Genomic DNA, 125,447 nt, shown 5'->3' with positions numbered 1-125,447 from the left:
AAGAAAAATATTTATTATGCGGTGTACAACGAGTTAAAATATGTTGGGACATGGTTATATGGGACGAGTTTGGATCGATATTGATAGAAATTTAAAATATCATTAATTCAAAGCTACACGGGCAAAAACATCATATTCATTATTTTGTCAACACTATCAATATTGAGTATACTAAGTTGAAATTAATATTATGTAAAAATACAAATTGTTTCACGGTATACCGTGGGTTCATTCTTAAAATTACAATCAAAATACAAATATACAATCTTAAACACTAAACTAAACTAACAAAATTAACAAGTAAATAGAACTTAAAATTAAAAAAAAATAGTAATAAATAATTAGCTCCGCGGTGTAGGGCGGATTCAAATCTAGTGTTTGTTATACTATATGGATCAAAGTAGAATTTAATTATAACTAAATATGTTTCTTTAAATAGCTTTGACTTTATTAATAGAAATATAAACAAAAGTGTTTTAACAATCCGATAAAATATAAAAAATGTTCAAAAGATTTTGTTTGTTTTGTCACATGAGAAAGTTAATCTAGAGAGCCATCTTAGCTTGTGTTGCATCAAGTTCATCTTCCTTTGTAGGAAGATTGGGTCGTACACAGACTTGAGCGTTTGGAGCGGTTGTTATTGGGCTGAAGAAGTTGCTCTTCTAGCTCCGCTGATGTCTCATGTGCAGCCACAAGTTCCCCAAAATCCAACCTGGAGTTGACTAATTTGTCATATCTTCTTGACTCAACCATCCTCCCCTCCCGCATAACCTGAAAGTCCATTTATTTCATAAGAACAAATTCAAGTCTTTAGATTTCGATAAGATAAAAGTAGGAATAATTGTTCTACCAAAATGCAGTCGACATTGTGCAAGAAATCCACTTGATGGGTTCCGAGCAATATGGCCTTGCTTTTCAGAGCTCCTCTTACACAATTCTATACCAAAACATCACAATAACAAATATCAGCGCAACCTGTTTTACCTTTTAATACATGAAAGAGTTTTTTAGTTTTCTATCCCTTGTTACCTTGAATATATCTGAACCGGTATGAGCATCCACTGCGCTTAAATTATTGTTGAGCAAGTATACAATGTATTCCTGATAGACCGCACGTGTGAGCTGTATACACTGCTTCTGCCCTCCGCTGAGGTTGATACCGAGTTCCCCAATCTCAGTCTGATCGCCAAACTCCATCATTTGTAGGTCTTTGTCAAAGCAACAAACATTAAGAACTTCTCCATACTTTGTATCTAACCATTGGAAGACCAAACAAGATGTTGTTTTGAATAGTCCCATTTTCGATCCATGATACGTAACCTGTGCTCCCAAAAACCCTTAGTTAAAAATAAACGAATCAATCAAATGTTATGAGTGTTAGTTCTCTAATTTCCCAAACTACATAAACAAAAAAACGTCAGCACCTGCCCCAAGTCCTAATAACCCAGAAAGAACAAAGGTTTCCCCATAATCAAAATTAAGGGTCTCCACCAATTCCATACATCAGATTCATGATACAAAAAATGCAAAAAAAAATTTAAAAACTCCATGATCCCAATTTCACACAAATGAAATAGCCATAGAGAATCAAACAGTAGAATTAAGGGATGTGTTTTACTTCAAGCCATGTTTCTTAATCTTCTACTTTGTGTATGATAATCTTCTTCTCCATCTCGATCCGTCTTAAGTTTTTTTTTGTTTTCAGATTAGCATTTTTTTTTTGTGAATTTGTTTCATATGACGACAAATTATTGAGATGTGTCAAGAAGTAAAAGAGAAAAATGCTTAGGTGTAAAACAACGAAGCTGAGCTGTATTTACAAAATGATTTTGTTGGCAGAAAAATAATCTGATGTGTCAGCTCCAGGTTACTCAAAAATGCTTAAGTGTCAACACCATAAGAAAAATGCATCTTATTTTTATTGTATTCATATCATCCTTTTGACTGCCAACACTGTAAATCACAAAAAAAAAATTAAAACATTGAAATAGTAAATTGAAATAAGCGAAAAGAAAATAAAGAAATTCATTTATGCAATCATTGTAATAATTATTAATAAAATTATTTATGTCATTATATCATTTTCAATTTATAAAAAGTAATTGCGATTGAAAAGACCGGTCATAAATTATCATGTTATTTTATTTATTAGAACATAGCAATTAAAAATAATAACCTAATAGTAGATATGCTACAATTTTTGTTTAATTTACTAATTTAATTCTGGTTAATGGAGAATCAAACAATTTCAAACTCCATAATTGGATAAGAGAAGTTCATCATTGGAGAAACAAGTTCTCAGACGTCATCTTCAACTGGACCAGAAGAGACAATAATAAAGCAGCGGATCGATTAGCAATAGAAGAATTTGTTCATCCAAGAAACTTTGTGTCTTACTATTATATTCCTCCTTATCTTGTATCAATCTTCCTTGAGGATCACATTGCACATCATTAATAAATGCAGCTGTTAAAAAAAAAAGTATAAATTTTTTTTCACCTAACAATAATTAGAACAAAACTCCTTGATTAGTTGTATAAACCAGAGAAAAGTTATTTATTAAGTAATTTCCAACACTAACGATTAAGAAGAACGAGCTAAATAATCAACCTTCACATTGGACGTCCGAGGAATCTTGGAGAGAGTGAAAGGAGGTTAGGAGACACTAAGAGTCTAGAACTCATCAAGGAGCGTAGAGAAGGTCGGCCACTCCTCTAGGGCTTGTACCATTGTAACTTGCTATGCAAAATCCGTCTCAAATCTTCGACAATCAACTCCTTTGGAAAGAATAAACTCCATACCCCATAACAAAGCTTCTAGCTCCGAATGCTAGAGGGGAAGAACTTCGTCTTTGACATCTTGCACCTAGCACTAAAGTCTGATCCTCACAATTACGGCACCACCAGTCTATATCTGAATTAAGTTCTGATGATTTCCAAGAACCATCAACTTGACAGCGATTAATTGGTTCTGGGGTATGCAAGGGTTCCGGAGAACCCGAGATAATCCTTGAGACTAATTGGGCCTTCTTCCACAATAATTGTTCACTTAAAGCCTGATTAATGATATCTATTGGCTCTGACTATATCCCTTGAAATAGGTTCTTATTCCAATCCTTCCATAAGAACCAAACAAGCCATGGTATTGAATGATGAGAGGCTCCTAAAGCCATAGAGAATGTCCCATTGCCAAAACTAAAATCCAAATTTGAGTACACTGACTAATATGGGAAACTGCATGGGGGTAATCCAACGAAGACCAAATCCAATATTTGACAGGAATGAGGACAGTCAAAGAATGTGTGATTAATAGTTTATGCCGCAAAATCACATCTTTTACACAATGTGTCACACTGAACTCCCCGAGAAGCTAAACGCGCTGTCACCGAGAGAGAACCAGACGCTTTTTGCCAGAAAAACTATTTAATTTTTGGTGGGACCCAAAGGTTCCAAACCTGATCCCTAGGACTTATAGTTTATGATATGGGAATTTTTTTTATGAACCTAGCAATTAAAAGTAACCTGAATTAAAAGTAACCTGTTAGAGCCTTCGGGGCAGTAGAACTAGGACCGTACTCGATTTCGACTGTCATGGCTTGAGCTAACTTATATCCCGACTTAACTGAGAACGCTCCAGATTTCGTATAATGCCAAACCAACCGATCTGGCTTAAATTATTTGCTAACAGGCAAACTCCTTATAATTTTGATATCCTCCTGATCCATAAATTCCTGGAGAATAGGTAAATGCCACTCTTTCGTGAGCGGATTAATCAAGTGATTAACCATTAGATTTGGATGTAATTGTAGGCCCATACAATTTGCTGGTCGGGGATGTTGGTCAGGAATCCAAGGATCGCGCCAAACCGAAATATTACACCATGACCCTAACGTCCATCGTGCACCTCTTTACACTAAACTTTTAGTTGAGAAAATACTTTTCCACCCAAATGAAGAAGAGTATGGTTTCTTTGCCATCAATAGATGCTTGTTTCTAAAATATTGACCCTAAACACCCGAGCAAATAAAGAATTCAGAAAATAAATTAAATACCAATACTGTTTAGCCAACAATACATCATTGAATTATGGACCTTCTTGTTGTAGTATCTCCTTCGTCAAAGTGTCGGTTATGGACCTTCTTGTTGTAGTATTTCGCTGCGGCGAGTTGATAGTTCTGAATTCATAGCAGCGCTTTGTCGCGTTCTTCTTCCAACTCGTCGAGTCGATCAAGGAGCATTTGACTGTTGAGTGCGGTATATTGGACGAGCATTGTTTGGCGAAGGCTCGTACTGCCGACTTCAGCAGGTTCCATTGCTTCTATACCATAAGCCAGAGAAAACGGAGTTTGGTTGGTAGCTTGTCGTGGGGTTGTTCGGTAAGACCAAAGTACACCGTCGAGTTTGTCGGCCCAAGCGCCCTTGGCGTCCAACCTCTTCTTCAAGCCGTCAAGTATAGTTTTATTTGTTGCTTCGGCTTGTCCATTTCCTTGTGGGTATCTTGGTGTTGACTTTCGCAATTTGATTCGCCATCTTGCACAAAAATCTTCGAATTGCAGAGAAATGAACTGCGAACCGTTGTCGGTGACTATTTTGTAAGGAAGACCGTGACGACAAATGATATACTTCCACACAAAGAGTTGGACGTCCTTGGCCTTGATATTGGCGTAGGACTCGACCTCGACCCATTTGGTGAAATAGTTGGTGAGGACGAGGATATAGCGTTTCTGTCTGGAAGCGGGTAGTGGGCCGATAATGTCCATCGCCCAGCGCATGAATGGGTATGGGGATACGCCGGCTCGCAAGAGTTCGGTCGGCTGGTGGATTATGGGGGCGTGTCGCTGGCACTTTTCGCATCTGGCGACGAACTTTTCGCAATCAGACATCATTTTGGGCCAGTAATAGCCGTGCTTTTTGATTCGTAGTGCCAGGGCTCGTCCACCCGAGTGGTTTCCGCCGGCTCCCTCGTGGATTTCTACCATGACACGTTCTGTGTCGTCGCCGTGTATATATAAGAGAAGGGCTCCTGATGCGGTCCATCGAAGTAAGTGGTCTTTCATTAGGGTATAATGAGCAGCTTTTGCTTTGAGCCGTCTTTTGGCCCATTTGTCTGTTGGCACGTCACCATCGGCGAGATATGACCGGATTTCAACTCGCCAGTCCGTTGGGTCGTTTTCTGAGGGAGGTTCGCATTGCCGACGCGATGTCGCCATTCGGTAGGTGGTTCGGATTTCGTTAGGCTGGTGAAGGGCGAGGCATGTCTCGGCTCGTGTTCCCTCTATACTTGGCATATTGATGCTCTCAACTGGGATGATACGTCGTAGGTCCGGGTTGGACGTTGAAGCGAGTGCTGCTAAGGCGTCGGCCTGGGCGTTCTCCCCTCTAGGGATTTTGACGAGCTCGAATTTGTCGAACCGTTTGGACAGAATTTTGACGACGTCAAGGTATGCTGCCATCGGTTCGCTTTTTGTGTCGTATTCGCCCTATATTGATTGACAACGAGCTGTGAATCACAGAAAGCGCGGATTCGCCTGACTTGCATCCCGCTGGCGAGCTTAAGTCCGGCGATAAGTGCTTCATACTCGGTGACATTGTTGGTTGCTTGAAACCGAAGATGAAAAGATTGTTCTAAGATTTTGCGAGTTGGAGAAGTAAGGCGGATTCCCACACCGGACCCAAGGTGCGAAGATGCTCCATCCACATGCAATGTCCACCGGTCGTCTGTCGGGTCGGCGAGGGTTGGCCTGGATACGTCTAGTGATAGCTCGATTAAGAAGTCGGCCAACACTAGGGATTTAGCAGCTGGGCGTGTGCGGTATTTGATGTCGTACTCGCTGAGTTCGATCGCCCACTTCGTCAACCGGCCAGATTGATTTGGACTATGTAATACATATCGTAAGGGCTGGTTGGATAGGACGACTATGGTATGTGACTGAAAATATGGTCGGAGCTTCCTTGCCGATGTGACGACTGCCAGGGCGACCTTTTCGACTTTCGGGTAACGCGTTTCTGCATCGTCAAGGGATTTACGTATATAGAAAATAGGTCGTTGTTCTCCTCGGTCGTCCTTGACGAGAACGCCGCTGACGGCTGATTCGGAAACTGCGATGTAGAGTAACAGGACTTCTCCAAACTCTCGCTTGGTAAGGATCGGGGGGGGGGGGTGGATAAGGAGCTCTTTAACTTGCTGAATGCATCGTGGCAGGCTTCGTTCCATTCGAACTTCCCTTTGGTCTTGAGGAGTTGGTAGAAAGGTAGGCACTTGTCAGTTGACCTGGATATGAAACGATTTAGGACCGCAATTCGTCCAGTTAGTCGCTGCACTTCCCTAGCATTTTTTGGTGATGGTAGGTCGAGTATTGCCTTAATTTGCTTGGGGTTTGCTTCAATGCCTCACCGGGTCACCAAGTAGCCGAGGAACTCTCCCGATTTGACTGCAAAAGTGCACTTGGCTGGGTTTAGCTTCATTCCGTACTTGTTTAAGACGTCGAAACATTGTCGTAAATGGGTGATATGATCGTTTGCCCGCCGTGACTTGACAAGCATGTCGTCTATATAAACTTTCATCGTCCTACCGAGTTGTTCAGCGAACATTTTATTCACCAGTCGTTGGTAAGTTGCCCCCGCGTTTTTTAAGCCGAAAGGCATGACCTTGTAGCAGTATGTCCCCCTGTCTGTTATGAACGATGTTTTTTCCCGGTCGTCTTTGTGCATTAATATCTGATTATACCCGGAAAAGGCGTCCATGAAGGTCAGCAGCTCGTTTCCCGCGGTTGCTTTGACGAGTTGATCGATTCGTGGCAAAGGGAAACTATCCTTTGGGCAAGCTTTGTTTAGGTCGGTAAAATCCACGCAGACTCGCCATTTCCCATTCTTCCTTTTGACGACTACTAGATTGGCCAATCAGTCAGGATGTTTTATTTCGACGATGGATCCAGCGCCAAGGAGTTTGTCCACTTCGTTGTTTACGGCTTGAGATCTTTCGGGTCCTAACTTGCGTCTTTTTTGTTTGACTGGTTTGTGTGTTGGATCGGCATTAAGTTCGTGAGTTGTGACGGTTGTGACGGTTGGGTCGATTCCTTTCATGTCAGTTACAGTCCATGCGAATGTCGATATATTTGTTTTGAGAAAAAGGATTAGCTCGCTTCGCATGATCGGGGTGATCTCTATTCTGATATTCACACACCGTTTCTTGTCAGTGTCGTCCAAACATACTTCTTCTGTTGCAGCGACGCCCTGCTGAATTGGGGTCAGATTTCCGTCGGTCGGTGACGAGCTGTCGTCGCCGACCCGCTGCTTTGATTGCTATAACTTCTTTCCTGTGAGAATTCTGTGTTTGATCAGGAAGCAGGCTCTTGCACTCTGTTGGTTTCCGCGCAGCGTATATATACCTTTCGGGGTTGGGAATTTGACGCACTGATGATACGTCGATGGTACTGCTTTCATCTTATGGATCCACGGGGTCCCAAGGATTACGTTGTAGATAGTCAGCTTGTCGATGACGGCGAACCTAAAATACCTGCTCATGCTTCCCACAAAAATTGGCAGATCGATGGTGCCGACTGACATGATATGATCCCTATCGAAACCGGTCAAAGAATGGCATTCTGGCTTGATGTCACTCTCTCCGATCTCCATTTGTGCCAGGACGTTCCTGAAGATCACGTTTACCGAACTTCCGGTGTCAATCAAAATTCTTGAGACCTCGCTTTCGCTGATCAGTAATTCGACGACCAGGGGATCGTTGTGTGGCAGATCCAAACCTTCTAGGTCGTTATTGTCGAAAGAAATCGTTGCGTTTTCGGAGCTGATTTTTGAAGGCCACGACTTCCTTATTTTGGCCTGCTTAGTATAGTCTCTTATTGACCTGACCGAGTCATTGCATCCTGTTAATCCACCCATGATCATGTTTATCCGTCTTATGGTTGGGGGCGCTGGTCGGCTTGTCGGTCTGTACGTTGCCGTTTTTCATGACTGATGGCGCCTAGAGTTTCCATTTCGTCTTTGCTTTGATCGGCGAGGGTTTTGGAATCCTTGACAAATTTTCGAGCGATATTCTCAGCTCGCTTGATGTCGCTGTTACCGGGCCGGGTCGTCTTGCTTCTGTCAGATTCGATGACTATTGTCCCTTTTTTGTATCATTCCATTAGGATCGTTTGGAGGTAACGACATTCCTCAGTCGCGTGGGTGGCACTTTGGTGATAATCACAATATTGGGTCGCACTGCTCTCACCTCCTTCCTTCCGGATGTATTTATTTTCGCCGATGGCAAAAGTTCGACGAGTTCGATCTTGATTTCTGGTAAAGTGTTCTCGTGGCTCGACATATTCGACTTTCGGAGCTGTGATTACTGGCTGCTTGGTCGCGACGCTTGTTTCGCCGGAGTGTTTCTTAGCGTTGACCACTTTCTCTTCTTCAAGCTCGATGTGTTTCGCGGCTCGTCCCAGGGCGTCAGCTATGGTTTCCACATGAGTTAAAGATAGCTATTCTTTAAATCTAGACTCGTACCAACGTGCGTTCTTGAGTGCAATGATAGCAGCCGCGTCTGGGATCGAGATGTTGACGACAACCTCTCTAAAGCGTCCAATAGAAGACCAGAGTGATTCATTTCGTTGTTGAGGCAGGGCGTATAGGTCGGCATGAGAGTTCTTGTTTTCCATTAGAACAGAGAATTGCTTTAAGAATGCAGTTATCAGGTCCTTGATACTATCGCTTGACCCAGGTGTCAGTCTTGAGAACCAGCTTAAAGCGGTTCCTGTCAAATGCTCAGCAAAGACCTGGCAGGCTCCAGCATCGTATTCCGTCGGGATGAACTGTAAAGGGCCGAGGGATACACCGAAGGTAAGCAAGAAGTCTCGCGGATCGACCATGCCGTCATAATAGTCCAACCTTGGCTTGACTGCACGTTTTACCGCCGTAGTAGCGAGTCTTCTAGAGAACGGGGTTCGTTGCGTTGCTTCGAGCATGAGATCCACTTCAGGTGCTTTACTTGTTGCTCTATGGAAGACTGTTACCATTTCTTGCATCTTCTCTCAAATTTCTTTTAGCTCGGTGTCTTTTGTCCCATTGTCTCGCTCGTCGATGCGTGGGGCGGGATTGCGCTCTGGTTAACCTCCTCGTACACTTGTCCCTAGCGTCGTCCTGGCTGGGATGAAACTTGCCAAATTTTTCCTGGTGGAGTGGAGATGGTTGATCTCGTCCTGAGAGTTGATCTGTGCTGCAGTCAGCGCGTCTAGCCGAGTATTAGTTCGCTCTTCTTGTTGGTCGAGACGCATCAATATCCCGCGAAAGAGTTCGTCTATACTGGAAACGGGTTGGCTACTGAGCAATGCGAGCTGCGCAGGATTCGGCGTTGGCTCTTCGGTCGCCGGGCTGGTTAAGTTTGTCGCAATGACGAACGTCCCTGGGCTCTCTGTCGCCGCAGCCTTTCTTGGGGCGTCCGGAGTTGGGAGTGTGGTTTGTTCCCCTTGATCCGCCGCTGGAGTGGTCGTTCCACCCGTCGTTCCACCCGACGAACCAGCTTCCTTACTTCCTTCTTTAGTAACAATGGTCATCTCGTCTAGTTGTTGTAGGTCCGTTCTTCAAACTTTCAAAGAAGATTTCGACTTGGCTCCCCCTACCTGGCGCGCCAAATTGTTGATGTCCAGATCGGTCACAATTAGAATGTTTAAGTTCGGTAAAAGGATGGTCGAAGTTTTCTTCTATTAATCGGTGTCGAAGCACAAAAGACGGGTTACAATACAACTTAGACGAGTTAGCAAGTAATGAACGAGTTAGAATGGACGAGTTAGACGGACGAGTCTTCGAATCCTTCGCTTCTAACCTTCAACAGGTAAAAAGCCTTGTACTTGCTATTCGTACCTTTTGTTTTTGTCTCTCCTTTTTTCTCCCTTTGATCGAACGCCGTGCGCCTGCTTTTATAGGGAACTGTGTCGGTTCGTCCATTACAAAGACCAAAATATTCCTTCCCTTCCTGAAGGTTTATTTGGGCCTTCTTATGGGCTGGGCCTTTTGTTAGGTTACGGGCCTACCCCTAACAGTAACCCTCGTCAACATCACTTAGTCTATTGACCGTGACCATTTCTCCGTCCAAGACTTATGTCGTGGATGAATGTTCGACAAACCGTGTTATCACTTGCGCCAATTTGCTTCCTAGTCTTAATTTACAAGTTCTTATGGATCCTTCATCGATCTACTTTTCTGTAGCCGCTGTTTTTTCCCTTGATGTTGTCTCTAATTTGTGTTAAGCTTCATTATCTTTTATCCTATGGTTTGTATGAACCTATTTTAGATTGATTAATGAAAACAAGTCTTTGTCTCAAAAAAAAATAAAAAAAACTCATAAGACCATTTATCTGTTTAGTAAGGTTTTGATATTTCTAAAAGTCGTACAAAAAATAAAAACAAAAAAGTAGAAAAGAGACGTAAAGATGTAAAAACAATGTTTTGATCGTTAGTTACAGTTCACATACTTTATCATTAACTAAGATCTTATCAATGTGGACATTACTTATCAAATTTTACTTTTAACCATTGAACTTCAGTGTTTGCCAAAAAAAAAAAAAACATTGAACTTCAGTAGAGTAGAACTTTCAATACATGACAGACTGCCAATCTTACTATGAATTGAATTTAGGAACCAATCCACACTATGGTCTATTTGCACAGTTTTTGGAGGAGAATAAACTACTACTCCGTAATGGGGAATGATATGCATTTGGAACCTGGTCACACATTTATGTAGTCTTAACTCTAACCACCAAGAGGTGAATTTAAACCCAATATTATTTGTTTCAAACATAGCTTGAATAGATTACCACTTCATTCATTTTGTAACTAAGGTATTTAAAAAATTTAACATATAAAAAATGAAAAATGAAGCTAATTTTTTAAATATAAGAAATTAATAATTAAGCTAATAATAACAAGTTGCTTGAACTCTGAAAACTTACATACATACAAAAAAAATTATATGTATCAAAATAAATATTCCCAAATATAACACTACAAAAATTTTTAAAAAGATGTGGCTGTTGGAATTCGAGCCCAGATCTCCACAGCCACAACGTGGAATTCTTACCACTAAACTACAACCAGCCACCTTGTTTATTGTTACTCAAAATCTGATAAACCAATTTGGTTCTGTTAATGGGCCAGGGCAACGCAGCGTTTTGGGTCAAGTTCGTTTCTGGTGCTGTGTTCTGTTTCGTCTCTCTCTGTGCCTATCCAGTGCGTTTCTCTCCACAATCCTTTCGTCTTCTTCTGCCGAAATTTTCACTAAAAAAAACGAACAACGCAAACTGCTAAAAAGCTTTCACAAAGATTGAAAACTTCAACTGCTTTTTTTGGATTTTTTGATCCTCTTCTCTCTTCACAATACCCTATTATCAATTTTTCGGTATCTGGTTTTTTGTTTTGGTACTCTAATCTTCTTCAACCTCCAATTTCTAAACGAAGCTTAGAGGTTTCGACGACTCTCTAACCGCCGCCTTTTCTCTAACAGAGAAGAGACTTCAATTGGTTTGCCTCTCTTTTTCAATCTCCGTGACTTGTGGGGAGATTTGTTTGTTCTTAAATTTGTATTGAGGAACTGATGTTAGCATTGTGCATGCGCTGTATTCAATCTTAATTCTGTTTTGAAATGTTTTTGGATTTGATTTGCGTTTGGATTCTTTGGTGGTTAGAGAGATTGGGCGATTCTGATTTAGGGTTTTTGTTTTAATTTATTTTGTTAATTGTTGCTTTGCAGAGACAATGTGTTATGGTTTTGGAGTTCTTACGAGGAGTGTTTCGTTTGCTCTGTGATCTTAGTTCTCCTCTGCTCACGCTGCATCACCAGAGGAGGTACACTTCCTAAGCCCTTTTCTTCTTATCAAATTTAACTTGGCATTTGATTGGCTCTAAGCCCTCTTATGCATATCGAAGGTTAACTTGCATTTGATTGGCTGTAGAGTTTTTGTACCGTTGTTCATGGAAAGCTTTGTATGTGTTTTGTGGGTTTAGGGTATTCTTTAGTTCTCATGACTTCTTATGGAACCTTTGTATATTTAAGTTAAGATACTGAAGTTGTTATTCAATGGACTTCTTGATCTTGGATGCTTGAGTTTTGTAGTTTCAAGTTCGTTCTAGTGCCATAACATTAGGAGTAGACAGTATTAAGCATTAGTACAATGATGGATACTACGCCGGTTTGTTCACTTTTTCATTTATCATGTAGTGGTTTAGAGAGTTTGCTGTGAAGAATTAAATAGGACTACTTGGTTGAGCAGGTTTTAGCACACTCAAATTTTGGAGATGCATAGGTTTCAGTGTTATCGTATCTGCAATACCCTAGATTTCCAGTGTTCTCCCACTGTAATTTTCCGGATAGTAGGACTAAAAGAAAATCTCCCAGGGTCTTATTTTACTTTTTCTTATTTGTTGTAAGTATTATATTTTTGTTGTTGTTATTTGTTTGACTATTCATGTTCTAGCTGTTCGGTTTGCATTGATGATTGACGTCAGTGTCGGGCAAATTGACAGGGTCTAATGGCTCTTAGGAAAAATACTCCAAAAGGCGATTCAGTTTCACTTCCTATGAAGCCTTTGAATATCTCCCGAAATTTGCCAGGGAATGTGCAGATTCCAGTCCCAGATGTTCCTCAAAATGTTGCGCCTAACATTGATTTGGACCTCCGGGAAGTTTACTTTTTGATGCTCCACTTACTTTCATCTGGGCCATGCCAGAGAACTTATGCACTGTTGCGACATGAACTTCTTGAACATGAGCTTCTTCCTAGAAGATATCATGCTTGGTACTCGAGGAGTGGATTGCGTAGTGGGGAGGAGAATGATGATGGCAATTCCTTTCCTTTAAATTATACTGAGTTAGCTCAAAGGTAACTAATAGTGTTGCTCTCACTGATTGAAGTACTTCTGTGAATTTGAAATGAATTTTTATGTGAAGAAGTTTCTCATGATATCGTTGTATTTCTAATTTGTTAATGACTGGTTTAGGGTTTCTTCCCACCCCAAATATTTAACTTGTTTCATGGCATTGTATGTGCACTTATCAGGTATTCTCATGTAAAGAAAGATCACTTGGTGGAGCTTCTAAAGCAATTGGTCTTTGTGTCAAATAGGCCTAGTCCCTCACGAGGGGTTGGTGATGGAAATAAAATGATTGGAGCTGGTGCTCCAACACTTTTAGGCACTGGCTCGTTCTCCCTTTTGAGCTGTAGGTGATTTCGAAAATAAATTCTTGTTTTATTGGCGAGTTTAACTCATACACATGCACAGACACACACACACACACACACATACGTATATATAATTGGATACGGATATAATCACATCATAATAATATCAATTCCTCTAATAAATTATTTGGGGCTTTAGAATTTATCATTTACTAAATTCTCTTTGAAAATCTTGGTTTGCTATATGCTATTTCGTTTTGTTTGGCAGCTGACAAGGAAATAGCTGGAAGTGATCTCAAAGCACCACCTATTGGGATGCGTTGGCCTCATATGCATGCTGATCAGGTTCGTGGTATTAGTTTGAGGGAGATTGGTGGTGGTTTTGCCAGACATCATCGTGCCCCATCGATACGTGCAGCATGTTATGCCATTGCAAAACCATCTTCAATGGTACAAAAGATGCAAAACATCAAGAGGCTACGTGGACACAGAAACGCTGTGTACTGTGGTATGATATTTAATGGTTTAGGGATGAATCTTAGTGTCAAGTTCCATTCCTAAATAATAGACTAATCCATTAGATGAACTGCATACCTGAACTTATCTGTAAATTCTGCAGCTATATTTGATCGCTCAGGAAGGTATGTAATCACTGGTTCAGATGACCGCCTTGTAAAAGTATGGTCAATGGACACTGCATACTGCCTGGCCAGCTGTCGAGGGCATGAAGTGAGTTCCAAGTACTCTACGAGAATGCTATCATTTTGTTACTGTATATTTAAGTGGTGCTAAACAATTGTGTTTTTGGTGCATTTGTAAGGGTGACATAACTGATCTTGCTGTGAGTTCGAACAACATTTTCATAGCATCCGCATCAAATGATTGTGTGATCCGCATTGTAAGTTTCTTGTATTGTTTTCTGTATATGATTCCATTATGGCTTCCAAATATTAGCCTCTTCATGACTTCACCCATCTGAATTTTTTGTAGTGGCGATTGCCAGATGGCTTACCAATTTCTGTTCTCCGTGGACATACCGGAACTGTTACTGCTATCGCATTTAGTCCCAGACCTGGATCCCCGTACCAGCTTCTCTCGTAAGAATTCTTCTCAAATTGTTCTTTTGGCATCATGTACGCTATCTGGTGCATTATTTTCTCGCTTTTTTTTTTGGAGAATAATTAATAAATTACTATGCTTTGTCATCTTCTTACATGCTGTTGATTTGGTGTTTGCCTATGTCTATTGTTTTGAAATTTTGAATCAACTAATAACCACTTTGGTCACAATGCTGAAAAATTAAATGCATTCTTATTCATACTCCCTCAGATGGAAGTTATGATGTTAATTTATTATTTAAGCCGTGGAATCTTTCTCTACTCTATGTCACTACTCGTGCCTTTATGTTGTCTTGAGGTTCTATTTGCCTGTTTCGAAAAAGGTGCCTTTATTTCATTGGTATCTTAATAAACGAGACTTTTGTTTAATCTCTGCAGATCGTCCGATGATGGTACATGTAGGATATGGGATGCTCGGGGTGCCCAATTCTCTCCCCGGATATATGTCCCTAGGCCTCCTACTCCTGATGGTGATTGTTTACGCTCCTAGTTAAATTATTTTTGCTTTGACTTATTGGAAGCTGTAGACCTGACTAGGGAATCCTATTCCAGGAAAGAACAGTGGCCCTTCTTCTAGTAATGATCAGAAGAGTATCTCTTGCTGTGCATTCAATGCTAATGGATCTGTCTTTGTCACTGGCAGCTCTGACCATCTTGCTAGAGTATACTCGGTGATGAAAATTCCTAATTGTATCTTGGTTTGAGTTCAAAATTGCAGATCCACAATTTTCTGCCAAGATTTATAGGATTTACTTAACTACAAAAGTTTTTCTTGGTTACAGGTTTGGAGTGCTAATAAGATTAATAACGATGATCTGGACCAGCCGAATCATGAGATGGATGTTCTAGCTGGACATGAGAATGATGTTAACTATGTTCAATTCAGGTTGGCTGTTCACTTTTAAAATTACATTACTCATAAGATCCTAATTGTCTGATCCTATTCATTTGCTGTGTTGCTTTTCAGTGGTTGTGCTGCAGGATCTAAATTTTCTGTAACTGACTACTCGAAAGACGAGAATGTTCCAAAATTTAAGAATTCCTGGTTTGTATTCTCTGCTGCAAGTAGATAATCATACAATTACTATTAACTTTTCACCTTTTTCTAAAGTTTTTTTTTTGTGTTTGATACGGTGTCTTTTCTAGGTTTTGTCATGATAACATTGTTACATGCTCTCGTGATGGTAGTGCAATCATTTGGATCCCAAGATCAAGGAGATCGCATGTAATATTTAATTTCGCCAAAATGACTGCGACTTGCACTTCATTCAATACATTTTTTTATACGAGCAGAGAACCAGATATTTATTTATATCTTTCAGGGAAAAAGCTACCGATGGACACGAGCATATCATCTCAAGGTTCCACCTCCGCCCATGCCTCCTCAACCTCCTAGAGGTGGCCCACGTCAACGGATCCTACCTACACCCCGTGGGGTTAACATGATTACTTGGAGTCTAGATAATCGTTTTGTCCTTGCCGCTATTATGGGTAAGACTATTTTGACACTCTTAATGGCTATGAGTTTATCCAGGCCGATTTCTAGAGCGCTCCACTCTTGATAACCAGAATCATTTTCTATGTTAAAGATTGTAGAATATGCGTGTGGAATGCCTCTGATGGTAGCTTGGTACATTCTTTGACTGGTCACACACTGTCTGTGAGTGCCTGATCCCTTTTGTATATTTGGTAGACTATCTTAAGGCAAGATTGGGAATTGCAAAGACTTTTGACCTGTGTACTTAAAAGATAAAAATAACAAGAACAAGAAATTTGCTGCCCATGCTAAAAATAACGAATACCAAAATCATATTTCTCCTAAGAAGACCCTGCTCTGCATTATTTGAGCATAAGTTAATTTCTTTTCGTTTTCTGAAAACACTCCCAACTCTGCCGAATTTCATTTATGCCTTCTAGTGTCTGAAAAGTATGACTAGTGAAGTTAGTCTGATTTTTGTTTTAGTGTTCCAGGCTTGAATTCCTCTTTGTTCCTTTTATTTACCCTTTTTAACATGTTATACTTACTGTTTGTAGACATATGTTATGGATGTCCATCCTTTCAATCCTCGTATAGCTATGAGTGCTGGCTATGATGGAAAAACAATAGTGTGGGATGTAAGTTTAACCTTCCTCACTGTCTAATCCCTTCTTCAGCATCTATATTACTAAAGCACTTGTTCTATTCTTCTAGATATGGGAAGGCATACCTATCCAAATATACGAGATTTCACAATACCAGTTGGTTGATGGGAAGTTTTCACCGTAAGCAAATAGTTTTTGGGCTGTACTCGTTATGCTTCTACTCCATCTGATTGCTAATCTATGTCTTCTTAATGTAGGGATGGAACTTCAATTATACTGTCAGACAATGTGGGCCAAATGTACATATTAAGTACAGGCCAAGGGGATTCTCAAAAGGACGCTAAATATGATCAGGTACCAATATAACTTAATCGTGGAGAGAGCTTCATTACTGTACTTCTACTGTCTACATTTCTTATAGAACCTTAAATCGGATATGGTTTGCTTTTAGAGGTTCACGTATGTCCTAGTTTCGTTAATTGAAGAGAAAAGAAATCTCCTTTCGATCAAAACATTCTATAAACATTAAAAACCTCTGTATAGGAAACATGTCTCTTCACATTTGTAAATTCCTACTAAGCATTATAGAAATATCTTAGTTCTAATTGCACCAGTGACCTCGTCTAAGAGAGCTGCCGTCTAGCGATAGCTTATGCAAAAATAGTATTTTCTTCTAACTGCTCTTTGCATCTTCCAGTTCTTCCTGGGGGATTATCGGCCATTAATTCAGGACATATATGGTAATGTCCTTGACCAGGTAAGGGGCTCGTCTTTTCTCCCCCTTCTAGTGGTTCTACTTATAATGGTGCTCGTTATAGGCATAATTTTGATCGCTAATTGGCATTTGGAAACGTTGATTCAGGAATCTCAACTTCAACCTTATCGCCGAAATATGGAGGATCCTCTTTGTGATTCAGGTTTTAATTTCTTTTACGATGATTATAAATGCTTTTTGGATCCTTCCACTGAGGATGGGCATATCATTCACTCTCTATTGTTCTGCATTGTAGGGATGATTCCATATGAAGAGCCATATCAGACCATGTTTCAGAAACGGCGACTCGGCGCCTTAGGCAAAGAATGGCGACCATCTTCTTTGAAGCTTGCTGTGGGGCCAGATATCACTTTAGACCAAGATTACCAAATGCCACCTCTGGCAGATCTAGACTTAGCTGAACCGTTGCCAGAATTTATAGATGTAATGGAGTGGGAACCAGAAGTCGATATCTTAAGTGATGAAAACGACTCTGAATACAATGTGCCAGAAGAGTATTCATCTGGAAAAGAGAAAGAATGTTTAAATTCTTCAACCTCTGGTGAGTCAGGTTCCAGTTCCGGTGAAAGCGATGAGGATGATGATCATCAGAATAGCCTTCGAAGATCCAAAAGGAAAAAACATAAGAAAGAAGTGAGTATTTTGTATATGTTTCTTTGATCTTGCGCCTTCTAAACAGGGTTCTAATCCCTTTTAACCTCTTTACCAGGCTGGGATTATGACTTCTTCGGGTAGGCGCGTCAAAAAGAGAAACTTTGATGAGCTCGAGGGAGCTCCAAGCAACAAAAAACGAACCAGGAAATCTAGGAGTGGTCGTAAGGAATCGAAGAAGAAGTCTTCAAAATCTAAATCGGCCAGACCTAGGCGAGCAGCTGCTCGAAATGCCCTCTCTTGGTTTTCTAAGATTACAGGTACATCTAAAGACGCAGAAGAGGAGGTCTCTGAATTGAGTGATTCATCAGAAAGTGAATCGACAACACAAGAATCAGGCACTGGGGATAGTGAACTTGATGTAGTTTTGTCAAATGGGCATGGGAAGCAATCAAAAGGGAAAAATATCCTCGTATGTGATTCAGATGATGGGGCTCAGCAATGTGATATCAGAGAAACTCATCCTCCTGAAAGGAGGAGATTGGTTCTTAGGTTTCCTGTTAGGAATTCAGATAAGCTTACCTTGCTGGAGAACCTGCCTGGATCGTCTTCGGATGTTCCATCTCCAACTTTAGGGAACGGCTCTGCTGAAGACTCAAGGATTCCTGGGAACCTTGAAATTCACACAAATCAAGTTGAAGGGATAGATGTAAGTAAAGTAAAATGGGGAATGGTTAAGGCTCGTACATCAAAGCGAATAAGAGGTGAATTAAGAGGTGAAGCAATAGTATCGCATGAACTTAATGGCTGTGACCCGGAGGGAAAAGAAAATAATGTTAACAAAGATGCAAATCACCATGGAAATGGTGTTACGGCATCTACTTGTTTGGAATTGAAAACAGATATAGATGGCATGACAGTTGACACTGACACGGTGATCTCGAATGGTACTCCAAATGGTGGGAAACGATATCCAGAACTGGATGGGTCGCCAAGTCGATTGGCTGATGACGGGACCTCTAATGGTTCTCAGGACGTAACCGGTCATCGGCAAGATCTAATAGATAGCCTTCCACCAATCTCTAGGAGTTTGAGGATACGATCCAAGAGAGTTTCAAGGGCTTCTGATGCATCTTTGAGGCCAGAGGGAAAACCTTCATCAATAGATCAAGAGACTGGTGGCCCTGATGCATTAAGTGATGGTTTTGAAGACGCTAGATGTGATTTGGCATTGGATAGTCAAAAGGATGGTGTGGTTGGGACAGAGATATCTCTGCGGAATGATTGTGTTCGGGAATTAAATCCTCAGATCAGTGATGCTCTCTCAATTGCTAATGATGTTCCTGTGTCACACTCACATCCTAAAAGGATGTTTGATTTTGTCTATAGACGCAAGAATAAGAACAATTTTGACAGGGATGCTACTCTTACTAAAGAAATCAGTCCAGGTTCTTGTAGTCAGGATCAAGGTAGTGGCTCTAAGTCCCATGAAGGTGCGTCTAATGGGTTCAATGGAAGTCAGTTGAATGGATTCGAGAAGTCGGAAGGCAGTTTGACACGCATCCAAGATAAAATAAGTGATTCACGTGGAAACCAAAATTCTCAAGAAGAACTGAGATCCGCTTCCGGGGCAACACTTCGTTTGAGATCCACAAGAAATAGAAAGTCTACTTATCCTTTTGAAACTAAACCTACTGTAACAAAGGAACCTCAGCAGTTAACAGAAAATGTATCCTGGCTGACATTATCGATACATGAAGAGGGTTCTCGTTATATTCCACAAATGGGGGATGAAGTTGCGTATTTGCGACAGGTAAGTGTTGGTGGTAATCTTGTCTGTTGTTTCGTTTATGTAACCTTTTGTATCAATTCTTTTATCTGCGGCTGTTATTCTATTTTTCAGGGGCATCAAGAATACTTAAACTTTAGCACCCTAACGGGGGAAAAGGGTCCTTGGACTTCAATAAAAGGGGGAGATATAAAGGCTGTGGAGATTTGTAAAGTGGAAAGTCTTGAATATGCAACTCTTCCTGGTTCTGGGGATAGCTGCTGCAAAATGATACTTAAAGTCATCGATCCAAACTCCGAACTGTTCAACAAAGCTTTCAAACTTACGTTGCCTGAGGAGGTGGTGACGTTTCCAGATTTTCTTGTGGAAAGAAGTCGGTATGAAGCAGCAATACAGAGGAACTGGACTTGCAGGGACAAGTGTAAGGTTTGGTGGAGAGATGAAGGGGAAGAAGATGGTAGTTGGTGGGAAGGGCGGATTCTAGCTGTGAAACCCAAATCACCTGATTTTCCTGATAGTCCATGGGAGAGGTACACAGTTAAATACAAGAGTGACCCTACCGAGACACATCTTCACAGTCCCTGGGAGCTTTTTGATGCTGATACCAAGTGGGAGCAGCCTCACATTGATGATGAGCAACGAAACCGTCTTCTCTCGGCCTTAACAAAGTTAGAGAATTCAGACAAAAGAACCCAGGTATGTGATCCTAGCCACCAAATTCATACTTCACCCAAAAAGCTTAGGCCCATGTTTATATCACCTTAGTTGGTTCATAGATCACACTCTTTATACTCAGGTTTTAGTTAGCCTAATATAAAGTCTAAAACTTAGTGGATTAAGAGGAGACAAAGACACAACACCATCCCAAGAACATAACAATATGACATAATAATCTCGACGAATTCGTTTCAGGATTCATATGGCCTACAAAAACTGAGGCAGACCGTGGGAAACTCCAGCTACACCAACAGGTAACTAGTTTCTACAACACTGGAAGAGGCTTTGGTGGAGCGGAAGCTGACATGGTTTTGTTTCTGCAGGTTCCCAGTTCCTTTGTCTCTTGAAGTAATCAGATCACGGCTTGAGAACAACTATTACCGGAGTATGGAAGCACTAAGACATGACGTATCAGTAATGTTGTCGAATGCAGAAACTTTCTTTGGTCGAAATAAAAGCGTAGCAGCCAAAATATCACATCTCTCTAACTGGTTCGACTGCACGCTACCTTCGTTGTAGCATTATCATCATCCTAATATTAGTGGCGGCCTATGTAGATATTTTTTTAATGTTTCCAAATTATCTAGTTAGAATTTCTGCATTTTTTCAAAAAAAACTCTGGTTTTAACGGCAGAAATGAGTATTAGTTTTTTTTTTTTTTTCAGTTAGTGGATTTTAGGTTTAGGGTTAGTTAGAGAGAAATTTTCTTTTAAAAGTTGTAAGTAACAAAAAAAAACACTGGAGAGGTCATTAACATTTGGTGCTTTGGGAAATAGAGAATCACCTTCGTTGGCTGATCCAATCCAATTTGAGAATAATATTGTTTGTGTACAAGAGATAAAAATTGTCCAAATGTCAAAATGTGAAGAATTGATACCAAAGGTTGAAGAAACGAAACAACAGATAAGATTACCTAAGATTGTACTTATTATAATTGTTACAAATTTTATACTAAATACTGGTTGGTGCTGCGATGGAAAAACAAATTTCCTATTCATCGAACAAAGAAGAGTGTTGGCATGAATGATGATGTCATTCCTACACCTTTTTAGAAAAGATTAAGAATCTTGAAAAGCATTATTTGTATACATGGTGTACCTTGAAAAGTGTTCAGAAGCAGAAACATTGAGAGAAACTTGTCAAAACAGACTTTTTACAGTAAACACGAAGCTCCAAGAAACAAAGCCTTGCAAATTAACAGTGTTGGCTCAGGGAAGTTTAAGGGTGGCCAGAGGATTTTCCTGTGAGTTTTTCCGGCGGCTTAGGGAATTTAGAAGGGTTGTGTTTAGTGAACCAAGTAGTGTACAAGAATTGCTTGTGAGGACCAACATGGTTACATATCAGCTTCAGCTTCTGTCTCTCTCTCATCCACCTTAGTATTATCTTCATGTGACGCTTGCTCGTTAGCCCTCTCAATCCCACCTCCTGTTTAATTTTTTACATACCAATGATCAGATTGAAAAATACACTTTGTGTTGAATATCAACGGTGATACTTTCATAGTTTGCTTGAAAGCTAACCAAAAAAAAACTATCCTAGATGGAAACTATGATTATGAACCTTCACAATCTCTACTCTACCTCTAGCTATCAAAATGTCAATCTAAAACCTCTAAGAAAGAAAATGGAAGCATCTGATAGTGTTAGACAATAGTGACATCGCCACAGTTTTGAGAAAAAAATTCAATCAAACTTCACATTCTCGACTGTTGACAGATTAAGAACAGCCATTATAGCTTTATTAAGTTTCAGTCCTAAAACCTCTAATAATGAAAAATGAGATCATCTCTTACTGAGAAAGAGTGACATCACCACTTGGTTTTGATATAGAACCCATCAACCTTACATTCTCTGCCTTTGGCCAATTGAAAATTTTCACTCCCAAACCTCAAGAACAAAGAAAGTGAAAGCATGTTGTAATGTAGAAGAGTGATATCTCTCAAATCGGTTTTGAGATATCACTCTCTACCCTTTGGAACAGATTTGAGAAACACTCATTCATCCTACTTGTCTAAAAAAACTTCATCTGGTTATGTTAAAGAAGAGAGTACCTTGACACGATCCCAAGTTTCAGCAATGGTGAGAGGTCCATGATCCTTCAAAATATCAAAGATGACTCGGGTGATCGTCTGGGTTTGCTCCGGTGGTGTGTTCAGCTCGATCGGTTTCATCTTGGGTTTAGGTTTCGTTGCGAAATGCCTTATCAACAATCCAACTACATTCTGATTGCTTCTGTTCCACGGCATCATCATGTTCCGCAACATACTCTAAATCACTTCACTTTGTTTTCTCAGCAGCTAAGAAATGAAGAACATATTAAAACTCAAATCACTACTATGTTGAGACACAAAAACCAAAACTGTTAAATTATTTAAACTACTAACGAAATGGATGCGATTAAACCCGTAATCATGTTCATGAATCAAGATCTTGAAGAATAGAGAATGAGAAACCAACCGCGTATATGCAACTTTTACAGCTCGAGTCTCAGTTAGGCATTTTAGCGAACACTATGTGTGCAATATGGGACTTACCCGTGTATCAACACACAGAGATATTTCAAAAGGTAAGAACCCACAAAGTACAATCCCGAGCAGCCAAGTCTCTAAATACAGAGGGATCAGTCTGTGAGGAAGGTCAGAGATTGCAGCTATGTATGACTCGAGAGTCGAGAGAGTAATTTACAAACATGTAAAAGATACATGAACTATTGATATTTATATAATGAGCCCTCATTTTACTCATATTTTTATATTTCAGCCTAACTCTTTTATTTGTACTAATTACTTTCCAATTTCTTGTTTTGTAAGTGCAATTTAGTGAGATAATTTGGATCAATCGCTAAATATACTATCTGGCAAATTTTCTGGTTATAAAGTGATTGCTTTCTATTTTTATTTTGTCGTTGGATTGCAATGTATCAGTGTGACATAATTTATTTAGCTATGTTAGATTAGTGAACCATGATGGCAAGAGCAAGCTCTGAGGATGGAGAAAGGTAGAGACAACCCTGACAAATTAGTGGCCTTTAGTTTTGAACATGTAACTATCACTGATCACTAAACACTAGACCAAGGTAATCTTACACCAAATTAGCACTTGAGGCTTGTCCTGAAGGCTCATGCGGCTGTAGGTTTATGCGTTTTAATGATCATCTAGCCAGAGAGTTGGTTCCTTCAACAGAGATGCTCTATGTTGAGGGTTAGGTTGGGTTGGTGTCTTCTATATAAGACAATGGATCGATCTTGCTTATGCCCAAAAAAATCCTCCATCCTTGCAAGTATATAATGTCAATCAAACCCACACTACCAGAACATGTGTAACATTTTATGAAAACTTTCTTTTGGGTTTATAAACTTCTACAAGAGCTATTGAGCTCTGAAAAAACTTAAGGGGATTCTAAGATTCATCAGTCTGTTACAACACAAAACCATTATATGGCTGACAAAAAGTAAAGTTGAACTTTGAGGGAAAAAGAAGAAACATAGCACTGAGTATTCTTCATGAAGCTCAAAATGATTCTCTAAGAAAATTTCATCCACTTTTCGATTCCCTTAAACCAATTCAACGGCGTTTGTTGCTGTGTCTCTTGCTCTTCTTCTTCCTACTGCTTCTGTCTTCATCAGAATCTGAGTCCGAAGCTGACTCTGACTCAGATGACTCCGATGAAGAAGAGCTGTATCTTCTTCGCCTTTCTTTCCTCTGCTTTTGCTTCTTCTTGCTCTTCTTTGCCTTCCTTCTCCTCCTCCTCCTTTCCTCCTCTGAGTCAGAAGATGAACTGTATCCTGAACTACTCTCTCCAGATGATTCACTCTCTGTTTCAAACACAGAGGCTTCACTGTCACTTCCAGAATCAGACTTTGACCTGTGCTTCCTCTTACTCTTCTTAGACCGCTTCTCAACTTCTGCTTTCCCATTAGTTGCAGCATCACGCCTTTCTTCATCATCATCATTACCATCAAGATCATCAATAGAAGGCTTCATTCTCAGCTTAGGGTTCTTAAGCTGCTGGGTTCTCGAAGGCCTCGAGATGTAAACCCTCTCGTTCTTACACTCATACGTCCAGTGTCCAGTCTGACAACATTTCTGGCACTGAGAAGCCGTCGAAGCACTTCCAGCGGAAGCTGCTGACATGGACTTGTCTTTCCTTTCACCAAGCCTAACAGCTTTCTCAGTACTCATCAGATACATCTGCCTCTTTAGTTCCCTTTTCTCCTGCCATCTACTCGGACCTTCTTCTTTTTGCCCATAAGCGTTAACGTTTCTCGCCGCTGCAGCAGCTGCTCGCTCAGCTTGTGTACGACTTAAACCTTTAGCAGCAGAGAGTGTCGCAGCCTTGATTCTATCAGCTGCAACTTGTGTATTCTCATTCTTTGCATCAGACATATCTCTGCGTACCAAACAAAACAAAAGTGAGAATTTGAGCAATTTAGGGTTTTAGCCCTAATCAGAGGGATTCGAAATTAGGGTTTCTACTTGATGCGACGATTTAAAAAAAAAAAAAAAAAACTGGGTTTCGCTACCTAAAACATCACAATAAGATTTGATTCGTAAATTCCAAAACTTTGAGATTATATCCAGAGAAATCGAAACTAGGTTTTACCGATCTAGTTACTCAATTCCAAGATCTAGACGAAACTTTGTAAAAGAAAGTGGAGAAAACTTACAATTTGGTTTGAGACGAGAGACCACCAACCAAGAGGATGCTTGAAAGAGCGTGCTTCGTTTGGTTTGGGAGGGGGGGAATTAATGGAGAAGATTGAGCCAATCTGAGAGAAACAGAGAGAGTGAGAAGGCGGCGTAGAGCGAAGAGGAAGACGAAATATAGAGAGAGAGAGAGACAAAAGTATTCGCAACTCTTTTTTCTAATTATTTTCATAAGAGAGACAGTATTTACCAAATTACCCTCTTTCCTATTTATTTTTTTTCCTTCTCTTTATTTAGCAACAATATTCTTTCTTTCTTGATTTTTTTTTTTTACACACACTCATTCTTTCTTGATATTTTCCTATTTCTTGTTTGATATGTTTTGTAAAGGATTTTTCTTAACACCTTATATAAAAGAAAGCATAATCAATACTTTTCCAAATTAAATTACTATGATACATTGATACAAATATAATATTTAAAATATAATCTTGAAGTTTCCATTGAAAAATTACAAAGTTAAAGAACTTTCGGGGAAGTCGCGCGTGTGGATCTCACTCGCGGCGATTTTTCTCTCAAAAGATTTTCTCTTCTGATCACAAATTCGTGCACCGACGGCGGGTCTTCTGTCAATTCCGGTAACGATGAGGACCCTACGGCTCATGGTTCTTCATCCGCGACTTATTGCATCTTTTCGGCGAAACTATTGGATCAAAATCAAGGGGACAGTTGAGGGGAGAAGCATCTGCACGACTCCTATGGTAAGAGCTCTACCGGCAGTGTAGCGATGCGGAGTAGAAGAGGAAGATTCACGGCGAGAAACGAGAGGAAAGATAGTTAGATCTGGGGACTAGAGATTCTGGAGGTTTCACGGGATCGGTTTCGATAGGGGAGGTAGTCTCTGATCCAGTAAAGCTAAGCCACCATCGAAGGTCTCTTCATCTACTCCCTATTGTCTTTCTCCCTCACGACTAAGCAAGAAGCCTCCTCGACAAAGACGAGCTCAGTTCTCTTCCTCTTTCTCAAAAAGGCTCTACGGTAACGGATGGAAACGGATCTTGGATCACCATCTCCGTTCGGCTAGTGTCGTCCAGGCTTACCGGAAGTCCTGTTCTAGTAAACATCTGCAGATCTGTTAGAAGGCGGCTACAACGTGTTCTAGTGTCGTCCAGGCTTACCGGAAGTCCTGGTTTATTTCGGTTTGTGAACCTGGTCGATTTTGAATTCCAATAGTTTAGTTTCGGTTTGATGTTTATGCGTTGGCCCCAAGAGGATTTTGTATGAGTTTAATCAGGAAATAGCCCATTACACATATCTTTTTTAATTGAATACTCTTAAAAAAAAAAAAAAAAAAAGGCATTGCAAAGTTTTGGGTGAGCTTTCTTTAGATATGATTTCCAATCAAACTTACAACTCCAACGTAAACTATGGAAACAACACGAGGATAAACATCCATACTTTAAAAACAAAAGTAGATTTTGGGTCCTCTCTATCTTCACTTGTTGAGCAAACAAGTAAAAATCCCCAGTTTCAATAAAAGGTTGCCCTTTTTTTACAAAAATGCAATTGCAGAGACTCATTTGCACGGACCATCCAAATGTTTCAAAACGTCTATTGTGGCTATTCACAGTTTCTTCTTTTTGTGGACAGCTTTCTATACTCAAAAAAATTAGAGATGATATACCGAAAATCCTATCTATTGTCGGGGATGTTTAATCACAACATCTCTTTACATCTACATGTTGTCATTTTCTTCCATCTACAACTATTGCTGCTATCGGTCATTAGCTCCTAGAGTTCTCCAGGTTCCTTAGCTTCGCCACCTTGTTCTGGAGAGGAGTTCTTATTTTCTTCACTTGTTGGAGAGAGCCTCGGTCTTTTACGCTTCTCTTGCTCAATTTCTCTACAGTCTTCATCATCTTCGTCATCCTCATAATCAACCAAACCTCCAGACCTCTTGCTATTATGATTAATAGACAACAGAAAGCAAATCCATTAACTATTAGTTGTTTTGCTTATGATGCACCTCATCCTTCCATGAATTTCTATCAAGAGAGAATAGAAAGAAATACCTCTGAGAAGAAGAACTTGCACCTATGACATTGGAACTATGAGGCTCAGCTTCTTTCATCTGTGTACTAGAAGCACCAGAACTTGCAGCTATGACATTGGAACTATGAGGCTCAGCTTCTTTCATCGCAGACCTTGCAGCAGTGACATTGGAATTTTGTGGCTCAGCTGACTTTTCTTCATCCAGAGCACTCCCATGTTGTATCATATCAGATTGATCATTATTGGTGCTCTTTGGTCTCCTACTTTCTATGAGCTGAACACACAATGACACATTGTTGAATATAGAATACTGTAGGAAAATTTTTCAAAGTAGGAGTTTAGATCGAGGAATGATACCCCCTCATATTCCGTTTTGAAATCCCGGATGGAAGGCAGGTGCTCAAATGGAGCTAACTGGTCCCAAAATGTGCCAACTACATATTCGGCCAACACTGCATTATTCTGCACACAAAACAGTAATATGTACAGAGGAACACCCCTAAAAACTGAAAGAGAAATGGATGAAAAATTAGGAACCTTGTATATGTGCACAAGAAGCGCTAAGACAGCAGAACTCAGCAGATTGTCTCGGTGACCATCGGCAGCAAAAACATCTATAATCGGTTTCAGCGTGTTGTTCTCGACAATGTAATTCTGAACATTATCATTCTGAAATAGAACAATATTTTAGAAATTGCATAACTTATTTTCTTCATAGAACTTTTTGTAGCCATTATAGAAAATATTCTCATGTTCGTGCAAGTGGAAAAAAAAATCTCAGTTTTAATATGACATGCGACACTGAAATTGAACCTTACCAGAGTAATTTTATGTGATGACTTTGAGCACATGTTCACAAGAATCATGAACTACCGTTAAAATTATTGTTATTTTAAATTACAAAAGACCTCTGAGCCTTAATTTTCAGCTAATACAGATAAACTAATATTTGTCTTGCCAAAGTCATTATATGAAAAAATGCTGATTGAGGACTACTTACATGGACAGAGAGGAGATTGCGGACAAATCGCACCGCCACAGCCACTAGGAATGTTTCCTTTCGTCGTGTGAGAAGCAAAACCTTTTCTGTCACATTGTTATGGAGAAAACTGCACGTAGCAGACAAGAGAAGAAAATGCACAAGAATATTAGAAGACTACTACTGAGAATATAACAGAAATAATGTGATAATCATCATAAAGTTTACTTTGTCCTGGATGGATCCAGCTGAACGCAAGAGCACATCAATTCACAAATCGCCAATAGGACTTCGCTCTTTGCCCCACGATGGCTGCCAACTGTATCGCCGGGTCTTTCAGGACATGAGGCCATTATGAAATCAGCTAATTCAGGTAGATGCTTCTCACAGAAAATATCCAAAATGTTCCCTTGCTACAAAATTGGAAATTTTATCAAAGATTATTTAATAGAAATCAAGATATATTGCAGTTTAGAAAAAGGAGAATTACCGGTCTTATACCCAACATTATAACAGATATGTGTCAAAGAATTAACAATAGAAGGCAAGAAAAAACTAACTCTATGTGGACTTCACAGAAACCATTTGTAACATTTCTCCTCTAGTAACTATTACATGCAACCATAACCAATCAGAACAGAAATGCAAAGTCAGAAGAAATATAGCAACGTTTTCTCGATGACCTTGCTTGACTGTGACTTTTTTATACAACGGAACATATAAAAAGAGGAGAATACCATCTTCTTCTGATCATTGGTGAATTGCACCTGAGTTCCATCTAATCCCAGTACATTTTGAATAATGTCCACACATTTATCACCAAAATCTTCCATCATTCCCTTAACCTATTGCACATAACCAAAACCAATTATTACTTCATTTTAATATAGAAAGAAACAGGAAAAACCTCGCAGCTGAAAAGAAAAACAATCCAACAAGAGTTAAAGAAAAATTACCAAGAGACCAAGGAGGGGATTTTCCGGTCGAACAACATAAGAGCAGAGGAGGGTGAAATCTTGAGCCACCAATATACTAAGGACTTGTGCCCTGCATCCAACAGAAAATAATTCTCTTGAGTATAGAACTAGAAAATTTTGTACTTGTTTTTTCCTCAAGAACCCAGATGAGACTGGGGGCCTAAGACAATAATAACTAAAAGAATTCACAACCAATCTATCATGTATAATTAGTTCAAGGTAATAATATACCCCATTAATACGAGTTTCTTATCCGGGCTCTTCAAGACATCCGCAATAATGTCAAAAAGACCATCATTGATAAGTTCCCTACAAGATACGTAAATAGACAAGCAGCCACATAAGATACAGAATATGACAACACTCTCTTCTGCACTGAAAATTGACAATCCGCAAATGATAATGCAATAACTGCGGCATACATGATCCATTTCAGAAGACTAATTCTCAGTACAACAGAATCAGTTTCTAAAAAGTACGTACCTCAAGACCGATACCTTCTGTGATCTCTTGGTTAAAAGACAAAATTCTTGCCAAAAGTCCACCTATTTTTGGAGGATAAAAAAACATCAGTCAAACTCACCCAAGAAACTGTATATGGTTTTGATGAAGATATATAGTATGCATCTATTAGTTTTATGTTGTTGATAGAGACATCACTGCTGTCCCCAAAAATCTCTGAATTAAGCTGAATCCTTTCAATGCCTTAATATTTGAATAGACACAAATGTTTGGAATTTTTGCATCTAAGAATCTTAACGACAGGACCCTTAACGACAGGACTCTGCCTAAAATCAGAGAATCTTATTGGCAGGGCTATTCATGGATTTCAACTAAAATAACCATTTTTATACAATACTCAATGAATTACAAAAAGACCATAATCTTAGATATGACGGATGCAGGGAATACCAAATTATTCCTTGATTCATCAGATGTAGAAGGTGACTGTAGCCTTGCAAATAATTCTTGGATGTCATCCTTCAGCAGTGTAACAACCTACAGAACATAGTCATTAAGAAAGCAACATATGAGGTGCATAAGTATTGCATTCAATGCGTTAAGTTTGAGATTGTTTATCTAGATGGCTTACAGCAGCATTGTTTGCATTGATTACTGAATCTAGACTTGCGGATGTAGCATCATCTAATGCATTCTTTAAAACAACATCCTGCAGAATGTTGAGAAAAAGGTGAGACCAAAATCCCAAAAAAAAAAACAAATTTCGTAAAATGTTTTCAGAAGATTTCATGGGATTGAACCTTCAGATAACGAATTCTGTATGTTCGGTGTATCTTCGAGAGAACCATTGGATTTGTAAATGGTATAACCTGCAAACAGTAGTGAGGTTCAATAACAATGTTTTCCACAAAAATCCCACAGAATGTTGGTCCAGAATTATCTGTTCCCTAAGCACAGTTCATGCTAATATGGTCCAGAATTACATGGAATCATGAACATACGAGAACTTTATATTACCTCCTTAAAAACAACATCCTCTCTCAGAAAAGTCCGGTGTTGTTGAGACTTGGGAACATCGGGATTATCTGTGAGGAGAAACAAAACATTTAGAATCCGTTAGCTCAAAACATTACGAAGAGGGCACGAAAAAAAATTTGGCCTATAACATTTTAATTAACAGGAGATAGGAAAAAACAGTCCACCAAAGAGCACGCAAATATTTCACTCTCCATTGGTGAGAAGTTCCCAGTTTAAGTCCACATGATATACAATTAAACGCTCTCATCTATCCCATAGATACAAAACAGCTACATCCTACTTGTCATGCCCTTCTTCGCCACTGAAAGTTATAATCATCAACGTTCAACCAGAGTCTTGAAGCTTACACTCAAGGCACCCGATAAGTTTCATTAACAGTTGATCCCCTAAGATAATCTCCAGGATCTGAGAACTGTTGAGCGAAACTGCATAAAAATAAAAACAAGATACAGCTTATAACACAAAATATAGAAGCTTGAGTAAGAAAAAATGATGTTGAGATGTATGTGATTAATAACTGATTTCTTTGACAATATTGAACATGATGTGAAGGCCATCAACATCTTTTTTGATCTCACAGGCTTCAAATACAGCCATCAATTTCTGAAAGAAAGCATCCTGCATCAAGATATCAGGAAAGAAAGTAGGTTAAGGAGGGTTTCAGTGTCAGTCCTTGAAAAAATTAACAAGAATAAAACCTAAAAAGGTGATGAAAGCACTACAAGATTACATCTCGGCTATATGATTTAAGACGAAATAGCTCAGATACCAAAAACCTTTGCTTGTAAAAGTATACTACCCAGAGCGAACAAAATTAAGGTATTACACTAAAATGAAGAGAGGACGAGAATCACAACCCACTTCTTTCATACAAAAAGAAACAGTAGAACTTTGGAATGCACTTATTACTTACATCCTTCAACATAAGTTCGATTAATCGCATCTCATCGGCGCTGCCATATTTAGTAACAATCTGCAAGGAAGAAAGAAACAAATACATCAAATCCTCGATAAAATAGAGACCTAGAATGCAAAATCAGGATAATACTGGCACTACTTAACACAAGAAATATCCACTTATCAATTGAACATAAAAGCACTGAGAGCGTAAATAAAGATGAGAACATACAATCGTAGTTCTGGGAGATACAAATCATCATAAGAAACTTTGAAAAATCGGTAGTACTCCAGACGATGAAAAGACAAATGAAAGTAATAAAAAAAAAAAGTAGGTATCCAAAAGTAATCAAGAGAAAAACAGTCTTAAAGTCTCAACTACAACAGATACTATAAAGAAGGGTATAGCTCTCAGTTAACCACAAGCAAAGAAAGCACACAATCACTATTATCTTAGAACCTTGAGTATTAGGGGAAGATTAGAACGGTTGACAACAGGAAGTTTCTCTAACTCACTGATCACGTTGTCAAACGTTTCGCCTGCTCAAGCAAAGATATTTATGTTGTCAAATACAAAATTTGTGACCATTACATAGAAAACATACATGGAGAAAAAAAAAACAATGCTTGGAAAGCCATCAAATGTTCAAATCGTCATGATAGTGCTGAAACAAAAAGTTGCAGTCATCATTATGATTATATTTCAATACAAGATTCAATATTAGTATAATTAGTGCTAGAAATTGATCAAAAGTTTCATCACTGTGAAAGTTCTGAAACAAATTATTTTTTGTCAACTATTCGGAAGTCTAACTGTTCACAGATGGTGAATGAGCAACTGGCCACACAAATCCATAACTCTATCTAGGTAAACCCCTTAAACTACTGTTACAGAAATATTAAAATGCAAACCTCAAACCCAGCCCTATGACACATTGATCATATAATAAGAAAATGAAAATATAAGAGTTAAATATAAGCAGAAAATCAGACTGATATGAAAGTTGAACAAATACTTTGGTCAGGAAAAATCTCACCGTTCAGAGCATTGAAATGTAGAACTTGTTGCATACTGGATATTAGATTCCTGAATAGGACGAAGCACCATTTTTGTAGTCAGGGGAATGATCTGTAGAATGGAGGCTCCTCCAAAAGAAGACAATAGAACTTTTATTGCACTCACCATACGTAAGTGCATCCGGCAGTCTCTAGAAAGCTCAAAGCCAAGTCTGCTGAAAGCTCTTGGTCACTCCATGAGATGATTGTGTCTGTACATTGATACAGATACCCGGTTATGCAAACAAACTCTACAACCGAAGATACAATAGTTAATAAAAACACAATACACAAGGCGTACCATCTTGCTGCTTGTAGATATTCTCAGTGCTTACGCGGTGTACAAGCAATGTCGCATTATCATCTTCATCAATGACATTTAGACCGAGTTCTTCCGATCGCTGCATGTTTTAGCGTTTCCATTTAGCTACAAGTTATTTCCAGAATGCGCACTGCAGAACTTTTGGCCGCAGGAGGGATCCAGGAATTAGAACAAACCTCCATATAGTCCATAGTAACGTATCCAGTTCCTCGATCCTCCCATTGACCATCTTCATTCAAACGATAAACCTTCACTCGCTGAACAATAATGACAAGCATAAGATACAACAGCGTTAGGAGAACATAACTATTGCAAGTAAATGATTAATATAACCATTTTTTGTAATACCAACGTCAACGTCCATGGGTACTTATATGAATCCCAAAAAAAAAAAACAATTGGAAATGAACTCTTGAATCTTATATGTTAAAGATCTTAGTTCTCTTCACTTCGGGACTCCTAAGCACATAGTATTTGTTATATCCTCATACACAAACCCTAACAGAACGCAAATCAAGTGAATCCCTTCTTTGAGATCCTCTATAAACCTCACTCCACTAATGATTTGATTCGAAATCGAACCAAGAAATAGCAAACACATTACATAGAAACGATTCGCGAGCACTCTAAAAATTCTCAGTTACATCTCCGCGCAGACTAACTAACGAACAAGAAGATAAACAAAGATAAAGAGCTAAGAGACACACCTGAATCGAATTGGAGTTAACCGGAGCATCCATAGCTAACTATCACCACCGTAGATCCCCGAATCGAGCCGATGAAGTCAGTACGGTGGTCGGAGGGAGCGAAATTTAGGGTTCTTGGAGAAAGAAGAAGAAGAAAGAAGAGAAGAACGAAACGGAGGAGATAGAGATGGGAGATTTTGAAATTTTCTTAAGGTTGAAGAGAAATCAACAGAAACTCGTAACCGCCATTAACGAAGAACCAAGAAACTTTGACATTTCTTCTCTCTAGTTTCTCTCTCTCTTCTCTCTCTTCTCTCACTTCTCTGTGTTTTCTGTTATTTCTTTTGCTGCGCACAAGCTCGTTTTTTTGGCTTCCGCTAGAGAAGAAAAGGAAAAAAACAAAATTAATTCAAATTTCAATTAATTACGGAATATATTATTAATAAATAATAAAATAACCGATTGGGCTTTACGTTTAAGTTTTTGGGCCTTTGCTCGTCTTCTTAAGCAACCTCCACAAATTGTTTTGTAATCTAACTTGATACGTGCTTTGGGACCCTCTTGTGTATAACTTGGGGTCATGATTTTAGTAAGGCCATGGGATGCCTTGACGATAGTTTTAAAAAATCATATTAAAATCAACATACATTATTGTGAGAAATATAACTTCCCCCCCCCACCCCCCCAACATAGACGGTTAATGGTAAACCGAGATAAAACCGGTTTAGAGATTCTAACTAATCGTATGATTATAACGATCTAAATCATCTTCGAACATTAAATAAGTATATGAAGTCATTTTAATCCTTACTAAAAAATATTTAAACGATTTTTGAAAATTAACTTGTATTACGTTACAAATTTGATAAAATTTTGTTTATCCCAAAATCTATTAAAATTATAAAATTTGTTTCTTCTTTTTGAAGAATTTATAAAGTCTTCAGACGTGAGTTGTGATAAAACCGGGGAGAGGGGGGGGGGGGGGGGGGGAAATGACTCTTCTGAATGAGAGCGTTCATGCATGGTTTGTTTATGACACCTCAATTCTTGTGTTGTTGCAAAGAGACAAGGGAGAATATGAAGTGCACTATGATTCATTTGGAGAATATGAGTATATGATATGAGTGCATGCATCAAGATTCACTTTGTGTGGATTATGAAGTGTTCCTGATAACTTTTATAATAATCTTGAAATTATTATATAAATCAATTTAATTTCAAACGTATGACGTAACGTGTAATAGAATATAACTTCGGATCGGGTTTGTGTGTGATAGCATGACCCTCCAACTGATGTTACCCGGACGGCAAAAGTTTCATAAGTCTTATGGAATGGATCAAATTTAGATTTGTTATCAAATTAGGTTCGGTTTCGGGCCCAGCCTTGGCCTTATCCTCTTTTGTTTTTCAATTTTTTCTTCTCCACAATTGTATTAAACTATAAACTTCCAGCTTGCTAATATAGAAATTAAAGTTGAAAAAGACATACACATTATTTTATAGACATGTTCGGTTCAAAAGCGGGTTAAGCTAAAAAAAATTAGACTACGTTTTGTTTCTAGTAATCAATCATTGCAGATTATCCAAAAAAAACAAAAACTCTTTTAATTAAGAAGTTGTTGTTTACAAAAATTTTAATTTAAAATCATAGAAGGAACAAAAAAAATTCGACTAGTATAAGACAATGTTGATTGGACCGGTCCTGTTTAGTGTTTCTAACTAGAGAGAGAGACCAAAGTTCACACCGAGTGCGTCCGGTGATAACATAAACTAACCCATGTATATGATTTTTTATACTTTCATTTTTGTAAGAATTATCTATAGAAAGAGAAAAAAAACATGAAAAAATAAAATATGATTAGATGAGAAGTGAGTTGTGTCATTTGTGTGGATAGAGTGTGATACAATCCAAAGAAAGGAAATGAGTCGTTAAGATAGAGATAGAGCTGTCTAAATAATATCATTGGAAGGTTGGAAACAAGAAGACGCATTCTTGCATCGAAGTCACGTTACGTTGCCAATTTAATGAAACAATTTTATATAATAATCTTAAAGATATATATAGAGTATATATTTATGTATGTGTATGTAACATGTGTATGTAACATGTGCATGCATATGAGACTATGAGTATATGAATAGGGAGGGATACATCATAATTCATACATATAGAGACAGATATTGTTTAGTTGGCAATGCCTCCAAGCAAACCACAAAAAGTTTTTATCCTAAAATTCTATCTTTTTTTCTGTTATTTTTTGAGATTCCCATATAGATATGATCTTTAAATTTTCTTCCAACTTGTATAAGTTTGTCTAGAGATATAAGACGTTCATCATTAATGCGATTGTTTGTTTATTATATCCACCACATCTACATATCAAAATATATAAGATGTATCAAATAATTCCGATTGAGATTCGAAGTAATTATTTTTGTAATAATTTATAACCGATTGACAATAATTAAATTAATTATTAGATGCGATATCTTCATATAAAAACTTGTAATGATTCTATATTTGACTAAATCTTTAACGGTTGGTTAGATCTATTCAACATAATTTTGACTTGTTAGTGTGTTAAATATTCAAATCTTTTTCTGCAAAACCATTGATCACCTCAAGATTGAAGATAATTAGATATGATCATATGAATATATCTTCTTCATTACAATATATTGTAAGAAACTATTTTGTTTGGGTGGATTGACACGAATTGACTTGGTTGGGAGGCTGACGTGGCACAGTATGTCGTAATCAATTTCGTAGAAGAAAGTTAACAGAAACGGACATATCGAATCATATGAATGTTCTCTTTTATTTTTAGAATATTATATATTTTTTTCCCTAATAAACATTTATAAGTGAGAAAGTAAATACATAATTTTGGCCCCTCACATCATCCAGTAACCAACTTATATATATACGCACATACAGTATATAGGTGTACTCATTTATACATTTTGCTGCTATGTTATAACTTTATTGTTTGATTGGTAGAAATGTATGTTTCCATTTAAATTGTTAATTGTTCATGTAAGTTTAATAATCTGACGGTATCATTCGTAGGATAAGCACATATCCTGGCAAAGAATAAATGAATTACTATTGAGCTTTAGATAGAACACTAGAAGTCTAGAATGTAAAGGATAACACTTTTAAGATAACATAAAATTTTCACATAAAGTATTTTGATAGTCCACTTAGTTATTAATATTTTCATGAAAATTCTTATGAGTTGACAAAATGTACTGTTTCTAATGAAAAAAAAAACTATAATTGGTGGGTATCATTATAATTTCGACCACTTCTTTTGTTTACCAATGAATATATTTCTACAAGTTCTCATATTACTTAAATATAAGGAGATTTTATCGATTATTTCAAACAAAATTAGTTTCTAGTTTTTTTTTTCTCTTTAACATGTTACTTCTTACTATATTTCTTGGGTGAATTAGTGCAGTAGCCAAAATTGATAATGTATTTAAGAATATAGCATACTAATATGGTAGGAAAAATTACCAATGGGGGTGGTGTTGATAGTTTGGAGGAGGTGGTGGTGGAAGGAGACCGGCGGTGGTGGAGGGTGGCCGGCAGTAGTGGAGGGTGGCTGGAGTGGTGGGATGGCCGGAGGTGGTTTCCGGCAGTGGTGGCCGGAGGTAGTTTCCGGCAGTGGCGGTCGGAGATGGTTTCCGGCGATGGCGACTGGAGGTGGTTTTCGGCGGTGAGAGGCGGAGGTGATAGCAGAGAATAGTGGTAGAGGGTAATAACAGGAGGGTTAATATTGTAATTATTATAGTAAATATACACTATATTACTTTTATATGGTTAATATAGCTATTGAATGAATTATAATATTTTTTGAGTTATACAATGCAATTTTCTATATTTCTTTCATTTATAAAAAAAATCAGGTTAATAATGTGCTTTTTGATCCCTTTACCAAAAAAATATGTACTCGCATCCATAACTTATTGACCATAAGAACATATTATTCTTTTACTTTACGGTCTTATACTATCCAAATTCCAAATTATTTTTCAACTTACTTTTTACGATAACATATAATTTAAATATATGTTTGAATAATTGGTAACTGAATCTTTTTTATAACAAACCGCCATAATTGATCTGAGGCTGCCATGTAAATAATACCCAATACTTTGCACGAGGTTTGAGTAGACTTTGAAAATGAATTTTGATCTAAGCAGCATTAATATCTTAATCATTTGTTATCGTAAAATATTTATTTGAAATGATCTTAGCTCGATCCATGAGTTACCGGCACATGTTCTTTTAGATTACTTGCTTACATATTTTAATATATTCTCCATCATTTCATCTTTATGGGGGTTTTTAGTTTACTAGAAACGTTGATACTTCATGTGTGCAAACTATAATTTCTTCTGTATCAAGAAAAAAAAAACCTATGATTTCTTTAGAATTTTATAATCAGGCTTATTATCTATTAATGCGGCCAGTCAAATTCGAATTTTTTTTGTTCATCTTTATTTCAAAAGATAAAATAATACTGTAACTTGTTTTTTTTGTTTTTTTTTTTGGTATAGACAAAAACTATAAAGTGCTACTTCAGTGAGAAACAAAGATAACAAAAGTAAAATTTAATGTGTCACGAGAGAGTGTTATTTGTTGGGAATCACGTGTCTGTAAAACTTCTTCGGTTGTTCAGACCACTTGTGAACCGTACAGTTAAAAATCATTCCACCAATAAGATTCCTATTATACGTTATATATATTCGTTCAGTCAATTTATTTTTTTGGCTTTTGTTTGTATCAACCTTACCAAGCTCGTGCAATTTGTTCTTTTGTTTTAATTACGTAAAACGAATACTTTGGTTATAAATATTTTAGATGCCAAAAAAATGATATGCAAATATGAGAAGTACACACCGTTGGTCTCCATTTACTTATCAGAGTCTAAACGAACGAGAAACTAACGTCCACAAAACATATGGAATTGTGGCTATGTGATGTGTCATGCTTTGTTACTATTGGGTGGAAAAAAAATTACATTAAAAATTTAAAATGTTTAGAGTTTAAAAACTACTATTTACACATAATATATGTGCTCACATATTATCCTTAAGGAGATTTGTTAGTAAAAAAAACACGTTATAACAAAACATTTATTTTGTCATTCATTCGAAAAAATTGCTTTTTATCCGCTCGAAGTAACAATTTTTTTTGCTGACGATTTTTTTTTCTTACAAAAATTATTACCACAGTTTTCAGCAAAAAGAATATGAAAAAGTTTGCAGAATAAATTTATCGAGGATATAGTGGCATATTTACTAAATGAAACACTTGTTTTAAGGACTTGGTTGCTTTCCAGATTAACAAATATTCTACATATATATCAAGTCTACAAAGCAAAATAATAAGTATGTACAAGGGAACCAACGTATATAAAGCAAACGGTTAAGCTCTTTACGGCGCAAAGATGAATCAAGTTATCTTAGGTAAACAATAACATTTAGCTAAAATTTAAGGTAGTAACGTAAATGTATTTGTTTTAAGTTTTATCCATTAAAAATGTTACATGAATAAAGCCAACAAAGTAAAAAAGTAAACAAAATCGGACATAATCGGACTAGCTAGGTCTTACATATATGTAGAGAGAGAGTCGAAAAATTTGACATTGATGGACTAACCGTAAGTGATTTCCTTTTTGTTGTTCTTCATACCCTTTATAGATATATTTGTCGGAAATTTGTAGTGTAAAAATGGAAATATTCACCGTAAACATAGTCAACAACATTGAATATCACTTGTGAGATTCTCATAGTTCAAACTACCTAAAAAAACATCTAGTTCATATTAATGCATGTTATTAAGTGGAAAGACGCTTGAATGAAGAGATTTTTTTTTTTGGTAGGGTTGAATGAAGAGATTATTAGAAAAACTAATATCATTTTATGTGACCAATCATATCCGATAAGATTCATAGTTGTTGCAATAGGAATAAAAATTTGTTATACAGTCATTTAAATTTCTGTCTAACTCATGATTTGGTTAAGCTAATTTGAATTGACTAGTAATTAACTAACTATCAATTTATCGCTAACAATCAGACTGTTCTCGACAACAGAATGGTAGTCATTCGTTTTCAACGAATAAATGATAAGTTGCTAGCAGAAATACAAATCTTAATATTTATATAAAGTTTCGTGTCCAATATAACTCGAACGAAAGTGTCCTTAATTAATCAAAGACAAATAATTGCATGCTGGTTTTTATAACCCAAAATAGTTACAAAGTCATATAATACTTTGTTCTAGTGTAGTTTTGCATCACAACGTCAACATCAACTTTTATATTGTATTAAACCACACATATATATATATATAATCGAAGAAACGTAAACGGGCGTCGTTATGTTGATATCAGTTGATGGGTCAATTATTAATAATTAATGAATATCTAACAATAAGCTGATCTGTTGGGAAACTTTTTAAAAAGAGAACTAATGATCAAAAATAACAATTCGGAAAAAGAAATAGGAAAGTGTGGGCAACATGACTAGATGCTTATTGGCCAATTTGGTTAATGAGAGTCGAGACTCGAGACCCGTGACAACCTTCGCTCTCTGTCTCACAGCTTTTTTATGTCTTACGTTTCATTTTAGATTTTTCTAATCTTTATGCATAGTATATACTATATAGAACTAAATGTGTATATGTTATTATTAGGAAAAATGATTGCCAACTACTTGAACTATACGCCAATACATGACCACACGTACAAACAATATAAATATTTTGTTAATTATATTAATTATTATCATCACATAAATACATTTATAAACAAATATAGGTTATGTATACAATACCATAAACATTAAATTTTGGTCGGAATCCGGCATTGACCAATGTTCACCGGCGTTAACCAATGTTGACCAGCATTGACCAGAAAAAATATTAAAAAAAAATGTTTTTTTCTTTTTTCTTAATAACATTTTTTTGTTTTTATGTATTTTTGATAAATAAATAAAAAGATTAAATAATTCGTATAATTTACAAAAACAAAATATAACAACAAAAAGTTATACGTCAAAAAAAATACAAGAAAATTGTATACCAAAAAAATTAAAAATTATATGACAAATAAAATTTGTGATATATCTAGTAACTAATTTTGTTAATACATAAAATATACCAAAAATAATATAATAAAACTATACAACCAAAATTTTATGTGTAGTAGATTTTTTCATAAAACTATAACAAATCTATACATTTTCCTTTTAAAAATCATTTTTTATTTTGTATTTTTAAAGGTGGGGTTTTAGATATATTTTTTTCTTTTTACTTATTCATAAGATTATGTCATTTGAAATATATACAAGACATTACCAACTATTTCTTTGTTTCTAATAAGAAAAACTAAGGAAGAAAATAATAAAAATTTTCTTTATTTACATAAAAGACATATATCAAGAAGATAGTTAAAAAACAAAAGTTGATTTTGTAAAATCAAAGGTTGATCTATTAAAATCAAAGAAATAGTTGGCAATGCCTTGGATATATTTCAAATGACATAATCTTATAAATAGGTAAAAAAGAAAAAATATTTAAAACCTCCATCTTTGAAAATACAAAACAAAAAATGATTTTTAAAACGGAAAGGTATATATTTGTTATAGTTTTATAAAAAAAAATCTACTACACATAAAATTTTGGTGGTATAGTTTTATTATATTAGTTTTGGTATATTTTCTATATTAACAAAATTAGTTACTAGATATACCACAAATTTTATTTGTCACAAAATTTTTAATTTTTTTTGGTACATAATTTTCTTATATTTTTTTGTCATATAACTTTATGTTGTTACATTCTGTTTTTGTAAATTATACAAATCATTTAATTTTTATTTATTTATTTATAATAAAAATATAAAACCAAAAACAAATATTATTTTTAGAAAAAAACACTGGTCAACACTGGTCAATGCCAGTCAACATTGGTCAATGCCGAATTCCGGTCAAAATTTAATGTTTATGGTTTTGTACACATAATCTATGTTTGTTTATGGATGTCCTTATATGATGACAATAGTTCATATAGTTAATAGAACATTTATATTGTTTGATTGTGTGGCTATGTGTTGACGTGTAATTCAGATAGCTGACAATCATTTTTCCTTATTATTATATGTATATACTAGATGTTTTTGATAAAATAACTAAATATTACTCTTTCTGTTGTTTTATTTGCTTCTGATGAGAAATAATAACATTGCCTCGTCTGCCCACGACCTTGTTCGCGTGGTTTGTTCCCATGCTATGCATCTAACCATATGTAAATAATTGAACTCTTTAATGATCAAGAAAAACTGCAAAAACAAAAAAAAACTGTGCATCTGTAATAATGTAGGCTAAATGAATACATTAGATGTAAGGTTTACAATATATATAGTAGATACAAGAGGATACCTAGGTATTACATAACTACAAAATTACAAATAGATCCTTAATTTACATAGCTCTTACACGCTCCCGCAAGATGGAGAGAGTTGTCGGACTCCAATCTTGTTATTAAGCAGATGAAAGCGCGGACGTGGGAGCGGTTTGGTAAGTGCATCAGCGAGTTGGTCATTAGTGGCGATATGAGCAACACGGAGAGCGTCACTCTGAATTGTGTCGTGAACAAAGTGATAATCAAGAGCGATATGCTTCATTCGTGAGTGGAAGACCGGATTAGCGCAGAGATAAGTGACACCCATGTTATCACAATAAATGACCGGAGGAGAAGGCAACCGTATTCCAAGCTCCGTAAAAAGGTTACATACCCATCGGAGCTCCGCTGCGGTGTTGGCAACTGCGCGATATTCAGCTTCTGTGGAGAAACGGGTGACACTGCGTTGCTTCTTCGAGGACCAGGAGATAGGATGGCCGCCGAGGTATAGAATGTAACCGTTGGTGGAGACGTAGTCATCGATATCACCAGCCCAATCGGCATCGGAGAAGGCATGAAGTGATAAGGGTGTACCTGGTCAGAGGAGTAGGCCATGTGATGGTGTGCCAGCAAGATATCGCAAGATGCGTTTGACAGCTTGCCAATGGAGATCCGTTGGGCGATGCATAAATTGAGACAAACGATTCACAGCACAAGCAATATCTGGACGAGTGAACGAGAGGTACTGAAGGCTACCAACAACCATCTGATATTCGGTTGGACTAGCAAGAGGGGAGCTGGAGGAGAGATTTAACTTTGGAGTCGGCAACATTGGAGTGGCAATGGGTTTAGCGGCGAGCATCTTAGTTTTGGTGAGAAGATCAATGATATATTTCCGTTGCATGAGGTGAAGACCAGCAGGAGTTCGAATGACCTCTACTCCGAGGAAGTAACTGAGGTGTCCCAAGTCTTTGAGTGAGAAGTGGTTGCTAAGTAAAGAGATCATCTTGTGGACGATGGAGGAGTTACTTCCAATGAGTAAAATATCATCAACATAAACAAGTATGTAGGTGATATCACGACCTTCTAGATGCACAAAGAGCGACGTATATGCAAGAGAATTAACAAAGCCAATATTGAGAAGATAACGACGGATTTCATGGTACCACGCGCGAGATGCTTGTTTTAACCCGTAGAGGGCCTTCTTAAGCTTGCAAACATGGTGTGGACGATCAGGATCAACAAAGCCAGGAGGCTGGACAACATAAAGCTCGTCCGTCAAGGTACCTTGTAGGAAGGCATTATTGACGTCAAGTTGACGTATGTCCCACGTACGGTTGATAGCAACTTCAAGAACCGTGTGAACTATGGTTGTTTTGATGACCGGACTGAATGTGTCGGAGTAATCAAGCCCACGTTGCTGATGAAAACCTTTGGCGACGAACCGCGCCTTATAACGATCGATAGAGCCATCAGGATGATACTTGGTTGTGAAAACCCAGTGAGAGCCAACTACGTTTTGGTTAGGAGCAGATGGTACCAAATCCCAAGTATCATAACGTTTGAGTGCACTTACTTTTTCACACATTGCTGGTCGGAACCTGGGATCGCGGAGAGCCTGTGTTGCGGTCGTCGGTTCTGGCGAAATGAGCCGTTATGGCGGCGAGAGTGAGTTTCTTGTTCGGTTTTGTGATGTTATTTTTGGCTCTTGTTCTTATGGGATGTTGGTTTTGGGATTGTTGGGGATGAGCGAGTGGGATTTGATTTTGAGGAGGTGAAGGATTTTGAGGAGGAGAGGGTGACGGATACGAAGACGTGGTAGTCGTTGGAGAGGGAGACACGGTGGGAGAGGATAGATTTGTGGGATCAGAAGACGGGTGATGGAGTGGTGAAGATGGGCTTGTTGTAGTTAGGCCTGGATTATTTGGATTGATAGGAGATTTTTGTAATGGGCTTGGTTGGATATTAGGGCCCAAAGGAGTTGCACGTAAGGGTGAAGAATCACATACCTGAGTATGTCGGGGCGCGGAGGATGAAGGCGGAGCGAGATGGTCTGATGGTGAGGATCCAAGCGTGGGAGTCCAGGCGGCGAGGGTAAGAGTGGCCGATGATCAATCGGAATGACGGTGGCGGGGGACACCGGCTGGGGAAGTGATGTCTCCGGTATTGGTGATTGTGCAGCCGATTTTACGGCAAATGGGAAGCTTGCTTCATCGAACGTGACATGGCAGGAGCTGTAGATCCGACCAGTTGAAGGATCCAGGCATAAATATGCACTTTGATGAAATGAATATCCAATGAAAACACATTGTAAAGAGCGGTCAGCAAGTTTATGCTTGGCAAAAGGACGAAGCCACTAGAAAACACGTACAGCCAAAAATTCGCAGCTTATGGTAGTTTGGAGGTTTGCCGAAGAGTCGTTGAAACAGAGAGATAGATTGGAGTAGCAGACTCGGCATACGGTTAATGAGGTAGACAGCAACAATAAAAGCATACGTCCAGAAAGTTTTGGGCATTGAAGCATGACCAAGGAGAGTGAGACCGGTTTCGACAACATGGCGATGCTTTCGTTCGGAAATACCATCGTGTTCCGGAGTATGTGGCGGTGATGTGAGATGAGCAACCCCACGAGATGACAAGAAGGGACGTAATACTATGAACTCTCCACCGTTATCGGAATAAAGAGTGCCAGTCTTGCATTGGAAATTATTCTCTACCAAGGCGGCGAACGCAATGAAAGTGTCACGGACCTGCGATTTGTGTTTGAGCGGATACAACCAGGTGTAGCGGGTGTGGTGGTCAACCAAGATGAGGTAATATTTGTAATTATCAATGGAGACAATGGGTGAGGTCCACACATCAGAGTAAATCTATTGGAGGGGGTGATTGGAAGTGATAGAGTTTGAATAAAAAGGTTGCTTATGGCTTATATTGATATGACAGTCAGAGCAAGACAAAGGTTTTTGCAAGGACTGCGAAACAGGAAGAGAATGTTGAGATACAACAGCTTTGAGAACGGGTAGAGAGGGGTGACCCAATCGAGAGTGCCAAGAAGAGAGAGTCGTCTTTGGTGTCGGCGATGCAAACATCGAGGCTGGAGGATTGATGGGCCACTCATACAACTCGTTTCTAGTCTTGCCTTGGAGTAACTGGACCCCCGTGCTGAGATCCTCCACTTGAAAATGAGCAGGAGAGAATTTGACAGAGACTTGATTAGAGTTGCACAAACGATAAACAGAAATCAAGTTCTTGTGGACATTCGGAACAAACAACACATCGTTTAAATGTAAAGGTTTAGAGGAGGTGGAGGGTGAAGTGGAACCAGTTTGAGAGATGGGAAGAGTGGAACCATCAGCGATCATAACTTCATCACCACCAAGATACGGTTGATGGAGTGCCAAGTTATTGAGGTCGCTTGTTAAATGGTGTGTAGCACCGCTGTCAAGGACCCAATGATTAGAACTGTGGGGATGAGCGGTGACCATGTTTGCACACGGCTGCCATGGGACGTTCTGTTGGTAAGACACCGGAGGTCCTTGAAGTTGCAGCTGAGAACACCGTCGATCACTGTGACCATGGACGCCACAAAATTGACAGCGACCGTTGCAAGGACAGGGAGATCGTTGATCGTTACGCGAAGAGGATTGTTGCTGTTGCCAAGGCTAGTTGGAGCGATTGTTGGAGTTGTTGCCACGGTTTGTAGAGTTTGTTACCACAGTTGTTGTTGTGTTTGTTATAACTTGCAACGTTTGCCGTGATGGGAAGAGCGGGAGCAGAAGCAGCAATAGTTAGAAGCTTTACTTCATAAAGAAGTAACTTCTCGTGAACTTCAGCAAGAGAAGGCGTCGTATCACGGCCTTCGATCTGTGTGACCACCGGTTGATAATCATCGGGGAGGCCCTTGAGGATTGTCATGAGTTGATCCTCGAGCTCAACAACCTTGCCAAGGAGCGCAAGTTTGTCGTAGAGAGTGACAAGACCTTGAAAGTAGTCATCAATAGAATGACTACCTTTCGTCCACTGTGTCACTTGATGCTGCAATTGGAGAATATGACCACGAATAGATTTAGCATAAGTAGTGTGGAGAGTAGACCAGATCTCCCTCGATGTTTCAGCACGGGACACAATCGGCTGGACAGAGGTTGAGATGGCGCCAAGGAGAGCACTGTAGACAAGTCGATCTTGTCGTCTCCAGAGCGTGTAGGCAGGATTCACCGTGGTAGCCTCAGCTATAGTGACCGTCAGGGTTGGTACTGTGACAGTGTCGTTGAGATAGTTGGCGAGATCATACCCGTCAAACAAAGCGTGGATCTGACGACTCCACATAAGAAAGTTGGAAGCAGTGAGTTTTGTGACATTGGAAGTGTTAACGTGAAAGAGGCTGCCGTTATTAGAAACAGCAACGGTATCAGCAGATGAGACGTTGGAGGATGACATCGTGCGAAAAAAAGAGATGAGAAAACGGAGGCAAAAGAGTAAAAGAGAAAAAAAAAATTAAGGTTCTTCTTAGATATCGATATGGTCTGATACCATATAATAATGTAGGCTAAATGAATACATTAAATGTAAGGTTTACTAGATACAAGAGAAACCTAGATATTACATAACTACAGAATTACAATTAGATCCTTAATTTACATAGCTCTTACCGCATCATTTGCTTTTAACACGTTTTCGATTACTATTCATGATTAAAAATGCAATTGGAGGATTTTATTTTCAACTCCGTAATACATCTTTCAACTACAATACGGTCATGAATGGGTTCATGTCTAAATAGTCTTACATGCCACCAAACCTTAAATTTTTATGTCATCTTTCAATATTTAAAGAAATTTTTTAATTACAAAACATTGATAGGATTCCCCACCCTCCCTCAGGCCTCAAGGCCCCAGATTGTTTTGTATAAAAATGTTTTATGAGTATAATCAATAATATATACTGTTAGTATGTTTAATAAGGAATTATATAATAATTTATATATATAACAAAACAAAATTGAAGTAGTTTGTTAGCTGTATTATGTCATGAAAAGAGTGAGTGAAGATTTTTATTTTGAACATCGAGTGAGTTATGATTTAATGTTAATTTTCTAAAAGAAAATTTCGTTTTAAACAAAAAAATGAATTAACATTTTTTTGTTTTTTAACCAGCGTTAGGGATTATGCGGATGTAGTGGCGGCGGTGGGGGACAAGTCCAAGCATGGACATGACTGGAGGCTACGGTAGGTGGTTTCAACAAACACCATACAGTTAACGACAAATGAGTCTTAACGTTGGAAAAAATTAACAGGTTTAATTGATGTAGTATTTATTAGTTATGATTTTCTGAAATAAATTGAGGAAACACAATATATGTATTGTACTAATAAATAAAAATAATAGATGATCTATTGTAGATCTATCGAACATATATAGTCTGACTACCAAGTTTTTTTTTTCTTTGGTTAAAGTCGATCTATTGTAAAAGTATACTATTGAGAAAAAAAAATTGTAGTGAATTCCATATTTCTAAGTTACGATGAAATTATAATAAGAGGTTGTGCGGTTCAAAGGAATCATCATCACTGGTAATGCTTTATGTAAAAATATCGACAAATGTTATCACTGAGAAAACGTAAAAATAATGTTGAAGAAAGGAAAAACAAACTGACACTTTAAAAAAAGGAAAATAAATTATTAAATATTTTTCAACAGTTTCTTTTTTCGTTTGAGATATCTCATTTTTGCCCAACTAGATTGTTTTATCTTTATCTTATTTTTTATGTTCATGACAAGAGACTCTTATCCTTTGTCATCAATTTTCGCCTAAAACTTCTCTATAAATACCTCGTTCGCTTTCCTATCACATGAAAACTAAAAAACACAAACATCACACACACATATAGTTTTACAAAACACACAAACACAAACACACAGATATATCAAAATGTCTTGTAATAATAATAAAGCATTTTTAGTCGGCAACAAAGTCGTCGTTATACTTGTATTCCTCTTATGCTTGGTTCACTCGTCAGAGTCACTTCGACCACTCTTTGCATGCGACCCGGCAAACGGGTTAACCCGGACGCTCCGGTTCTGTCGGGTTAACGTACCGATCCACGTGAGGGTTCAAGATTTGATCGGAAGGCTAACGTTGCAGGAGAAGATACGCAACCTCGTCAACAATGCTGCCGCCGTGCCACGCCTCGGTATTGGAGGCTATGAGTGGTGGTCCGAGGCCCTTCACGGCGTATCCGACGTTGGTCCCGGCGCTAAGTTCGGTGGTGCTTTTCCTGGCGCCACAAGCTTCCCACAAGTCATCACCACGGCAGCTTCTTTCAACCAGTCTCTATGGGAAGAGATCGGACGGGTGAGGATAATTAAGAATTTTTGTGTTTAAAAAATATAGTTTTAAAAATGAAGATTTTATGATTTCTCTACGTGAAAAAACGTCATCGACATCGACATCATTAGAGGTCATACACTAGTGATAGATTAGTAGGACGCTCTATATTTTTTATTCTTGGAAATTTATAATTCACATGAACTTTACTGACTACGACATGAGTCTATCGAATAAGTCAGAAAATTAGACAAAGTCCAAAACCGGTATATTTTACTTTAGACATCAAATCCAAAACCAGTATATATATAAAACATATTTTGAAATATTATGGGTTAAACAGAATTTATATTTTTTGAATTTATACATATACTGTATACATATATATACGTATAGTATACATCACATATGTTATACGTTTATGTATTGTTTGCCAAATTTAATACTTATATGATGATGGGCAAGCTAGCGAATATCAAAATAATACTTTTATTTATCATATGGTGTAAATATAAAGTATATATATTTCTTTCAACAAAATCAAAGGCATACGGACAATATATATATTAGAATTAACATAATTTATGGTAAAATAAAAGGTGGTGTCTGATGAGGCAAGAGCTATGTACAATGGAGGTGTGGCCGGGCTGACATATTGGAGTCCAAATGTGAATATATTGAGGGATCCACGGTGGGGCCGAGGCCAAGAAACTCCTGGTGAAGATCCTATCGTTGCCGGAAAATACGCCGCCAGCTACGTCAGGGGACTTCAGGGCACCGCCGCCGGTAACCGCCTTAAAGTCGCCGCATGTTGCAAACATTACACCGCTTATGATCTTGATAACTGGAATGGCGTCGACCGTTTCCATTTCAACGCTAAGGTAAATCTCATTCACATCTACTTACTTACTTATCTCTAATTATGTGTTTTGAAGTTTTTGACTACTAACTTCTTTTTGTTTGGTTGAAAAATGCTAAAACTCTTTAAAATTTAGATATTAGACATTATCTTAATTTATAATTTGTGTGGGAATATAAAAGAGAACCCGTGAGTCTCTACTATATTATTCTTCCATTTTAAGTGGTTCGTCATTTAATAAAAAATTCAAATTTCATTTTCGTTTTTTCAAGAAAAAAAAAACAAAAGATTAGATTTTTTGTTGAAACTTCTAAATATACTTTCTCGAATTAGAAATTTCTACTTTATGTCGTTTTCTATTATTTATGGCTCCACGCAACGAATTGGATGTGACTAAATATGCGTTTTCTCGCTAATAATGGCCAATCGTCTTTTATCTTCTTTCGTAACAAGATTCGTTAAATTCAGAAGATAGCTTAAATCAATATATATCTCCATCGTGAGGCATTAGTTATTTATAGTTCCGTCGAATATGCGTCACTTCGCAATCTTGCAAAAGACTTTTTTCATCCGATTCAATCGAAATATATCATCAAATAGGTAAACTATGTGTAGATTTGTATGCATGTCACAGTCAGATACAAACAAAACATTTGCCTAATATATAACAGCTAATTAAGCCAATAGACAGCGTGACTTAGTGATGTATCATATGCATAGTCTTAAGTAATATTGGTGGAGAATCTTATCCCTTATTGGTTCATGTGGACCAACTTGGGCCAAGCTCCTTTCCTTTTATCTTGTTCATCCCAAATACATGCAATAAAATTAAATTATATATAACAAAAAAGATTCGTTTCTCATGCATAAATAACTCAAAGCATAACCATCTAAACGAAATCATTATTGATATGTATAATTCAAGATAATAGTATATATGCTTTTATTATTATAGATAGCTAAGAGATAGTTGCATGGTTGGTCCTAAGATTTTGGGACCTCAAACCTAGAAGAAATTTGTGATCCATAAAGTTTATACAAATAAAATAAAACTTGAACTAGTGTTTTTACACATTTTTTTCATAAAAGTCAACCATTTAAGCTAATACAATCACGAAAAAAATGAGCTACGAACCTATAGCCACAAAATGTTTTGTGGCATTGAGCAAATTTTCTTGTAGTGAATTTTAGAATTAGTATCTTAATTATATCATTTACTAACGTACAAAAGTGGTAGGTGGCTCACTCAAAATTTTCTTAAGGATGGGTACTTATTAAATTTATGATGGATTTAGGTCACCCAACAAGATTTAGAAGACACATACAATGTACCATTCAAATCATGTGTCTCCGAAGGAAAGGTCGCAAGTGTTATGTGCTCGTACAACCAAGTCAATGGAAAGCCCACATGTGCTGATGAAAATCTCTTAAAGAACACTATTCGTGGTCAATGGCGTCTCAATGGGTAAGTTTTAAAAGTCACACACAAAATCAACAGCTCATATTAATTTAACTCATAGACTAATAATATCAATGCATACGTATATATAGGTACATCGTCTCAGATTGTGACTCTGTTGATGTTTTCTTCAACCAACAACATTACACCAACAGTCCGGAAGAAGCCGCCGCCGCCTCTATTAAAGCCGGTAAGTTGTTATATTCAATTGCATGCATGTGAACCGTCCGGTTAAGTTTGATGAGAAAAAACATCGTGTCGTTTTCAGGTTTGGACTTGGACTGCGGGCCGTTTTTGGCGATTTTCACGGAAGGTGCGGTGAAGAAAGGATTGCTAACGGAGAATGACATCAATTTAGCACTTGCTAATACATTAACGGTCCAGATGAGACTTGGTATGTTCGATGGCAATCTTGGACCGTATGCTAATCTAGGGCCAAGAGACGTTTGTACTCCGGCCCATAAACATTTAGCTCTTGAAGCGGCTCATCAAGGGATTGTTCTTCTCAAAAACTCCGGTCGGTCTCTTCCACTCTCCCCTAGGCGCCATCGCACCGTCGCCGTGATTGGACCAAACTCCGATGTCACCGAGACTATGATCGGAAACTATGCAGGGAAAGCGTGCTCCTATACGACGCCGTTGCAGGGTATCTCTAGATACGCGAGGACACTTCACCAAGCTGGTTGTGCCGGCGTGGCTTGCAAAGGAAACCAAGAATTTGGTGCGGCTGAGGCAGCGGCGCGTCAAGCCGACGCAACGGTTCTTGTGATGGGATTAGATCAGTCTATAGAGGCGGAGACACGAGATCGAACGGGGCTGCTTTTACCGGGGTTCCAACAAGACCTAGTGACCCGTGTGGCTCAAGCTTCCAGAGGTCCAGTGATTTTGGTCCTTATGAGTGGTGGACCAATCGATGTAACCTTCGCTAAGAATGATCCACGTGTTTCTGCCATCATATGGGCCGGGTATCCGGGTCAAGCGGGTGGAGCTGCCATTGCCAATATCATCTTTGGTGCTGCTAATCCTGGTACGTAGCTAATAATGAGTTTAGTTTCAAAACCAATGTCAAAATTGAATATATTTAGCTTTGATTAGTAACATTCAATATTTCTAAATCTTATGATAGGAGGAAAGCTACCAATGACATGGTATCCACAAGATTATGTGGCTAAGGTGCCAATGACGGTAATGGCCATGAGAGCATCTGGAAATTACCCTGGAAGGACTTATAGATTCTACAAAGGTCCAGTCGTATTTCCATTTGGGTTCGGTTTAAGTTACACTACCTTCACTCATAGTTTAGCCAAAAGCCCATTGGCCCAACTATCAGTTTCACTCTCCAATCTCAACTCTGCCAATGCCATTTTCAACTCTTCATCACACTCCATCAAAGTGTCTCACGCCAACTGCAACTCATTTCCGAAAATGCCCGTCCATGTCGAGGTATCGAACACCGGTGAATTCGACGGAACACACACGGTCTTTGTCTTTGCCGAGCCGCCGAAAAACGGAATAAAAGGATTGGGTGTGAACAAACAATTGATAACGTTTGAAAAGGTTCATGTCACGGCAGGGGGGAAACAGACCGTTCAAATTAATGTTGATGCTTGCAAGCATCTTGGTGTGGTGGATGAGTATGGAAAGAGGAGAATCCCAATGGGTGAGCATAAGCTGCACATTGGTGACCTTAAACATACTATTTTAGTCCAACCGCAACTTTGATGGAGACATATATAAAGAAACAACAAATACGGAAACCATGATCTTTAACAAAGTGAAGTGTTTCTTCTTATTTCTATTATTATGTAGAGAGATAGGTTTATTTTCTTATGAAATTTAAATACTCAAGAATAGTATGAAATTTGTAAAGAAGCACCAAAGGGTTGCTTCTTGGATATGTGTTTTTATTTTCTTTGTTTTATATTTGGACCAAAGTTATTGTAACTTGTGGCTCCCAACATAAGAAATACAAGGAGCCCTTGTAAAATGGTGAAACTAAAGATAAATGAAAATAAATGTTAAGTTCGATGTCCCATATTGATAAGCTTGAAATATGTTATTACAGTTTTTCCATATACGCCTTAAACTTTGTTGTGTATGTGTTTTTGTCTGTTTCTGTCTATATATATTAGGTGTTGGAACTTTGGTCTTTGGGCATAAAGTCGCAAATGACTCACTGCAACTTTATTGGTTCATGGAATGGTGTGAAGATGTTGGTGTGGTAGTTGAGATTTATTTTACAAGTGCATTCATTCGTATCCGAGATCACTTTTAGGTTTGGTTTGAATATGTATTTAAGTTTTTTTGTTAGGTTTAAAATATGTATTTAAGTTTTTGTTTTCGAGATCCTTCTTTGGCTATAAAACAAAGTAAACAAACAAAAAAATCTTCTTTCGTGTCGAGTCCTGAGATCACTTTTAGTTTGATTTTACTTTTCTTACTTATATGATTTGATTTCATGGCAGTCAATAAATGGTTTACAATAGGCAAAGTAAAAAACATAGAGCGGGTTGGTGATGACTTTGTATTCAACTGCTACAAACTTCTCTTATGTATTTTTTCTAACCTTCTACATGAAACTTAAACTCTACTTACTTGCACCACAAGATTTACAATTTCCAGAAACAACTAAACTGGAATTATATAAGATGGATTTACTCATTTTTGTGAGCTCTTGACAATGGCGTTTTCATACATCAGAGAGCTCCGGATCTCAGTCACCCTTGTCGTTTTTTTCTTCCTCTTAGTTTCCTTTCCAGGTCTGTTGCTCATTTATACACAAGCATGTATGTTACTTCTTTTGCAAGGTTTTGGTAACTTCATTTAAGAATGTTAATTTTACAGGGAACACTTACAGTGACGAAGACGAATCAGATGCAGGAGGTGCAGGTGGAGGAGTTGGAGGTGGCGGAACAGGATTTGGCGGTGGTGGGACAGGTGTGGGAGGCGGAGGGATAGGTTCTGGTACTGGATTTAACGGCGGAGGGACATGTTTTGGCGGAGGAGGATCGGGTGCTAGTGGCATTGGTGGAGGAGGAGTCGGAGGATTAGGCAGCGGCGGTGGTAACGGAGGCTTTGGAGGAGGAGGAGGAGGAGGATTAGGTGGCGGTGGTGGTAACGGAGGTTTTGGAGGAGGAGGAGGATTAGGCGGTGGTGGTGGTGGAGAAGATCCACCGGAGATAGTTGCAAAAGCTTTGGAATGCTTAAATGAGAAACACGTAATAAAAAAATCAAAAGCCATTTACTGGCAATACAAGAAACCACGATCTTAGTTTAAAAATTTAAAACTAAACAAAACTTTCCAAATAAATCATGTAGATATACAGAGAGTGTGAAGAAACATGGAGGCTAACGTTAACCGGAGACCTGAATATTCCATTGGGGAGGACAGAAGAGTTCTGCCAAGGACCATGCTTCTCCGAGACACATTTGGCTTTGCATTGCATTGAAGACATTATTCACCACTACAGATTCTTTAACAGAGCCACCATCCACGACATCCGTGAAACCCTCAAGTCCGGTTGCAGCTACGGACCCGAACGAGGTATCTGATTCTAAAGACCGGTTTCTTGATATCTGGTTTAGACCGGTTACTTCGTATTCTGGTTTAAATGCTTAATGTTAGGTATTGTATACATGCAGGTGATTTCAATGTTCTGGAGCATATTGAAGATGAAGAAGAAAATGGAAGTGAGAAGATGATGAAGTCAAGATTTGGGTCGTTGTTCCTTGGGACTGTTTTGTTCACCATTGCCTTGCTTATCTAAAACCTTTCTTATTTTGTTATTTCAGCCATTATCTTATAGCTATATATTGATTATTTAGAAATAGATATAAACCAATCTCTTTGTATACTTATTTAAAGAGTCCTTATAATTTACAAATTATATTTCAGAATTTCACATACATACAGGTCTGATTGATTACACGTCCAAAATAAAATACGAAAACACAGTAAAAAGATATTAAAAAAAATTGCAACCGTTGGATCTCCCTTTCCCCTCCAAAGAGAGCAGATCATAATTGTTACCTTTTTCCAAGAGAACAGAGAGGAGAAGACGAAGAACAAGATCGTCGACGTTTAACAATGGCGGATCCAAAGAATCTCTTCCTCATCACGAAACATCCATCAACCACACAGATCTTTCTAACGTCTCTCTTCTTCCTCTCTCTCTTCCTCCTCTCATCTTCATCTCTCTCAGATTTCTCTCCATCACTCATCGTCTCAAGCTTCACCTCTCGTCTTCTCACAGCAGCTAACTTCTTCTCTTCCCCTTCTTCTTCCACTTCAACTGCTTCAGACACGACTATGTTCCTCTCCTCTGTTTCTCACAGAAGAATCCGAGTTAATAACGAGTCAAAGATCGATCCCGTAACCAAAGAACTCACTTCTTGCGACATTTTTGATGGGACTTGGGTCTTTGACGATTCTGAACCGGTTTATTCACCTGGTTATTGTCCTTTCGTTGAAGATAAGTTTAACTGCTTCAAAAATGGTCGACCTGATTTGGGTTTCCTCCGTCATCGATGGCAACCTCATGGATGCTCGATCCCAAGGTTGCGTTCTTGTTTTTACGATTCTTCTACTATTCCCTCTTTGTGACTCTGTTTTCATGAGATTGTTTCTGTTTTGCGTCTGTTTAGATTCGATGGGAAGAAGATGCTGAAGATTCTGAGAGGGAAAAGAGTTGTTTTCGTTGGTGATTCATTGAATAGAAACATGTGGGAGTCTCTGGTTTGTTCACTTAGGTCAACATTAGAAGACAAAAACAGAGTTTCTAGGGTTTCTGGAAAACAGAGTAATCTACATAACGAAGGTTTTTACGGTTTCAGGTTCAAAGTAAGTGTATCACAGAAACATAAACATTGGTTTTTGGAATTAACGTTTTAGGTTTGTGATAAGTTTTTATTTGATTTGGGGTTAGGACTTTGACTGTTCTATTGACTTCATCAAGTCACCATTCCTCGTTCAAGAATCAGAAGCTTTAGATGTGTACGGGAAGAGAAGAGAGACGCTGAGACTGGATATGATCCAACGATCGATGACGAAGATATACAAAAACGCAGACATTGTTATATTTAACACTGGTCACTGGTGGACTCACCAGAAAACATACGAAGGGTATGAAACTATGAACTGAACCTTTCTTCTTTACACTTGTCTCTATTCATATCTGAGATAACCAGGTTTTTCGATTTTTAGGAAAGGTTATTTCCAGGAGGGGAAGCGAGTTTACGAAAGATTAGAAGTGAAAGAAGCTTACACAAAAGCTCTGCATACATGGGCTGATTGGGTTGATTCCAATATCAACAGTACTAGAACAAGAGTCTTCTTCGTCGGTTACTCCTCTTCACATTTTAGGTTGAGAATAGTTTCCTTTCATCCCAAGAAATCTCTGTTAGGGACTTAGGGTATAGAAATTTGGTTTTGATTCTGAGTTTTTTAACTGCAGAAAAGGGGCATGGAACAGCGGAGGACAATGCGATGGAGAAACAAGACCGATACAGAACGAGACGTACACAGGAGCGTATCCATGGATGATGAAAGTGGTCGAATCAGTAATCTCTGATATGAAAACGCCTGTGTTTTACATGAACATAACGAAGATGACTTGGTACAGAACGGACGGTCATCCGTCGGTTTATAGACAGCCTGTGGATGTCCGTGGAAGTTCTCCTGCAGCCAGAATGTTTCAAGATTGTAGCCACTGGTGCCTACCTGGAGTTCCTGATTCATGGAACCAGCTTCTCTACGCTACTCTGCTAGTTTCATATAGTTCCTTGCGTGACAAGTCACTTGGAAATCTCTTGTAGTTCTTAGCTTTGTATATAAGGTTTTACCGTTAATGCAAGAACTCCTTCGTACTGTATTTAAAGCCTAATATGTCATTAGAAATGGGTAAAAGATCCAAATTTTGTACGGCTTTTCATGTTCATATGATCGTGATGTGGTTTGACAGCTACTGATCAGTGATTACCGACATCTCTCTATCACTCTCACACTTTTTTTGGCTTATGACGTAAATTGTATTAACGGTGTGTTTTTAGCAATTTGGTGGGGGAAATAACACTTTTTCCTCATTTTCTTTTATTTAGATATATAACATATATAAGACCTAATTAAATACCTAATTAAATAAAGAAAACTTACAGATTTGAGTTCCACAAAGCATAAACATTTGAATATTGGTTACTATATATTTTTTTAAAAATTAATTTTTAGAATTCAACAAAAAAAATATTTTTCATTTTGAAGAAAAAATTATTTTGATTTCTAGAGATAATAGGGTACATCTAGAAAAAATATTTTCACAAAGCATAAACATTTGAATAGTGGTTTGTTCCCCGTGATATGCATCTAATTTTACATTTTATAATCAATAAAAAAAATTCAAAATCTGCAAAAAGAAAGAGAAGAAAAGCATGTGTGTTCCTTGGCTTCTAAACTGGAGAATTAGTTTTTCAACTCCATAATTAAAAACGGCCATGAATGAAGGTATAGAGGTGAGCTGGTTAGTATTTATGGACTAGGTCCATACATTTCTGCATTCTTAAGCCTATATCTAGACGACTAGGCCCAATCTTATATAAACGGAAACAAAAGACTAGCAGGCGGTACTATCTCTCTTTCTCTCTGCTTGTTTTACACGCACCAGACTTCATCAATCATCGGTCACTCTTCTCTCTGCTTGCTTTACACGAACCATTCTCTCTGTGTCGTTGATCGAGCAATCAATCTCTTCCTCTCTGCTTACACGCACCAGCTTCCATCTCTTCTCCCTTGCATCATTCCTCGACGCAATCAATCGTTTTTGAAGATGTATCGATTTGTCTGAAGTAGTGTTTGTGTGATACAAGAAGTGATACATGATTGCGGAAGTAGTGTGTGTGTGATACAAGAAGTGATACAAGATTGCTGTTGTTTTATTTGCGTGAGAAATTTCTAGAAGGTTTGAGAAGACAAGATTAAATGACGGTTTGAGGATATTAAAGATGGAAACTACTATTTCATTGGTTGATGAAAGTGGAGTTGTACAAGGAAAAGGAAAAGTGTAAAAGGAAAATTACTTTTCCTTATGAGATATAAAAATCTTCTCCTATGTGATCAGGGAATTGTGTTGGCTATATAATGAGTAGTTGGGCACGTCTTTGAAAGGCAAGAAAGCTGAGACATAAAGAATAAAAACCCTAGAGAGAATTATCATTGTGTTCGGCTTAGTTTTTCAGTTGGATGTTTGTGTGTTCAACCTTCTTTGTTCGTTCTTTCCACGTGATGTCGACATCGTTTGCTAGTGTAGAGGTACACTGAGGTTTTAAAGATGGTTTTTCTGTCACCAAATAGTCAAGATCATGAAAAAATCTCGTTGAGTTTTGATTCTACACATCACTATATCCGGGTTTTCTTCCCTTTTAATGAACATAGTAATCCCTTCACTATATCCTACACATCACCAAATCCTTAGAGTCATATGTTCATCATAACTTTTTCTTCTTTTCCATTTGATTCACATTTTTCCGCAATCGAGTGAGTTTCGAAAGCAAGTAATTTCCATATTGAGTAAACTCTACATATTAAATTAGTTAAAAAACTTTTGGAGATAAAAAGTTGTTAGAGAAAATATATATCCTACAGAAATTCACCAATTTCCCTTAAAGTTAGTTTTACCATTCAGTTCAAAACAGCATATATAACTACTACTGATCGTACATCAGAGATTTGTCTAATCATTTTTCTTTGGCAATAATTGTTCTATTTTTTCAACATTCTGGCATAAAGTGAATTTTTGTTTTAAATGTATGTAGTCATTGCTTATTAAAACTGACCAAAAATAATGGTGGAGCTGCGTTATAGATTTGAAAAGAATTATTATCGTAGTTTTTTTGTAAATATTTATAGATTTTTTTTTTTTGGGGTGCTAAGAATATTTCGAAGGCATATTCATTCGTAAGCCTTTGTATATTAGGTTTTACCGTTAATGCTTGAACTCCTTCGTACCGTATTGAAAGTAAGTCCTTAGCAATGGGTACAAGATCCAACTTGACAGCTATATTGATCATTACTGACATTTTCTCTCTCTCTCTCTCTCTCACTCTCACTCCTTTTTTGTTTGTGAGGTAAATCGTATTAACGGTGTTTTTGTTTTCTACTATTTGTGTTAACACATTTTTGTGGGGAAATAACCTTTTTTCCTAAGTTTCTCTTATTTACATATAACATAAAAACAAAAACACTTCAAAGATTTGAGTAAACATTTGAATATTGGTGGCTATTATTGGAAATTTCATTTTCAAATTTTAACAGAAAAAAAAAAATCTATATACCCTATTAAAAAAAAGACTATATACAAATATATACCCTAAAATATATCTAAAAGAAAAAAGTCATTTTGATTTCTAGAGATAGTACACAAGTGTACATGTATATGGGTTACATGCAGGACATGTCAAAGAGATCGGTTGGGTAATTTATTACTCAAAGTGCTCATATGCAAAACAAAAGCGTATTTATATCAAAGGTCAGATTTATGTAGGTTGGTGAGAGGATCGCAGGATCCATATGGACCTGCATGGCCATTATAACCTCCGTATTTATACCAACGTCCCCTTACGCGTGGACCCAAAATACAAACATTTTTTTAACGTATTATATACACCTAAGTTCTATATATATGTGCCAATGCGATTACACCAATATGTTGAATAAAGAGGACTAAAAAAATATATGGCTTCATGAAACTATAAATCAAGAAATACTTTCTTCTTTCACTGAAATGTATTTGTACATGCATCTGATTTTAAAAGTTGTTCTATAGTGTTTTCTACTAATGTTATCGAACGTTGTGTTATCACTTGTACTTTGGATTTTCTCTTTTGAGAAACATATACAAGATAATGCATATTTATTTTAATGATTTAGTGTCGGTGTACATTCAATAGATTGGATTGTTGTATGAATTTTACGATGAATACAGGCGTATGGGGAAATAGAGAGAGAGAGAGAGAGAGAGAGAGAGAGAGAGAGAGAGAGAGAGAGAGATAGAGAGAGGGGAGTATAAGGAACCCATAGGCGAAGAGACAAGGACAAAAAGAATTTAGAGCAATGGCTTTAATGGCAAAGCTTTTGCTCGTTGTAACTAAAGAGACTCGTGATGTCTACGTGACTGGTTCATACATAATGTCATCATCCTTTTTCTATTCACTCTGTCTAGAATGACACCCATACCTTAATAAGTTACGGTCGAATTTAATTTAATTTTCTTAAATGATGCCTATGAAAAAGCAATAGTTATATAATTATTATGAGTTGACAGAAACAAAAAAAAAAGAAATCTATAACTACATTAAGATTATTAAATGAGCTACTCGATTAAACTATGCAAATAATACATGATATAAAAAAGTTCATGTTGAAATGTATTGGCAAAGTAATTAGACGTAGAATTTATTATTTGTTTATAGTTTATAATCTTTCTATAATGAAACGACGACGTAATTTTGTTTCGAAGTATTTTGTTCTGCAAGGATTTTTAAAATCTACTAGAAAATTAAATTTGTTCGTCGTGCAGCCAAAAGTTGGTTTTTTTTTTTTTTTTTTTTTTTTTGCTAACAAAGAAGAAGCAAAAGTTGGTGTTGATGGATTACTGGTGACTGGTGAGGATAGTGTAGGCAGTCATTGGAGAACGAGCTCGACTTGATCCTACTTGATGCGTGATTCTTCTAACTAACGTTATTTTCATCATGATTTAGTTCTTTTGACCTTTAATCAATATAAATCGAAAACATTTTTGAACCTTAATATTTTCTTCTTCTCTTTTTGAGTTATAATAATCGTCAGCCTTGTTTCCATCATTTGTTCACATTGGTTCCCAGATCTATCAGTCACGATCAGTTCCTTCTTGACCACCAGTAAACATGATTCTTGATATGAGACATGATCAAATAGATTGGATTGTTGTATGAATCACCCGTCAACCAAATTACCTACCAATCTTGAATACAACTCTTTTGACCATTGTGGTTGTTCATGAGATTCCAAACGATGTGGTACACCATTGTGGTTATATTAAACTAGCCTTGCCATGATATATACATATTGTATCCATGTCCATAAAAAAGGATCCTTCTTTGGTATCTAATTCCGACTATGCACATTACTCAATATCAGTTTCCTTTCCAACAATAATTTCATTTTATCTACTCTAAATCGTCTTGCGGTTGCGGATCAGGCAAATTTGTATATATATATATATATATATATATTTGTTTTTCTTCCTTTTGAATGATGCCTTGTGCAAGAATGACTCTCTTTCGACGAAAATAATTTCTTTTCTATTAACTTCCTACCTTTTTTTTTTTGTCAAACAACCTTCTCCTTTCAATATTTTGGGATACAATCCAAGTCCCACATATGAAGTTTGAAAATATAATCATTAATATATAAATGATTAGGGCCAATCCACTAATTGCCAATTGATTTTTAGTAAGAAGTCCAAGATAAACCCAAATTTAACATGGTAGCAGAGCCCAAGGTTTAAGTTCTTGTGGACCTAGCACTACAAGAGATATGTACATTGTTAGCGCAGAAAAACTGCTATGGTAGGTATTTCACAGCGAAATCGCAAATGCTGTGACATCGACAGCCATGGTAGGTGTCACCCATACGATAGTGTTGTTTGCGTATGCTATGATTGGCAAAGATACTATAGCAATATTTCGAAGCTATTATTTATTATTATATAACACGTAGATTTTTGTTATCATAGGTCCTTCTACAGTAGCAATTATCTTTTGCTTTGAAATATAGTGGTGCAACATGATTTCAATGCTATAATATATTCTTATATAATAGCTTTTGAGAATTGTTATATATAATATACTTATAGCATTTTTATTAGCTGTAGTATATTGTTTCAGAACAAATTATCAGAGCTATGATATATGAATTGAATTGTTTTTTTTTGTCCAATTATATTTGTTTCCAGAAAGCTATAAACCTGTTTAAATCTATAAACCAATTAACAGAACAAGTAGAGATTTAAATTATTAAACATAAACCTGTCTCCAATTCAACATTCAGAACAGAAGTCTACAAAGTCATTCAACAGAGGTTGTAAAGTCTGAATCCAAAATACATAACATTAGGCATATGTAAGTTGAGTAATTAGCTTAGTCTTAACTAATTAAAACTAGCTAACTTGGACCAAAGTTTCTTCATTCCCTGCAACAAGCAACAATGTATTATATCAGTTATTTATATTAGTAGCAGTCTATCATATGTTAAACGAAAACACAAACATAACACAAATTACTTACCTTAGTTTCATAAACTCAAAAGATGACCAACTTATCCATCGGCCAAGCAATAGATGAACCGAGTGCATCTCTCATGTACCTCGATTTCATCTGATGACCTCCACACTGCTGCATCATCTATCTTTACTACATCAACCCATACTCTAGCTGCATTTTCCCCCAAGCGAACAAAGTGGACTTTAAGGTCTGGGTCGATTGAATGCACTCGTCCTTCAGCAACAACCTGCTTCTTTCCACTAATATCCAGTAACTTGCACTTCTGATTTTCCTTGACAGCTCCATTTTTACGCTGCCATGTTAACAATATTAACCAGTTTACAACAGATAGAATAATAACTAGAATGGTTTTCTAAAATGATGTATCAAGAATATTTACTGGAGATCTTCGAAGAGGGGCTTGTGTAGCAAGTTGAGTTTTTCTTACATGAGATTTTGGACCTGTTGGTGGAGACTTATCAGTAGTATGTTTTGAACCTGTTCCTGAAGTTTTCTCACTACTTTCAGACATTTGGAGAGAGGATTTTTGACTTGATGCATCTGGTGCAGATTGAATGACAACTTTGCTGGCAAGCCATGCTACAAAAGATTTAACACAGTCCTCAAGGTATGCCACATCAACCGTAGGCCTCCATATAAATGTTTCAGGCTGAAACACCTTATCAACAAATACTTTGACTGCAATTGGTCCGATAGGAATGTCGTTAACTAATGCTGTTGGTTCTTCCATCTGCCATCGTCCTTCTGCAACAACTACATCATCTGCAGACAAATCCAATAGTATGCATTTATTCGGCGAATTTGTGATTGGTCCCTATCAAAGTCATTAACACAACAATCTGATTATGTTAACTAATCATTCTTCCAAATAATTCTACAGCCATGATACTATAGCAATATTACGGTGTAATATCTTCAATTTCGAGCTCCTTTTCTAAGTTAACACACTTAGAGGCAGGCCATGCAATCATCTGTCCAACAGCTTTATCAACTGTCAACATGTTATGCGCAGGTCTCCAAAGGAACATTTATGGTAAAATAGCAGTTTCAACCAAAACTTTAACATCTGATGGGCCTAAGCGACAACCATTCACTAACTCCTCCGGATCAGAAGAAATAATGCGTCCCTCAGCAACATTTGCATCACCACCAGTCCAATCAGTCAAAACATACTTAGGTCGTGATTTTTTGTTCACAGTCTATAAAATTACCAATAGAGTACATATCAGACAGTATATAGTAACAAATAAATAATCACGCATCTTATATAAATTACTCACTTTAGCAGCTGAGTTTTCACCAACTTCAGTGTCTTGTCCTTGCTACAAATAAAAAAGCATAGTTAAATCTTGGATGCTAATTCAGCATGTTAATTAATGCATAAATAGTTAAGTGTCTAACCTTGTTCTTGAGAAAGTCAATTATATTTTCTAATTCATTGACCTTTTGCTGGAGATGAACATGCTTATCTTGCAATTCAGCCATACACTTATGATTCACTTGGAGACAAGCTAATTTGGTCTTAGACATGTTTCTTCCCATTGCCCTCATTCGACCAGGATTATCAGGTCCTAACAGTTGGACAAGTGTATCGTCTGTTTCATTGGTTGTAGTTGGTGTAGTACCACTAATAATCTCAGCTGCAAATTACAATTTCAAATGATCACACAACGCACAAACAATATTCAAACCATCAGAGCAAGGCAAAATATATAACTCACAATCTTTTCAGCCGCATTCGTATTCACTGGTGTACCATCTTTCTTGGTACGGGACTTGACCCAGACCTTTAGCCTTGTCACCTCTGATGGGTTTGTAGATTCCTTTTTCTAAACAAAAAAAAAATTACTAGAAAGAACAAGTATTTAAAAGTAGAATGACCATCCTAAAAATGGATATATTTAAAAGGATACTGACCATATCTTCTGTTAGTCTATCCATCCCTCTGCGACTACATGTGTGAAGAATCTGTTTGCGCCTTCTTTCCTTATAGCTATCGCTTATAACCTAATAGATGAATAATTATTATGTAATCTATGATATAACAAAGAAAGTCATTTATTTGTAGATGCATACCTTGAATTCATTGCTAGTTTTATATTTGACAAATTTACGCCACTCGAAAGGAGATATATTCTTAGGTCGCAGATTCATCCTCTCTTGGTTAGTATTAGCTTCTCTTATCGATTTGACAATGCCTGCTTTATACCCTCCATAAACATCCCATCTGCTTCAGCACTGCAACCTTTTGATACCCTTCATCTACTGCAAACCTTGCCTGCATTCATTACAGGGAAAAAAAGTTTGTGTATTTGATCGAAGTTAACTAAGTAAATGAAAATGACATACCTGAATAGATTTCCAGAGAACTATCTTGATGTCGTCACCTAATTTGGGCCAACGATCAATTGTGATTAGAACGTGTTTCCGTACCAATGCGCCTACATATGATGCCATCTTAACTGACCCTTCACCATAAGGCTCTCCCATCATAGTGTACAGTACTTGAACTCCTGGTATTTGGATCCTTGGCAATTTCTTTCATCCGTGTTGGTCCTCGCTGTCTCTTACTCTTTCTTTCAACAGGAACAAATAATTCAATTTCACCTTCAGGTTCTTCTTCTTCAGGTTCTGCATCAACCAATGCTCTGTAATTGGATCCTCTAAAGGATGGTCATCTGGTAGTTGGAATCCAGATTCTACAGGTTCTGGTTCAATAGTACGCACAAATTGTACCTCCTCATTGAATTTCTTATCATCACCCTTTCTTCCACGCTTTTTATTTGTACGTGTCATGTCAACTCACCTGAAAGTTAGACATAATAAAGAGGAAATTAGACACAATAAACCGGTTATGATTTGTCATCAAAAGAAAATAAAAAACGTGGAAGAAAAAGCACAAAAAACTAACAGACAGAAGACAAAGCACACATTTCACACATATATTCCTTCACAATCTGTTCGCTCATTTTCAGATTCATCCAAGTCAACACCAACATCAATATCTGGTGGCAATGGCCTAATGTCTGCTATTCCATCTTCAAATTCTTTCTGAGTGTATCTTCTTGAAGGACCTCTCATAGCCACATACCAACTCGATGACTCATTTTCCCTTGGGTAAAACACTTGCTTAGCTTGAGAGGCTAATATGTATGGATCCCTTGAGAAAGAGACCTAACTATGATTCAGGTTAACAAGTGTGAAACCATCTTCTACCTTAACTCCATTTCCCCTTACTGCCCATTGTCAACGGAAGAGAGGATCGTAAAACACATTATAGTCCAACAATATAATGTCAGTTACTATCCCATAGTAAGAAACCAAATCCATCACTTGTGAAGTGTCCTTTGCACTAGACCTACAAATTTTCGTAGCCTCATAAAGACACCACTATTCTGACTTTTGTTATCAACTGATACTGTGTGAAACCGCTACCCATTCACAATATAACCTGTATACGACCGTGCACAACTACGAGGACCATATGCCAATCACTTAAGTGTTTCCTCATGTCTATTGGAATCAAGAGGTATCTGTAAAAAAAAAAGAAATTGATTGAGATCAGACAAAACTATAGAAACAAACAAGACAAATATATTATGACTAGTCAGTGCTAACTAGCCTGTTCTTTTAGCCATGATGCAAAATTCTGAGTATGCAAGCTTCATAAACTTGATGCATCTCGTCTACATCTTCCATTCGATTCTTGTAGATGCTGCAGATGTTCACTTGGAAGATAACAAAAAAAAACAAGAAGGGTGAACGACAACCATAATAATTAATATACATAAATAGAAATTTGTGGCACTTACTCAACATAAGGATCAACGACAGCCATATTTTGTATGACAGCCATATGGCCCATTTTCTTCTCCGTTTTAGTAAGAGTGATTGGAGTGCCTGCAGATATTGGACGTCCTTCCAGAATCATGTTGTTCTCAAAGTGTTTCTATCCATATTTTCTTGAACATTTGTAGTCTTTTTCAAAAATTCACTACAAAACCGGATGCATTCTTCTGAAAGATAGCATTCAGCAATACACCCCTCTGGTATTGCAGTGTTTCTCACATAGTCTTTAAGAACTTTCATATACCTCTCAAATGGGTACATCCATCTAAAATGAACTGGACCACCTAGCCGAAATTCACGTCCTAGATGTACTGTCAAATGCACCATGATATCGAAGAAACTTGGAGGATAATTTCTTTCAAAGATGCAAAGAGTTTTAACAATCTCAGCTTCCATTGCCAATATCTGATCCCTATCAATTACTCACTGACACAACTGATTGAAGAATGCGCATAAGCATATAATTGCTACCCTCAGACCTTTGGGTAACAAACCTCTAAGTGCAATTGGAAGAAGTTGTTGCATTATCACATGATAATCGTGGGATTTCAGACTTGTGACCTTCCAGTCTTGTAGTGATACGCCTCTTGATATGTTTGAGCAGTATCCATCTGGGCCTTTGAAATCAAAAAGTCGCCTACAAAATATATTTTTCTCTCCCTTGGACAAAGACCAAACTGCTGCATGTAAGTATGTTCTTTTTCCTTGTGTTTTAGGATGCAATTCCTTCCTAATACGAAGGACCTCCAGATTTTTGCGAGCATTAAGACCATCCTTAGATTTCCCACAATGCAACAATGTCGATACTATACTCACAACCACATTTCTCTCCACATTCATTACATCAAGGTTATGTCTTACGGGTAGCTCCTAACCAACACACAAACAATAAACAAAAATAAGTCTCAAACAAAGCCTAATTGATAAAATCAATAAAACAGAACATGACAAAAGACTTAACACACCTCCCAATAAGGTAGTTTGAAAAAGATTAACCTTTTCTTCCATCTTGATATCTCTTCCTCGTCTATCTCTTCCTCTTCATCTTCCTTAGATTCACTAGATAAATCCTCACTATCAGAACTTAATCCAGTTGATGCCATCCTTTTTCTCTTACATGTAGACTGTTTCAAATTGCCAAAGTTGTTTTTGAAAATTTTCAAGTGTTGAGAAATTTCCTGCCCACTTAATACTCTTTTCTTTCTCCCATGTTCAGCTTTTCCATCAAACCAAGACTTCTTCCACCGAAAACTATGTGTTGGTGGCAGACCCTTTCTATGGCACATGTAGACATGTTTTCTACTAAACTTCAACCACATACTTTCTGTATTTTTCCCACATAAAGGACATCCCATTTTACCCTTTACTTTGCAGCCTACAAGATTCCCATATGCAGGAAAATCACTAATCGTCCATAGCAGCATTGCCTTAAGAGTAAAAGTTGATTTACTAATGGCATCATATGTTAACTCCCCATCGTTCCACATATGTTTTAGATCCTCAATGAGTGGTTCTAAGTAGACATCTATATTATTACCCGACTGTTGTGGACTAGGAATTAACAATGTACGCATGATGTTCTCCTTCTTCATGCATAAGTTAGGTGGCAGATTGTAGTTTACTAACATAACAGGCCATCAACTATACATGGTATTCTTCATGTTGAATGGATTAAATCCATCAGTGGAAAGTCCAAGCCTCATATTTCTTTCTTCAGATGCAAATGAAGGGTATTTAGCATTCATCTGATCCCATGTGACTGAATCCACAGAGTGGCGGAGTTTTCCATCGTTACTCTTGTTATTAAAGTGCCACCTTAAATCCTTAGCCATATCCACAGACCTAAACATTCTCTTAAAGCGTGGGATTATGGGGAAGTACCGTAATACTTTATGAGGGACACCTTTCTTTACTTCTCCAGTATGCATGTTAGTCTTCCATCTTGAAGCCTTGCATTTAGGACAGTTCTCAAGCGTCTGGTACTTCTTACTGAATAGGATGCAATCATTGACACATGCATGAATCTTCTGGTAACCCATATCAAAGGATTTCAAAAATCTCTTCACCTCGTATAGTGATGTGTGCAGCACATTATCTTCTGGTAATATCTCCGGCAATGTCTCCAACAGATCATTGAAGCTCTTGTCAGACCAGCCATTTTGTGTCTTTAGTCTGAACAGTGATACAATAGCTGACAACTTGCTATGGTTGACACATGATGGATATAAAGTTGTTTCAGCATCTGCAAGCTTTGCAAGGAACTCATCTTCTTTCAAATCCTCACCCTCTGCAATCTGACTAAACTCATCCGTATTAGCAAACTCCTCATCCAGATATTCAGCAGCTTGATATAAACCAAAAATCTCATCATTCCACTGACTTTGATTGCTTTCACCATCAACCACTGGATTCAATTTTCCATGATGATACCAATCAGACCGCATCTTATATGCTTCATCCATTCCTCTTGTTACCAGATGATCAACTACAATACTGCCAGCGTGCCGATCTATATTATGACAATCAATGCAAGGACATACAATCAAATCAACGTCTCCCATATCCGCAGAGACAGCTCGTACAAAATTTGTAGCCCCTCTCTCATACGCAGGATCAGCTCTTCATTTTTTTTGCAGAGTTAACGAAAAAAAAAACCAAGTAATGTCTCCAAACACCTACTAACATCTAAGCTACATAACTAAAATTCTTACCTGCAAAGATGCACCCAATCCTTGTCCACCATTTTAAGTTCTAACCTTAATTTAAACCTTTAGAACCAATTAACAAATAACTCAAACACATATAATAACTCAAACACATATAATATATAACTCAATCAAAACAATCTCTATAATTCTGTATATTTTAAACCAAGCTATCTGAAAACACACACAAAAAAAAGACAACAAACTCGATTGGTTTACAGAATCAAAGAGAAGATGGTACTAACCTGTTGTGTGATAAGAGAGAAAGATAAGCTTCAAAATCCCATTGTTTTACTCGACAACACTTGCAAAACAATATAATATTACAGAATCAGTAAAGTTATAATAAATCTGCAGATTCAGAGAACATATGAAGCTAAAACAGATTCAGATAACATATCCAACAAACTCGATTTTAAGAAAAATTCGCAAAGAACAGACATGCAATAAGAGGAGATTCTCGACCAAAACATATAATAACACATACGCATGTGGTAAACCAAATCGGATTTTCAGAACAGATCCAACACAGACACAAAAAATCAAAGTTTGTGAAAAAACGATTTTCAGACGCAACAAGAAGAGATTCGGTAATAAATTCAAAGTAAAGGAAAAAATTAACAGAGTAAGATAGACATTTGCCTTCGATTTGAGCTCAACGATGACAGATATTGGTGTAATTAGGGCTGCCGATAGTTCCGGTGATATCGCGGCTGATTACCTTCTACGACGGAGGCGACAGAGGTGACAGAGGTGACGGCGGAACCAATTTTAGGGTTTGAGAGAAAGAGGGAAAACAATGCGGCAAATTGTTTTTTTTATCTCATAGGGTTTATCGAGAAAGAAGGAAAAGAGAATGAAGGCAAAAAATCTAATTTTTGCCTAAGTATTTGGCGGAATTAGAGATTTTAGTTTCCCGCTTATTGAAATATTATTATAGCGTTACTAAAAAGCTATTATATAATAACCAAAATTGTAACTTACCTTCAATAGCAGTTGAGGAAACCGTGCTATAACAATGTGCTATCAATGTAGAGTTTTTTTTGTAGTGTAGAAAAGTAGATACAAACATGCCTCTTGTTAACCCAAGTAATGGGGGCCCAAGAAAGGGTTTACTATCGGTCCAAGTGGGATCGGTTCGAGTTGGAGTTATTATCTCGAGGAGGCGTGTTAATATCCCACATGTGGTTCTTGGTTTGAAGGAGAGATTGTTGGGATACAATTCAAGTCCCACATCTGAAGTTTGAAAAGATAATCAGAAGTAGAGCCAATCCACTAATTGCCAATTAGTTTTTAATAGGAAGCTCAAGATAAGCCCAAATTTAACACAATATAGATTTATTATTGGACGCATTGGCTTGTAATTGACATCCAAACAAAAAAGAACTGCCAAATTAGTTGCTCCAATCTTATCGGTGTGTTGAATGAAAATGTAAATTAATTATATTCCAAGAATCTAGTAACAATCCCAATATTAAACTATTTGGTGCCAATCTTTAATAATACTAGGTTATGCTACGCGTGAGTTTATTTGATATACTTTGGTGAAATCATATACGATTGATGATAGCTATAAAAATCTTGTAAAAATATTAAATTGTTATTAAGGCAAAAAAATTGATTTCAAATACACAATTTTAGAAATGATAAAAATCAATTGTGTTAAGAAATCAAATATGATTAAAGAATAATGAATCAATCTTCTTTTCTTATATTTAATTATCCAATAACACATATGTCACTACAAGAAAACAATGGTTTTGTGATGGACATATATATAGCTAATCCCTCGCAAATCAACAAAAGCGAGAGATTTGCGAGAAACTGACTTTCCTCGCAAATCGCTTCTCGCAAATTGGTCAACGTTGCAAATCCCTCGCAAATTTTGCGAGAAAATAATTCCCTCACAAATTAACCGCAAATTGCGAGGAACTAAATCAATAGCAGATTCCTTGCAATTTTGTATCTAGTAAATCCCTTGCAATTTTGCGATGCTTTTGCAACTATTTTTTCCGTCGCAACCTCTTAACTTTGAATCATAATAATATTGCATTTTTCATTTTGTTTTTTTGTTTATACCTAATTTTTCATTTTTGAAATTAAGAAAGCAAACTGCAAATTTAAACTTATGAAAATCTAAACTTATGCAAATTTAAATTAGTATTACTAAGTTTAGAAAATTCATCTAGTTTACAAAAAAAAAAAAAAAAGTTTTAACACATTAGAAAGAGAGGTTCAAAGGTTCTAAGAAAAGAGGTTCCTCCTGTCACAAATATTGAATATTTGTTTTAGAAAAACCATCAAAATAATTTTAAATAATTAGTCAAATTAACTTTCAAATATATTATAATGTTCAAAGGTCTTATCATAGACTTTTCTATCGTCGTACCCTTCGAAATTGTCTGATTTTGCATCTTCCTCTAATCATTAGATATCGTCTACTATACTTCCCTATGAATATGATCAATATCTTGTATATGTTCATTACATTGAGACAAATACATCTCCAACTATTTGTGTTTCACTGCCATATCTTAAACTATAATTCCTTTAATCCTTAATACTAATGTAATTATCGAAACTAAACGTGTTGATTCACTTCATAGAGAAGTATAAGACATTTTAGATGGATCCAAAAGATATGTGAAATTCAACAAAAAAGAGTGAAGTTTTATAAGTATTTATAAAAAAAAATTATTTCAGAATAATTCACCTTTTGAACACTCAAATGTATTTCAGAATAATTCTATTAAATTTTGTAAATATTTATAAATAATTTATTTTCTCATTTTGCAATGGATTTGCTATGGTTTTCGCAATTCAATCGCTTATCCATAGCAATTTTGCTATCGATTTTGTCTTCGCAAAATCATCGGAAGTTTGCAATAGATTAGCAAAACATTTTACCTGTCCTGCGAATTTGTCGCTAATGCCTCGTAAATGAGCAGCGGAAGTGCGAGGACCGCTTCCTCTCGTATTTTTTTCATATTCATCGTTTTTCATATTTTTAGATACTTTCTCACCATCTTCATTGTCCGCTACTTCGTCATATTCTTCTTCTTCCTCCACATCTTTTTCACTTTTTCGCATCCTCTCCATCTTCATCTATGTATAACATTCACTATCATGTGGTTAAAAACAAAGCAAGAAATTTAAAACCTTAACCAGACATAGTTCCATAAACCTATGAGTTAACTACGCGAAACAACATCGTTCATTTGACCTTCTTGTAACAACCGCGAACCGGATTCCCGGTTTGGAAGGTGCATCGATCGATGAAAGGTCCGTTTTCGCGAGACAAGTTAAGTTAAACGCTCATTTGGTTGCGTTGTGGGTTAGGAAAACCCTTGAAGTCGAGTTTAAAAGGAGGTTTTGTCGTCCTTAGTCTAGTTTAGTCGTCTTTGAGAGAAAAAGAAGAGAAGAAGTGTTCTTGAGCGTCCTGGTGAGTTTTTGGGAGATTTCTAGCTGTTCTTGGGAGATCTGAAACTGGGAAGATGTTAGAAGCTAGCAGGGAAGCTGTTCTTCGTGGTTAGTTGGTCAGATTCTTCTTTTGCAAAGGTGAATTCATGACAATGACTTATCTAAGCTTGAGATTTCTCATATTTTCGTGTTCATGTGTTATTTAGTTGATTCCTTGGTTTGTTAGAATGTTTTTGAGTCACATGGGGCTTTGTGACTTCTTTGTGGCATTGGATCGAGTTTGATGTGTTTAAGAACAAAGATCTGGCGAGGAGCTTCAGAAAAGACGATGCTTGGCATGTGCGTCGATCGATGCAGTGCGAGGACGACGCGATAAGACCTAGGAGCATCGGTCGATGCCATGGAATTGTCGATCGATGCAATTAGGTATTTGGCGAAATGTTGAACATGCATCGATCGATGCATTGTTGATGTTGGTCGATGCAACCCTAGTCAGTGTTGGCGGATGTAGTGGTTTGGTGTAGGTTGATAATATTTTTGATATTGCAAAACCACATCCGTAATGGTAAACAAAAAGTTCGCCCCAACATTTTCCAACATTTTAAGAGTGATGATACACGAACTATATATACTTTCAAAGTTCATAAAATCGTCGCACCAAGTTATTGAGATTATGTTGTCCTGATAACTAATAATATTATAGAGTTTCTAAAAGAGTATATTGTTTCCCTTTTTAAAAATATAAGTACCAAGTTTAGCACAACATATTTATTTTTGGACAATTTTTGGGTTCACCCCATGGGTGAACCTCTTTTATTCACCCTCTTTTATTCACCCCTTTAAAGTAAAGGAAACAAATCTTAATTAAGAAAACAAATTTTATAGATCAGTCAATTTTGAAATTGTTAATTTTAATATTATATTACAGTTTTTAATTATGACAACTAAACTTTCACTATTTTTTATAAAGCCAAACCGACATATAATTTTGTTTAATTGTAAAATCTAAACTCTAACCACTCTTTTATAAACCCAAACCGACATATAATTTTGTTTAATTGTAAAATCTAAACCGTAAACACTCTTTTATAAAGCCAAATCGTCAATCGACATATAATTTTGTTTAATTGTAAAATCTAAATTCTAACCACTCTTTTATAAACCCAAACCGACATATAATTTCATTTAATTGTAAAATCTAAACCTTAACAACTCTTTTGTAAACCCAAACCAACATATAATTTTGTTTAATTATAAAATCTAAATCCTAACCATTCTTTTATAAACCCAATCCGACATATAATTTTTAAAATTATAAATTTAAATCATAATTTTCTTTTATTAACCCAAACCGACATAATTTCATTAATAAAAAGATCTACATAATTTGTTTTGTTCTTTTATTTTAATTTTGATTTATTTATTTAGATATAATATGACATGGGATATTGTTGTATTCTGATTGGTTAATTAAGAGGGGGTGAATGAGAGTTGTTCACCCTGAACCAAAATTTTTTCTTTATTTTTAGTCTCTGAACCTGTCAAAGCTTTTATGTGGCCTAAAGGTAGAAAGATATATATAACACTTTCTAACCTTGTTTGTACTTTACGTTGTATTATTTGTTTTCTAAACTATAAATAATGATGCTAATGGATTTAAAAACAATAATTTTAACGTTAAACCACACTTATTTCTTTTTTAAAATAGAGTAATAAAAGTGTAATTCTCTTAATAAGTAATAACTATAATAAAATCTCACATAACTATATATTTGAATCAATTGAAAATTTATTTATAATATTAAGTGAAATACAATAATACTTGCTCTTATAACGCTAGAGAATATAATTTAAGAGATATATGCACTTGCAAGTTGTTGCATCTTGAGACCATGTGCAATGGCGTAGTTTTGGGCCGTCTCCCGGCAATTGTTTTTTAAAATTAAATCAAAAATGGCCAAATACTGAAGAATCGACTCTTTAAACGCGACGTTTTTTGTCCGTCTACTTGGACACATGGAAGGTAGTGATTGGGAGAAGTCTTTGGGTAGGGTTAAGCAATGGATCCACATATAACAGAAGTTTCACAGCAGTTTGAGAGATTCAAGGCGGCGTTTGCGAGGAAGGATTACGATACCTGTAGTGATCTGTTTTCTCAACTTAAGGTATACATCTCTCTCTCTCTCTCTCTCTCTTCTTTGAACCCTAATTTGTCTCGATTTCTCTTCTTTGCATATATATCTGGTTTATCGATTGAATTTTAGGTGAATTGATGGGGTTTGTCTCGAATCTATGATAGCTTTGATGTATTGAAGTGAAAAAATTAGGTTATTAGAGAGATCTTTTAGAAGAAGAGTGTAAGTGCTGATTTCTATTTTAAGGGATTGTGAATGTGAGTAAAACATGTAGGGTTTAATTCTATATTGCAATTGAACGGTGATGATTTTTTCTTATGTTGGTGGTTTTTAATTGTTATGTTCTTCAGGTTCTTCTGACCAAATTCACTAGTCTTCCTCCATTGTTCGAGAGTTCACCAAACGCAGCTCAGGAACTTACTATTGCAAGTAAGGTTTCTGTTTTTATTATTGGGTTTAGATGACTTGTTTCTGTTTTTATTATTTGCTTTGCCATCAATTGCAAGGGGAATTTTGAATGCTACTGATGCAGTTATCAAGTAAAATGAATTAGCAAGTAAAGACACCAATGCATCCATAGTAATACCTACTTCATAGCTTTCTTCTTCATATGTGTTTATGCCACCTTTAAGTTGAATGAGCCAGTAAAGACTACTTCATAGCTTTTGTGAAGTGTACTTGTCATAAATTGTGATTAGACTGTGGTTGTTAGCTCATTATGTTTTGTTACTTATTGCAAGTTACCTTTTAACCTATTAAACCCCAATCATCTTCTGATTAGACTATGGTTGTTAGCTCATTATGTTTTGTTACTTATTGCAAGTTACCTTTTAACCTATTAAACCTCAACCATCTTCTTTCTATTTCCATCATAAATCTCTTTCATTTTGTAACCCCTTCTCAGTTCTAATCGCGTCTCTTATCTAATCCATTCTCTTATCTAATCCCTTCTCTTCTCTACTCATTCTCTAAGATTCTTCATATGGATTCTACGAATCCCTTTTATCAGTCTTCTTCTTACTTAAACCTTCTTAACAGTCAAGAAGAAGGTGGTATAAATGAAAACTTTCATTTTGAAAGTTATCCACCTTCTGGACAGAACATGTCACAAATGCCTCCTCTCAGCTCCCAACCTTCTGAGGCGCCACCTCTTTCTCAAGAAACACCATTGGAGCGCAAGGAGAGAAAGACATGGGCACCTGCTGATGATGATCTCTGCATGGCTCAACACTTCAAAGGATGCCATTGTTGCAAATCAACAAAAGAAAGGAAGCTTCTGGCAAAGGATTAGCCGGTACTATACTGACTCTCCTCATGCTAGAAATGGTGGTGAACAGATGCTGGTGACACATTGCAAGCAGCGTTGGCACAAGATAAATGACCAAACTAACAAGTTCTGTGGGGAAATGGTAGTTGTAGAGAGACTGAACAGCTCTGGTCATTCTGAAAATGATATCCTAAAGAATGCACATGATATCTACTTCTCTGATCATAAGAAGAGGTTTAACCTTGAACATTGTTGGTGTATGTTAAGGTATGAGCAGAAATGGCTCAGCCTTAACGCTATTAACACGCCTCCATCTCAGCCTGCAACAAAGAGGAAACCAGCTGCTGAAGGTTCACAAGCATCAAGCTGCAATGTTGAGGACTATGAGAAAAGGCCAGAAGGGATCAAGGCTGCAAAGGCAAAGAGGAACAATGCTCAGTCCACAAACATGAAGACTCTTGCTGAGTATAAGAGCATGTGGGATGTCAAGAAAGAGGAATTGGCTGAAAAGGAGAAACTACAAAAGCTGGCCATCCTAGACACTCTCTTAGCCAAAAAGGAATCCTTGAATGCAAGTGAAGAAGTTATCATGAACAAGATAGTGTCCTAGTATTTCTGATATTAACTATGTGTTTGTTGTTTGTATTTCTTGCTTAAGTTTCTATGCATTGTATTTCCTGTTTGATTTGTATTTCATGTTCTTGTAACTCGGCTTTTGTATTCCATGTTTTAAACTGAATCTATATAAGTCTATTATCTTATCAATATATTGTGTTATCTGTATTATTATCTTAAGTCTTAACTCACTTAATTAGATTGTGATTTCTTTTTAACATTTGTTCTATTAAGTTTAATCTGCTTCTTCTTGTTTATCTTCAGGTTAACTCAGAAATGGGCCAAGACTATAGCTACTCTCAGCCTGATTCATCATATCAGTATGATAGGTACTCAGAGGATACTGCAGAGAGAGAAATAGAAGCTTTGATTCTTATGGATGAAGCAGAGAGTACGTTCATCAATGCTGAACCGAGTCAATACCCACCTCAACCTGAGGTTGAGCATGGATTCCCCAAGGTATGCTACTGTGGTGCTCAGCCTATTCTATCCAACTGCTACAACAGAAGGTATGTGATTTTAGCTGTTCTGTTTTTAATGTTATTGAAGTTTAAGTTTTACTATATATGATAACTCTGTTACTTATTGCAGGTTCTTCACATGTCCAAATGTTGATGATGGAGAGATGCATATTCACAAGTGGTGGGATGTGGCTGTAATGGAGGAGATGAGAGACAATGATAGGCGATATGAAGTGATGGCTGAGAAGGTAGATTACTTAACCTTCTTCAATGACTATGAATCAGAGATCAATCAGGTTAGGGATCAGAGTTATGCAACTGAACAGAAGATGGTTATGTTAGAGAATGTAGTTTCTGAGCTACGTAAGGAAAATAGGTTTAGAAATGTAACTGATTTCCTGGTTGTTGGTGTAATGGCTATTGTGGTAGGTCTTCTAGGTATCTTGTTCATGTCTACTTAAACCAGATTGGAGACATTTAGTTAGGGTGTAATGACTCTGCTTTTGTAATGGCCTTTGTATTTGTACTTGTTTTTACACTATAGAGTCACAGATTCTTCATTATAAAGTTGAGGCTCACGGGTTTTGAATCTTCGCATTATGTACTTGTAAAAGAGTCAGGATGTACTATGTTTCTTGGCAGTATTTATTTTTAATGTCACGGGTTACACATTGCAAGCAGACCATAATGCAACACCAAAGAAAACATCACGGGTTACACATTGAAGCTCACTAGTCTTTCATTATATATATGCGACCATAATGAAACACCAAACAATATCAAAGCAACAAAACATTCACACGAGCTCTCATTCTCCTCAATACAAGATCTCTCTTTCTCCTCAATACAAGATCTCTCTTTCTCCTCAATACAAGATCTCACTTTCTCTTCAATACAAATTGACTCTTTCTAAATTTTTTTATTATTTGAAATGAGATCATCTTCAAACCATTATCACTACCAAGGAGATGATGGTCATTATCACTACCAAGGAGATGATGGTCATTATCACTACCAAGGAGATGATGGTGATAATTTTGATGCTTATTTACAAAAAAATTATATGTTTCGCATATTATTCTGGAACCAAAGAAGCCAAACGAAGGGATTTTTATCGAGAGAAACCGGGAAGAAGGCCACAATAATCTTTGGAATGATTATTTCAGTGACACTCCAACATTTCCAGAATATTTATTCCGGCGACGGTTTCGCATGCACAAGCCATTGTTCATGCGTATTGTGCAACATCTCTCTACCGAAGTCGAATATTTCCACCAAACCCAGGATGCAACCGGACGGGCTGGTCTATCACCTATACAAAAATGTACTGCAGCAATTCGTCAATTGGCATATGATAGTTCGTCTGACAGTGTTGACGAGCACGTACGAATTGGTGCTTCAACAGCTCGAAAATGTTTGCACGAGTTTACCGCCGGCATCATCCAAGTGTTTGGCGATGAATACCTAAGACGTCCTATACCAGAGGACCTAGAAAGACTACTCTATCAGAATGAACAGCGTGGATTTCCCGGTATGGTTGGGAGCATTGACTGTATGCATTGGGGGTGGAAGAATTGTCCCACGGCTTGGAAAGGCATGTATTCACGATCAACCAAAAAATCGTGTTGGAAGCGGTAGCTTCGTATGACCTCTTGATATGGCATGCCTTTTTTTGTAACTTTGTAATTTTTTATGTTTTCAATGTTAATGTTATATGTTTTATTTTTATTAAATTTTTACTGTGAATATACTTTTTAATTTAAATAATTAATATTTAAACTTTCAAAATATTATTATTTTATTCGGGGGACCAAATACAAATAGACAGCAATGCTCATACTAAAAATAAGAAACTTTCAAAATAATAATATTAAATTTGGAGGACCGAAAACCATGGGACACCAATGCTCATGCTCTAAGACTTGGGAGAGAGGACGTTGTGAAGAAGTTTTTTTTTTTTTTTTTTTAACTTTGAGAAAAAGTTGTAAAACAAACATCAGGTTTTATTTGTTATTATAAAACATTACATAGAATTAACATTTAGGTTTTATTTGTTATTATAATATAATAAAATGACATAATAAATTCAAAATAAAAGACAATAAAAAGAAGGTTAGTTGTAAAAGAGAAGAATATGTTCCACCAAAAAGAGAGAGAGAAGAATATGTACCCAACAAATCAGCTAAATATAAATGTAATAATTTGGGTTTAAAACTAAAGAAAAGAAGATAGATCATGTATTTTAAATCCATGCTTTAAGGCTGCACTTAGCTTAGTAAAAATTGTTTTTTTTCCTTATCCAAATATATTAATTGAGAAGTACAAAATTAAAAGTAACCTTAAAAAGTGTAAGAAATTACATGTAATTGCCACTAGAAATTGTTAAAGAAAGGCTAAAACAATAGAGGCTATAAAAGATAATTAGTAATTATAATTATTTAAAATTAATAATCCTACTCGACTACACAACCTATTTTTTTGCGGTAATTAGTAATTTAGTAATTATTTAAAATTAATAATCCTACTCGACTACACAACCTATTTTTTAGCGGGGTTACATAGATAATAAATCCAACTAAATCAAATACATAAACAAAAAAATCGAAACAAAAAATATCCTAAGAATTAACAAAATCTTTACCCTCTTAACCAAAAAATCTCATAAAATACATCCATTAATTTGTTTCACGTCTCAAAAACTTTATTCCACTATCAAAATCTTTATCTTCTTTACAAAAAAAAATCATAAGATATTTTCTTAACAAAATCTTTATCCTCTTATAACTAAAAAGAAGAATATACTCTTTAAAAAAACCAAATACCGTATCTTTTTAAAAGATACTCACAACAATATCACTAGAATACAATCCTAACCATATAATCATCCTTCACCCTATAAATACAGACCATCATCGAATCATCCATTCAAACATTTACTAAAAAAATATTAGCTTCAAACATGTTAGCTTTACCAAAACCTTTCACACCTTTGAAAGAACTTAAGCCTTTTAAGAATTCATGGCGTATACGCGTTAAAATTCTACATATGTGGAGGCAATCTACACTTACTGCTGGTGAATCCATGGAATTCATCTTAGCTGATGAAGCGGTATGTTATTTTTCCATATATATATAAATATATATATAAATATATATTATATGCTCATTATTTTTTTATTTAATTTTTTTTTTCTGTTTCATATAGGATGATAGGATGGAAGCTGCTGTTAAAAAGGACTTGATCAAAAAATTCGAGGATGGAGCTTCTGAGGGGTCGTGGAAAATCATCCAAACTTTTGGACTAAATCCATCAACTGGTCAATATCGGGTTTCACACGAACGCTATAAGATCAGTTTCCAAACCGCTACTACCATGACCCCAACTGATCCTGTGTCTAAAACAATAATGAGAAGATAATCAATATTGTGCTTATTCCTAGGATGCTATTATCGCCATCACACACTAGATTGCCTTTCAAGATGGGTCGAAGACAATTTCCTTTATCAGTTGCTTTTGTTATGACCATCAACAAAAGTCAAGGTCAGAGTTTAAACCATATAGTATTGTACTTACCAAGACCGGTTTTTTCTCATGGACAACTCTATGTGGTAATGTCTAGGGTGAAATCAAAAGCAGGTTTGAAGGTGCTTATTACAGATAACAAAGGGAAGCCATAAAAAAAAAACAATGAATGTTGTTTTCAAGCTATATTTAATTTTTCTGTTTACATGTTAGTTACAAATTCTTACTTACTTCAGAACTATAGCAAGGATTTGTCTGTTTTTTCTAAACGAAGTTTTAAACTCTTTTATTCATTGTTATATCCTCAGTTTTTCTATTAATGTTATTTTCTCAATAAACATTTTAAAAATTGAAAAAAATTCCAAAGATTCTAACCCAACAATTTTTGTCATAAACCATTATATTTTTCAAAAAATTTCAAAAATAAAATGTTCAGCCCCCGGTCTATTGCGGGTTAGTACCTAGTTAGTTGTAATCGATCTGTCCATTTTTTTTTTGTTAATATACAAGTGTAATCTAATAATCATGTGCCAATAAGAAAAAAATAATTTTTATTAGTTCTAAAATAAAACGACCCGATTTGTTTTTTTTATAATAATAATTTAGTGATATCATACTCACTAACCACCTAACCACATTCAGACCAAACAGCGCAAATAACCAAACATTAAACCAATGAATTAACCAATAACCAAATAACCAGTATTAATTCCATAACCACTAAACCAATAAACCAATCTAACAAAAATCAAGAACCAACAATCCTAGACAACATTCTAAGGATTCAACTCTAGCAACCTAACAGGAGCCAAACAACAACCAATCAAGCCACTAGAACATTCTCCTCTTCGTTACCTTGATTCCACGATCACACTTTGCATTTACCTGCACCACAAACACAAATTGAAATGCATGAGTATGTCATAAACACTCAGTGAGACAAACCTTCCATCTATTGGGCTATCCACACAAGCAACTGAGATTCTAATGTTAAACAAGCAACAAAGAAACACAAACAAATCAGGAAAAACAAGTATCGGCCGCCTGCTTAAAGGGTTGGTGTCGACCGACACTGACTCTTGGTGTCGACCGACACTGACTCTTGGTGTCAACCGACACTGCCTCTCAGTGTCGATCGACACTGCTCCTTGGTGTCGACCCGGAAACTCTCGATCCGACACACGCCAAGTCTCCGTGCCGTCAACATCTTGGTGTCGATCGACACTGACTCCGCAAACACGTTCATCTCGAAGTTGAAAGTCAAATCTCCATTTCTCTCTATCTCCAATCCATCCAAAACTCGACCAAAAGCCACATGAAGGCATAGGAATCATGTAGCCACCTATCAAACAAGAAAAACACCAAAAACAACATAAAACAAGCAAACCAAAGGAGATCTTAGGCTTAGATCAGCCATGGTCATGCACTCACCTCTTTCGCAGAAAGCTCTGACCCAAAAATGATGAATCTAACACCTTAGAAAGTTTCTCCTTCGTTCCTATCACTAGATCTCCACTTCACAGAAACAGATCTCCCAAAACAAACCAAGAAAACTCACAGATAGCTCTAAACTCTCAAGCGTTCTCTTTTCTCCCTTTGTTTCACTCTGAAATCGGCAAAAAGCGGCCTTTCCAAACCCTCACGTCGATTTCTGCTTTAAATACGTCAGTTAGAAATTTCCAATTGAACCAAACCAAACCAAAACAATAATTTAAATCAACCCAGTCAAACAAGGAAAAATGGTGGTGTCGACCAACACCCTCCTTAATGTCGGGTGTCGGTTGACACCTCCTCCCAAAACCGTCACTTCCGTTCGCGGATGTTACATAAGATATATAACCTAATAACCATAGACGCTACATAAATATAGGATATACGATATATACTCACTCAATTTGTTTCTGCTATATAAAGACATATAAGTCTAGGAAGAGAGTTTTTGCCAAAAAAAAAAAGTCTAGGAAGAGAGCCAATTTTTTTTTGTTATATCGTTTCATTTGTTTCAAACATTATAATATCTTAAGACTCAGATCCTTGTGATATCGCAAGTTAAATTTCAAATTTAGAATTATATATTAGAACATTATTTAAAAATAATAAAATAGTTTGAATAGATGCTAAGAATAAAATTAAAAATTATTTTAAAAGAAGAAAATAATATGTAGAGTTAAAACTACATAAATATAGAACATATATAACCGTGAGTTAAAAACACTACTATCAAAATAAAAACTTATAAGCAAAATAATATTATAGCAAAAAGACGCAACTCTAAGTTAAAAATTATTAAATGGAAAGTCATAATGATTCGAAGCAACTTTGTAATTTTTTTTGTATTTGTTATAAGTATAAGATATTTTATGAAGATATTATATTAAAGAGTATCAAGCATTATAACATTTATTGATACTTATATCACTAATAAAAAATATTATGACGAAGTGATTCTAATTGAGAATATAAAACGAAAGATTATATAATAAGTAAATACTAATTTCTGATAAAATAATTTTAAAATAAAATTATTTCATCTTGAGTGAAAATTTATCGACAAATAATTATAATAAAAATACATAAGTTCTATAAAAAATTATTGAATAGTTAAATCTTACAAAACACATATTTTACAAAGAGTTACGATTAATAAAATAAATCGTAAGTTACATATTGAAACTTAATTAAATTTCTATATTACTATAATCATTTTTTAAAATTGTAGTTTAATTATAGAATAATGTTGGACATTAGATATTAAAATTTATATTATTTAGATTCAATATGAAATAAAATGTTTGTGTCAGCAAACAATGATTTTTTAGTGATTAAAAAATAGACAAATATATATAAAGAGTTCAAAAGACATAAAGATTAAGATAAACATAATTATTGGAACGAATAGTTGTGAATAAGATATGGTGAAAATATACAATTCTAAAATGAACAGATGTAACTGTATAATTTTTTCAAAATAAAAATAAAAAAATATTTTACGAAAATATACAACTAAAAATCGCAACTGTTGTTGACATTTATTTATATTTTTATTATTATATAGATTTTTGTTGTCAAGTGTGAACAAGCAACTAAGATGATCAACATACTTGCTTGTTCTATACAGTGAAGAAAGACACTGCACAGTTACGAATTGTCTTATCAATTTTGGTCATGATAATGTTTTACTGCGAATTCTAATTTTACAGTTTGTTTCCAATTCGGTAAGAAATAAATTATCATCGAAGCTGAACTGCTAAATAGAAGTAACGGAAGAAAAAAGATCGGAGAAACATATGAAAACGATTAACACCAAAATGAAAAGTATATGCAGCACATATGTACCAAGAGCTCAAGAGAGTTGTTGGAATATTCCGCCTACCTTCTGGATGGTAACCGATACTGATCCATGTAACTTTTTGTTATGGCCTACCACAAGACAATGCTTGCCCACTGCCCACTTACAAATATGGTCCCTGATCTTCCACATAAGCTAACATAGCCATTGTGACCGACTCTAATACTCATTAGACGTGTTCGTTTTATAGACTATTGTTGTGATTGTTTTTGTACGCTGTGTATCCATTAATGTTGTTTGTCTTAATTAGCCATTTCTGATTTTTATACGGATACATAAACGGGTTTATTTATACTCTTATGCCTCAATAAAATATCTTATAACTAACGAATATTAATTAATATGAAACCTGGTTCAAAGAAATTAAAACAATAATTATTTAATATGTACTACGTAGGATGTATATCTTTTGAGTTTTGAAAATTATTTTAAACACCATTCAACTTAGAAAAAATATACCAAACCACCACTTGGGGGATTTTTACATGTTTCTTTTCCTAAGTTGAATGGTGGATTGGGGTTCAAGTTAGTTATTTTTTTTTTAATAGAAAAAAAAAACTGTATACCAATTCACCATTCAACTTAGGAAAAATATTTTTAAACACTCACTTGAACATCAATCCACCATTCAACTTAGGAATTTCTTTTTGAACATTAAAAACTTAAACACCAATCCAACATTCAACTTAGGAAAAACATGCAAAAATCCCCCAAGTAACAAAATATGCAAGACCAACCTCGTGCGATCAAATAAAATTACAAATACAACAATGATCAGGGTCAGATTGACGTTAGTTGTTGATATGATCGAGGTCTTTTTTTAATGCACTTCTTTTACCACTTGGAAGTTTTTTTTGTTGCATTTTTCACCCCAACTAAATTCAAGAAGTGAATAAATATACCTATTGAGGAGGTGAACATAAGAATGTTGTAGACACACTCATTGAATGCATATACAAGTAGGTATATGCATATAGCTGCAATACACATGTACATATATGCAAGTACGTATTTAGGTATATAAAGTATACATTGTAATAAATATCTTGTCATCACGGAAAAAGGGAAGAGAGGGATCAAAGGTTAGAAGGAGAGGTACGTGGAGTGTCTTATGTGCGATGGTTTTTGAAGATGGACAATACATAACTTTTAATCCCACCGCAACGTGGTTCATTCCTTCACCTAGACGATGTCGTTTTTAAACCTCACTCTCTCTTTCCCTTTTGCCCTCTCTATATTAATCACCTGGATGGTTTCTTCTATTCTCACTAACCCACTCTCTCACTCAAGGGACTAAAAAGTGTTTTGTCTTTTCTGAGTTTCTCTTTCTCTTTTTTTGTCAAAGAAGAGATCGAGAAGCGATGGGAAGAGCTCCATGTTGTGAGAAAATCGGGTTGAAGAGAGGAAGATGGACATCCGAGGAAGATGAGATCCTCACCAACTATATTCAGACCAATGGTGAAGGTTCTTGGCGATCTTTGCCTAAGAAAGCTGGTACATATATCGTTATATCTCCAAAATTTACATTTTCTTATTGTCTATATTTCTTAGATTTTAACATTGGACAAAGGACTAAACTTCTTCAAGCTGTTAATGCATGCATGTGTCAATTTAAAAACAAAACTTGTAACGTAATATATATAATTGTATATTAATAGAAGAATGCTTTCTATTTTTATATCTCTATATGTTCTAATATCTTACATAATTTTTTTTTTTAAAGGATTGTTGAGATGTGGAAAGAGCTGTAGACTAAGGTGGATAAACTATTTGAGAAGAGACTTGAAAAGAGGAAACATTACAGCCGACGAAGAAGAAATAATCGTCAAGTTGCATACCCTTCTCGGCAACAGGTACTATACCAAATTAATCCACGTCACATCCTTCATTTATATTTCGTGCACTGTCTAAATAGTGACTCTAAAGACTGGGGCCGTGCATACTATACAGTACAATTATTTTGCATGTCATGTCAACTTAAGAAACATTGAGAAATGGTCATCCAACCGTTCAAAAAAAGAAGACAAAAGTCATCAAATTTATTAGTTTTACAGCCATGATTTTGTGACCATCGAAAACATTTCAGCCGTTGATCACTGTTCGAATGGCCCAACCCCTTTCAAAATAATATATATACGAGATTATCCAATTTGACTTTTTGTCAATAAAAAAGCCTTGGCGTTATGTTGCTATAGATCTAACTGAATCGACCTCCCTAATTAATCTTTGTCTCATATGTGTTCTGTGTACGGTCCTAGTTGTAAAACAGGCTCTCCGACCTCTATAAAAACCTTGATAGTGATACGCATGTGTCCGTTAGCAAAGTGGTATTGAGTCTAGGGTTAATGCACTGTTAAACTACAAATTCGCTTTTATATATATGCTTGTTCATTTGAGTGTTAGTATTTTATTTGTGATAAATTTGTGGAAAATTCTTACCAATAAATCTCATTTCTAGACGAAACTCGAATATATTTCATTTCTACATTTTTAAAAACAAATGAGTGGTCGAGATCGTTGTTGGAACGGTCCAACCTTTTTCAAAGAAAAACTAAGTACATATTAATGAAAACATGCAGTTTAAAAAGAAAAAATTAAAATTTGTCGTCATCAATTTTCTTATACTCCATATATATTGGTATTGAATATTTGAACCAATGAAAAGCCAACTTGTTCTCACGTGTGTGCATGTGACTATTTTTTTTGTTTTAGGTGGTCACTTATTGCAACACATCTACCAGGAAGAACAGACAACGAAATTAAAAACTATTGGAATTCACATCTCAGCCGCAAAATCTACGCCTTCACTGCCGTTTCTGGAGACGAACACAATCTAGTCATTAACGACTTGGTCCTGAAGAAATCTTCTTCTTCTTCGCCTTCTGGAGCCAAGAACAATAAGAAGACCAAGAAGAAGAAGAAGGGAAGAACTAGTAGGTCATCCATGAAGAAACATAAGCAAATGGTAACGGCCTCCTCAAAATGTGTCCCACAACCGAAAGACCCAGAGAGTGAGATCAGTGATGGAGGGCAAAATGGTAATTTCGAAGGAGATCAGTCTTTGGGGCCTTATGAGTGGTTGGATGGTGAGTTAGAACGGCTCTTGAGTAGTTGTGTATGGGAATGCCCTAGTGAAGGGGCTGCGAATGGAGTAAGTGATGAAAAGATGTGTGAGAGTGGGGACAATAGTAGTTGTTGTGTGGGTTTGTTTGAAGAAGAACAAGGAAGTGAGACAAAGCTTGGTCACGTAGGAATTACAAAGGTTGATGGTGATCGTGATATTGAGATGGAAAAAGAAAGAGAGGGAAGTGTTTTGAGTTCGAACTCAAATGAAAATGATGATAAAGATTGGTGGCTTGGTCTATGTAATTCTTCAGAATTCGGGTTTGGGATTGATGATGAGTTGCTTGATTTGGAGTTTCAAGGTAATTTGACTTGTCATCAAAGTGAATATCTCTGGGATCTCTCAGATATTGGAGAGATAACATTGGACTGATATAACAAAACAAGTGGTTCGTACATGAGAAGGCGTATTAACCCGATAAAACATCGATCTTTTGATTGTAAAGTCTAATGTTTTGTTTGGTTATAGTGGATCTTGTGATTATGTCGTAGCTTGTTATAGTGTGTTACGAGAGTTAGGATAAATGTAGCGTCTAGTTTAGACTAGTTTGAAGCACGTTATGCTCTCTCTCTTTTCGTTTGTTTCCCTTTTCTTGTGATTCGTTCGCTCTATTTTGTAGCTATTTTTTTTTTTTTTTCTTCCTACGTTTCATTATCAATGTTCTGTAATAATGATGAATATTTTGGGATCGTTTAGAAGTATATATGTTTATTCGTTTATGTATTAATTAAAATTCTCAAATTTCAACCCAACTTCTAACCAATTTAAGGGTAGACATAATTCCCTTCTCATCCAATCGCGTGTTCTTTTTTTTCTCCAATCCATAACTTCCATATGGAATGGAAAGACAATTCTTTTTCTCTTTAATTTGATATTTATTGGGATGAGTGGATACGTGGAAAGAATGAAACATTTTCAAGTTATATACTCAGTAAAAATGACACAACGCCTTTCAGTTTTAAGATGGTATTGTACCAATCTTCTAGACTATATTTGGTAACCCCGCTGTTGCTTTGATCGACGGTGGTTTTTCCAAGTATGTGTGAGCAGCTATCGTAATAGGCGTTTTACTTGAACATAGATGATGATTTTGTTTCTTTTTTGACTTCGAAAAACTTTATCTTCGTCGATGTCTTCAAATGGTTTAATGTGATTGTTTTCATCTTTGATAAATATTACATGATAGATTTCATCTCACGAATCAATTATTTTTATCTAAACATGAATAAAGAAGAATAAATATCATTCCTCATTTTTCCCCTAAATTATGTTTACCAATAATAGAAATAGTCTATTTTTATATCGAAACAAGATATGAAATGAGTCGAGCTGAGCAATTCCGCAAGTAAAACAATTTCATAAAAAAAATTCCAATTCAAAATAAAACTGTAAACAACTTTTTGAAAATTATATTTTTGACATTCACAGTAGATAATATAGTGAAACAAAACAAACAAATACACATATATATATATATATATATATATATATATATAATTCCTATTAACTAAAATATTTAAATAATTTTCCTCACATAAAACAAATATTGTAAGTTTCCTCACACAAAAGAAAAAATTGGGTAATTTCATTATCTCAAAAAAATTATCCCATTAACTAAAATAAAATTTTAATCTTTAAATGCAATAACAATCTAGAACTTCTAATCATTTTGTTTTTTTCGTATTATTTAAAATATTTTTACCTTTAATGGAATTTCTAATACTAGATTTAAATAAGGGTAAATTATATACTTTAGCCATAGGGTAAGTTTTTTTAGGTCAAAGTCAAAAGCATCTTACACATATTAGCCACTTGCCAAATTTTGGACAATTATACACTTCAAACAAAGAAACTAAATCTTATCTAGTTACATCTAATTCCTTTAAGTAACTGAGCTCAATAAAGTCTCGTTGTTACAGTAACTAAACAGAAATTTTTTTAATAATTTTAATTATATTATGTCACATAATATTTTATTCATACTTTAAGTTTTTGATGTACGTACGTCGCATAAATCGAACAAAATCTAATATACGTACACACCAACAATGAAATAAATAGATGTACATAACATCAAATTTACTTAGAGTGTACATAGTCAACAACAATGACAAAAATAAATCATTGTATCAAAAATCTCTTTTTCAATATACATACACAACAACAATGAAACAAATCAATGTACATTGCATCAAATATATTATAATCTACGTACACAACAACAATGAAATAAATCAATATACATTGCATCAAATATATTATAATCTATGTACACAATAACAATGAAACAAATAGATTATACCAAATTTCTCAATTGCCATACATACAAAATTGCAATTTTACAGTTTGTAAATAAACCAACTTAGAGTACTTGTTATTGTTATTTACATAAAGAAGATATAACACATAATTAATGTTAATCATTACGAGATATAAGTATAACTATATGTGTATATATTTCTTACAAAGTTTATGCGAGAAAATTTGATTAAGTAATCATCTCAATCTAATTTTATTCACATTTCTTTGATGAACAAAAAATACTATAATTCTTTCTTTATTTCTTTCCTTAGTATTTTTTTTTTTGTATTGTAACATAAAATTAAAAGAAATAGCTTTCCAGCTTTTAGCCACCTAGTTAAATTAAGACAACTATACCTTGTAATTGATCAATTACAGTTTAGTTTCGTTACCCAACATAATTACTTTTATTCAGTTTGATTTAAATTAATTATATGGGGACAAACCAATCGTTGCACTGTTTCAGTTTTTATTATATAAAAATTTTACTACATCAGTTGCAATTAATTATACATAAACAAATTTAAAAAAAAAATGAGGAGAGAAAACAAAAGGTTGAGATATTTTGTGGTGAAAAACCAATTGTTCTACATCATAGAGAGAAGTGGAAAACAGAAATTGTTCATGGTCAAGTAGAGTTCTAGTCCCAATGTTAAAGTTCATTCATATTTAGACCTATGTAGCTGACTTAAACATCCTAATAATTAACAAAAAAAACTTAGAATTATAAGCTTATCAAACTTAAAATATGTTAAAATATGCTAGATATACATGGTTTTTATGTAAAAAACATTAAAAGGTGAAAAAAACAAAGGATTATGAAAAACTGAAAATGACGGCAGCAAAATTGGGTTGCAGAAGAGATAACTTAGGTTGAAGATGACTGGAAAATTACAATTATACCTTTCATTCGTTATAGACTTATGGACGTACACAAAAAACATTATGTACGTATATGACTATATTAACTTAAACGTACATAGAACAACTAAAAACGAACTACACATCATATATGTACATGATTATATTGATTTAAACGTACACATTCATACCAAGTCTTGCAAAATAAAGGCGTTAAATATCTTGTCATTTTATATTACCTTTATATATATATTGTAATATTATTTATGATGCAACCAGATTTTATAGGAATGTTAAATGCACAACGAACCTACCAATGTCATCTTCCTAGATGTTACGCATGTGAACAAGTTTCTGGTTGAGGGTGTTGATCGACACCATAGGATGTATTGTTGTAGCAACTATCAATGGAAAACCAAGTCTCCACCAAAATTTTAAGAACTTGATGATTTCTGTAAGACATCTATGGCTGGAAAAAAGATTAAAATTAACCCTAAGGGCTTACATTTGTCTTTTGGATTTATTATGTGGTGATAAATTGGAAATTTAGTACACCAATTATATTGTATTTGTTGTTGTGTACGTATGTTAGAATTTCTATGATGCTATGTATATACAACAAAAACTTAAGTGATATATCGGATTCGGGTTTGGATTTTTGAATCTAGAGATTTTGAATCTGATTGAGATTTTAAAATTAAAGATTCAAGTTCGAATAGGATCATGGGGTTTGAATATTTCACCCATTCCTACTCTTATGAAAGAATATGATTTGTTAACATGAAATTGGTGATGATGATACAAAAAGTGGATTTACTCATATTCATAGATATCTTCTTTTTTTCGTTGTTTATTTCATTGTCGACAAATATTTATTGTTAACTCAATTTCAAACTATCAAGTGAACCCAAAAAATTATATAAAATATAAGTATTACTTTGACTTAGCAATTAAAATATATATATACATATATATATATAGATATATATATATATATATTGTTCTAACGTACATAACCTTCACTTATAGCCACTACTCAATAGTGTAAATATATGTTTGTGTATGATTGTTTGACTAACCTCTCTAATTGGCAGCACACAAGATTTAATGAATCGTTTTTCATATCATGATCGTTATCTCGTCTCTCACGTCCATATTAACTCATGTATGTACATGTTGAAATTTTTTTTTTCTTGTATGTTACATCAAAATTGATCAAAATGAAGAAAACTATTTAAATGTGTATGTACACAAAAAATACAAATTATTATTATGTACGTATATGGTTATGTTAATATTTGAAATCGTATCTATAGACACAATTCATAATAAGAATAATTACGTACACAACGCCTACATGAAGTACACAACGCCTACATAAAACCCTAGACTAAATACGTACACAGTCGTAGCTTTTTGACAAAAAAATACGTACACAATCTTTGTATTGACTTATATGTACAACAACCCCTAAACATTAAACACTAAACCGTGTACACCAATTCGTTATGTATAGATGATGAGAAGATTCCATTGATACAGAGCCAATTCCAATAGACTTATTGGAGGATCCCATTGGCGTGCATCCAGTAGGAATTGAACCTACGAATTCGCCAATTATGAACTAGAATAGATATTTTTTGTTTCCTACTCACCCGAGCCCATATTCAGAGTTGAAAAAAAGAGAAAATTAGAATCTAATTTCTATAGTTTTGGCGGCATTGTCGAGTGGTAAGGACGTACATGATATTGACTTAAACGTACACAATGTTTATATAAACATAAATAATAAACTCTAAAATATTTACGTACATGATCGTATTGACTTATAGGTAAACGATCATATTGACTTAAACATAGATGTTCTGATTAAGTATTGTCACAAGTTTAATCAAATTTTAAGGCTTATATCAATTTTTTTGCAGAGGAGGAAATTAACAACATTTCATATAGTTCAAGTAACAAATTTGAATTTTAACATGATTTAGGTTGTTATTTGCAGGGTATTGAAGTCTGGGTATACAATAGCCTATATTTTAAACATTTCTACAACTATGTCAACAATGGGTTTATTAGGAAGATTAACTAAATTACATATTACATCTGCCAACAAGTACTTAAACAAATATTGGTGTAATGTACATAACTCCTAAACAACATCATTTCCAATATTTTTAAGTTAGTTCTTAATTTGATGTTATAAACCTGATATTAAATTGTACTCAGTTTCTAGTAGTTATTTAAAATAGTGAAAATAATGCTTTTAATTTTTTTAATGTTTTTTACGTGAGTTTTTTTAAGAAGATATATATTAATGTAATTGAAATAATTTATTTTAACATCAGTTTCTATTGATGTAAATTTTGTATCATTTTTAAAAGTGATCTTACCAAGAAATTAATAGATACATCAATAATCAAAATGATGTAAATTTATTTTTAAATCATTTTTTCTAAAGTGATACAAATTATTAGGACTTGAATCAGTTTTATTTAACTGATGTCCAACTAGTCAATTATAACATCAATTAAATATAATTGATGCTTAGTTGCTTCATTTATAAATAAATAATTTAAAATAATATCACTTAGTTTTGTGATACCATTTAAGTGATACAATACACTTATTTTTTTATTTTTTTTGTAGTGAACACTTTTTCTCCTTTTTCTGTAACTCTCAGGCATAACCCCTAAACAAACCCTAAAATTAAACCGTAAACATACATGTTATTGACTTAAATGTAGACAATCCCTAAATAAACCCTAAAATAAATTCTTCATGTACACAGTTAGTAGTGCATGTTCTTATCACGATCGCTGGATTAGCGGTCAGCGACTAAAAATACAAGTAACTTGAGATCCAAGTTAGCAAGAGTACACCGGCGACACCGTAAAAATAGTCGCAGCGACACTTTTTAGTCTTTCCAACAGTCGTTGGAAAAACTAGTGACACCAGTGACAACAAATGAAATGAACAAAAAAAATAGAGAAGCAAAGAATGAGAAAGAAACCAGCGACTAGAAAAGAGAAAGTCAGGGTAATTTGTTAGTCGCTGGAGGTGTGGCAGCGATCATGAAAAGAACATGACCCATATATAACTTAGTGATAGGCGTACATGAGGTATATTCAATACAATGATGATTTAATTTATAAACGTATTATTGAAATGTTTTGATGGTATATTTGTAAAATACATGCTGCAAAAAAGGTTTTATGTACATAGATATTATTTCAAATGTGTACGTACACATGAAAACACAGTGTATTACCATGTACATAGTAATACTAATATGAAATTGTCTTCTTCAATAACATAATAAGATTCAAAGTTAAAGAAAAATAGAATAATAAATTAAAATTAAAAAATTAATATAGTAAAATGGATCTTAAAAGAGAGAAAAAAAGAATTAGAATTCAAAGTGAAAAACTAAAAAATAATTAGGAAAGTGAAAAGAAAGAAAATATGAAAACAAAAAAGAAATAGAAACTAAAATAATATAATTATTTTTAATATATATATATTTTTCCTTGTAGGAGTCATGTATCAACTGACTAATATAATATTTTTTTCTTTTACTTGTGTGGTTACTGTAGCAACGAGAACTGCCCAATTACTTTGGGTGATATCAGTTGCAGGGCATAAATGTTCAAATTGTAGAAAGTGGCTAAAATGTGGAAGGAAACAAAATGTATGACTTAAAGTAATAAAAAAAGATGACATGTGGCTGTAACATCTAATTTACCCTTTAAATAATTGGTGAAGAAGAAAAACCAAAATAATAGAATATGAAATGGTAGACAAAAATAGTCAAAAACAAAGATAGAATCATAGAAGGATAAACTATATTTATGATAGTCAGTAGTCACATAAAACTTGGGTATAAAACTCAAAACCAAGATTTGAAGGTATATTAAATCCAAAATCCAATACTTTTACTCTTTTACAACGAGACTACAAACATTGACAAGAAAACACCACAAACAGAAATTGAAAACCATTTAATAAGCTGGGGTCAACACACAAACATGTCTCTCTTTTTTTTTTCCAAAGCCGACGCAACCAATGTCGGCAACAAGAAAAATATACTAAAACAACGTCAAATAACACAACATCGGCGACGAGACAACTGAGATTAAGGTGATGACAAGTAGTGTTGATTAGATTCGACGCTAAAGATGCATGTTTTCTTATGTCACTACTACATCTATGCTTTTGAAGTGGGGTATCAGACTATTGATTATTATGGTGGGGTGTGGAAAGCTTTTGTCTTTCTATTGACAATAAGTTAATAACACGTCCTCACATGATAATATTAATCAAATTCAAAGATATATATATATATATATATATATATAAACTAACTAACACTCACGAACAAATGAAAGGTACGATGTTCTTGTATGAACACAAAATCACAAAAGAAGAAAACAAGGTTCTAGCTAGCATCATAATATATATACGTGTAAATATATAAAAAGAATCATCCAACTAGCTCCATTAACGAACTCTCGTCACATTATATAATTTACACATCATATTTTAAAGGACACCATACCAGAATAGTATAGTATTTTAAAAAGATGTCGTCCGAAAGAGAACCTTCGAATCTTTGGCCTTTAAGCAACCTTTGTCCGAAGCAATTCTTCTATTCTCCTCCCTTTTTTTGAATTTATTTATCAAATATTTTAACTTTATTCTTTTCCTCTTACCTTTCAATGCCTTTCTTATATAAGTGTAAAACAAATCAAAGTAATATAACTTTCAAAACATGTAGCATCGATTCATATCTATCAGACATTGGCGAGAGACATGTCGAGAACAAGAGTACGAGCTGTGACCCATCAAGATCTTGTCCCAAACCCCAAAACCACCGATCTCAGAAGCAAAACCGGTATTTTCGTTGTGGTTTTGACCATAATCTTTGGCCTCTCCTGCTTTGTTCTTTGCCTCTATGCCGAAGCCACAAGATCTCAGGTACCTTATTATGGATGTATATAATAAGATTATTCATATGTTTTGATCATATCTTCAAGATAAATCAGTAATATATATTAGGTTCCTATATATATATATATATATATATATATGGATTACATGTAAAAGTAACAACAGCAAAAAAGTAACTCACAACCTCATGTGATCATGTCGGTCCAAAGTATGTTGTCAATGATTCCCATTTTGTATGTAGTCTATATGGGGAAGCAAAACGTGCGTGTACAACAGTAGCGGGAAAACACCATTGTTGTGCGGTGCAATTGCGTTCGTTGGACTAGCGGTTGCGATGGTAGGCTTGCACATGTACTTACTTATCGCAGTCACGGCATCGCCGCCACTACTTCTGGTTGAGTGGGATCCTGACTCTGTTCCTGCAAAGAGGCTCACGTTTCAAGCTGCCTTCTTCTTCGTCTCAACGTGGTAAGCAGACTTGCTCTAACGCAACGACTAATGTCATGTTTGAAATATAACAACAAAAAATCCTAACTATAAGCTCTGGATGGTTAAGCTGAAACATTGTGGAATAATATGTTTTACCGTTATTTGTCTCTATAAGGGTTTGCTTTGGTGTTGGAGAAGTTCTTTTGTTGGTGGCACTTAGCGTGGAATCAGGACATCTAAAGAACTGGTCTAATCCAAAACCTAGTTGTCTAGTAATCCGGCAAGGCTTGTTTTCAGCGGCTGGAGTGTTCTCCCTGCTAACTGTCTTTCTAGCCACGGGACTTTACCTAACCGCTCTACAAGCACATAGAATCTCTAAGGATCTTGAAAATACACATAGAGATATTCTTGAGGCATCAATTCTTTATGCATCTCCTCCAAGATCACCCACAAATCGGATGGCTACAGTAGCTCGCGAAGGTCCTGCAACGGTTAGAGATGAGTCGACGACTCTGGAATATCTTGTTTCTTTGAAGCAACTTGCATATATAGTGTAGTGTACAATATATAGGAGATAAGATATACTAGGTAACAATGTTAATTCAGCAGACAAAAAGATCAAAGACATTAATACTTACACATTCGATTAATGCATCAAGGCGAAATGTGTGCTAAATGTTTTTATCCTCGTGTAAATAAAACGAGAGTCGCCTTCTTAAGCCGCTCCTCATAAATCCTAAGTTTCCCATAAACTCAAACCAGACCAAACGCATTTCAATGTAAAATCAGTTAGCAAACGTTACCATCTTCATGATTTAGTTCGGTTTGGTTCAGATTCAGTCTGATGATCCTCAGGCCTGTTTCTTACCATTGGATCGTTATCTGGCTACTACCAACTTACTCGTAGCTGTGTCGTTGCGCGATAGCTCTGTTGTCACTGGACAGACAACTGATGGCGGACGAGTTCCAGGAGGAATCAGTCTTGGAACTTCAGAAGCTTCTGGCCAATCAAAGACTCCCGGAAGCGGATTAAAAGCAGCTGCGTAACCTCGAAGAGAACTCTGTGTGTTGTAGTAGTCATTTATATACTGCAAATGGTCACTGTTCATCCTCCTGCAAACTGCTATCACGTGTGAACACGGATATTTGCAAAGTTGCCATATCCCACATGTGCATAACTGCATACCCGGTTGCTGAAATGAACAACAAATCTCTTCTCTCCAACTTGCATCATTTCTGTGACCTGAAACCTCTCTCCGGTATGTTCTAATGGCAATACATCATGTGTTTGAGAAGCTACCTTGTATTCTTCAAGATTTGTCATCACATGTTTAGCGTATAGGTCTCTTCCGTTCAGTGAATCCGCGGGAAGACCATGTCGAGATTTGAAAAGCTCTGCCAGGTGATCAAAGATTAGGAAGATGCAGGTTGTCATTCGAAGATTGTCTATGAAACCATAAGTCTTAAAGATTGTGTTTGCAGTCATGATCCCGAATCTAATCCCACCATCATCGTAAGCCAGAGCCCATAGATGCAGAGGCATTTTTTCTAACCATTTTCGAGCCTCTGGGTCCATCTTTTCGATTTTCTTCAAGTAGTATTCGAAACTTGATTTGTCCCTCGTGGATCCAGCCTTGTAAACTAACTCTGTCATGAGATTGTTATGGAAAACATCATAAAACTTTAAGCACATATGCCTAAGACAAAACCGGTGTTGTGCCCACAGACACTCAGGTTCGTTAACAACTTCAACTATGTCAGGACTCAGACTTGTTATAAGACAAAGGCCTTCCTTTGCGTTACTTTATCTCTGATGCACGCAAAGAACCAACGCCAGGTATCAGCTGACAAACTTTCTTGGGTAGTAATCGCAAACGCAAGTGGAAAAAACCTGTTTTCAGCATCAAATCCCCCTGCAACCAACATTTTTGCAGGGTATTTATTCAAGTCTATTGTATCCACTATGATCAAAGGTCTGAAGTGAGGAAACCCTTCAATTGACTGTTGAAACGCCCAAAAAACGGAACGAAAGGATGCATATTTGGGATCAGGAAAAATATCATATTGCCATTCCAAGACCATCTTGTTAGATGAGCTAAGGGCAGCCATGAACTTGGGAAATATGTGAAAACTCTTGTCCAAATCTCGCAAGATTGCATTGAAAGCTTTCTTTTTAGCATCCCGCATATTAGTACACGAGACTGCGTAGCCAAATTCTTCTTTCACCCACATGTTTAGCTCTGCAACTGAGAGCGAGGGCTGAGCTTTGATTAGACCTTTGAGCTCACCTGCCAGAAAATCTGAGCTCACATCTGCTGGCTCACAACTATGTGGACCTATATATTCTGTTATCTTAAAGCCATCGTTGTTCGTTTTAGCAGCCTTGAGAATCCATACGCAGTAAGTCTTGCACTTACATTCATAGATACCTGAAAGGTCACTTTCGTATTTAGTGTACATTCGTTGTCTTCGATTAGAGTACAACTGCACTGCTTTCTCCAACTCATCTTTATCTCGAAAAACCATCCCAAGATGCAACTCACGTTCATCAAGCCATTCACTAGAGAAAATCATCTGCTCTGAGTCCTTTTCTATGAGGCTTATTGTTGGACCTGGATTTTTCAAATTTGAATCCTTCTGTGCAGTCCCACTTTTACCACCATCTCCACAGTTACACTTACTGCCATCCATACTTTCCTCTTCTTCAATCCACCCGTTACTGTTACCCTCCTGAGGAGTTCTTAATGTTTTATCTCTCACACTCACATTTACTTCTACTTCGATATCACCATCCTCTTGCCGAGAACGCTTCCGCGTCGCCTGATTCGCCAAGGAACTAGCAACAAGACCGACGATACCTTCATCAAGAACCGGTTTGACCTCTAAATACAACTCCACATTGTTAATAGAAGGATGATAACTTGGAACCTCAAGCATAGTCTCTAAACTACAACCATCCACAATAGGCAAACGCACATACTTCACCATAGATTTCTGAACAATGTAAGGATACCTACAAATCAATCCAATCTGAAACTTCCCCCTTTCAAATCCAGTAACTCGATGCACATGATCCAACAATTTGGGCAAGTCAATGTCGCCTTCAACTCTAATAACTCTTGGAACTGATCCTTCATAGTATGGACCATCAGGACCATCTTTTATACAACCATTCCAATAACACAGCACTGGTATCATTCTTGTTTCCATAAGTAAAAGCACCACAAAAAACCTTCAAAAAAATCCAAGAGAAACAACAATAAATGTGGTGAATACTTTCTGAAGGAATCGAAAAACCCAAAACCGTAAATGTGATTTCAGAAACTCTAAAGCTCAATTTCATGAGATAATCATAATAACACACCATAGTGGAAGAGCTATAAAGGTGAATGCTTTCTAAAGTAAACTAAAAACACAAAACCATATAAGTGAATTCAGAAACCCCTAAAGCTCAATTTCATGAGGTAATCATAATATAATAGGCCATATGGAAGACTGATAAAGGCAAATGCTTTCTGATAGAGAATGTGATTTTGATTAGATACTAGAAGATAGACACAGTAAAACCCTAGAAAAAATTGAAACATTTTTGAACTGTGAGGATAAAGAAACGTTTTTTACCTAGCCAAGTCGGGAAAGAGCTCACTTGCAGTTGCAGATGTGTTTCTGTGTAATTTTACCGGAAAAAATAGTTCTCACTTCGCCGGCGAAAACACTTTTACTCTGCAATATGGTCCAAAGTTTCTTCCTTTTATCGTCGGTAACGTCGTACAGTACAATATGGTTTAGTTCGGTTTAGAAAAATGAACGATTAAAAAAAGTGTCTTTTGTTGTTTTAGAATGATTGGGGTTAAGTATACATAATTGTTTAATTACGGCTAATTAGATTAGAAAACCCTCCCGCTTCTTTAAATTGAAACTGTTGTCGCTTCTTCTTCGAATTCACCATTCTTGCCTTCTCCTCAATTCAATTCCAAATCTTTTCAGTTCTTGCGTTCTCTTCACTTTGCAAATCCCTTTCCACTTCAGATTTCTAGGGTTTCTCGATAGCCATGTCGCTGCGACCGAGTGCGAAGACAGAGATCCGTCGAACCCGTTACAAGTTATCTGTTGATTCGGAAGAAGGACGGAGAAGAAGAGAAGACTTTTTAGTCGAGATTCGTAAAAACAAACGCGAGGAAAGCTTGATGAAGCGACGCCGCGACGGTGTTAAAGATTTGTCTCCTGATGAACCCTTTCAGAGTTTGGTAAATCCCCCCCCCCCACCCGTCCGATCTTTGGTTTTGGATTAGTAAAGTTTAGGTCTTTAATTTGATTTTGAATGAATTCGATTCATGGTTGTGTATGTGTAGTTGGAGGTTTCGGATATGATTGCTGGGGTTTTCTCGGATGATCCTTCGTTGCAGCTTGAGTCCACGACCCGGTTCAGGAGGGTTCTATCATGTGGTAAAGTCTTTAACTTTTTCTTGGTCTCGATTTGAAAAGGTGCGACCTTTTTATCATTTAATCGAGTGGTTTCTCTTGTATATTGTTCAGAAAGAACTCCACCTATCGATAGCGTGATAAAATGTGGAGTTGTGCCACGTTTTGTTGAGTTTCTTAAGAAGGATGATTACCCTAGGCTTCAGGTTTGAAGAGAAAAGTTTCCATCTTTTGATGGTTTAGTGTTGTAATCTTTGGTTCTGAAATTTTTGATCTTTTTATAGTTTGAGGCGGCTTGGGCTTTAACAAATATTGCTTCTGGAACATCTGAGCATACCAAGGTGGTGATTGATCTTGGTGCTGTTTCACTCTTTGTTCAGCTTATTGCTTCCCCTGATGATGATGTCCGTGAGCAGGTATAGTTAGTGTTTTTGTTAATATGAATGCTTATGATCTTGTATATGAGTTCAAATTCTGAAATTTTACACTTACTTATTTAGGCTTTATGGGGACTGGGTAATGTTGCTGGTGATTCAGTACATTGCCGTGACTTTGTTCTTAACTTTGGGGCATTGACTCCACTGTTGCATCAGCTGAATAAGAATGCTACCCTGCCCATACTTAGAGTTGCCACTTGGACTTTATCAAACTTCTTCCGTGGCAAGCCTTTGCCGCCCTTTGACCTGGTATTCTTACTTATCTCTCTCTATCTATAGGCTCTGTTCCCTCATTTTATATAAGTGAAACACTACTTGACTTATGAAACATGATTAACAGGTGAAACCTGCTCTCCCTGCTCTTGAACGACTTGTTCATTCGAATGATGAAGAAGTCTTGGTAGATGCTTGCTGGGCACTTTCGAATCTGTCTGATGGTTCAAATGAAAAAATCCAAGGTCTGAACGAGGCTGGTGTTGTCCCAAGACTAGTTGAACTTATCAAGTTAGTTCTTCTCCAGTAAAAATAACTCTTTAACCTGATGTTGCTACTTGCTACAGGTTTGGATTATGAAGGTTGACAATTTTTTCTTTTGCAGACACCTTTCTCCTTTTGTACTTATTCCTGCACTTCGTACCATTGGGAATATAGCTTCTGGAAATCATCAGCAGACCCAGGTATGTAATTCATATTATGGAACCTTGTAGAAAACTTATGTTGTCCTCCGTGTGAATGTAGTGTTTTTCAAAGAATAGCACAGCTTATTTTCTTATCCTATATCTTGGATGATTATATTACTATAGTAATATTAATAGATAGAATCCAGAGCCGAGAACACTTCATTAAATGTTGCTTGAGTACAATGTTGAGATCAGAATTTGTAACCAAAGTACAAAGTGGAGGAAGTCTTTGCTTGGGCTCTGAAATAACTCTTTGAAATGATTTCTTCAGTGTGTGATCAAGTGTGGTGTTGTACCCGTTCTTGCCGACCTGCTTCGTCAAAACCGTACGAAAGGCATAATGAGGGAAGCTTGCTGGACGATTTCAAACATCACTGCAGGCACTGGAGACCAAATTCAGGTGAGAGAAGTTTGTGTTGCTTTATCACTGCAGGCATTAGCTTTTGATTTTGTTAATATTGCAGTACTAGCCATTCTGTTTTTTTTTTTTTTTTTTTGGACAAAAGGCCATTCTGTTTCTATCACTAATTGTATTCTGTTTTGTCTTTCTTTTTAAACAGTCAGTTATTGATGCAAAATTGATTCCAAGGTTGGTCAATCTGGCTAAAAAAGCCGAGTTTGACATAAAGAAAGAAGCTGTATGGGCACTTTCAAATTCCTCCGTGTGTGGTTCTCCTAATCAAATAAAGTACATCCCTGTCTCCTCTCTTTATCACCTTTTCCATGCCTTATTGATCAATCAATTCACAAAATCTCCATTGGTGTGATTCAGATACTTGGTGGAGCAGGGTTGCATCAAACCTTTATGTGACATCCTGGTGTGTCCAGATCTAAGAATCATATTAGTGTGTCTAGATGGATTGGAAAAGATTTTGAACGCTGGAGAGGTGGAGAAGAAGAACACAGGAGACGTGAATTCATATTGTCAGATGATTGAAGATGAGGAAGGGCTAGAAAAGATTGAGAACCTGCAGCACCATGACAACAATGAGATCTACGAGAAGGCAGTGAAGATTCTGGAAACATACTGGCTTGAAGAGGAAGGTGAAGGGTTAGTGGACATACTGAAACCTCAAGGAAAAGGTGATGAGGTATATCAGACTTCAAGTTCAAGTTCTCATCCGGGCTTCCAGTTTGAAATTTACTCGTTAAGATGATGATCCCACACAATCTGATGATATTGAAAACAATAGCCTCTGACATTGGAACCAAAAGCATGTACATATGGTAGGTCAAACTCAAAGTCAAAGAGTGAGTCAAGTGCTAGTTTCTTGATGACATTAGGCTTTTACTTGGTTTGTTACTTGAGAGAGTACATAGTTTTGATATAAAAAAAAGCTTTGCATCCATTTTTCAGGGAATCTATTGTTTTGTGTTTTTCGTTTTGAAGTATTTTGGGAGCTTTTAGAATTGCTTCATATGTTGTCTATTTGATGGTTAAAAAAGTAACATAGCTGTTTGCTGCAGCATCTGTGGAGTTGCTTTATGAGTTAAAAACCATTCAGTGTACAAAGTTATTCAAAATCTTAAAAAATGAAACGGCTACGATTAAATATAATCTTGACTCAGTCATCATTGACCACTCCACGCGAAGAAACCGTAGTCTGGTCCGTATCTGATCAAACACCACTCTCGCTCAATCTGACACATATTGTTATATAGTTTTATTTTATGGTTAAAAATTTATTATTAAGCATAATTAATTACATTGGTTTAGCATTTTTAAACTGCAATCTCAAAAACAAAAGCAACTATGCCATGAATATAAACTCACATATTTAATTAATTCGATATCAAACTGCAGTTTAGTTTATAAAATAATTTAGTAATAGATCTAAAGCAAATACCTTTGAGCTAAATCTTGTTTACATTATAAAGTTGTCGGCTTTATTCATAATTTTCAATCACCTAACAAAGAAATACTTTGAAAGTGTCAAATTTCTCTTTTACTCTCGAATCAACGCGAATACCAAATTTGTAACGAGATTCAGTCGGGACAAATCAAAACTTCTCTTCTATCCAAAATGACGAACACAAAGGTAAATCATAAGAGAAAAAACTCACAAAAAGTCTTAGATTCAGAGATGGCAGGACATTTTATTTTCCACATGATCCAAAGTCTTGGCTTTTGCTTAACTCGGTGGAATTTGAGAAAATAGACAAATTTAAAAAATATACGTTAATATTATGTTTTTTTAATTGGATTGTGGGCTTGATTGGACATGTATCCTACTATATTAATTGGAAAGTACAAATATGAAACTAATCTTAAAATGTGTAAAAAATTACATTAAATTGTCATTAGAAAAAACTTAATTAAGATTAATTAATTAATTAAATAAATATAATTAATTAAAAAACGAAAATTGGGAACACATAAAGTAAAATAAACTGTAGTAAAATTAAAAAAAATCTAGAAGAATCAAAACTAATTTGTACTTAAAAAAAAAAAATTTAACAGCTAAGATTTTAAAAATCTAATCGAATAAAATCTATATAACTACAAATTTTATCAAAAAAAAAATTTCAGCACGAGTTAAAATTTATATTTATTACATGTAAATGTTTATTGACATGTTTTCAATAAACATTTTTAAAATACAAAATTTTTAATATAAACAAACTGAATTTTTAATCATAAACCTTTATAAATAACATAATAACAAAATAAATTATTTAAAATTTTCATCAAAAAAATGTTCAGCCGGCGGTTTTCCGCGGATTAGTACATAGTGTTTTAATTAAAAGAGCAGGCTTGTAAACCAAAAATATGAGAGAGACATATATACATGACTATGTTGCTAATTCAATTTCTATTGGTAGTACATGCTGATTTGTATTAATTATTATATTTTGATTGGTTAACTTTTTTTAACTGATGTGTCACCAAAAGTTAAAGCTGATGTGTGAGCACTTCTACTTATGGTTAAATCAAACCAAACCTAACCGGTATTTAATTACAGTAATTGAAACTAAACCAAATCAAACCGGTTTCTCATAAAAAGAGAGGTGGTCAAAGAAAGAGAGATTTCTAGGGTTTCTCTTCAAGTTTTGCGTATCGCTTGGAAGAGAGGTCAAAGAAGAGAGAAAGCCATGTCGCTGAACCCAAAAGCCAAGAAAGAGGTTCGTCTAAACCCCAAACCGGTTTCTCAGGTTCCTATCACAAGTGATCAAATCAATCTCTGGTTTGGGTTTTGATTGTTAATTCCTGTTGGTGTACAAAGAGATGGTCGATGGTGTTCGGTCAGATGATCCTTCAATACAGTCTGAATACGCTTCCAAGTTCAAAAAGTTTCTTCTTGATGGTACAAAATTCTGTTTACTTTTCTTCTTCATCACCATATCTGAATGGTTCTTTTAAGCTTCTTCTTCTTCTTATATATTCCCAGAGGAAAACCCTCCAATTGATAAGATAATAGAGTCTGGAGTTGCGCCTCGTTTCGTTGAGTTTCTTAAGAAGGAAGATAACATCGAGCTTCAGGTTTGAAGGCCACCAATTGATTTTTTTTTGTAATGATTTTGGTTATTTAATTTGTCCACTAATTCTGATATTCGATGATATATCGTTAGATGGATGCTGCTACAGTTCTAAGAATCATTTCTGAAGAGAACACCAAAGTGCTAATTGATCACGGTGCTATTCAAATCTTTGTCCATCTTCTTGCTAGTGCTGCTGCTGCTGCTACTGATAGTCTTCTTCTCCTTCTTCTCCGTATGGAGGTATTTTACTTCTTTTAGATACAAATGCGAGATATGAGTTAAAAAATTTATGTTATTTTATGTTAAAAATCTGCAGGCCACAACGGCACTAGGTAATGTTGCTTGTGCTTCAGTAGAATCCCGTGACTATGTTCTACGGTGTGGTGCACTGAGTCCTCTGTTGGCTCAGCTGCATGAGAATGCTGACATGTGGATGCTTAGAACCGCCGCTTCTACTTTGTCAGCCATCTGCTCTGTCCACCCTCGGCCTCCCTTTCGCCAGGTCTTCTAGCTTCTCTCTCTCTCTCTCTCTCTCTCTCTCTCCAGGCTTTGTTGCCTCAGTTTGTATACATATTAACACACATGGAAACATGATTAACAGATGGAACCTGCACTCTATGCACTTCAGAGAGTTCTTCACAGAAATGATGAACAGTTCTTGTCAGCTGCTTGTTGGACACTTTATTTTCTATCTCATGGTCCTAAAGAATACATCCAGAGTTTTATCGATGCTGGTCTTGTCCCAAGACTAGTTCAACTTCTCGGGTTAGTACTTACTCCCAAAACAAAGATTTAAAGCCTTATTTAAAGGCTGACAATTTTTTTTTCCTTTTGCAGAAACAATTCTCCATCTGTGATTGATCGTGCATTAGGTACCATTATGTATCTAACTACTGGAGATAATCAGCAGACAAAAGTATGTTACCTTTAAAAGCACTTCTTGTTGAGTTACCGTAATGTATCTTAAATGATCAAATATATTACTATATATACCGGATATTAGTTGAGAGGATGCATTGCTTGCATTTGATATATATTGCGTGTGTACAATGTTACGATTGGATTTTGTAACCAAAAGGCTCTGGATAAAGTAGGACCTCTTTGAACATTTTTTGTTTTCTCAGGTTGTGATAGAGTGTGGTGTTTTACCTCTTCTTGCCGACCTTCTTACTCAAGACTATGCTATAAGATGCCAAAACATAAAGAGGGACGCTTGCTGGGCGATTTCAAACATCACTGCAGGCACTGAAGAAGAAATTCAGGTGACAAGTCTTGTGATTGTGAATGTTGCAAAAAAATAAATTTACCCTTTTGTTGCTATCACTCACTTATTGTTTTCTATGTGTCTCTTTACCCTAACAACAGTTAGTTATTGATGCAAACCTGATTCCAAAGCTGGTCAATTTGGCTCAAAATGCTGAATTTGACATCATAAAGGAAAAAGCTGTAAGGGCAATTTCACATGCAGCCTTAGGTGGTTCTAATGATCAAATCAGGTACGTCCATGTCTTCTTTCACTTTTTAACATGCTCTTATTATTGATCATCACAAGTCACAGTTTCTATTGATGTGTTTCAGATACTTGGTGGAGCAGGGTTGCATAAAGCCTTTATGTGATCTCCTGGTATGTCCAGAACCAGAAGTCATCTTTAAGTGTCTGTATGGACTGGAAAACATTTTGATGGCCGGAGAGGCAGAGAGGAACATAGGAGGCGTGAACTATTTCTCTCAGCAGATTGAAGATGCGGAAGGGCTAGAAAAGATTAAGAACCTGAAACAGCACGTAAACAATATGATCTACCTTAAGGCTATGCAGATTCTGGAGACATACTGGGCAGAAGAGGATGATGAGCAGACATAAAAACCTCCAAAGTGATGATCTCTGGTCTCTCAGTTGTGAGAGAACCAAGTCCCAAATCTTCAGTTGAAATGTATAATTAGAAATGTGCACCAAAAACAAAAACAAAAAACTTTCAAACTGTTGAAAAATCTGTATCTTCTTATGAATGGAACCAAAACTCAAAGAGTGAGTCGAGTTCTTTGAGTCCACTGTTGGCTCAGCCCATGCTTTAAATCGCCACTCGCACTTTGTCAAACATCTGCTCTGGCAAGCCTCGGCCTCCCTTTCGCCAGGTCTTATAGCTTCTCTCTCTCTCTCTCGAGGGTTTGTTTCCTCAGTACATAATAAAACACATGGAAACATGATTAACAGATGGAACCTGCACTCTCTGCACTTCAGAGAGTTCTTCATAGAAATGATGAACTATTCTTGTCAGCTGCTTGTTGGGCACTTTATTTTCTATCTGATGGTTGAAAAGAAAATATCCAGAGTTTTATCGACGCTGGTCTTGTCCCAAGACTAGTTCAACTTCTCGGGTTAGTAATCTTACTCCTCCAAAACAAAAAATTTAAGCCTTCGCTACATGTTTTGATAATGAAGGATGACCATTTTGTTTCGTTTGTAGATACGGTGCTCCATGTATGATTGATCTGACATTAGGTACCATTATGAAACTAACTAACAGAGACAATCAGCAGACCGAAGTATGTACTTTTATACTCCATATATGTTTCCTTTTAAAACACATCTTTTCGTTGAGTTATCATAATGTCTCTTGAATGAATATCACTAAATATACTGATAAATTTAGAGGATGCAGTGCTTGCATTGTTATATATGGCTTGTGTACAATGTAACGATTAGATTTTGTAACCAAAGAACAAAATGCCTAGGCTCTGGATAAACCTCTTTGAACTTATTTTTCTCAGGTTGTGATAGAGTGTGGTGTTTTACCAACCTGCTTACTCGAAACTATGTTCTAATATGGAAAGACATAAAGAAGGACGCTTGCAGGACGATTTCAAACATCACTGCAGGCACTGAAGAACATATTCAGGTGACAATATTTTTATTTAAGAATGTTGCAGATAACATAAAAAGCAAATTTACCCCTTCTGTAGCTATAACTAATTGTTTTCTATCTCTGTCTTTCTTTACCCCTAATGTATTAACAGTCAGTTATTGATGAAAATTTGATCCAAACATTGGTCAATATGACTCAAAATGCTGAATTTGACATAGAGGAAGAAGTCGTATGAGCAATTTCAAATGCAACCTCAGGTTGTTCTCATGATCAAATAAAGTGTGTATCCCTATCTTCTCTCTTTTTCACTTTTTAACAATGCTTATTGATCGTCAAGTCACAGTGTCCGATCCATGGGTGTGATTCAGATACTTGGTGGAGCAGGGTTGCATAAGACCTTTATGTGATCTCCTGGTATGTCCAGATCCAGTAATCATCTCAGTATGTCTGGATGAATTGGAAATCATTTTGAAGGACGGAGAGGCAGAGAGGAACGTATAGGAGACGTGAACTATCTCACTCTGTGCTGATTGAAGATGAGAAAGGGATAGAAAAGATTCAGAACCTGCAACACCACAAAAGCAATCAGATTCAGAATCTTGCACCTTTGATGGATGGTCAAAACTCCCAAGAGTGAGTCAGTCAAGTACTTGGTATAAGCATTGGCTCCATTGTTCAAGTTTCTTGGAGTCTGCTTTGAGTTGTTATCTGTGCTAAAAACCAAAGCAGAAGAACCTTTGCTGATCAAAGAACAATGTTAACGTATTTTTAATATTTGTCACTTGTGATTAGGAGATTGACAATATAACATTACACACAACACAAGCTCACTATCTCATCTGGAAGCATGCAGAATAAATAGTATATGGTCTGAATCCTATACATTTCTACTTAGAAATATAATAACCAAATGCATCTGATCTAATATCGACAAACAAACATTTTTATATATACCATAAACATCACTGCAGGCACTGAAGAACAAATTCAGGTGACAAGTTTTTTGACTGTGAATCTTGCAGAATAAATAAATAAAAAACAATTTTACCCTTTTGTTGCTATCACTTACTAATTGTTTTATATGTAATCTCTTTACCCTAATGTATAACAGTCAGTTATTGATGCAAATATGATCCCAACGTTGGTCAATTTGGCTCAAAATGCTGAAATTGACATAAAGGAAAAAGCTGTAAGGGCAATTTCAAATGCAGCCTCCGGTGGTTCTCATGATCAAATCAGGTACGTCCATGTCTTCTTTCACTTTTTAACATGCTTATATAATGATCATCACAAGTCAAACAATTTATATTGGTGTGTTTCAGATACTTGGTGGAGCAGGGTTGCATAAAACCTTTATGTGTTTTCCTGGTATGTCCATATTGAAGAACCATCTTAAAGTGTCTGAATGGATTGGAAAACATTTTTAGGGCCGGAGAGGGCGGAAGGGCTAGAATAGATTGAGAAACTGCAATAACACGAAAAGAATGTGATCTACGAGAAGGCTTTGAGGATTCTGGAGACATACTGGGAGGAGGAAGAGGATGGTGAGCAGACACAACAACCTCCAAGTCGATCGATCCGGTCTTCCAATTTCTCTGTATTCAACTATAGTTGAAATGTATAAAAAAACAAAAAAAAAACAAAAAAAAAAAAAAAAAAAAAAAAAAAAAAAAAAAAAAATCTACTTGATGAGATCCCCACACAACCTGGCTGAGAGTAGAGTGTAAAAAATCTCTTTCACAAAACTGAAGAAGTGAGTCAAAGTTCTTGGTGGATTTATCAATCTTTTGCTCCACTGTTACTTTATATCGTTTTGAGGCTATTAAGAGTTGTTTTGTATATCGTTCATACAAAACGAATTTGTAATGCAAGATTGATTTTGTGTGCGTGAACTCATAAACTGTTTTAAAAAATGTAAATAGAGAAAGAAAAAAACTGTTTTTAAAATGTAAATAGAGAAAGAAAAAGGGTATAACCGTCGTTTAGCCAAATCCTAAAGGGTTCACTTCCGAAACAATTTTTGTTTTCTTTGTTGGCGAATAAAAAAAAAAAAAATCCTTTCTTTCTAATAAACAGCAGTGTCTTTCAGAACGACAGACCAATTTTGTTTTTGGCTTGTTTTGTGAAAGAGAGTCACGTGATCTTTTCTAATCGTTGAACGCTAATTACAAGATTATGATCCCTTTCTTGATCACTCTGTTTTCAAGTCATGAAAATGAGAGCTGGAGAAATGATCGAACTGCACAAAATTAGTGTTAGTGATAAGAATACTTGTGCTGATGATTGTCGTACAAGCAAAACCCACCATTGGTATCGGTGTTGGTGTTTGCGTTGGCGTCGTGGTCGTGGTCGTAAGATTAGACGACCACATGAACCCTAATTTCACTCCGATTGGGGGAAATCGTCTCATCCTTAAACCAATACGCCGAACATATTGAAATGTGGGTTTCAGTGAACCGGAGTTAAACCCAAATTAAATTTTATTAAACGGATCCAAATCCAAAATTAAATCAAAACCAAACCGGTTTTCTGATAATGATCATTCCGCGCTTCTTTATAAATTCACGCATCTGTTTATGTTCCCCCCTTGACCATTTTTGTTTGCATTCTTGCTCTCAATTGCAAAATTTTTTTTGCCTCTTTCACTTCTCAGTTGAGATTTTTGTTTCTCTTTCTAGTTTTGTAAATCGCTTAGAAGAGAGGTGAAAGAAGAGAGAAAGCCATGTCGCTGAACCCCCAACCCCTGACAGAGGTTCGTCTAAACGTGTCTCACAAGTAATCAAATCACTCTCTTGTTTGGGTTTTGAGTGTATTGATTCGCGTAGGTGGACGAAGAGATGATTCAAGGTGTTTACTCAGATGATCCTAAAACACAATTTGAAAACGCTTCCAAGTTCAGAAAGATTCTATCACATGGTACAAAACTACTTCCTCTGTTCTTGTTGGTTTTAAGTTTGAATTGGTCTTAGTTTGTTTCTGAATAATCTCCGATGTATAAGGAGTCAATAGGTTGGCCTAGTTTTTCGTTTTGGTTAGTAGTGCTTCCTATTAATTTGCTTCCAGTATCTGTAGAAGATTGAGTCTTCGACTTTTGGCTATATATATAGCCCTTTCATTTGTGATAATAAGATTATCGAACTATTCAGTTTTCTTTTGTGTATTTGCTTCTGAGATTAACATTTGGTATTAGAGCATAACTTCTGGGAAAAGGAAACAAAAGTGAGAGAGAGTGCAAACACGGGTGAGAGAGAAACAGAAAAATGGGTGATTCAAGCAATTTTGCAGCACCGAGCATACCAAGGTTTGATGGTGATTACGATCACTGGAGTCTGCTCATGGAGAACTTGCTGAAATCAAAGGAATATTTCTGTGTGGTGAGAGATGGAGTCACAGAACCAGCTAGCGAGGAGACGCTATCTAATGCGCAGCAGAAGAGTCTTGCTGAGGCAAGACTGAAGAATCTCAAAGCCAAGAACTACCTCTTTAGTGCAATTGACAAGTCCATCCTCAAAACGATTACCTTGAAAGAGACCTCCAAGCAATTGTGGGACTTGATGAAGACGAAGTATCAAGGTAATTCAAGAGTCAAGCGTGCTCAGTTGCAGACACTAAGGAGAAGTTTTGAGTTGTTGGAGATGAGAAGTGGAGAGTCCATCACCGATTACTTCACAAGAGTAATGGTGAATGCCAACGATATGAGAAACTGTGAAGATGATATGCCAGACGTGAAGATAGTAGAAAATATCCTGCGAACTCTGACTGAAAACTTCAACTACATTGTCTGCTCCATTGAAGAATCCAAAGATATTGACAATCTCTCAGTTGATGAGTTGCAGAGCTCACTATCTGTTCATGAACAGAAAATGAGGAAACCAAGCTATGGAGGAGAAGAACAAGCTTTGAAGGTCACATATGAAGAACGTGGTGGTAGAGGCAGAGGTAGAGGACAAGGGAGAGGAAGAGGGAGATCGAGATTCTTTAACAAAGAATCCATCGAATGCTTTAAATGTCACAAGCTTGGACATTTTCAATACGAGTGTCCCAAACTGGAGGGAAAGGCCAACTATGTTGAGGCCAATGGTGAAGAAGAGGATGTCTTGTTGATGGCGTTTACAGAGGGTGAAAGAAAGGAGGCCGACTGGTTCCTCGACTTAGGCTGCAGTAACCATATGTGCGGAGAAAAGTCTTGGTTCTCTTCATATGATGGTGATTTCCGCCATTCGGTGAAATTGGGGAACAATGCCTCATTAACTGTAGTTGTCAAAGTGACTGTGAATCTGCGGATTGATGGGAAGGCACACACTATCAGCGATGTGTACTTTGTACCTGAGTTAAAAAGTAACTTGGTAAGCATAGGTCAGCTTATTCAAAAAGGGCGTGAAATTCTGATGAAGCAAGGCGTATGCAAGCTTTATCATCCTGAGCTGGGGCTAGTCATGCAGTCAGCAATGACAATGAACAAGCTATTCAAGATTACTGCAACAAGAAATGGAGATGGAGTCAAGGAGGTGTCGGAGTGCCACAAAATCACTGAAGCAGACGAGTCATAGCTTTGGCACTGAAGGTTTGGACATCTCAATTACAAAGGTTTGAGAACCTTACAATATCAAAATATGGTAGAAGGGATGCCTCAACTAAAGAGCACAGAAGAGTCTGGTAAGTGTGTAAGTTGCTTTGTGGGCAAACAACATAGGGAGAGTATTCCGAAGAAAAGTTTGTGGCGTGCATCAAGGAGACTGCAACTGGTACACTCGGATCTCTGCGGACAATCTCTCCAGCTTCAAACAGTGACAGAAGATACATTCTTACTTTCATCGACGAGCATAGCAGGAAGGTTTGGGTTTATTTTCTGTCAAATAAATCTGAGACTTTTGCTTCTTTCACAAGATTCAAAAGTCAAGTGGAGAGAGAAACTGGAGAGGCTCTTGTATGTCTGAGAACAGATAGAGGAGGGGAATATCTGTCTAGTGAGTTCAAGCGTTTTTGTGAAAAAACCAGAATTAGCAGACAACTTACAACAGCTTTCACACCTCAATAAAATGGAGTGGCAGAGCGTAAGAAACGCACAATCATGGAGATGGTGAGGTGCATTCTGAGTGACAAAGAGGTTCCCAAGAGGTTCTGGCCTGATGCTGTAAAATGGGCAGTCCATGTCCTAAATCGAAGTCCCACCTCTGCTTTGAAAGAAAAAACACCAGAAGAGATGTGGAGTGGAAGCAAGCCAAAGGTGGATTACTTCAGAGTGTTTGGATGCTTGGCTCATGTTCATGTTCCAGAGCAGAGAAGGAAGAAACTAGATGATAAAAGCACTAGATGTGTTTTAATTGGAGTGAGTGATGAGTCAAAGGGTTATCGACTATATAATCCAACTACGCAAAAAGTGGTGACAAGTAGAGATGTGGTGTTTGAAGAAGAAAAAGGCTGGAACTGGGGAGAGGCAGAAGAGAGAATTAGTGAAGAGTCGGTTTTGTGGGAAGAAGCTAATGGGGAAGAGCTACTTCAGGAGCCACCGGTGTTGCAAGCTGAAGAACCTGTGATTATGGAGATAGCGGTTTCAGAGACTGGAGAGGCGTCTCAAAGTAGCGGTGCTCAACGCTCAACAACAACAAGAACTCGGAGGCCACCAACTTACTTGAGAGAATATGAGACTAGCGACAACTTATCTGATGAAGAAGAGGAAGAAGACGTAGCTGAATTTGCTATGTTTGCATCAGAAACCGATCCAGTCTCTTTCGACGAAGCTAAAGGTGATGATAAGTGGATAAAAGCTCTGGAGACTGAGCTAGAATCCATAGAGAAGAATGGAACGTGGTTTCTCACTGAATTACCAAAGGGAGCAAAGAAGATAGGTGTTAAGTGGGTATACAAGACCAAGCTCAATGAAAGAGGAGAGGTCGATAAATACAAAGCCAGGCTCGTAGCTAAGGGTTATGCACAACAACAAGGAGTAGATTATAATGAAGTCTTCGCTCCTGTTGCAAGATGGGACACTATAAGAATGATTCTGGCTTTGGCAGCCCAAGAAGATTGGTGTGTTTATCAGTTGGACGTAAAGAGTGCCTTCTTACATGGTGAGTTGTCTGAAAATGTCTATGTAGAGCAGCCGCTGGGTTACATCAGAGAAGGAGAGGAGCATAAAGTCTACAAACTCACAAAGGCGTTGTACGGCTTGAAGCAGGCTCCTCGTGCTTGGTACAGCAAGATTGAGGCATACTTCTCCAAGGAAGGTTTTCAACGATGTGAATACGAGCATACACTATTTGTAAAAACAGAGGAAGGTAACAAAATTCTGATTGTTAGCTTGTATGTCGATGATTTAATCTTTACTGGAAACGATGAGAGCTTGTTAGAAGGTTTCAAGGCATCTATGAAGAAGGAGTTTGATATGACAGATTTGGGGAAGATGAAATATTTCTTAGGTGTGGAAGTGATACAGAATGCAGAAGGGATCTTCATTCATCAAAAGAAGTATGCAGGAGAGATCTTGGAGAGATTCAATCTGTTGAATGGAAATGAGGTGAAGAATCCAATTGTGCCAGGAACGAGAATGTCAAAAGAGGGAGACGGGAACAAGGTGGATCCGACTTTGTACAAGCAGCTCATTGGGAGTCTAATGTACATCACCACAACAAGACCAGATATGATGTATGCAGTGTGTTTGTTGAGTAGATACATGGCGGATCCCCGTGGTGAGCACATGCAGGCAGCAAAAAGAGTGATGCGCTATGTGAAAGGTACTCTTGGTTTTGGTGTTTTTTTATAAGAGGAGAGCTGTTGGTGAGTTAACTGTCTATACAGACAGTGATTATGCTGGTGATATCGATGATAGAAGAAGCACCAGTGGTTATGTTTTTCTGTTAAGTGGCGGAGCTGTGGCATGGGCATCGAAGAAACAGCCCGTAGTGACTCTATCAACAACAGAAGCTGAATTTGTTGCAGCTGTTTATTGTGCTTGTCAGTGTGTTTGGATGAGAAGGATATTAGAGAAGTTTGGGTTGGAGCAGTCAGGAAGCACCACAATCATGTGTGATAATAGCTCAGCTATTAAGTTGTCAAAGAACTCTGTTCTTCATGGTCGAAGCAAACATATTGATGTCAGGTTTCATTTCTTAAGGGATCTCACTAAGGAGGGAGTTGTGAAGCTGGTTCACTATGGGACGAGAGAGCAAATTGCAGACATTCTGACCAAGCCATTGAGTTTGGAGGTCTTTGTGTAGTTAAGAGAAAAGCTTGGAGTTTGCGAGAAGTTAAACTGATTGCTGTCGCTTTCAGTTTAGGAGAGGCAATGTTGGTTTTAAGTTTGAATTGGTCTTAGTTTGTTTCTGAATAATCTTCGATGTATAAGGAGTCAATAGGTTGGCCTAGTTTTTCGTTTTGGTTAGTAGTGCTTCCTATTAATTTGCTTCCAGTATCTGTAGAAGATTGAGTCTTCGATTTTTGGCTATATATATAGCCCTTTCATTTGTGATAATAAGATTATCGAACTATTCAGTTTTCTTTTGTGTATTTGCTTCTGAGATAAACAGTTCTTTACTTTCTTTACTTTTCTTGATCTCGATCTGAGTGTTTCTTTAAGTTTCTTCGTCTTCTTCTTCTTCTTATATACTCCAGAGGAAAACCCTCCTATTTATAAGATCATAGAGTTTGGAGTTGTGCCTCGTTTCGTTGAGTTTCTTAAGAAGGACGATGACATGGAGCTTCAGGTTTGAAGAAAATTTTTCCCATCAATTGATACTGTTATGATTTGTAATTTGTCTTGTAATTCTGATATTTCTATGATCGATCGTTAGTGTGCTGCTGCTTCCGTTCTACGACTCATTTCTGAAGAGAGCACCAAAGTGCTAATTGACCACGGTGCTATCGAAATCTTTGTCCATCTTCTTGGTAGCGCTACTTCTGATGTTCATCTCCGGTTTCAGGTATTTTACTTCTTGTAGATGCGAATGCTAAGGTATGAGTTGAGATTTTGATGTTATTTACCGTAAATGTGCAGGCAACAAGGGCACTAGGTAATGTTGCTCGTGCTTCAGTAGAATCCCGTAACTATGTTCTACGGCGTGGTGCATTGAAACCAGTGTTGGCTCTGCTGCATGAGAATACTCAGATGTGGATGCTTAGAACCGCCGCTTGGACTTTGTCAAAATTATTCTCTGGCCAACCTCAGCTTCTCCTTCGCCAGGTCTTCTAGCTTCTATCTCTCTCTCTCAGCAGGCTTTGTTTCCTCAGTTTGTACACATTAACACATATGGAAACGTGATTAACAGGTGGAGCCTGCACTCTACGCACTTCAGGAAGTTTTTCATAGAGATGATGAATTTTTTTTGTCAAATGCTTGTTGGGCACTTTATTTTCTATCTAATGGTTCAAAAGAAAGTATCGAGAGATTTATTAACGCTGGTCTTGTCCCAAGACTAGTTCAACTTCTCGGGTTAGTAATCTTACTCCAAAACACAAAGTTAAAGCCTTTGCTGCATGTTTATAAGATAATGAAGGCTGACAATTTTTTTCTTTTCTTTTGCAGACACGTTTGTCCATCTGTGATTGATCCTGCAGTAGGTACCATTATGATTCTAACTAATAGAGTTAAGCAGCAGACCAAAGTATGTTACCTTTAAAACACTTCTTGTTGATTTATTATAATGTATCTTGAATGATTCAATATATCACTATATATACCGGATATTAGTTGAGAGGATGCAGTGCTTGCATTGTTAGATATTGCTTGCGTACAATGTTACGATTGGATTTTGTAACCAAAAGGCTCTGGATATATAAAGTACCTCTTTTGAACATTTGTCTCAGTTTTTGATACATCATGGTGTTTTACCTCCTCTTGCCAACCTGCTTACAAAAGACTATGGTACAACATGGAAAAAAATAAAGAAGGACGCTTGCTGGGCGATTTCAAACATCACTGTAGGCACTGAAGAACAAATTCAGGTGACAAGTCTGTTGATTATGAATGTTGCAGATAACATAAAAAAAAAAAAAAAAAATTTACCCCTTCAGTTTTAGGTAATTGTTTTCTATTTGTTTGTCTTTACCCTAATGTATAACAGGCAGTTATTGATGAAAATCTGATCCCAACGTTGGTAAATTTGGCTTAAAGTGCTGAATTTGACATAAAGCAAAAAGCTGTAAGGGCAATTTCAAATGCAGCCTTAGGTGGTTCTCATGATCAAATCAGGTACGTCATGTCTTCTTTCACTTTTGTAACATGCTCTTATTGATCATCACAAGTCACAGTTTTTTTTTTTTTTTTTTTTTTTTTTTTTTTCACAAGTCACAGTTTCGATTGGTGTGATTCAGATACTTGGTGGACTAAGGTTGCATAAAGCCTTTATGTGATCTCCTGGTATGTCCAGATCTAAGTGCCATCTTAAAGTGTCTGAATGGATTGGAGAACATTTTGAGGGCCGGAGAGGTAAAAAACTATTACACTCAGCTGATTGAAGATGCGGAAGGGCTAGAAAAGATAGAGAACCTGCAACACCACCAAAACAATGTGATCAACGAGAAGGCTTTGAAGATTCTGAAGACATACTGGGAGGAAGAGGATGGTGAGGAGACACAACAGCCTCCAAAAAAAAAACCTTTCAAACTATAGAAACATCTTTATCTACTTGATGAGATCCCACACAACCTGATATTAGTGTAAAAAATCATTTACTTGTGAATGGAACCAAAACTCAAAGAGTGAGTCAAGTTCTATGGTGGATAAATCTTTTGTTCCACTGTTACTTTATATCGTTTTGAGGCTACTAGAGTTGTTTTGTATATCGTTCGGTTCGAATTTGTAATGCAAGATTGATTTGGTGTGCGTGAGTGAACTCACAAACTGATTTAAAGAATAAAAGGGTATTATCGTCATTTACACCAAATCCTAAAGGGTTTTAATTCCGAAACCAATTCTTTTTTGTTGGCGAATTAAGAAAAAAAAAAAAAAAAAATCTCTCGTTTCTTTCTAATAACAGCGCAGTCTTTCAGAACCAATTTGGTTTTTTTTTGGCATGTTTTGTGAAGAAGAGACGTGATCTTCTCAAAACGTTGAACGCTAATTACAAGCTTCTGATCCTTTTTTTTTTATCTCTGTTTTCAAATCATGAAAATGAGAGTTGGAGAAATGATCGAACAGAACAAAATTAGTGTTAGTGATAAGAATACTTGTGCTGATGATTGTCGTACAAGCAATACCCACCATTGGCCTTGGCGTCTGCGTTTGCATTTGCGCTGGCGTTGGTGGTCGTAAGGTTAGAAGACCTCATGAACCCTAATTTCACTCCAATTTGGGGGAGAATCGTTTGATCCTTAACAGATTGAAATCTGGGTTTCAGTAAACCGGCGCTAAACCCAAATTTAAATTGAATTAGATTGAACCGGATTTAAATTCAAATTAACTTAAACCAAACCGGTTTTGTGACAACGATAACTAGGAAAACCGTTTTTTTCGTTCTCTTCTTTAAAGTCATCTGCTTTCTTCTTTTTTTTTTTGTTTCGCTCCTTGACCATCTTTGTTTGTAATCTTGCTCTGCTCAATTGCTAAAGTTCTCTGCCTCTTTCACACATTTCAGTTGAGAATTCTAGGGCTTATCTTCAAGTTTCGTAAACTGCTTTTGGAGAGGTCGAAGAAGAAGAGCGAAAAAAAAAGCCAACGTCGCTAGAAAACCCAAGCTTCGTCGATCGTCACACGATGTTCTCAGAAATTGCGTGTTTCCTTGATGGGTTTTACTCAAATGATCGTTCAAGACAGCTTGAATCCGCAGCCAAGATCAAGGAGTTTCTCTTAAAGAGTAAAACTTTCTCTTTGTTTTTTTTTTTACTTTTCTTGAAGAGATTCGTCTTTTTACCAATAAACTCGAATGTTTCTTTTAAGTTTTTGTCCTCTCTCTGTCCAGATATGCCAGAAATAGGGCCTTTTGATACTCAACGGCTGACATATTATGGAGTTATACGTCGTTTTGTTGGATTTCTTCACATGAAAGATTCCCCTGAGCTTCCCGTACGTTAGAAGATTTCCCCTAATCCATGATTTGATATTTATGATGATGATCAGTGTAATCTTTGATTCTGATGTATTCAATGATCTTTTTCTAGTGTCTGGCAGCTGAGGCTCTATCAATCGTTGCTGCTATTAAACCGAATCTGGTTGTTGATCAAGATCCTGGTCCAAAGCTAGTCAAGCTTATTGCTTCACCTTATATCGGTGATCCGGTAATCATTATATTGTATACTACTTCTCTAGTTAGAATATGATTTCTCTTTGGCACAGATTATGAGTTTTTGACATTTTTATTCTTGTAGGCTTTACTGGCACTGGCTAATGTTGCTGCTGATCCAGTACACCATGACTATCTTCTTAAGTCTGGTGCATTGATGCCACTGTTGAATCTGCTGTCCAAGGATACTACTACCTTGTCGACGCTCAGAGCTGCCACTCTTACTTTGTGTAACTTGTGTCGTGGCAACCCTCCACCCACCTTCGAACAGGTCTTTTTACCTATCTCTCTGTTTCCTCTGTTTGTATACATCCAAAACTTGAATTTCAACATTTGAATGCATTGATTAACAGGTGATACATGCACTTGAACTACATCTTAATTCAAATGATGGAAAAGTCTTGGAAAATGTTTGCTCGGCCATTCAGTATCTGTGTTGGTTCAGAAGATGGAATCCAGATTGTGATTGATGCTGGTTTTGTCCCAAAACTAGTTGAACTTCTCCAGTTAGTACTAGTACTTCTCCTTTTGTGACATGTTTGAATACTCAAAAGGCTGACAATTTTTTTTGTTTCTTTTGCAGACACCCTTCCCCATCTGTGCTTATTCCCGTACCGCGTCTCATTGCCACTATAGTTAGTAAACATAAGGACCAGATCCAAGTATGTAACGTTAAAACTTTTCGAAATTTCAGTGTCTTTAGTACGTTTATACCACTATTAGTAGAGAGGAGATTCATTGCTTGTGTTGTTATATGTTCAGTGTGTGATCGATTGTGGTGCTTTACGCATTATTTCTGACCTGTTTAATCGAGACTATGATGAACAAGTAAAGGCAGCCACCTTCTTGGCGGTTATAAGCATCACCTCAGGCTTTAGAGAACATATTCAGGTGAGAACTGACAAGTTATTTGTTGCTTTCTCATGTGCATCAGTTTTTTTTTTATTGTTGTAGTTGCAGAACATATACAAACTTTACACTTGTGTTGCTGTCGCTAATTCCTTTCCCCTGGTGATAACAGGCAGCTATTGATGAAAATTTGATTCCAAAGTTGGTCAGTCTGGCTCAAAATGATGAATTGGGGATGAAGAAGGTAGCTGTATGGGCAATTTCAAATGCAACCTTAAGTGGTTCTCATGAGCAAATCATGTACGTCCCTGTCTTCTATCTTTTTTCACTTAAACATGCTTACTGAATCATTAATTCACTATCTCCATTGGTTTGATTCAGATTCTTGGTGGAGCAGGGTTGCATTAAACCTTTATGTGATCTCCTGTTACATCCAGATCTAGTGATCATCTCAGCGTGTCTGAATGGATTGGAAAAGATTTTAGAGGTTGGAGTGGCAGAGATGAACATAGGAGGAGGAAACGTGAACAATTACACTCAACAGATTGAAGACGCGGAAGGTCTAGAAAAGATTGAGAACATGCAACACCACGAAAACAACGAGATCTCCGAGAAGGCTTTCAATATTCTAACGACATACTGGTAGGAAGACGATGGTGAGAATTGAGAAGACACAACATCCTCCAAGGTGATGATCTGGTTTTGCAGTTGTGAGAGAACCAGATTTTTATCTACTTTATGAGATCTTCATCTACCTTTCAAACTGTCGAAAAAATGACTTTATAGATATTAAGAGATTAGGTTGATTTAGGAAAGATGACTGTAGATACGTTTATCCATTAAGAGATTAGGCTGAAATGTACAGTATTTGGCATATTAGATGAATGTCAGAGAAGGTGATATTTGGACATATTGGTAACGTTGTAGGTGTTGTTCAATTTTTACTGACAACATATTTTTCAGCCAGGAGATGAGTTCAAAGCTTTTTACTTCATACTATAAACTGCTCTCATCTTTCAGCACTAAGTTCCTGATGAACTCGATCAGGGATAGATCGTTGATTAAGGCAATTATCGCTGAACAGTTGTAGATTCATAGATTGAAAAATAGTGTTATGCTTAATAAACACACCTAATGAACTGGCAATGCATCTTGTAAAGAAAAAAAGCTGATCATACAGATTAGTCAGATTTTAGTTCCAGAGAATTATTGATTGGCTTCAAGAACTCTATAATCATTGAAACAAACAAAACAACTTATCTTCCCATCATTTTGGAATATGTCTCCTGATAAGCGATTTTGCGCAAACATAGCTACACAGAGACATTTTCAGGGTAAATTCAGAAGCATTTCTAACTTCCTTAAGGCAGTGACGCACATTCCATAGGGTTTGAACCAAAAAGGTAATTTGGCACAAGTCACTGCAAAAACAAGCAAAAGGTTCCCCCATTTTAGAAATTTTTGTCAACTAGGACAGTAAAAAAACAGAGGAAACTGAACCAAAAAAAAACACTCCTCACGTAAATTCAAGATACCGAAACTTGGGAATAATCTGGTGGAAGTCTACCTGGAAGTATGAATCCCTTTAAGGGACACCGCAAATGAAGCAACATTAGTTACATAGAGTTAAAGAAACATAGATTTCCTCCGGCTAGTTTCTTACAAGTGTGTGATATGACAAGTGTTGTTGTTGAATCGACGGTTACATTTGATTGTGCTGTTTTGACCTTTCTTGAGAACATCTTGATTTATTGTACTGTACAGTCACATACCAAGTAGATAAAAATAAGAACAAAAGAGTCGATAGCTTAAATAGCGACTTCGCGAGATAATCATTGAGATTGTAAGCTGCATATAAACTTAAGATCCAGTGTTTAATATCGTCTAGTTGAAAAGAGGCTTAGTAAAAAGTTACTGAAATCTTGAAATCTCCATGCTGTTTGTAGAACCAAAGAAAGGGTTTTGTAATTAGGATCATATTCATTATTTACTAAGGAACATTTTTACTGTTTTAACACCAATTAGAAAAGAGAGAGATACAGAGAGGTGATCAAGATAAATGTAAGTACTGTATGTGGTTCAAGTGGGAGACAAACCAGTCACTTTCTTTTCTTCTCAATCAATTTTAAACCTCAAAATGAATATCCTCCCAACCAATACACTGTCCAAAAAGCACAAAATCTTGTTTTTTTTTTCAACATTTAAAGATATGCATTTATCATCATAACCTAAATTCAAGTATTGTCACTTTGACCCAGGACATTGTTAAGTCAACATTACACACCAAGCACACAATCTTATTTTGGGTAACCATTTGCAGAATAAATAATATATGGTCTGAATCCTATCTACATGACTTATTTCCCTACCACTATTGTTTCTTTTCTCCTTTATACATATCTTCCTGATCCTTCCTTTCTCATCTCTGTTTTCAAACCCTAGCTTTCTTGATCCCGATCGCGCGGCGCCAAACTTCGTAAATTCAACTGATTGAGAATGTTGGATCACAGTGAAGAGGTAAAATGATGATCTGCTTCTTCTACATTTGATTTTGATGATGATGATTGATGATTGATGATCTAGTAACAAGCTGATCGATCTCTGTGTGTTTCAGGTTTTGGTTGATTCGGAAACCATGGAAAGAAGAGCTGGAGATATGATCGAACAGAGCAACAACAAGAAGACTTGTGCTGATTGTGGTACAAGCAAAACCCCTCTTTGGCGTGGTGGTCCTTCTGGTCCCAAGGTTCAGGCATAAACCCTAATTTCACTCCGATTTGGGGGCCTTGGGGGATCAATCGAGTTTGATCTGGTCTCTGATCTGATATGTTTTTTTGGTTTGTTATATGTAGTCGTTGTGTAACGCGTGTGGGATCAGAAACAGGAAGAAGAGGAGAGGAACAGAGGATGACAATAACAAGAAACCGAAGAAATCGAGTTCCGGCGGCGGAAACCCTAGGTTTGGTGAATCACTAAAACAGAGGTTGATTGATTTGGGGATGACGAAGAGTCATCGATCAACGGTGGAGAAGCAACGACGGAAGCTTGGTGAGGAAGAACAAGCCGCTGTGTTACTCATGGCTCTATCTTATGGCTCTGTGTACACTTAAAGTGGTGCCTACACCATGACTAGGGTTTTAATTCTTGTGTTTGGGGAGCAATGATGATGATGATTAGTGATGATGACTAACAAAACAAATGGGTGTGAAATTTTGTGTTTTCCAATTCAATTTGTTTTGGATTTTTGTGGGTATCTCTATGTTGTGATTTTTGGAAATCACAACAAAAAAGTTTTGGAAATTGTTAGAAGATTAATGAATGAAACAAAAGATGTTCGGTGGTAAGTAGTATTATTTAATTTCGAACATTTGTTATAAATTATTGTTCTCTGTGTTGAAATTTTGTCTTTATTAAGACAGGAATGGGTATTGCCTATCTGTTAAGCACAAATCTTGTCCAGTCCCAAAAACAATATACGTACGGAGTATAATTTAAATTTAAAAATAAAATGAAAAACAAAAAAATAGTTTGAATTTTGTCAAAATTGTTATTTTTCTGATTTTGCTGGCTTTCATTAGCCACTTTTTAGGTCTGATTTCTTCAGTATTATTATTATTATTATTATTATTATTATTATTATTATTATTATTATTATTATTATTATTATTATTATTATTATTTGTAATTTAACAGTTGAAATCCCATTTTTTTCGTGAGTTCCGTGGGAATCAAACAATTACTTATAAATATGGAAAAGTCATTTTATGTGATGATAATAACAAATATCATGATGTGTCAAACAATAAAACCATATTGTATATCATTAGTACATGTCCCGTAATTAGGTAACACAAATCTTGGTCTGGCCGCATGGAAAATGATTTTCTTTATTCATGTGTATGACAACTACTATTCCACCCAACTAAATTTGTTTGTTTTGTTGTGAATCAAGGCCACATGACTATTTTTTTTCTTTCTTTCTAACATCTATTTTCATTTACTTCCAATAAAAGTTTACAAAATTACAGAAAAATGATCCACATAAAAATACATTTATGATCAATAAACAAGAAACGATACAACAAAAGAAGTAAATTTAACGATGCTTCTTGTCTAGAAGAACTTACTCGCTAACAGATAATCAAGTCTGTTATTTTCCTTCTTCGTGCTCGAACCCAAGTCGTTGTGATTCTTGGCTATCATCCAACTATGAAAATACCAAATTCACTTCGCAATCATTAAAACACCAACCGACAGAAGAATTTGCAGATGATCATTCGACGGAATCAAACTCTATTGAAGAGATATAAAATAAAAACAATTATTATATATAAACTCTATATGTATATATATATATAGATCTGTGATATATGTATGATTGTCTTCCTTTGCCTTTAAAAATATCTGGGAGACAATAGCCATGGCGCCACTTGAAGATCTGCTATAAGTTTTGTATAACCATAAACGAGATCCATTTCATCTTTTACACCCATAATCTTCATTCTTTAACCATAATCATAATCACCAAAATGGATGCTTGAGATAATTAGGATAGACCTTGCCTTAAAAATGAATATCTTCTTTCCTGGAACACTCCTTTTTATGAGAGAAGACTTGGAACACAATCTGAATCTTACAAAAAAATAGATCTATGAAGGAATAAGATAAATTAAGAAGATGGAAGACGAATAAAAAGAGTATGTCCGACGCCGAAACCGACATCGGCCAAAGCCATAATCTTGGTTAATCGCTTCTAGCGTTGTTTGTTGGGAGAGAGGAAAAACGGTTGTGGAATGACGTTCAGATTGTGTATACAGTTACAGCAGTTTGTGTTTTTTCTTTTCTCTGTTTTTGTTATATTTATTGTTGGGAGGGTAAGCAAAATCAAAATGTAACTGACTTATGCCCTAGTTATATTTTGTCAGCCCAAAAAACTCTTTCTTTCTGTGACCTTGCTTCTTTCTTCATTTTGTTAGGCGAGGGCCTTAAATTCTTGTGTTTGTGCCCTGTTATCGAATTAGGCCCGAAGCCCATTTTAAACTCATAAGAAGCAACTGTTTTTTTTCATTTTTCCTCACCATGTAGGCATGTACCACCAATATTAAATCAGAGATGTGTTACAGTGTGCCTCTGTAAAGAGTTTTTAACCAAGAGGGTAAATATGTCGATTGCCCATTTATATACTACCACTAGTTTTTTTTCTGCGTTTATTTATCTCACTCGGACATAACCACTTTTAAATAGATCATCTAAATGACTCCAATTAATGAAAGAAAAAAAAAAAGAGTTAAAAGAAAACGCTTTCTATGAACAATCCAATTTCATTCATGAAGATGGACACATCGACTACTAACAAAGTAACACCACACTGAACCAACGTACCTACAGATGTTCAAGCCCAAGCCAACTATTCTATTAATATAGTATTATCCGTTTTGGATCCATGTATCAAAGCCCGCATGGATTTTTTATTGGACTTTTCCCCAAAATGTCTCGTACTAATTGAAGTTGGTATTGACTTATATATTAAAAACTAATTTTCTAATATTCGGATATTGAGGATGAATTGACAGCCTACTGATATTGTTCTTTTTTACAATGGTGAGCAATTGTAAAAAAAGTCGAAGATATCAGCAAAATAATAAGTTCCCAACGAGGTCCGGCGCTAGCTAATAGAAACGGTGTTGAACAAATCTGTAGATATACATATGTATTTATATATTCTCATTATTATTAGAACTACATTATTCTTGCAGTTATTCAGAGTCTAAATAAAACGATCTGAGTTGATATCAAGAAAAAAGAAAAAAACAATCGTTGACTAAATTTAAAAATTTATAGCGAAACAATAGTGTTTTTAGTTGGTGCGGAGAATGTGGTAGAGGTTGATGACCCCGTAACACTCTATTAAAGACACGTGCTAATGTTTCTTCTTCTTCCCAAATCGCATTAAATCTTTTATTTTTAGAAGATTGGATTTGCATGACCAAATGAGTAACTCGTGAGTCGTGACTTTTAGGGCTGCGACGTCTTGGCGGTTCAACGTCGCAACACGATTCTCCGCACAAGGTTAATCTTTGGGCACATGTGAAACATGGAAATTCGAATATCGTCGGTGTCATTTTGCGTCGTTCATTGGCTTTATCTTTTTGTTTTCCTCTTCTCCATGTTTGTGATGTTTTCACAAGAACGAGGTGTGATAACGACAGTGTATATGAGTATGTCATTAGGTTATATGTAATAAGATAGTATCAAATAATCTTTACATTGTTACCTAAAAAAAAAAAAGATGGTATCAAATATTTTTTTTTTTTTTTTTTAATGTGAAGATAGTATCAAATAGTTGTATTGATTTAGACCCTTTTATTCAGTGTTTTTTTTTCTTGTTGAAGAATTTATTTAGTTTTTCAGTTTCACTATACATAGAGATTGTCATACATACTAAAATATAACGTCGGTGTTTTGCAATATGCATTTCAATATGTCAAACAAAAAAAGTCGTTTTGTGTTTGTGCGTTTTATTTAATTAGACATTTAGTACTAGCTGAAAATATGATCGAACGAGTTATAAAAGACTTGAAAACATGATCGAATCATCACGAAAAAAAACACACACAAAGGATTTCAAGAATCCAATAAATGAGAAGAAAATAAATATGTATGATATGAAAATCTTAATGCCGCTGATGCGTCCTTCTCAAAAAGTCATTGTTTAAATACTTTTTTTTTAACATAGAAATGTTTCAGCTAGCAATGGCTATGAGTCACTAAAGCAAACAAA

General features: G+C 36.3%; 16 protein-coding genes and 6 pseudogenes across 27 annotated transcripts; 15 read left to right on the top strand and 7 right to left on the bottom strand.

Moving 5' to 3' along the window:
• Window positions 1–579: 579 nt before the first annotated feature.
• LOC147935173 (ABC transporter C family member 4 pseudogene) lies at window positions 580–1,299 on the bottom strand (annotated as a pseudogene).
• Window positions 1,300–10,996: 9,697 nt separating this feature from the next.
• Window positions 10,997–21,048, top strand: LOC104725439 (uncharacterized). 4 transcript variants are annotated; one of them, XM_010444106.3, is made up of 25 exons: window positions 10,997–11,516; window positions 11,746–11,840; window positions 12,519–12,874; window positions 13,052–13,216; window positions 13,443–13,682; window positions 13,794–13,903; window positions 13,995–14,072; window positions 14,165–14,271; window positions 14,671–14,762; window positions 14,845–14,963; window positions 15,075–15,178; window positions 15,260–15,337; window positions 15,439–15,517; window positions 15,615–15,783; window positions 15,882–15,952; window positions 16,327–16,407; window positions 16,484–16,554; window positions 16,632–16,728; window positions 17,072–17,131; window positions 17,237–17,291; window positions 17,385–17,782; window positions 17,859–19,553; window positions 19,644–20,225; window positions 20,442–20,500; window positions 20,570–21,048. In XM_010444106.3, exons 5-25 carry the CDS (start codon window positions 13,490–13,492, stop codon window positions 20,763–20,765), a joined length of 4,494 nt encoding a protein of 1,497 aa, XP_010442408.2. In that variant the 5' UTR covers window positions 10,997–11,516; window positions 11,746–11,840; window positions 12,519–12,874; window positions 13,052–13,216; window positions 13,443–13,489; the 3' UTR covers window positions 20,766–21,048. The 4 variants fall into 4 exon arrangements, with proteins under 4 accessions (XP_010442408.2, XP_087332120.1, XP_010442405.2 ...); XM_087475994.1 differs by having other exon boundaries at window positions 11,045–11,225; window positions 13,052–13,212; XM_010444103.3 differs by having other exon boundaries at window positions 11,111–11,516; window positions 13,052–13,212.
• Window positions 21,049–21,260: 212 nt separating this feature from the next.
• Window positions 21,261–22,921, bottom strand: LOC104725438 (uncharacterized). 2 transcript variants are annotated; one of them, XM_010444102.3, is made up of 3 exons: window positions 22,780–22,921; window positions 22,297–22,542; window positions 21,261–21,671 (listed from the first exon to the last, which is right to left on the bottom strand). In XM_010444102.3, the coding sequence occupies exons 2-3, from the start codon at window positions 22,507–22,509 to the stop codon at window positions 21,465–21,467; spliced, it is 420 nt and encodes a 139-aa protein (XP_010442404.1). In that variant the 5' UTR covers window positions 22,510–22,542; window positions 22,780–22,921; the 3' UTR covers window positions 21,261–21,464. The 2 variants fall into 2 exon arrangements, with proteins under 2 accessions (XP_010442404.1, XP_010442403.1); XM_010444101.3 differs by having other exon boundaries at window positions 22,703–22,844.
• A 649-nt stretch (window positions 22,922–23,570) lies between these two features.
• On the bottom strand, window positions 23,571–25,234 carry LOC104725436 (uncharacterized). The gene is made up of 2 exons (XM_010444100.3): window positions 24,913–25,234; window positions 23,571–24,635 (listed from the first exon to the last, which is right to left on the bottom strand). Exons 1-2 carry the CDS (start codon window positions 25,122–25,124, stop codon window positions 23,810–23,812), a joined length of 1,038 nt encoding a protein of 345 aa, XP_010442402.2. The 5' UTR covers window positions 25,125–25,234; the 3' UTR covers window positions 23,571–23,809.
• Window positions 25,235–26,259: 1,025 nt separating this feature from the next.
• LOC104725435 (uncharacterized) lies at window positions 26,260–34,533 on the bottom strand. 4 transcript variants are annotated; one of them, XM_087475992.1, is made up of 25 exons: window positions 34,401–34,533; window positions 33,835–33,967; window positions 33,383–33,738; window positions 32,852–32,932; window positions 32,655–32,754; window positions 32,481–32,565; window positions 32,335–32,384; window positions 31,758–31,837; window positions 31,314–31,373; window positions 30,919–31,018; window positions 30,565–30,825; window positions 30,380–30,447; window positions 30,163–30,231; window positions 29,994–30,071; window positions 29,813–29,899; window positions 29,384–29,445; window positions 29,132–29,209; window positions 28,880–28,970; window positions 28,661–28,768; window positions 28,152–28,336; window positions 27,945–28,053; window positions 27,482–27,613; window positions 27,302–27,406; window positions 26,965–27,218; window positions 26,260–26,852 (listed from the first exon to the last, which is right to left on the bottom strand). In XM_087475992.1, the coding sequence occupies exons 13-25, from the start codon at window positions 30,208–30,210 to the stop codon at window positions 26,684–26,686; spliced, it is 1,506 nt and encodes a 501-aa protein (XP_087332118.1). In that variant the 5' UTR covers window positions 30,211–30,231; window positions 30,380–30,447; window positions 30,565–30,825; window positions 30,919–31,018; window positions 31,314–31,373; window positions 31,758–31,837; window positions 32,335–32,384; window positions 32,481–32,565; window positions 32,655–32,754; window positions 32,852–32,932; window positions 33,383–33,738; window positions 33,835–33,967; window positions 34,401–34,533; the 3' UTR covers window positions 26,260–26,683. The 4 variants fall into 4 exon arrangements, with proteins under 4 accessions (XP_087332118.1, XP_087332116.1, XP_087332119.1 ...); XM_087475990.1 differs by having other exon boundaries at window positions 30,748–30,825; XM_087475993.1 differs by lacking the exon at window positions 31,758–31,837 and having other exon boundaries at window positions 33,835–34,512.
• Window positions 34,534–47,342: 12,809 nt separating this feature from the next.
• LOC104725434 (beta-D-xylosidase 1) lies at window positions 47,343–52,457 on the top strand. 2 transcript variants are annotated; one of them, XM_019232860.2, is made up of 6 exons: window positions 47,343–48,131; window positions 48,704–48,985; window positions 50,259–50,428; window positions 50,515–50,612; window positions 50,691–51,449; window positions 51,549–52,457. In XM_019232860.2, exons 1-6 carry the CDS (start codon window positions 47,709–47,711, stop codon window positions 52,142–52,144), a joined length of 2,328 nt encoding a protein of 775 aa, XP_019088405.2. In that variant the 5' UTR covers window positions 47,343–47,708; the 3' UTR covers window positions 52,145–52,457. The 2 variants fall into 2 exon arrangements, with proteins under 2 accessions (XP_019088405.2, XP_087332115.1); XM_087475989.1 differs by having other exon boundaries at window positions 47,631–48,248; window positions 48,675–48,985.
• A 589-nt stretch (window positions 52,458–53,046) lies between these two features.
• LOC104725433 (uncharacterized) lies at window positions 53,047–54,319 on the top strand. The gene is made up of 4 exons (XM_010444097.3): window positions 53,047–53,181; window positions 53,267–53,640; window positions 53,741–53,966; window positions 54,065–54,319. The coding sequence occupies exons 1-4, from the start codon at window positions 53,103–53,105 to the stop codon at window positions 54,187–54,189; spliced, it is 804 nt and encodes a 267-aa protein (XP_010442399.1). The 5' UTR covers window positions 53,047–53,102; the 3' UTR covers window positions 54,190–54,319.
• LOC104725432 (protein trichome birefringence-like 4) lies at window positions 54,263–56,358 on the top strand. Its single transcript, XM_010444096.3, has 5 exons — window positions 54,263–54,979; window positions 55,067–55,262; window positions 55,348–55,544; window positions 55,626–55,784; window positions 55,876–56,358. Exons 1-5 carry the CDS (start codon window positions 54,510–54,512, stop codon window positions 56,234–56,236), a joined length of 1,383 nt encoding a protein of 460 aa, XP_010442398.2. The 5' UTR covers window positions 54,263–54,509; the 3' UTR covers window positions 56,237–56,358.
• A 5,392-nt stretch (window positions 56,359–61,750) lies between these two features.
• LOC147935172 (uncharacterized) lies at window positions 61,751–63,959 on the bottom strand (annotated as a pseudogene).
• A 707-nt stretch (window positions 63,960–64,666) lies between these two features.
• On the bottom strand, window positions 64,667–68,324 carry LOC104728734 (uncharacterized; annotated as a pseudogene).
• A 6,923-nt stretch (window positions 68,325–75,247) lies between these two features.
• On the top strand, window positions 75,248–75,718 carry LOC147935171 (glutathione S-transferase T2-like). Its single transcript, XM_087472891.1, has one exon. It carries the CDS (start codon window positions 75,248–75,250, stop codon window positions 75,716–75,718), a length of 471 nt encoding a protein of 156 aa, XP_087329017.1.
• A 281-nt stretch (window positions 75,719–75,999) lies between these two features.
• Window positions 76,000–76,645, top strand: LOC147935170 (uncharacterized). The gene is made up of 2 exons (XM_087472890.1): window positions 76,000–76,232; window positions 76,315–76,645. The coding sequence occupies exons 1-2, from the start codon at window positions 76,000–76,002 to the stop codon at window positions 76,643–76,645; spliced, it is 564 nt and encodes a 187-aa protein (XP_087329016.1).
• Window positions 76,646–77,396: 751 nt separating this feature from the next.
• LOC147935169 (uncharacterized) lies at window positions 77,397–79,602 on the top strand. The gene is made up of 3 exons (XM_087472889.1): window positions 77,397–77,736; window positions 79,151–79,293; window positions 79,390–79,602. The coding sequence occupies exons 1-3, from the start codon at window positions 77,397–77,399 to the stop codon at window positions 79,600–79,602; spliced, it is 696 nt and encodes a 231-aa protein (XP_087329015.1).
• A 4,493-nt stretch (window positions 79,603–84,095) lies between these two features.
• LOC104725430 (transcription factor MYB111-like) lies at window positions 84,096–86,907 on the top strand. Its single transcript, XM_010444094.3, has 3 exons — window positions 84,096–84,550; window positions 84,780–84,909; window positions 85,769–86,907. The coding sequence occupies exons 1-3, from the start codon at window positions 84,418–84,420 to the stop codon at window positions 86,550–86,552; spliced, it is 1,047 nt and encodes a 348-aa protein (XP_010442396.1). The 5' UTR covers window positions 84,096–84,417; the 3' UTR covers window positions 86,553–86,907.
• A 7,140-nt stretch (window positions 86,908–94,047) lies between these two features.
• LOC104725429 (uncharacterized) lies at window positions 94,048–98,685 on the bottom strand (annotated as a pseudogene). Its single transcript, XR_015570517.1, has 5 exons — window positions 98,340–98,685; window positions 95,357–97,950; window positions 94,875–95,201; window positions 94,471–94,708; window positions 94,048–94,320 (listed from the first exon to the last, which is right to left on the bottom strand). The product of XR_015570517.1 is annotated as an uncharacterized LOC104725429 (transcript).
• LOC104725428 (uncharacterized) lies at window positions 94,105–95,394 on the top strand. Its single transcript, XM_010444091.3, has 3 exons — window positions 94,105–94,316; window positions 94,531–94,757; window positions 94,894–95,394. Exons 1-3 carry the CDS (start codon window positions 94,152–94,154, stop codon window positions 95,273–95,275), a joined length of 774 nt encoding a protein of 257 aa, XP_010442393.1. The 5' UTR covers window positions 94,105–94,151; the 3' UTR covers window positions 95,276–95,394.
• A 75-nt stretch (window positions 98,686–98,760) lies between the features above and the next one.
• Window positions 98,761–100,944, top strand: LOC104725427 (importin subunit alpha-5-like; annotated as a pseudogene). The gene is made up of 9 exons (XR_015570518.1): window positions 98,761–98,965; window positions 99,071–99,164; window positions 99,255–99,346; window positions 99,425–99,556; window positions 99,641–99,826; window positions 99,918–100,081; window positions 100,176–100,254; window positions 100,529–100,657; window positions 100,818–100,944. The product of XR_015570518.1 is annotated as an importin subunit alpha-5-like (transcript).
• A 2,359-nt stretch (window positions 100,945–103,303) lies between these two features.
• LOC104725425 (importin subunit alpha-2-like) lies at window positions 103,304–105,811 on the top strand. The gene is made up of 10 exons (XM_087476150.1): window positions 103,304–103,382; window positions 103,474–103,562; window positions 103,647–103,738; window positions 103,828–103,977; window positions 104,054–104,239; window positions 104,339–104,502; window positions 104,575–104,653; window positions 104,862–104,999; window positions 105,103–105,233; window positions 105,316–105,811. The coding sequence occupies exons 1-10, from the start codon at window positions 103,351–103,353 to the stop codon at window positions 105,596–105,598; spliced, it is 1,344 nt and encodes a 447-aa protein (XP_087332276.1). The 5' UTR covers window positions 103,304–103,350; the 3' UTR covers window positions 105,599–105,811.
• Window positions 105,812–105,949: 138 nt separating this feature from the next.
• Window positions 105,950–108,216, top strand: LOC109127417 (importin subunit alpha-1b-like). Its single transcript, XM_087472888.1, has 10 exons — window positions 105,950–106,008; window positions 106,203–106,285; window positions 106,507–106,634; window positions 106,753–106,830; window positions 106,945–106,958; window positions 107,076–107,218; window positions 107,573–107,592; window positions 107,713–107,840; window positions 107,924–107,969; window positions 108,085–108,216. Exons 1-10 carry the CDS (start codon window positions 105,950–105,952, stop codon window positions 108,214–108,216), a joined length of 831 nt encoding a protein of 276 aa, XP_087329014.1.
• A 1,541-nt stretch (window positions 108,217–109,757) lies between these two features.
• Window positions 109,758–114,097, top strand: LOC147935168 (uncharacterized). The gene has a single exon (XM_087471801.1). The coding sequence runs from the start codon at window positions 109,862–109,864 to the stop codon at window positions 111,149–111,151; it is 1,290 nt and encodes a 429-aa protein (XP_087327927.1). The 5' UTR covers window positions 109,758–109,861; the 3' UTR covers window positions 111,152–114,097.
• A 1,678-nt stretch (window positions 114,098–115,775) lies between these two features.
• On the top strand, window positions 115,776–119,626 carry LOC104725424 (importin subunit alpha-8-like; annotated as a pseudogene). The gene is made up of 10 exons (XR_015571390.1): window positions 115,776–115,788; window positions 115,967–116,161; window positions 117,497–117,600; window positions 117,696–117,812; window positions 117,903–118,088; window positions 118,171–118,323; window positions 118,401–118,479; window positions 118,580–118,708; window positions 118,839–118,966; window positions 119,048–119,626. The product of XR_015571390.1 is annotated as an importin subunit alpha-8-like (transcript).
• A 1,203-nt stretch (window positions 119,627–120,829) lies between these two features.
• On the top strand, window positions 120,830–122,010 carry LOC104725423 (GATA transcription factor 16-like). The gene is made up of 3 exons (XM_010444087.3): window positions 120,830–121,183; window positions 121,281–121,412; window positions 121,519–122,010. Exons 1-3 carry the CDS (start codon window positions 121,163–121,165, stop codon window positions 121,774–121,776), a joined length of 411 nt encoding a protein of 136 aa, XP_010442389.1. The 5' UTR covers window positions 120,830–121,162; the 3' UTR covers window positions 121,777–122,010.
• Window positions 122,011–125,447: the final 3,437 nt, after the last annotated feature.

This window comes from Camelina sativa, chromosome 11 (assembly GCF_030686135.1).
Source record: "Camelina sativa cultivar CO46 ecotype springtype chromosome 11, ASM3068613v1".
Lineage (NCBI taxonomy): Eukaryota > Viridiplantae > Streptophyta > Magnoliopsida > Brassicales > Brassicaceae > Camelina > Camelina sativa.
This window is presented reverse-complemented; position numbering and strand designations above follow the sequence as displayed.

Bases quoted from the DNA above. Each gene is read 5' to 3' on its own strand.
- LOC147935170 (XM_087472890.1), top strand. From the start codon at position 76,000: ATGGGCCAAGACTATAGCTACTCTCAGCCTGATTCATCATATCAGTAT. The intron at 76,233-76,314 runs GTATGTGATTTT...TACTTATTGCAG, and splicing joins TCCAACTGCTACAACAGAAG to GTTCTTCACATGTCCAAATG.
- LOC104725436 (XM_010444100.3), bottom strand. From the start codon at position 25,124: ATGAAAATAATTAGAAAAAAGAGTTGCGAATACTTTTGTCTCTCTCTC. The intron at 24,636-24,912 runs GTAAGTTTTCTC...TTTGGTACGCAG, and splicing joins CTCTCGTCTCAAACCAAATT to AGATATGTCTGATGCAAAGA.
- LOC104725439 (XM_087475994.1), top strand. From the start codon at position 12,525: ATGGCTCTTAGGAAAAATACTCCAAAAGGCGATTCAGTTTCACTTCCT. The intron at 14,964-15,074 runs GTGATGAAAATT...TCTTGGTTACAG, and splicing joins ATCTTGCTAGAGTATACTCG to GTTTGGAGTGCTAATAAGAT. The intron at 17,292-17,384 runs GTTTTAATTTCT...TCTGCATTGTAG, and splicing joins GGATCCTCTTTGTGATTCAG to GGATGATTCCATATGAAGAG.
- LOC104725433 (XM_010444097.3), top strand. From the start codon at position 53,103: ATGGCGTTTTCATACATCAGAGAGCTCCGGATCTCAGTCACCCTTGTC. The intron at 53,182-53,266 runs GTCTGTTGCTCA...TTAATTTTACAG, and splicing joins CCTCTTAGTTTCCTTTCCAG to GGAACACTTACAGTGACGAA. The intron at 53,967-54,064 runs GTATCTGATTCT...GTATACATGCAG, and splicing joins CAGCTACGGACCCGAACGAG to GTGATTTCAATGTTCTGGAG.
- LOC147935171 (XM_087472891.1), top strand. From the start codon at position 75,248: ATGGTAGTTGTAGAGAGACTGAACAGCTCTGGTCATTCTGAAAATGAT.
- LOC147935168 (XM_087471801.1), top strand. From the start codon at position 109,862: ATGGGTGATTCAAGCAATTTTGCAGCACCGAGCATACCAAGGTTTGAT.
- LOC109127417 (XM_087472888.1), top strand. From the start codon at position 105,950: ATGGAACCTGCACTCTCTGCACTTCAGAGAGTTCTTCATAGAAATGAT. The intron at 106,009-106,202 runs GTCAGCTGCTTG...TTTCGTTTGTAG, and splicing joins AGAAATGATGAACTATTCTT to ATACGGTGCTCCATGTATGA. The intron at 107,841-107,923 runs GTACGTCCATGT...GGTGTGTTTCAG, and splicing joins GGTTCTCATGATCAAATCAG to ATACTTGGTGGAGCAGGGTT.
- LOC104725435 (XM_087475990.1), bottom strand. From the start codon at position 33,415: ATGGATGCTCCGGTTAACTCCAATTCGATTCAG. The intron at 28,769-28,879 runs GTAATTTTTCTT...TATGTGCAATAG, and splicing joins ATCCCCTCCTTGGTCTCTTG to GTTAAGGGAATGATGGAAGA. The intron at 28,337-28,660 runs GTATTCTCCTCT...CCAATTTTGTAG, and splicing joins CCAATGATCAGAAGAAGATG to CAAGGGAACATTTTGGATAT.
- LOC104725425 (XM_087476150.1), top strand. From the start codon at position 103,351: ATGTCGCTGAACCCAAAAGCCAAGAAAGAGGT. The intron at 103,739-103,827 runs GTTTGAAGGCCA...ATATATCGTTAG, and splicing joins AAGATAACATCGAGCTTCAG to ATGGATGCTGCTACAGTTCT. The intron at 105,234-105,315 runs GTACGTCCATGT...GATGTGTTTCAG, and splicing joins GGTTCTAATGATCAAATCAG to ATACTTGGTGGAGCAGGGTT.
- LOC104725434 (XM_019232860.2), top strand. From the start codon at position 47,709: ATGTCTTGTAATAATAATAAAGCATTTTTAGTCGGCAACAAAGTCGTC. The intron at 48,132-48,703 runs GTGAGGATAATT...GTAAAATAAAAG, and splicing joins TATGGGAAGAGATCGGACGG to GTGGTGTCTGATGAGGCAAG. The intron at 50,613-50,690 runs GTAAGTTGTTAT...TGTCGTTTTCAG, and splicing joins CGCCGCCTCTATTAAAGCCG to GTTTGGACTTGGACTGCGGG.
- LOC104725432 (XM_010444096.3), top strand. From the start codon at position 54,510: ATGGCGGATCCAAAGAATCTCTTCCTCATCACGAAACATCCATCAACC. The intron at 55,263-55,347 runs GTAAGTGTATCA...ATTTGGGGTTAG, and splicing joins TTTACGGTTTCAGGTTCAAA to GACTTTGACTGTTCTATTGA. The intron at 55,785-55,875 runs GTTGAGAATAGT...TTTTAACTGCAG, and splicing joins TACTCCTCTTCACATTTTAG to AAAAGGGGCATGGAACAGCG.
- LOC104725438 (XM_010444102.3), bottom strand. From the start codon at position 22,509: ATGTTGCGGAACATGATGATGCCGTGGAACAGAAGCAATCAGAATGTA. The intron at 21,672-22,296 runs GTACTCTCTTCT...AAAATTAAACAG, and splicing joins AAACTTGGGATCGTGTCAAG to GAGGTGGGATTGAGAGGGCT.
- LOC104725428 (XM_010444091.3), top strand. From the start codon at position 94,152: ATGTCGAGAACAAGAGTACGAGCTGTGACCCATCAAGATCTTGTCCCA. The intron at 94,317-94,530 runs GTACCTTATTAT...TTTTGTATGTAG, and splicing joins CCGAAGCCACAAGATCTCAG to TCTATATGGGGAAGCAAAAC. The intron at 94,758-94,893 runs GTAAGCAGACTT...TGTCTCTATAAG, and splicing joins TTCTTCTTCGTCTCAACGTG to GGTTTGCTTTGGTGTTGGAG.
- LOC147935169 (XM_087472889.1), top strand. From the start codon at position 77,397: ATGCACAAGCCATTGTTCATGCGTATTGTGCAACATCTCTCTACCGAA. The intron at 77,737-79,150 runs GTATGCATTGGG...CAAACATGTTAG, and splicing joins TATGGTTGGGAGCATTGACT to CTTTACCAAAACCTTTCACA. The intron at 79,294-79,389 runs GTATGTTATTTT...TGTTTCATATAG, and splicing joins TCATCTTAGCTGATGAAGCG to GATGATAGGATGGAAGCTGC.
- LOC104725423 (XM_010444087.3), top strand. From the start codon at position 121,163: ATGTTGGATCACAGTGAAGAG. The intron at 121,184-121,280 runs GTAAAATGATGA...TGTGTGTTTCAG, and splicing joins TGTTGGATCACAGTGAAGAG to GTTTTGGTTGATTCGGAAAC. The intron at 121,413-121,518 runs GTTCAGGCATAA...TGTTATATGTAG, and splicing joins GTGGTCCTTCTGGTCCCAAG to TCGTTGTGTAACGCGTGTGG.
- LOC104725430 (XM_010444094.3), top strand. From the start codon at position 84,418: ATGGGAAGAGCTCCATGTTGTGAGAAAATCGGGTTGAAGAGAGGAAGA. The intron at 84,551-84,779 runs GTACATATATCG...TTTTTTTTAAAG, and splicing joins ATCTTTGCCTAAGAAAGCTG to GATTGTTGAGATGTGGAAAG. The intron at 84,910-85,768 runs GTACTATACCAA...TTTTTGTTTTAG, and splicing joins CATACCCTTCTCGGCAACAG to GTGGTCACTTATTGCAACAC.